At 40.7% G+C, this 101,050-nt stretch overlaps 7 protein-coding genes across 10 annotated transcripts; 3 read left to right on the top strand and 4 right to left on the bottom strand.

Annotated features, from left to right (window-relative positions):
* Positions 1-7,151: 7,151 nt before the first annotated feature.
* Positions 7,152-19,000, bottom strand: csnk2a2b (casein kinase 2, alpha prime polypeptide b). Its single transcript, XM_088298616.1, has 12 exons — positions 18,055-19,000; positions 17,064-17,175; positions 15,818-15,919; positions 14,312-14,362; positions 14,180-14,239; positions 14,010-14,093; positions 11,850-11,960; positions 11,156-11,257; positions 10,983-11,083; positions 9,995-10,143; positions 9,721-9,801; positions 7,152-7,734 (listed from the first exon to the last, which is right to left on the bottom strand). Exons 1-11 carry the CDS (start codon positions 18,156-18,158, stop codon positions 9,728-9,730), a joined length of 1,050 nt encoding a protein of 349 aa, XP_088154742.1. The 5' UTR covers positions 18,159-19,000; the 3' UTR covers positions 7,152-7,734; positions 9,721-9,727.
* A 4,119-nt stretch (positions 19,001-23,119) lies between these two features.
* Positions 23,120-28,644, bottom strand: znf319b (zinc finger protein 319b). Of its 2 annotated transcripts, none has more exons than XM_088299672.1 (3): positions 28,324-28,644; positions 27,227-27,356; positions 23,120-27,138 (listed from the first exon to the last, which is right to left on the bottom strand). In XM_088299672.1, exons 2-3 carry the CDS (start codon positions 27,229-27,231, stop codon positions 25,266-25,268), a joined length of 1,878 nt encoding a protein of 625 aa, XP_088155798.1. In that variant the 5' UTR covers positions 27,232-27,356; positions 28,324-28,644; the 3' UTR covers positions 23,120-25,265. The 2 variants fall into 2 exon arrangements, with proteins under 2 accessions (XP_088155798.1, XP_088155799.1); XM_088299673.1 differs by having other exon boundaries at positions 27,258-27,356.
* A 1,976-nt stretch (positions 28,645-30,620) lies between these two features.
* Positions 30,621-34,816, top strand: usb1 (U6 snRNA biogenesis 1). Its single transcript, XM_088298805.1, has 7 exons — positions 30,621-30,943; positions 31,146-31,285; positions 32,457-32,640; positions 33,503-33,556; positions 33,685-33,790; positions 33,876-33,956; positions 34,050-34,816. Exons 1-7 carry the CDS (start codon positions 30,765-30,767, stop codon positions 34,155-34,157), a joined length of 852 nt encoding a protein of 283 aa, XP_088154931.1. The 5' UTR covers positions 30,621-30,764; the 3' UTR covers positions 34,158-34,816.
* A 510-nt stretch (positions 34,817-35,326) lies between these two features.
* bbs2 (Bardet-Biedl syndrome 2) lies at positions 35,327-45,773 on the top strand. Its single transcript, XM_088299492.1, has 18 exons — positions 35,327-35,476; positions 35,983-36,116; positions 36,416-36,643; positions 37,100-37,225; positions 37,425-37,487; positions 37,641-37,718; positions 38,554-38,658; positions 38,868-38,954; positions 39,053-39,188; positions 39,315-39,454; positions 41,439-41,559; positions 41,654-41,825; positions 42,838-42,967; positions 43,052-43,171; positions 43,619-43,756; positions 43,938-44,050; positions 44,742-44,890; positions 45,390-45,773. Exons 2-18 carry the CDS (start codon positions 36,000-36,002, stop codon positions 45,494-45,496), a joined length of 2,130 nt encoding a protein of 709 aa, XP_088155618.1. The 5' UTR covers positions 35,327-35,476; positions 35,983-35,999; the 3' UTR covers positions 45,497-45,773.
* A 4,280-nt stretch (positions 45,774-50,053) lies between these two features.
* Positions 50,054-56,495, top strand: b3gnt9 (UDP-GlcNAc:betaGal beta-1,3-N-acetylglucosaminyltransferase 9). Of its 2 annotated transcripts, XM_088298555.1 has the most exons (8): positions 50,054-50,451; positions 50,824-50,890; positions 52,129-52,405; positions 52,497-52,616; positions 53,049-53,378; positions 54,302-54,528; positions 54,631-54,886; positions 54,948-56,495. In XM_088298555.1, the coding sequence occupies exons 3-8, from the start codon at positions 52,307-52,309 to the stop codon at positions 55,290-55,292; spliced, it is 1,377 nt and encodes a 458-aa protein (XP_088154681.1). In that variant the 5' UTR covers positions 50,054-50,451; positions 50,824-50,890; positions 52,129-52,306; the 3' UTR covers positions 55,293-56,495. The 2 variants fall into 2 exon arrangements, with proteins under 2 accessions (XP_088154681.1, XP_088154682.1); XM_088298556.1 differs by lacking the exon at positions 50,824-50,890.
* A 3,447-nt stretch (positions 56,496-59,942) lies between these two features.
* Positions 59,943-71,417, bottom strand: phaf1 (phagosome assembly factor 1). 2 transcript variants are annotated; one of them, XM_088298557.1, is made up of 16 exons: positions 70,463-71,417; positions 70,079-70,161; positions 68,762-68,845; positions 68,451-68,494; positions 67,284-67,363; positions 67,074-67,168; positions 65,631-65,728; positions 65,425-65,537; positions 65,055-65,188; positions 64,853-64,936; positions 64,363-64,445; positions 64,194-64,237; positions 64,057-64,106; positions 63,657-63,715; positions 63,452-63,524; positions 59,943-60,530 (listed from the first exon to the last, which is right to left on the bottom strand). In XM_088298557.1, the coding sequence occupies exons 1-16, from the start codon at positions 70,524-70,526 to the stop codon at positions 60,432-60,434; spliced, it is 1,287 nt and encodes a 428-aa protein (XP_088154683.1). In that variant the 5' UTR covers positions 70,527-71,417; the 3' UTR covers positions 59,943-60,431. The 2 variants fall into 2 exon arrangements, with proteins under 2 accessions (XP_088154683.1, XP_088154684.1); XM_088298558.1 differs by having other exon boundaries at positions 65,631-65,695.
* Positions 71,418-73,214: 1,797 nt separating this feature from the next.
* Positions 73,215-100,734, bottom strand: cbfb (core-binding factor subunit beta). The gene is made up of 7 exons (XM_088299546.1): positions 100,283-100,734; positions 99,744-99,830; positions 95,737-95,853; positions 79,456-79,572; positions 79,205-79,300; positions 78,051-78,116; positions 73,215-74,568 (listed from the first exon to the last, which is right to left on the bottom strand). The coding sequence occupies exons 1-6, from the start codon at positions 100,358-100,360 to the stop codon at positions 78,087-78,089; spliced, it is 525 nt and encodes a 174-aa protein (XP_088155672.1). The 5' UTR covers positions 100,361-100,734; the 3' UTR covers positions 73,215-74,568; positions 78,051-78,086.
* Positions 100,735-101,050: the final 316 nt, after the last annotated feature.

Raw genomic sequence — 101,050 nt, 5'->3', positions numbered from 1 at the left:
CTTCCAAGGTCGCTCCGGAAGCGGCGTGGATAGGAGTGGCTCCTTTTGTTGAGTTCTTCTCATTTCGTAGCACACTTGACATGATGCCACGAGCTTGCATATTTCTGATGAAAGTCCGGGCCACCACACGGATGAACCCGCTCTCTGTCTACATTTGATGAGGCCTTGATGTCCCTCATGAACTTTCTGAAGTACTTCCCCTCTCATTGATCGTGGCACAACAATCCTACATCCTCTCAGAATTAGGCCATCATGCACTGACAGTTCTGATTTAACTTGAACATATGCTCTAGCAACTACTGGCACTTTACTGATGTGCTCAGGCCATCCTCTCTCTATTAGTCCTGCAACACATTGAAGTTCGGGGTCAGCGGCTGTCGCTACCCTAATTTCCTCCAACTTGCCTGTAGATGCCGGGATCCCTTCCACCACACTAGTCACATAACAGGCCATATCGCTATGCGTTTCGTTTACAGTGTTTGCGTTAGGTAGCGGGCTGCGTGACAGCGCGTCCGCAACAATCAGGGTTTTCCCAGGAGCATATTCTGCGATAGGGTTGAATCTCATTAGTCTCATGAGAAGACGCTGGCAACGCAAGGGTACATTGTCCAAACTTCGATTGTTGATGAGAGGTACAAGTGGTTTGTGATCAGTTACCAACTTGAACTGTTCCAGTCCGTTAAGGTATCTGTCGAACTTCTCGCACGCCCAGACACCAGCCAATGCTTCCTTTTCTATCTGTGCGTAGCGAGATTCTGCATCGCTTAGCCTTCGGGAGCAATAAGCTACAGGTTTCCAGTGATCTCCATGGAGTTGCAGTAACACACCACCCAGTCCATAACTGCTCGCATCAGCCGACACAGCAGTTGGCATCCCCACATTGTAGTAGGCAAGCACCGGTGCAGTTGTTAGCAATTCCTTAATGTTCTCAAAAGCTGCTTGTTGAGCGTGACTCCAAGTCCAGACGGCATCATTCCTCAGGAGCTCATGCATTGGCTGACCCACCGTTGAGAGGTTTGGAATATACCTTCCTAGGTAATTGACCATTCCCAATATCCTCTTCAGCTCTTTCAAATCACCTGGTGGCGACAACTGCCGTATAGCTTCCACCTTCTCTGGGTCTGGCCGGATGCCAGACCTGTCGATGAGGTGTCCAAGGAATCGCAGCTGGTTCTGTTTAATTGAACACTTATCTTTGTTGAGCTTCAGGCCAGCAGTCTGGATGCGTTGCATCACCTTCTCCAAGTTGTCGTCGTGCTCCTTCTCAGTAGCCCCGTACACCAGGATGTCATCCATGAAGACCTCAACCCCTTCAAGGCCCTGTAGAGTCTCCATCATCTTCCTCTGGAAGATCTCTGGTGCACTTGTAATTCCAAACGGGAGTCGTTTAAAGTTGAAGCGGCCAAAGGGAGTGATGAATGTAGTGAGCCTACAGCAGTCTGGATGGAGAGGTATCTGGAAGAACCCGCTGGCTGCATCCAAGGAAGAAAAGACTGTAGCTCCGCTTAGTTTCGCTATGATGTCATCAGCTGTGGGCAAAATGTACCGTTCTCGTTTAACAGCCTCATTCAGCCTTTTGAGGTCGACACAGATGCGGGCTTTTCCTGTGCTTTTCTTCATGACTGGCACCATGGGTGCACACCAGTCAGTGGGCTGTGTAACCCTCTCTATTATGCCATTTTGTTCCATCCTCTGTAACTCTTCTTTCACCTTTTGCAGCATGGGCAGAGGAACACGTCGCGCTGTGTGTACGGCATATGGTTGAGCATTGTCTTTTAATTGTATTCGCACCGGTTCAGTCTTTAAAGTCCCATGTTCACCGTATGCTTGTATGTGACCTCTGTTGGTCACCAACTCATCTATTCGCCTCACCAGGTTCATTTTCACAGACATTGGCCGGCTGAGGAGGTTATTCACCGTGCGACCACGAATAACATAAACTGCGAGAGGGTAGGTTTTGCCTTTATAGGTAACTGTGCTTTGGATCAGACCTAAGCACTGCAATTCACCACCTGGACTATCAAGTGGAATGTCAGCAGGCTGCAGTTGTGTTTTGGGGGTGAGCGAGCGGTAGGTCTGTTCGCAGATGACGTTCACGTCTGCCCCTGTGTCAATTTTAAATTCTGCTGGGGTAGAGCCCAGCAACAACTTCACGGCCCATTGCTGTGAAGTCCCATTTGCTTTTCTCACTGACCCAAGGAAATACGGTTGCTGTTGCTCCGGTTGCTCTGTGACTTCACTCACCGCCGCTTTTTTATTCCTACACACTCTGCTCCAATGTCCCACTTTGTTGCACGAGTTACACGTGGATTTCTTAGCAGGACATATTTCATCCTTATTATGCTTGGCTTTCCCACATTTTCCACATTGTCCATAACAGCTCTCCCTCTGCTTGAAGCGTTGCTTGGTGCACCTTTTAAACTTGTTGGTCACTTCATGTATCATCCCAGCTGCTTCTCCTTGCATGCTAATTTGGGACGTTACCTCCTCACACTGCCTGACCGTCTCAATCGTCCGCGCCAGTGTTAGGTCGTTCATCAGCTGCAGTTTACGTGAAACCTCCTTGTCCAATATTCCCACGACAATCCTGTCGCGAATGTTCTCCTCTCGGGTCGCGCCGAAGTCACAAAGTTCCGAGAGCTCGTACAACGCACGAATGAAAGTCTCCGCCTTCTCGCCCGGCCGTTGTGCGCGCTGGTGGAAGCATGCGCGTTCATGTATCACATTCCGTCGTGGCACGAAATAGTCATCGAACTTGCAGAGTACTCGGTCAAAGTCATTTCTGTGTCCATCTTCGTCGAATGTAAACGACTTGTAGATGTTCTCGGACTCGCTACCCATGGCGTATATCAGGCTGCTCACCTGCACCGCGCCCTCTTCTCTGTCGAGTTTCGTGGCGGTCCTAAATCTCACAAATCGCTGCTTCCAGTCCGGCCACTCTCCTGGCTTATCAAAGGGGAAACCCGTCGGGGGATTAAACTTGGCCATTGTTTCGAGTTTACTTCTGACACCATGTAAATGATGGCAACGAGGCTCTTGTCTAGTAACACGTTTTTAATGGCGATACCACTGCAACAACTGCCCGCACTTGCATGAACAATCTCGCGAGACCCCCTGCGAGACAACTGTGACACTCAGTTACCGTAAAGGTGCAACACCGTCGCAAATACAAAATTAGTACCATTACAAGACAGTTTGTTTTTTTCGTATTTTTAACCAGATATTGTGTTGAGGGCTGTGACTTTGGCGACTGGTTGCCACTCGATCACATGGCACAATTAGACAAACAGTCATTCACACACACACCGATATCTCCCATGCATCTAGTGTGCATATTAATGAAATGTGAGCACAAGCCACTCCTCTGAGAAAATTCATGCAGGCAAACTCAACACAGAAGGGCGCCGAGTGTATTTAGTCGGGGCTGTTTCGGGAGCATCAAAGTTCCAACTAGAGGGGAATAAAAAAAGTTCCAGCGAAGAGGCCGAGTCCATAGCCGAGTGTGGCCGCATTGGAACGCATAATTTCAGCTGTTACGGTTCAGATTTAACGCTGTGATGTAGGTCGTGATCTGTAAAGAAGCAGTCGCCCAGTTTCACCTATGTACCTCTGCTCACTTCCACATTTCTTCATTGTCATATAAATCAGCCTCAGAGAGGTTAATGTTTTTTACCTGTTGGTCATTGGTAGGGATGTCCACATGAATTTTGGTGCCAATTGATCACCGTTTTGGACGTTCTAAGCAATGAAAGTACAATGATCTCCAATGGAGAGTTTGTCATCGGTCCTTTCAATGACTTCCAACGAGACACGAGAGAGCGAAGAGGGGGGCGTGGCCATATTCTTCATTAAAATAGGCGTTTTCAAGTCGTTTCTTATTTCCAAATTTGTCCAAAATGAAAATATAAAAAAGAAAATAATAACTACTAATTTCATTTTCCTGATCAAAAAAATATATAAACGGAGCCTCTGCGTGAAAAATAGGCCATCTTGGATCTTGTCCTCCTTTAATATTGAACCATGAACTCATGCACTAAGTCACCTTTTCAGCACGTTGACGTTAAAAAAACGTTCACATTATGTATTTTATATTGTTTATATAGAAAACCTATTCATGTTTGGTTAAGTTTAGAAAGACTATTTTAAAAAATACCAACAGCAGGCCATTTATGTTCAATGAAATGCAGATTGAGGTGTGTGATATGTCTGCAGATGCCACAATGATGTGATTGACTGATAAATAAACAAATGGTAGACTAATGTGCAATCGAATGAACTCCGATTGGCCCTTTGGAATTAAACTTTTAGTGCCGTAGAGCGGGCTTCTTTGTCAACTTTTAAAACGGCAAAGTGACTGACAGAAAGTTCTACAAGTGGCAGAATACTATGAAACTATTAAGATTTTTAAGAGACAATAATTACAGCCACAGAGTTGCACAGAATTGCCTGTGGGTTGGTCAACTCTTGCCAATAATGTCATGTGATTGACAGAGAAATCAACAAATTCAGATTTTTCTTTTCCATTACTAATTTTCTTTTCCAATTTTGATAGGAACAAGAGAAAGTAGACCCCTGGGCTCAAGCCCAGGTCAGCCTGTTGGCAAAGGCAGACTTGCCCACACATGCATGTTCCTTAAAAATGGGGCAACATCTAAAAAGGGGAAACTATATTTTTTGGAAGCATCATTGTAACGTCAACAAAAAATCTAAATGTGCTTTTTAAACTTTTTGTTTTGTTTATGTGAACTCCAATGCTTTACTGTACCATTGAAATAATGTGTGTTTTGTATGATTCCAGCAAAAGAAAAACATGGAAAATTCCCCTAAAAGGGAAAAGGATCGCAAGAGCCAAAACGACGAAATACTGTGGAAACAACAGCTCACCTGTACCTTAGACAACGAAAAAAGACAACCCTCTGTGTGTGTGTACGCATGTGTGTTGGGTGTACATTTGGGAGTCAAACTTGCTTTTGAATGTTTCATGGCAAGAAGCACCAAAAGTAAAACCGTGTGGTTGCGCACTCGATGACGTGTGCCCTCCTTGTGACGTATATGGGTGAGCGTTGTTGAACGTGAGCAAGCAGTCACGTTGTAGAAAAGGAAGCTTCAAGTGAAGTTGATACTTTGGGCTCACATTCACTGATGGCAGACACAACTAATGATTGATGACCCGTACGAAACAAACTTGTTTAACCACACAAGTAAGTATGGCACACTGTGTAAGAATATGTCACACTGGTAATTAATGATCAACGGGAAATAACTGTGAACATAAGCTGGTGGACGTGATGGCCGTTCGAAAAACTTCATATATTATCCCGAAATTCCCGATGGCCACCTCGCCCCAGCTCCTCATAGTTTCACCTCAACACAAGGTCTACACTAATAAAGTATCTGATTCGCTTCTCTTCACGAGGGTCGCGACTGTGCTGGAGCCTGTCACAGCTACCGTCGGGCAGAAAGCAGGGTACACCCGGAACTATAGTTGTCAGCCAATCAAAGGGCACACAAAGACAAACAACCATCCATGCTCACAATCATATCTTGGGACAATTTTGAGTGTTGTCGGGAGCGGTGAAAATGTATGGAGGACTGAAAGTGTCAAAATTAAATAAATAAATACACCATGAAAAGTTTAATTAAAATTGTCAATTATTACATTCATTCATTAGATATGGAATTAAATCAGATGAATAAATAAATGCAACATTAAATAATTTAATAAAAGCACCATTTATACATATGTATATATAAATATATATGAATTAAATTACCAATAATGATATGTATTTCTGTATTTTATTCATTATTTCTGTATTTAATTATTTCATGGTCCCACGTTGCAGTGTTTCATGAATTCATTTCATCGGACAAACACAAACATCAAAGTTTGGTGAATTTGTTTATTTATGAATTAATGAAACTGTAAATTAATGACAATTTAATTAAACATTTCATGGTGCATTTATTTATTTCATTCTGGCCCTTTCAGTCCTCCATAGAAATGATCATGACAGCTTAAGCATTTTTTTTTTTTAAAGAGTGTCAATAAAAGGGCCAGTACGCGCAGCAGCCTTACAGGATTTAATTCTGCGCTGAGTGCAAATATTTGAATTCAAAGCGTACAGTACTGGACCCTGTAAGAGACGATTGTGGGGACGGATGAAAACACACTTCCACCCTGCTTAGCCTGTCCTTCTTAAAAACATTTTTTTTTTCATTCTCATCCTTTATCCTCAAAACAGGCATCTGTCAGTAACGTCCCTGGGACGGAACGCCCATCTCTGCTTACTCCCATCACGAATCACCCACAGCTTTACCATTTAAATGTCATATTAGCAATGTCAACTGCTAAATTTTTTCACCAGTGTTCTGAAATTCCCTCAGACCCGTCAAGACATTCTTCCAATGCCCAGTGCATTGGTGGCTACCAAATCTACTTTCTCACCATCCATATATCTCTGCGGCATGAGGCACAAGCAGTTAGTAAGACTCCCTCACATTTCTCGTGCTTTAGGATTTGAAGGGTACTCCAGCATTTCAAAACCCGAGAAATAAATAAATGTAAACATCATATTGACTTTGTTTTATGTTCCTATAATTTTTTCAACACAGTAGTAATCCAAGTAATCTACAAGTAACAAAACAAATTAAAGTTAAATTATTCTAATATCTGCGTATCTCTTCAGCATGCTTGATAGGTTAATGGAAGACTCTAAATTGTCCCCAAGTGTGATTGTGAGCGCAGATAGTGTCTGCCATCCTGGTGTTACATCTTTCAATGGCTCCGGAACAGTGAAGGTTTTATTTTCAAAAATTAATCAAGGGCCACTCCGAGTGTGGGTGAGGGCCACATGTGGCTCACCAGTTGTCCATCACCTCAAATGTTAATCCCCATCGTTACCTACCAGAACTACAAATCGCCCCTTACAATATCATCTAGGTATTTGTAAAAACATTGTTTACAGCTGAGAACAGAACACATGATAAAGCGGTTGATGCAGGTCTGTTACATTCCTGTCGCCACAGTTGACTTAGTGTAGAGTCTTTCTTCTAGGTCATTCCAGACTCCCGTGTAATTGCTTTTACATTTCACACCAGTTAGGTTTCTTTTCAAGACAAGACCACAAGAAATTACTACACAGGCAAAGTTCATCTAAATAAAAATCATTTATTTTTCATTAATATTATTATCATTCTAGCTAGAGAGTCCACCATGCCACTTTCAGAACTGGAGTAGTGCTAAGACATTTGTCTGTCAGGGTAAGAGATGGCAAGGAGGGCGGACAGACAGATGGGTGCATGGATGAACGGGTTTTGGGGGTGGTGGTGGGGGTGGTGGTTGATTTGTACAGGGTCACACTCCTGTCCATCTTCCATGCTGATGCAAACAAAGAGGCGGGACGATATAAAGGATGGATGACGGCATGGAGAAGGAATCGGTCTTTAAAAGTAGTTTGTCCTTGTACATGAGACTGACGTGGGAGGGGTCAGGGAGTGAGCAGCTTCAAGCTCATTGGTCAGGCTGCTGGACAGGACACCAGAACAGGCCAATCACAGACTGATACAGAGGAGGAGGGTGTATGTATACCTGCTTGCATGTGTGTATGTGTGCGTGTCTGTGAGTGTGTAACTGGTCAGAGTTACTTTGATCCAATGTCACTGTACACTTGTCAGAGTTACTGTCACAACCGCAGACAAAGTTGAGGTAACAAACATCCTTCTTTTTACTTTCTGCAGAGAAAGAGGTGAGAAAACACACAAGGGAAGGAAAGTAGGGTGGGAATATTAGAGAACAATTCAATCATGATTTGCAGAGGTTCCATGGACCCTTGAGCTTTTGTGTGACAGAAGTGACTGTGAACTCACATTATATGAAATATGAATGAAGGTTAATGTTAACTGCAGCAACGCTACTTTTTACCTGCAAATACTCACTTAGAGCATTACTCGATATCACATTACATCAAGTGAAACCTCAATTTCATAAACCCAGAAACGGATTCTGGATTTAAAGGACAGAAAATCTTGTGAGACGAGCCCAAAACAACCCTTTGTACAGTTGCTGACCGAGTCTGTTAGTTCCGGAATTGGTTGCAATTGGCCGCAGCGTCTGTAGAGGGCGCTGTGGAGCAATCAACAGGCAGAGACTAGTACCACATTTCCAGATGCTGCTGCTGTGGCATGGATTGATACATGAATGGACTAACAATGCTGCTTACATGCCGTAATGTGAAGCGCAGCCACTGGCGACCATTTTACGTTGCCACTCGCACTCATTGATTTCCATGCTGCGTTTGCGCATTATTTTCACTCTCGACGGCAAAAATGACACACTGTGTGGCCTTCAATTGTACGTATGGGAGAAGCTATACATTCCATTTCATCTGTAAGAATGTAATTATAAATGTTCTTTTATAAGGAGATCGGTCTGAATCACGTTGTCAGAACCATCAACAATGAAATGGAACCAAAGCCCTTTGGGACAAAATTTGCTGCTCTCATCATGTAGTGTGAGTCAATGTCGTTTTCGTCAACGATTAAAATATTTCGTTAATGCCCCTTTTTTTTCATGACAATAAGACGATGACAAGCTAAACGTGGCTCTTGGATGACGAAAACTGTCGTTCAAAAATTGCGATGGTGGTGCAACCTGTCCTCATCTAGGCACGTCCACCGCAGGGACAACATGCAGGGGGGCGCATGCGCCGCAGACACACCGTCGCGACAAAACACGAACACGTCTGCGGTCATTCGTCACACACATTGACACGCTTTTGTTTGATGGACCATGGCGACAGTGACACTCGGTAGGCTACTTGGTTCTGGTAGCAAGCTGTTACAAGAAAAGAAGACATGTTTGATAGTTTATACTTATGCTACTGTATTCGAACAAGTCTGTCGTTAACATGTTTTTAATTTGTTTATTTATGTTGCTTTAGGTGAAATAATGCCAAATAAAATGTTTTGGTGCTTGGCTTATTTTGGAGCAATGAGCATTGATTCCACTTTTATCTGTTTGTAATGAATAATCCTAAGTAGTCGATGAGAAAATCTTTGCTATTAGGTGGAAACCTTATATTCCTATTTTTAATTCAAACGTACTAAAACCTCTTTGAGTTTTCGCCGAATGAATTTACGAAAACTAGACTAAAACTTTTTTTGTGTTTCCGTCGACTAAAACTAGACCAAAACCTTTTTGAGTTTTTGTCGACTAAAACTAAAAGTCACAAATAGGAATGACTAAATGCGACAAAAACTAATAAGCATTTTCGTCCAAATGACTAAGACTAAATCTAAAATGCTTGCCAAAAACAACACTGGTGTGAGTACACGTCTCTTGAATATGCCAATTGTGGTACAAAATACAATCACTTCTTTCCTGTAATGGTGGTAGAAAAAAATAGTGCGCTAACAACATTGATCAAGAGCCAGCAGCTGCATGCCAGGGATGTCCTGTAAATAGTGCGCGTCGCTGAAGAAATTAGTGCTGACGTTGCAAATACAACTGTTTTATAACGACTGGATATCATTTAAAATTTTACACAAGTACAAAATGCACTGAAAGCTTTTTTTGGTGTGTGATAGGAATTACATGACCCACTTGCTCTTCTTACTGTTGATATTATCTTTCCAGATATTTATTTTTCAAGTGTGTATTCATTTTCAAGAAGTTTCTAATGGCACCGTCCCAGATTTTATTCTAGACTGGATACATACCTGTGTTTCATCGCGTCGTGGTATTGCCACTGGAAACCATGTTGTCTGCGTTTGACAGAGACTGTTCCTTTACAACCGGGTCTGTTGTAAAGTACAGACAGCAGTTAGTCTTAAATGCATCCTGGAGCTCCACAATGACAATTGATTGAGTCAAAATAATAAAGCAGCACAAGCTCAAATAAAACAGGGGATCTTCCTGATGTCAGTGGAGGTCACTGCTCCAAAATTCACGCTCTATTCTGATCAAATCAAATCTTGAATGTGTGTTACTAACAGAAGTAGGGATGCTCCATGGCCTCTGTGGCTGTCAGTCTCTGTTGGTGGTCGTAACGAAGCAGCTTGTCCAGGAGGTCCAAAGCCTCGGGACTCACTAGGTGCTGGTTCTCGGTCTGCACAAACTGCTCCCAGCGCTTCCTGCTCTGTCTGAGATCATACGCAGCAAGAAAATAATTAGTGGAGCATTGTCATTATGGTACTAGTGCCATAAAATTCACAAAACTCTCTTGTATCAGATTTGATGCCTGAAACACTTAAGCATTAGTTATGCACTTATGCAAGCGGTCTCCCAGGCTGGAAATAGAAAGCTAAATTGACCATTTTTTTAATCTCCAATCTTTAGTTATAAAAACATCTACAATTGAAGATTATGACCTTGAAAAAAAGTCTACACACCCCTGTTCACCCGCCAGTGTGCCCAATAACATTTACAATTGAAAAAAATTGTTTCTAGATGGAAAGTAAAATCACTTAATAAAGGTCTGATTATTTAAGAACATAAGTTTACAGATCTGCCACATCGAATATGATGGCACTGCTGACGAATCACAAAATCGGACCAACCTGCTCAAGATGGTGTCTGTGTATACAAGTCAATGCATCTTATACCTGCTGTGCAGATGGTGTGTGCCGATTTTCAGGAACAAAAACCACATCAACGAGGTAAACTACATGGTTTAATTGGCTATTATTTTGCAACTATATATTTTCCACAGCTCAGTGAAAAATGTTCTTTTGTCGTTCAGGTTCATACATGACTGCATGCGCCAGTACATGCGATAAAATGATGACGGCACACAAGAGCAAGATTTACTGCAGATGGATCATTTCATTTCGTTTGTCTTCTCATTTCAAAAATACATCTTGATTTGAAAATTCAACACTCTTTTAAGGGTGTTGGACGGCTTAGGCTTGCACTAAAAATGTTCCTGTCCTAAACTAATTTCACTACAAACCAACTTGAGTGAGAACTCAGACTGACTTACTGTCCAAGCAGATCTTTGAAGCGTGGATCTAGTTCAATGTGGTATTTACGTAAATAGCCAAACAGCTCATCTGTGCCCAGAACCTTGGCAATTCGCACAAGCTGCAAAACAGAACAGTGTTGAAAATGAAGCAAATTATTGACATGTCTGAAATGCCATGGTGAGAGAGCTACCTGGTCGTAGTTGTCCTGCCCGTGGAAGAAGGGCTCTTTCTGGAAGATCATACTGGCAAGCATACAGCCCAAGCTCCACATGTCTAGACTGTAATCATACATCTGAAAGGCAACATCACCAAACAACACTGTTGATAATGAAAATGGACAGGAAAGTTATCCACATGTAGAGTTGAGTCCTCATTTAATAATGAATAAAAAAAAAACGAAAATTTTTGTGTTGCGGACAATTTTAAAAAAATTATAAAGTGGAGGTTTTGTTGCGGGGTGCAAAAATTGACTCCATGAGCTTCCATAGTGAACCAATTTTCAAAAGCCATTTCACTCCTATTGTCTGTGTATGTGTGAACTTGTGAGTGCTGACTCCCACAGCAGCAAACAATTTGTGAGACAGCAGAGAGGAGCGACATGTGCGCATATCATGAAGACGTATGTCAACAAATGACCATTTATCAAGTCCCAAAAAAAACTATCATGTACACTTTTTTGCAACAAATACTAAGAAGATTATGAAGTAATTATCGTGCCAGCCCAACAGTCTAATTAATTTCACAAGTTAATGCTAATACACTCACAACACTATCCTCATAAGTAAAAACATAAATAAAAAGTTTTTTTTTTTTTATGCGTTTCTATGTTGCAAGTATCTCTCAGGACGTCACTGCTAGGACATGATGTGTGACGTGTGCCTTACTTGGTAATCCACCAGGAGCTCCGGGCCTTTGAAGTATCGGGAAGCCACTCTGACATTGTACTCCTGGGAAGGGTGGTAGAACTCGGCCAATCCCCAGTCTATTAGGCGTAGCTATGGAAACGAACCATTCCTTATCATCATGCATTCTCAGAAAAACTGAAGAAAAACTGAATAATATGTAAAGTACAGTCTATAGTGGTCAATTAGCTATAATACTGCTGGACTGCAACCAAGTCATATAAACCATCCATCCATTATCTGTTCCGCTTCTCCTCACAGGGGTCGTGGGGAGTCAAATAATAGAAGTAATCATTTATTTTGTGGAATTTATGTTGGCCTTCCTACATGGAGTTTGCATGTTCTCCCCGTGCCTGGGTGGATTTTTTCCCGGTTCTCTGGGTTCCTCCTACATTCCGAAAACATGCATGGTAAGTTGATGAGACACTCTAAATTGGCCCGAGGTGCGATTATGAGCGTGAGTGTTTTTTTGTCTTTGTGTGCCGTGCGATTGGCTGGCAACCAGTCCAAGGTGTAATGCCGGAAGATAACTGGGATAGGCTCCAGCACGCTTGCAACCCTCGCAAGGAGAAGCGGCTCAGATAATGAACGGATGGATGGATGGAATTAATGTTGCTTTGGTGCCACTGAGGTCATAAATCAACAGTTTGTTGCCCCCTGCTGGACACGTTGCAAAGTGTACCATATGAAGACCAAAATGCTTATTCATACAGTGTGAGGAACACAAATGAAATAATTTTTAAATTCTCATTCCTATAAATGCTTGACAAACATATTAGGCGTATTAATTATAACCCTGCTCTACATAATGATAATGACAGCAGGAACTTTGTGTAAGGCATCAGTTACAACAAAACTGTGTTACACATTAAATAAATCCTCCTTTGGATATACCTATAACACACGGAGGGAAGTTTGGGCATAGTTTCAAGAATAACCATACATATACTGAAATCATACAGCTGACTTGATTTAGGCTATCTCTGTCAGATCACATTTATTGCAAAAAAAATCCACCATGCACTTAATGCCAGGTGAATTGTGTAGTAGTAGTCACAAACTGAGAGTGGTGGAACCAAAATTACATCTGCAGTTATTTTAAGGCTCGTCCTCCCACACTATTCACATGCACTGTACTAGAGGAACTCAAATCCCCTACAAGAGAGAATATTCTCCAAAGTGAGTCTAAAAGGATTAGGACCGACTGCGACAAAAACGGCAACAAAATGGTGGTGGTACAAAAAAGGCTTTGAATATGGGATCGCCTTGATATGTAAAACAAAAGTCTCATAATTGAACAAATTGCTTGACCAGCGATCAGCTCAAAGGGAAGGAAAAAATTGGAATTGCACTGTTCGCAATTCACACCACATAGCAGGAAAAAAATGTGTTGCATATGGCAAATTAAAAAACAAACAAACAAATAGAATTGCAGTGACAGTAACAAGGTCAACGTTTGTGCATTTGAGGCAGCTTTCAATATCAACCTAATTTACCTATATCGGACCAATACAAGGGAGGCTTTTTTTTTTAACCCAATATCAGTCCCATAGTTATCATGCATCCTTAAGTATGATGACAGGGTAGTTGTTCATGCCTACAACAACAACACAACAAGAATGAACAGCAAGATACTTGCATAGCAGTAGGGGAAAGCTGTCATGACCTTTGGAATGTCACCAAAACCTTCAGCTTGACTGGATGGTCACAGGGGGGTAAAAAGTGGCTATGCTCATAAACAGATTTTTGGTGTAAAGTCTCTCATACACTTGACATCCACCGGCCTGCATAAGCCACTTTGACAATCATGTTAAACATGACAGACAGCCAGATGGACCAGTAGGACGATTTCATTGGGCATGATAAAAGACTCCATTGTAAATTCCATTGGCTCCCCGAGAAGACTATACAAGTTCTGTGAGAAGTACTCCTATTTTAGTACCGTTAAAAGCATCCTGTGAGAGGGCTTCCAATAGTGTGCTACTGTGCAATTTTTCCCCGGCCAAGGCGGCGGGTAAAATGTCCCGGGGCTTCGTGATGACCGCAGAGAACAAATAGGCACCCCAAGTTGGTCAAAGCAGCGTTGAAATGTGCTCCAACAAGGAGGGAATGTGTGTGTATAATTACTAGAACACTGCCTACCTTTCTCAACTGGTGGTCGATCATCACATTATGGGGCTTGACGTCACGGTGCATGATTCCCATGCTGTGACAGTAGTCAAGGGCCTGGCCATAGAACATTAAGAAACATATTGATGTTGAAAGGGAAATAATGGATATACTAAAGGTCATCAAAAAAAATAAATCCTCACCTTCAGTAGTTCATACATATAAAAACGGATATCATAGTCAGTCAACTTCTGGTACAACTCCTGCGGGGGGGAGAAACATTTGTCATTTGAAAGCAGTACAATATTGGGCAAGAGACAAACAATCATTTTTACCTTGAAGTCTGTGTTGTTGATGCATTCAAAGACAAGTGCTGGAGTTCTGGACTGTGATGACATGAGAAGTATTAAAGAGATCACAATTTAACTCTACACTACCAAACAGAAAGTGACGAGAAAACTGGTGAATGAAAGACACCAATGGATGTTTGTCCATCATCAACCCACACTTTGATCAGCATTTGTTTCCGTTTGGCGTTAAAGGGATTTGATCATTAAATTGAGCTACATTTATGTACAACACAAAACTAATTATATTGTAGACCGATTACCTCATGAAGCTATCTAGTGTTGTAAATGTTGCCCCAATAACAATGTTACAAAACAGACCCACTAACTGATATTTAAGTGTCACAGTGGAACCCTGTGTCCAATATTGGGTCACAAATAAACATTACGCAAAAGGCGTTCAAGATGAATTTGTCACACATTTGTTCATTATACACCATCTAACCATTTTCTTTATACAACTGAAGCAAGTGAAATACTTGGACCCTCAACATTTTCACACGGTCATAGGGGTCTAACAATATCGTTACAACTGTGGTGGTAGATTGCAGTTGTCTTGTACAATGCAATATAGCTTTTTGTGAGATGTGTCTTTTCTTTTTTTTTTTTTTTTTACTGTATGTTTTAATGTCATGTAATTAAATCAGTTAACCAAATTGGATAACCTTGCAGGGTCGAAAAGTTTCATATACCATGCCGCATCACATATAATACCAGATTTCAATGTTATACCAACTCAAATGCCATCAAGAGGGACAAATAAGCAACCCAACCAGCAGTACAGGAATGATTTATACTGTATAGCAAAGTTGGAAGCGAAAATGCAGTTTTATCAAAACAAGACTTTTAATATTTTGTCATTGAAAGTAATGTGGAGGCTTGGTGGTTCAAAATCACTAATCCACACGGTTCTACTCCATATTTACACTATGGATATCATTATATGTGATACAGAGTAGCACAACTTAAAATGCTTTTGATTTTCTCCAAAATTTGACAGTGCACCTTGTAATACAGTATATTATCTTTTCAGTTTTTCTTCGTTCATTCAAATTTCTTCCAATTACATTCTCATCCGTATCTCATCGCTATCTTATTTTTCTTATACCGAAAATGGGACTATTTCCTGCTAAGAAGCCTAATTCGAGCAATTTCTGGTGGCGCATGTCCAATGTTACAATGTGTAACAAGATCATTGTGGTCTGTGGTAGAGAGAAGTAAACAAAGTTATAATCCTTCCTATTTACTTAACGTTCATCTTTAAAGACGTTTTCATCATACCAAAACCAGAACTACTTCCCAATTCTGTATCAAGAATCATGGGAAATGTCTTACGAGCCTAATGCTGTAGTCCCTGGTTAGATGCAACCGAGCTTTTCTGGTAGCATATTTCCAATGCTATATTGTGTGTGTGTGGCCAACTTCCTGTTTGTTGATATTCTACATAATACAGTATGTGTAACGGTCCATTGTTATTTTCATCAGATAACTTACCACGGGGTCTTTGACTGTGTCCACCAGACGGATGATGTTGGTCCCACCTCTCAGGTTCTCCAGGATCTTGATCTCTCGCTTGATCTTCTTTTTCTTAACTGGCTGAGATGTGACATGAGATGGGGGGGGGAAAGAAATCACATCATCCCACATGTCACTTTTGACTCCTGATGCTGAAGCTGCTGATTCAGCTCGTCTGCCTCTGGTCTGCATGCTTCAGCATCATGCTGTCAGTCACTGGGAAAAACTCTTGCAGCAACAATGCACTTTACGTTTAGGTTGTCTACGAGGTTTATATATTTTTTTTTTATGTCTCCCGTACGTCATAGTGCATCCCCGCTGATGTGCATTGCTGGCCCTTAACGTGGCCTTGCAGAGGTAGTTTAATAAAAGGTCATAAATGTTGCCAATTTGTCGCTAGTTTTATGGCCTTTTCCAACCAATCATTGTCACGCTGTTTTCCAGATGACAAGGAGTCTGGTGGAAGGCAATTGCAGAGACAAAAACAACCCAAGGATGTGCTTCCAATTATTTTGCAGAGGATGCTTTCCTCACTTGTACAACTAGACATGAGAAGACAGTATGAGGGGGTGTGGCGATGCGCTTCAACAACAGATATTTTAACCGGCTGAGACAATAGACATCTTATTTTGTCTTATTAAATTGCTGAACATTTAAAAGAATCTTTATTCGACATGTTTGGACAAAAGGGATATTTTTCCAAGAGGAAAGACGATCAAAACATTTATATGGAAGTTGATACAAGTTATTGCTTGGGGGGAGGAGCAAAACCGTTTAAAAGCAAATTTGGTATCACGAGAAATAGAGCAAAATCCCAGAATGGGAAAAAAAATAAAGCAAAATTAGTTTTGAATACTGTGTCAATTGCTTTTCCCATAAGATGAAAGCGCAATTCAAATTGGAAAACTAATTTTAATGAGAAAAAACCCTTGCCCACAAACCTTCGGCGTACAAACCGCATGTCATGCAATCCCATTGGACCACAGTTCAGTGACTATCAAAGTATTCATTCTGCATGCATGTTTTGCTTTGGCTTTAATTATTTCAAAAGGGCACACCTTAGAAAGCTGTTTAAAACAAGAAATAGAATAATATACACATTTCTCTTTAAGTAAGTAGACACACTGACCCACTACTTTTTGCCTAGCTTCATCATGTGCGCCATTATCAAAGTTAAGGCAGATGGGAGGGGGTTATTTTTTTCTTTAGGCTCAAACCTGCTTACCTTGAGAATCTTGACCACCACCTTTTCATTGTTGGTGATGTTTATGGCCTCAAACACTTCACTATACTTCCCTCTGCCCAGTTTACGAACCAGCTGGTAGTCCTCTTGGTTGCTATAGGGACAGACAGAGAATCTGTGCAGTGTGTGTATTTAAGGTAGAGTGAAAAAATATCTTCAGAGCCGTAGTGAAAGTACAACAACCATACTTTTTCTATACTGCTTGTCGTCATTAGGGTCACAGGTGAGCTAAAGCCTATTTTAGCTGACTTTTTAAGTATGATTTTTTGCGTTTATTTTAGTCATTGCAATTAGGCAGAGGGAAATTTAACTCACACCGTAATTCATACTTTGTCTTGCATACATACAGACAGGCATGCAAGGAGAGCTTCAGCGTGAAAGAGGCTCATAAACTCCAAGACAAGAGATGGTGGGCACGATGACTTGCTACAGAGAACCTCCACAGAGAGACAGACTAACATCTCTCCAACAACTGGTTGCCATATTTTCATTATTGTCCACAGGAGGACTCTAACATGTGAGCTTCCAGCGACAAAGCCCAAATACAGAAGGCTACTCCAGCTTTGGGCGAGAAGCAGCTATACACCCTGGATTGGTCGCCAGTAATAACAAATCAACAATCCGTGCTCATATTTACTTCTATGGACAATGTAGACTATTGGCTTATGATAAGATCAGGTATTTAGCAGAGATTCAAACCAAAAGCTATGAGACAGAAGAGCAAACGCAAATGTTGCTCTGCTCTATGGTGATTTTGAAAAATGTACTGAGCAGTTTCAAAGCATAAACCTGGCTCAGTGGCAAGGAGGGTGGCAAGAGACAGTACTATCTTCGTGCCATCACACCCTCGCAGCGAGGAGTGTAAAAATAGACACTCATCAACACTTTCCCTACCAAGCAACCATTATCTGCAGTGTTCAGGCATCACATGCGTGCTATTAAAGCCAACCACAGTAAGAAGAAATGTCCTCACTTCCAGTTGGGAACATGGGCCTCGTAGTCCCAGTAATCCCGGCTCTTCAATGTGTTGACATCGACGTACACACGGGACTTGCTACCGGCCACCGGACCCGGCATGGCGAGACCCGTGGCTCGGAAGCGGTGGGTGGTCACGGGACTATGGAGAAGCTGGAGGGGGTTCCGGTTGTAGACCAAGAAGAGGGTTGATGCTCTTGCGTGGGTGCGAGGTGGATGAACAGGCCAGTTAGCTTCCTTCCGCACCAAATGAAGTTACAAGGGGAGTGGGAGCGGGCCGAGAGGAGCTCAAATGCCCGCCGTGTAGTTCTCCTTCACCGGATTGTCAGAGGCAACGGTCCGGATGTGGTTGAGAATTGGAGTTGAAGTTCCGGAAAGGAGCGAGGAGGCATCGGGGTGATGAGGTAGAAAAGAAAGCGGCTCCAAAAGTGGCCACGGAGGAATGGTGTCAGTAATTTCAACACCGCTCGGTTAAAAGTGAGGGGCGACTCTTGAGCCACGGGCCCTGCATGTAAAACGTTAGGGGGTAAAGCGATACGTTTCCTGTGCCAAATGGAGTGCAGTGAACCCTGCGTGGTCCACTCTTCGCTATCAATCAAATGTTGATATTGGCGATGTTGATTGGTAGTAGTGGGGTCGAGCTCCGGGAGAGGGGGGGTGGAGTATCGGAGATCGATGTTGTTAGCTAACGTTAGCTAGCGATGCTACTTGAGCGCGGAGATGTCGCACAGACGAGGAACACTCGCCGCCGTGCACCACCTGCAGCGGATCTCGCGTCATTAGCGACCGGCTGCGCGGGGAATGGGCGCCTCGAGAGACCCCCAGGACGAGACGGCGGTCGAGGAACTGTGGGTGTCTTCGGCGGCCACAGTCCTCCCCGGTCGACAGCACAGGAAAGGGGAGCGGATCGAGAGTGAAGAGATGCGAGAGACACCCGGAAGTGAAATCGCAGGTTGTGGGGGTGACGACGAGGTACACAATCACCGGCCGAGCTGCTGTGACACAGCGACCCCTTGTGACGAGGAGCGCAAATCTCCTTATTGACAACTCGGACTGCAAGACAGTGCTGTGCTACCCTGATTTACGAGTTAATTCGTCCTGTGATTGAGATCGACCATATTAATTTACTCCTATATAAAATCCATTGGGCCGTTCCAGTCTCCAAAAGCACCACATTTTTGTAATGCGATTTATTGGGTGAAAACATAAAAGTATATAAGAGCGTAACATTTCAGCATGATCAAAAAGATCTTCTCAAGATGATCTCCAAATGATAAAACTTGTATAATTGGCCTGTGACAAATACTTTTTAAAAGATGCACTGACCAAAGTCTCATCAAAGGTGTGATGGTCGTGCGCTGTCGCAATTTTAGTTGTTACCTTTTTTTGTAGAATCAGAGTTTCAAACGTCCATAACTATCTTAAGCTTTGTCGTAGTTTCCAAACACTGGAAACATACACATAATAAGCTCCTGGTCATTTGTCTTGCACTTGCTGATCAGTTCCTGATGATATGAATCAGGTGAAAGCGGCCCTCCAGGACCGGTGTATATATGTATGTATACGTTATTAAAAAAAGTGACCGGACGAAAGTTGTAAAATGTCGTCGGTATTTAAAACTTCTTTTCCATGCCTGGCGCTGATTTGTATGCCAGCGTTGATTACACAGTCTTCATTTATTTTTATTTTTTTTGTAGGATAATTCAGTTGAACAAATGCAACCTTTAAAAAATAAAATAAATAATTTAAAGTAAGATAAATGAAGATAAATGCTCCGATAAATGAAGCAGAAACTGAAATTAAACCAAATAAATTATTTGCTGTTGTGGGGTTAAAATGTACATACACACAGGAATTCTTCTTTTAGGCTCCCTATCACAGTAGCCTGAAGGGAAGAACTGTGCTTCAAAAGATGTGCTTCCTTATTAAGCGTGGGGCCTCAGTGGGTAGTGATGAGCGACGCAGCGGCTAAATAAGTCACGTGACTTTTCTCTTAAGCCGTACGCGGACCGATCTGAGGCTTCACTTTTAACACTGATAAAGATTACCTCACCATTACCAGGCTTTAAAACAGGATGTTTTCAGCAGGGGCGTGTAGAGGGTGGGCTCAAGGGAGGGGATGCATGCTTAAACGGACTGTTGACTGACCTTGACATTGGCACTTAAATAATATGTTTGCATGTAGAAATGACATCAGTACTAAAATTCAACGCCGAAAAGACTGTCGTGATTTAAGGTCATTTTTGTGATGAGATTTAAAACAAACTGTTATTTTTTTCCGTCTCAACTGTCTACGTCACAGCAGGGAGGCAAGAGTAATATTGCTTGCTTTGTCAGCTCTGTTGTCTAACACGGCGACCGATGGTCACCAAACTCAAATACACATTACTGATCTTGTCCGCTTCAATCTGTGAAAGTATATTTATGAATTACATCACGTCCACCACTCACAGCCGCAACGCTGATTTGTGCGCCTGCGGCTTGATCAAATACACTAAAATCGCGTTCGACCGCCAATGCCTCATATTAGACCTGCTTTTTGCAAGTCTAAAATTGAGTCTACTTTTTGTGTGTAAATTTGCAGATACACGATGGGGCGAGGCAGAAATGCCCAGTGATGTGTAGCACATTCAGCAAATTCACAAACAATTTTACGACAAGAGCTGACTACTTTGTCATCAAATTATCAGGTGTATGGGGCGAGGCTGCTTCGTACGCCGGCACGCCCATAGTGGACCCACAGTGTCATCATCAGGTTGCAATTGAGATGCTGACAAATTGGAAGGGTCAAAGACAGACATATACAAGGTCATCCTTGAAAATGTATTGATTGATTAATGAATCAAACACCTGTTGCAAATTTTGCTTTGAGTATCTTGTGACAGAACAGGAAGCTGTGTAAAACATGTTGAAAAATTGAACAGTTGGACATGTGTACTCAAAAATGTAGAGATCAAGTTAAGTTTACCAATAAAAGTTATAGTATCTAACTACTGTACACTACTTGGGTATAATGTCTGGCATGGTAAGTATGAAGAGTGACTTAACCACCATATTTGATGCATTTCCATGTTTATTGTTATTTCCACCTTCTAAATTAATACCCTTCTGTGTTCAATTTTATCATTTAAGCAAAACAAATAGGGATGGATGACAAACTCCAAACATATTTTAGTAATACAGCCACTTCAGTCAACACCATCTCTCTTTCCTAAGATATACATCTAAATTGAATTATTAATCAAATAAACCATCAAATCTGCACTTCTCACACATATTATTATTGTATGATGCCAATGTTGTATGATGCAAAAGTCAGACAAATACATTGTGCAGAGGATGGGCAATTAAAGAGGCAGAAGAACCCACTTAAAAGATGAACAGAAAACAAGTCAAAAATAAAAATACATTTTAATACGACACTCACTGCAAATAATGGGAAATTCAGGAAAGACAAGAAGAGTGAGAATTTGCCAGATTAGTAGAAACAGAACTAGATCGTTATAAACCAAGCAAACCTGCACTTTGGGCATTACTCCACCTTGACAGCTAGCACCAGTCTCAACAGAATTTGTAGCACAAAAATATGAGGGAATCTTAAAGGGGAAGTCAACCCTATTTTTTTTTTACATGAATATACATTTATGCAGGCCAACTTGTCAAAACATGGCATTTGGAATAATATTGCATTTGCGGAACATGAGTTAAGCCTCCAAATCCACCCGTTTTGAGCCATCTGAGGGTGTGGCCATTTTGTCACTTCTGTTGACTGGAAATGTTGCTCAGGTACTAATCATGGCTCAGCTTCAGAAAACAGGTGACCTGTGATTGGTCGTTACCTTAGCAACTATGATGTAATCTTTAGTCATCAGAAGTGACAAAATGGCTGACCCCCTCAGGTGGCTCAAAACAGGTAGATTTTGCTTCTGAACTCTTAAAACACATATTCCGCAAATGCAATATTTATTAGAATGCCATGTGGAGACAAGTGAAGGTGCATAAAACATTTGATTACAGACAATTTTCGGGGGTTGACTTTCCCTTTAAGCCTGTATCCCACTCAGTGGCGGAGGTTTGCAAGTATTTGCAAAGGTTGATGTTTCGTCAGCGTTCGTTAACGGTCACCCTTTGTGACCTTGAACGAACCCTACATTGAACAAACCCTGACAAAAAATCAACATTCAGGCTGTGCGCAAACATTTTCCCAGTCTTTTAGGACAATAGCTGTGTTTTATTCCAAGTTTACCCTCTAGGCTCTGAATTCGTAAACAGCACAGGTGAACTCAAGTGTAAAAACTGGCACATCTTGATTTTCTTTCCGGAGTAAGCCTTGCTTATCATGTTTGGGAAATTGACTGCTCTGCGACATGTTGTTCCATTCAGGCATACAGAGGGCATGACCGTTGACTCGCTCCCAAAGCCCATGACAGTTAGGTCGCTCAACGAAGACAAAATGTATGCATACAGTAACCAAGTATTGACGCTTGGAATATCGCAATTTTGGGGAACATGATATGATCGAGGAAGATGCAGACGAAGTCTGCGGACATGTGGATGAGATGGTATTTCATTAATAAATGTGACAACAGAGCACATCAAACTCTCCGAATCATTGTCATCAAGGATTGTGCGCCTCTCACGCATGGGTATTAAAGGGAATGAGAGGAACTTTTTCGATTGGCTGTGTAAACCGCCTGTTTTAAAGTGCGCCAAGTGAAGGCCACCCTTTTACACAGAGAGACCGTGCTACGCGCCACACTTGCACTGGGCACTCAATGACAGATCACGACAACATTTTTGAGAGCATGTCTGTTGATACATTGTTAATGACATTTTCTGTCATGATGTATTTCCTCTTCAAACCAAATACAGTCTACATTCACACAGTAGACAGTTATCATAAGATAACCTCCAACATACTTATACAATCACTACATGCTGGGGTGCTGTAAGAGGGTGTGGGGTTTAAATTGATTATTCTCAAGGCCAAGGATTAGGGGTTAGGGTGACAGAGGTTGGGCCCACCACAATACCCCCCCCCCCCACTGACTCAATAGGGCCCCAAATCGCTGGTGGAACCCCTGGCTAATTGGACTACACAGACAGCAAAAAAAAAAATAATTGCTAAAACATTTAACTTGTTTAAAAAGTAGCAATAATACAAAAAAACTTTTTTAAATACATTTTCTTGAAGGACACATTTTGACAGGTTCACACGTCACATAAATCCATTATGTACAGTACTGACCTCTGAAGGAAGCTTTAATAGACTGACTATTGGTACTTATTATTGAATGTCAATATTATCATTTTCAATTCATGGGAACTGCGTTACACATGTATTTAGGAAAGAAACTACACATATAGAACTATTTCCCGAAAGGAGAAACAACCTCAACCACTAAAATCTTGACACTAGTCCATTTACAGGAGCTGTAAGAAAGCAATGTGTTTCAGCAGTCCTTGGAATTTCATTTGTGAGGAACATAAAACTACTTAAAACCAGAATTATGCAAAATTGGGGAGTGGAACTATCAAACTTAACATTTTATGTTGGCCACGAAGAGCAGAAGAATCATTCGATGTCTGTAACCAGTTAAGGAAAATGGCTGCCAGTGCATATTTGTAAATACTCAACAATTAAAAAAAAAAAAACGGAAAACGGGCATTAGGGTAGAGAGAACACGTTTGATTGATTGTATTATTTGTGAAAAGGCTAATTCTGTCCTTTTTTTTAACCCAAAAGTCCTTTTTATAACACTTTGTGGTTGCCCAACTTGCAATGGAGCAAGCTGCTAAGATGTGGATAAACCTACAGTTAGATCTAGAAGTATTTGGACAATGAAAGTTTTTCATGCTTTTACCTTAACACAGAAGAAGCACAACATTTTGACCACTCACACAATTCATGTATTGCATTATTCTTAATGATTTTTAAATAACTGTGGTAACCCAACTATTAGAAATGTGTCATTACACAAATTGTTAAATCATTACCTTGATACAACTCCGTATCTGGTATCATAATAAAGGATTGTGAAAGTGGCGTGGTCATATTGTCGTGGCTCTCCAGACAATATACCAATATGGACAATCAAGAGGTAATTTCAGTAAAGACTTTCAGATTTAAGAAGTTTGACAAAAACATGGCATTTACCTTTTAAAAATTACATCCTTTTTATGCAGAGTATATTCATTCTTTCTGTACTTCCCATGAGAACATGCTTTTTCTTAATGAAGACAAAACTGAAGGTCAATACAACAATAATCAAGCAGAATGTGAAGTAGGCTGAACTGGGAGTTAGCAAATCATGTCCAAGGACTACATTCAGATTTGGTTAACATTTATGGGCTCCAAACTTCAGGCAGTCTTTGCTGATATTACAATCGATGGTTGTTATTATATTTGCTTCAATAATTATTTACACCAATTATTTCAATACTTTTGAGCGACTGTAAATTGAGGTAATCGTCAAATTACGTCTGTAAATCCTGATGGGCAAATGCCTTATTTTTGTGAAACACTTGGTAGTAACGTGGATGGAGTGTCTTCTTTGTTGCACTCCATTGACAAGTGGTCCTATAGAGGTATACATAAGGCTGGCAGGGTATTATGGAATGCAAGCTTACGAATGCAAAATTTGAGATTTAAGCAAGTTTTGTCAAAAACCCTTTGTGATGCCGGTTGCAGTGGTACACTTATGAAAGGTGGTGGTAGACACTGCTGTCTGTTGATTTGTCAAAAGCAGATTGTGTGTGTTATAATTTAATGAACTAGACTGGAAGAACATCAATGTAAAAGTTACATTTTAGAAAATAGTCTGAAATAGGACATAAGGGGATTCAAAGATATGGTTACTTCAATTGTTTTCGTATTTGGTGAATTGCACTGACAGCTACAATATTTATGTAGGCTACGTATGTACGTAAGCTATAATCACCTTGCTGTGGAAACGCCAAAACAAACAAGGCTCATCTGCTCACAACACGCATTGGAACAATCTGAGTTTGTAAACGTGCCGAGCTCCACTTTTTTGGTAACATACCACTGAACTTGGTATCCCATCAACGAGTGCCAAAAAGTGGATCATAGACCACAATTCATGGTAAAACTCCGGAAAAAGTAGTACCTTACTAAAACCGAACTGTACTGCTTGGTAGAAACATGCTTGGAGGGGAAATGTTCACAGATTCCATTCAAGGAGTCAGTTACATGCACTGGGACACAGGGTAGTCCCCTCCATCAGCTGTGTGCTGCACTGTGTGATCCTGCAAAGAGCCCAAGTCACTAAAACGCTCACCACACCAAACACACTTAAATTGTCCTTCTCTTGAGTGTGCACTCTGGTGTTTGGTCATGTGTTCGCGTTGCTTAAAGAACTTGTTGCAATGCTCACACTTGTACGGCTTCTCCCCCGTGTGCACTCGTAGATGTCTGTTGAGGTCTGAGGAGTATTTGAAGCGCTTCTCACAGTCAGGACACTTCAGTGGCTTTTCTCGTGAGGGGTCGCAGCGATGCTGCACAAATTCAGAAGAAGAGAGGAAGCGGCGGTCACAGAGGGAGCACTTCAGGGGCTTTTCTTGGCAGTGAGAGTTTTGATGGCGCTGCAACGTGGAACTCTTCTTGTAGCCCTTGCCACAGACGTCACACTTGTACGGCTTGTCAGGCACTGTGTTGGGCGACTCACCGCACTTGTGCCGAAGCAGCTCTCCCGATTGGCTGAACTCCTTCTGACATGAGGTGCACTTGAACAGATTGTCCATGCCGTGCACGTGCTGGTGGTAGAGGAGGTGCGAGGGCTGCATGAATCCCATGTCGCACAGATTGCATTTGAATGGCCGGTCGCTTGGGTCTTTGTGTGTGCGGCGGTGGCGCACCAGGGCATACTGCTGCTTGAAGCTCATCTGACACTCATCGCAGTGGAACGGACGCTCCTCAGAGTGCGTACGCTCGTGTTGGCGGAGGTCTGACGGTCGCTTAAAACCTTTTCCGCAAGTTGCGCAGCGAAAGGGGCGAGAGCCTTGCGGGTGGCAGGGATGGTGAAGGAGCTCTGAGGACTCTTTGAAGTGCAACTCACATAAGTTGCATTTGAATAAGTGCTCACCAGAATGCATGTACATATGGCGCACCAGGTGCGAACGGTGCTTGAAGCTTTTCTCACAAACGGCACACTTGAAAGGACGTTCATTGCTGTGTGTCCGCTGGTGGTGCTGAAGGTGTGATGACTGACTGAAAGCCTTGTCACATGTGTCACATTTAAAGGGCTTCTCCCCCGTATGCACTCTATCGTGACGGGTGAGTTCTGACAAGTGTTTGAAACCCTTCTGGCAAACAGAACATTTGTATGGTCGGTCACGGGCTGAAGGGAAGGGTAGAATGGATGAGCTACTGCTGGCTGATGCCCTAAGACTACTAGGTTGCTGGACATTGTTTGGAGAGGAGTTGGAGGTCATGCTGCCAGAAGAACCAGGCCGGTACGTCTTCTCACATATTGAACACTTCATCGGATTGCTGCTGTTGTGTGATGAGTGGTGATGGGCCAGAGATGTCAGCAATGAGAAGCCCATCTTGCACAGGCCACATACAAAGGGCTTCTGTTCCACTTGAACACACTGGTGCTCTAGTAAGTCAGTGGCCTGGTGAAAAATCTTCATGCACTGGGTACACTGGAAGGACCTGTCTTGACTTACCATGCACTGGTGTTCGTGGGGGTTGGCGAGGTGGGAGATATCATGTCCACAGGCCCCACACTTGTGTGCTCCCTCAGTTTCTACCTGCAAGGTGGTCTGCTGAGTCTGGGTAGAGTGCTGCCCATTTGCATGCTGCTGATTCCCATTGTGTTGCTGATTGTGCTGGCTGTGTTGTCCATGCTGTGTCTGCTGCTGCTGTTGTTGTTGTTGTTGTTGAAGAGATGTGGACTCTTGCTGCAGCACAATTCCATACACAGCACAGCCCAGAGAACTTTCAGCTCCGGGAGGAATGGTGTGCACCACCTGAGGTTGAGAAACACCATGCTGCTGCCAGGCCTCTGTCATTCGGGCTCGAGTGTATGGGTTCAGTTTGACAGCAGGAGCGGCCCAGCTACAGTGAGTAAAAGAAACTGTTAGCTGTTAGCTAGTAGTAATTAGAAAATCGTTTAGAGTATTATGACAGAGAAAAACAAACTCACTCCATGACTGCCAAAGACACTGAAGAACTACCTCAAGGTGATTGCTGAAGGAACGACGTTGTAATGGGGAGGACAGGGATCTTTGTGGACAACAGGAAGAAAGTCCAGCAGTTTCACGCGCGTGTGGTATCTGTGTGGACAAAATGAAATTGAAATAGTCATACAGTAGTCTGAATCAAACAAAAACACAAATTGGGGAGGACTAGGAATGTAACAATATCCCGTCATCACAATATGATATTAATATGACATTAAAGGCACAATGCAATAATTATCACAATATTGTGCGGAGGTTGGTAATATAAAAAGCTCACACTACTGTATAAACTCACAGCATTGTTAAAAGAAAAAACATGATATTGAACAACACCCACAATATGTGTTGTGACCATAATAACAGCTGTGACAAAGGAATAGATTCAGCCATTTTAAGTCATTTGTTCCAATTGTTCAGTCACAAATTATTGTGGTCTATATCATACACAATGCTGTTTGGCTGAAGTGGGAAAAAAGTCACGTTTTTTTTATGGAGATGTGCGGCTTTCAATGTGGTAACATGACGACGACGATATTGTGGCCATTTTAATAGCGTGATGTCACGATATCGGCGTTGTCGTTACATCCCCAAGGCGAACTAATGTTCACCTTTATAAAAGTCACTTTAGTAATTGTAAAAAAATAGACAAGCAAAAAAACTTTTCAGCTTCCTTATCGTATTGGTTTCTGAGATCTCTTAATTAACGGCAACTTCACTTTAGAACCAATCACGTTGGCATTACGACGTAAAGACAGTATAACCGTTATACTATAACGTGTATACAAAGTGATGGGTAGACGAAAACTGCGTTAGCACAAATGAGCGTAAATTGAATAACTTAGTCGTGGAGCCCTGCACTTTTAATTGTTGACTCACAAATAACAGCGTAATGTGAAAAATAAAAGGCAGCACGCGGGCGTCTTAGCATTAAACGTCTCTCCAAAACGGCAGCGTAAACATGCTTAGCAACATTAGCATTAGCGACATAGTAGTACAAGTAGCTAAACGCCAAATCAGACAGTTAGACTTAAAGCCGCAAAGAACTTCTATGTTTACCCACCCGAGGCATAGAAATGGCTACTTTGGGTTGCATTAGTAACTGAAAATAGCAGAAGACTCCATATTCTCATCTGCAAACGGCGCTCGGATGCTCTTGTCGAAACGCTGTAACTCCGGGGGCCGACGCAGTTGAATAAAAAGGGTTTGGCTCACTAACGGTGTGAAAATCCAGCTCCGTTTTTCCAAAATGCTCATAAATGTCGCCGTTTCACGTCTGAGTTTATTTAGCTAAGAGAGCGTGTAGTCGCTAAGGGAAAATGCGTGCATTCTGTTCTTAGTCGCTAGTTAGCTTCTTTCTGCACTCCTGTGTTTGCTAGCTTCAGCTTCTGTCTGCTTTCCGTACACGGGAACATGTATAAAGTAATAACGGCTCAGCAGCGGTTCCCTACCTTTTTTCAATGATGGACCAATGTGAAATATTTGTTCAGCTAAGTACACCCTAATCAGTGCAAAACATATTTGAGGTGGAAGAAAACGCAACAAAAATCATGAAAAAAGAAAGTAAGTTAAAGAAAAAAAAATCAATTATAAATAAAGATTTTAGCATGTAAAAATTATAATTATCAAGATAAAGGGTCCGCCTTCTGATAATAGTACTGACCTGTTGTCTAAAAAAAATCATGATCCGTCCATCCAGTAGTCTAAAAGCAGAAACTGCAAAAAAATCTATGCTTAATAATGAAAAAAAAAAGACTAACAACATTACCAACTGTCAACATTCAATATTGCATTGTTGCACCGGTTTTGCATTTAGTGAGAGAGACACTTTAGTGAGACAGTGGTGCTTGTGCCTCACTGAGGAGACCCCAAAGCTCATGTTTGGTTACTGTTTGTCGATTGTAGCCCAGCGTTTAATACGATGCAACCACATTTACAGAATGAGCAACTGAAAAATATGCAGTTTAATCGCTTTATTCTGAAATGGTTTATGTCCTTTCTAACTAACCATCAGGCTCAGCAGCACTGGCGCCCCCCAGGGATGTGCTTGGATAAAAGTGCAGCCTAATAGTTACATCATCAAATTCTCAGATGACACTGCCATCCTGGGGTTGCTGCACAAAGATGACAGTTCAGCAACGGACTATTCTGAGATCTGTAATTTTGTTCAGTGGTGTGACTCTAATTATCTGATGCTAACTGTAAATAAAACTGAAGAAATGGTGTTGAATTTTAAAGTTGTGGATGACTTGAGGTTGGTGGTCATTCACAATGAACCCATCATGCAGGTCTGTTCTTATAAATACTTGGGAGTCCGTCCATATTGAGACACTCAGCTAGAGGGCCCATGTGGAGTGTCTGCTGTGCTCCAGGCTGCAACAGAGAGTCGACTTTCTGCGCAGACTGAGCGTTTTTGGTGTTGGGTGTTTTTTTTTTTTGTTTTCCATGCCATACTGTGGAGAGTTCAATAAGGTACGGAATTACAGCCTGGCTGGTACATTGTGTCTCTCCATCTGAAGACATGGATTAATCGTCTGGCACAACATGCCATGAAAATTGTGATTTGTTTTTATTTTTTATGAACAATCCATAATGAGCACAGTTCGAAAAATACTGTCTGATCAAACTCACATGCTTTACCCAGAGTATCAGCTTTTCCTGCTGGCGGTGCAGGCTGAACCATTACGAACATTATTTTATTCCTACATCTATTAAGATCACGAATGCAAATATAGGTTAGTTTGTACTGTACTGAACAGTCATGACTAAGTTCCCGTTGTGGACAATAACATACATGAAATTAAATGAAAAACGAAACGGATTATTAATTGTCACTTTTGGTGGCAAGGAGACAACTGGTGTGATTAAGCTCTTTTTTGCAAATGTATTTTAAAATTTCACGTACTCCCTGAAGTGCCTTCTCGTACCCCCACCGGTGCGTAACCTAATTTGAAAACCACTGCTCGAGAGCACACATAAAAACGGGACGTTGTACGAGCGTGTGCACGCGTGTGTAAGTGTGCGTGTCCTCGCACACTTCACGAAGTCAACATATATCATTTGTTAAACATAATCATTATTCTTTTAGCACATATAAATTACATTATTGCATACAACTCAAAGGCACAGCCCGCAGTGTTTCATTAAATCCCCCATGCTTATCTGTTTATAATGTGCGTGTGTTTGCGTATGTATTTGGAGGGATTTTCAAGTAATGTCGAAACATGTTGTGAACATATTTGGAAACACTAAAAATGCACGCGCTGCTAAAAAAAAGCGAGGACGCATTGTCTGCATTGGCATGGGAACTGTTTCGGCCGAGTTATTGTTTCAAGGGTACGCAAATGATGAGAACTCAGAACGACTTGTTTACACCGGAAGTGGACCTAAAAAAGAATCGTTGGATTCACACCGGTTCAACCAGACTGAATATGATGTCAATTTCCTGATTCACTGGAGCGTCGTTGCCTTATTTTACACACGGATCGACAGAGCAGTCGTTGAATGATGTTAGTCGGCTACAGTAGCAGCTCGGATGAGGAAAGTGATGCTGTTGATGTGGAGGCAGGGATAGCTCCTGCCCAAAACAAAACGTTTTCTCGAAAATGTCTGCGGGACGGTGATGGCAATGATTGCCCGATAAAGAAGAAGCCCAAAATAGAGAAATCCTCTTCAGCGGCAAGGTGCGTATTGTGCAAATACCCAAGTCACCATGGGGCAAACAATGAATGAAACATCTTAACAATTCAAGTAAATTATTTTAAGCCTTTTCTGAGTCATTTATATTCATTCAGCCTCGGGCGAGTCTGTACATGTGCCTTCTGCTTTGTTGGAGACGCAGATCTCGTCATGCTGTTTAATAACTAGCTTGTGTCTTTTCTGCAGGCTGCCGCTCCCTGGCTGTTTGCTGTCCATGTTTCCAGAAGATGAGGAGCCACAGACTGAGGATAGTTCTTTGCATGATGGTCGTATCCGCTCATTCAAACACGAAAGAGGAAACTGGGCAACTTATGTTTATTTTCCATGTAAGTATCGCGCATAGTTTCACTAGAATGGATATTCTCCAGGCAATACACTTTCCTGACGCATTCTGAAAGCATGTTACGTTAATTGAACACTTGAAAGGCGGATGTGAATGTTTTTCTTTTCTTTCTTTCTTGACCCTCATGAGGAGAAGCGGCTCAAATAATGGATGGATGAAGGTGGTGAAATCAAACCCATTTGGCCCTATATGAAAAAAGTCGCTGCCTGTTCAACTTAATATCTGGTTTTGCCACCCTTGGCGGCAATAACTGCAATCCAGCATTTGCCATAAGTAGTGACAAGTCTTTCACATTCTTGTGGAGGAATTTGTGCCAACTCATCTTATCATAATTGTTTTAACTATTGGAAGATTTTTGAGCATGAACTGCCAGCCCAAGGTCATATCACAGCATCTCAGTTTGATTTAAGTCGTGACTTTTACTTGGCCACTCCAAATCCGTGATTTTGTTCTTTTAAGCCATTCAGAGGATGATTTGCTGTTATGTTTTTGGGTCGTTGTCCTGTTGCATAACCCGAGGACATTTGATTTTAATGGCACACACTGGTTGCCTGCAGGATTTATTGCTAGTCAGCAGAAATAATTGTTACTTTAACCATGGAAAGTTGTATTGGTCCTGGAATAGCAAAGCAGCCCCAGCTGTCTTTTCTTCTGAGATCAGTGAAGTCATCAATGTTTGGATGTGCTCATGGGTTATTATGTGACTTCTCGCATGAGTTTTTATTGATGTCTTGTCGTTATGTTTTTGTTCGACCACTCCTGGGTAGGTCCAGCACTATTTCCAGTTTTCTCCTTTTGACAAGTATGAAAGCCCCGGGAAAAATGTTGCAGTCATGCATTCTCTATAAAGACAGATAACTAACTTGAGTAGTTTATTTTTTTTCTTAATTTGTTCTTCAATTTCTTTGGGTGGGGCTATGTTGAGTTTTGTTTTGAGATCTTGTGGCCTACCTCACTTCGTCTGAGAGGTACTATTTTAGTTATTTCTTGAGTCAACAAATATGAGGTAATCACGCCTGGATGTGGCCAGTGAAACTGAACTCAGCTTTCCCAAAACTGTGGCAAATCACAGGTTACTCGTGATCTTAAGGTGGGATTTATTTTTCGCATAGGCCAATTACAATTTTTAAATGTCTGCCATCTTGTCACGTCAGACCAACCTGAAGAGGAGTTCGGGGAGTTAATGGAGGTGCTTCTGTCAACTGCAGCTGCTTTTGGAGTGGTTTTGACCCTACAGGAGGAATTTCATCTCAGCCTGTCCCAGACGGTGGTGCTGAGACACCATTGGATCCAGCCCTTCATACAGGGCCTAAAGGCAGGCCTAACCCCCTGCAAAAGGTTTGCTTTGTTTCTTCTGTACATATAGGCTCAAAAGATTTGACTATATGGCCAAATAAACAACAGTATAATAAACGGGCTCCACATTAGTAAATGAGGTATTATCTATAATATAAATACCAAGAGATGCTTTTTACCACCCCAAAAATGGCAAACATAGCTGTTATTGCACAGCATACCTGAACCTTTCTCAGGCATGTGTTGTCATACAAGGCAAATTCACAGATGAGCTCAGACAGGGGTCGCACTTTAGAGATGGCTGTATTAATTGCACTCGATCCCTTTGCTCAAATTAAATGCAACTTAAGATGCTTATTTTGGTTCTCAATTGCTTCTTCAGTCATCTACATGTAACACTTCCATGTTTTCGCATTCTCCCTCTCTCTCTCTCTCTCTCTCTCTCTCTCTCTCGCTCTCTCTCAGTTGAACTCACATTTAAAGGGCCAGTACTTCACCCGTTTATGGGCAATCAAAGGGACAGATGAATATCAATTTCCGCCCTTTGTTAATCCGTCCTTGGTTAAAAAGTTCTCATCCTCCACCTTCCATCCCCAAAGTGGGCGTCCATCCAAAAAAGCAATTTGTTGTTCGTGATAAATTAAAAATACAGTTTATCCGAATAAACGTATATATTGCATAGATGTTTCAGTGCGATACTCGACATCTGAAATGTATTATAACTGAAGTCCTCCATTCAACCTCCCCATTGTTTGTCATAATTTTTATTGTTTAATAAAACCCTTGTCCCTGGGATTAAACTGCAATAATATGATCTTCAAATTGACTAAATTGCTCCTCAAATGAAATCGTTGATTAGCAAAATGCCTACAAAGTTACTCCAAATAATGTGTTCTGTTTGCAGGTTTGTGTCGTCTGCATCAAAACTGAAGGTCTATTGTAATGCTGAGAAGACAAGGTACTGTCATTGTGTTTGTGCAATCGACCACGTATAAATTCCTTCTAGTCTGTCTATAAAATATTAGTCGTATTAGAAGATCTGCCTGCCTCTGTAAGTATCTGATCGCCCTGCATTTCCTTCGGCAGAACCTTCTTAGGGATGGAAGTTGGAAGTGGCCATGCTCAGTTTTTGAATGTGGTCCGAGTGGTGGACAGAACATTGACAGACTTTCACCTGGACACATTTTATCAGGTTAGTGAGGAGCACAGTTTAATGCACACATATTTGTATGCGCTAAAATATCGCAGAACACATTCATGCTTCCTGTATCTTGTAGGATCCGTCATTCCATGTGAGTCTGGCTTGGTGTGTTGGGGACTGCACTGTGCAATTGAGACAATGCCTTCATGAGCTTCAGGTGTGTTAAGACGCAATGTAACAGAATTTTAACCAACAAAGTGTTTTTTTTTTTTCATTTGTATTTTGTATGTTTTTTTTTCCACTTTCCCAGAATTTGGTCGATAACCATGAAGAGGAATCGTACCAACTGTGGTTAGACTGTGCAGAGTTGCGCTGCCGCACAGGAAACAAGACCTTCCGGTTCCCTCTGGATGCTTAAAACTGGATGGACCGAATGGTGCAGCGTATCCTGGCACATGGAGTTTCATGAGTATGCAGGGAGTGCTCAGTTTATGCTTCCGACATAACTTTTGAGGTTATGAATGACATGCAGTTCATTTGCTCAGCAGCATATGAATGCTTCGTCATGCAGCTCAAAAGGGCTCACTCATTTACTATTCTAATTACTTTTTTTCCTTTTGATATTTTTATATTTTTGGCTTTGGCATATTTTTCATGCATGTTTACTGTTTCAGGGTGACTTCAGTACTGTCTAAAGAGGCACAAATGGAATCGCCAAACTTACAAAAAAAGCACAATGAATTCAAATGTTCCATTTTTGTCAGATCACTTCAATGAGTCACCGCACACTCACACAGGACAATTCAGTCTTACTTCTTTGCTGCCAAAATACTCATATATGGCAGGGAAGTCTCCTCACCTTTTTCCAAATTTGGGATACTTGCATAATTTTAGCAAGCAGGTACCTAACAAACCTTTAACCGTCATGGATGTTACTTTTTTTTAGACAAATGTTTTCAAAAGATATATTTTTGTATGAAGCTTGTCTCAAATTCAGTTCTATGGTGATGTCATGTCTGTTATAATGTGTTGCACACATAAGCAAAGAAATATTTTTTGAATAAAGTTGCAAATGAGTGTGGTGTTATTATGCTTGCATGGGACAAGTACTGTTCCCAAATTAAAAAAGGGTTTGATTAATAAAGGCAGTATGTTGATGTTAGACCGGCCCACGAATCGGCCCCGTGCATGTGATGAACCAACTCGCAAAATGGGCAAACGACAAAAAATGCCTCCGAACAAGAACACCCAATTTTTATTAATAAGGGCGGAACGGTAACAAGATCGCGGCTGGAGAGCGGGGGACTGACCGGCAAAAAAAGGGTCAAGTGCCCACCTCTGATTATTACCATTTAGAATCAGGAACCAAATTAAAAGTACTCCATGCTGGCAGTACTGTAGACAATACTCAGGAGAGGATGTCCTCTTATATTTTTCATTGGTCACCAGATGGCAGCGCTGCATCTGAGTAATTCAAGAAAACGTCATGTCATGTTCAGCTGCTGCTGCACTGTTGCTTTTCAGAACTTTGTTGCGGTTATTTCAAATAATACTGTATTTACTATTTAGGAATCACTTACACCACAACTACCGTTTGATTTTGTCTTGAGAAAATTACATTTTATTTTGAAAACCTTAGATAGGAAGTGGTTGCGGATAATTAATCTTCTTGCCCTGTTTTTGTGCGGAATACGTTTGATACAAATCAGCATTTTATTTTACCGAGTTTCGTGCCAGGTACGTTTCTTTCTTTCTTTCTCGCCTTGTTTCTTTTGTTTTTAATCTATGTCGTACTATTTCGTGGTTTCCAGTAACCAAGTAACACTTTAACATCGTTCTTATTCCTCCCTTTTGCTAGCCTCTTTAACCAGCTAAGGTAAACAGTGATGTTGCTTTCCTGAAATATTTATTGTAGCACTTGATATTGATTTCCCTGCTGTGACATAACAAAACGCTCTGCAAGGGTTCTGCTAAGTATATACAAATATCATTGTTGTTGCCCAAACGACGGGGGATTATCGCCAGTCGAGCGAGCTTGAGCGTGACACTTTTTGTTGCTAGGCAACAGAACTCTGGTGGCTTGGGCAAAGCTCGTAATTACATTAGTGTCGCAAAATCACGCATTGTCACTTGTTAACATGTATGGCTATGAGTTTCGATTTCATTGTGGTTTTAATTCTTACGAATCCTTCCCAGATTTACCCTCAATGTATGTCTGGTTGTTTTTCTTTGCTCTTGCTTAGGAGGGAACATATGCATCATGTTGGTACCCATATTCACTCTCAAGCTGAGCCACAAGATAAACCCTCGCATGGTGACTGTAGGAACATTTGATGGCGTCCACCCGTGCCTCACTGCAGCTACACAAGCCGGAAAGGTGAAAATGATGATTTAAAAGCTCATGTGATAGATTTTGGATTGCACATTTATGTAATGGTTAGTGTGTCTGTCTCACAGTCAAGATGTCCTCTGTTTAAATCTCGGTGTGGAGTTTGTATTGTATGTTGTCCTAGGTACTGTTTCCTTCCTCAACTAAAAAACATGCATTTTCGGTTAATTTAAGACTCGAAGTTGTCCATTATCTCAGATGATACAGTTTTTGAAACTCAGATTTGGATAATTTCACTAATTAATACTTCTTGATTCTTGTCCTGAATGTTTTGTTCTCTCTACAAGGTTTTTATTCACAATCCTCACACTCGTGCTCCAAAACCCTCATCTCACCGACTGAGCCAAAGTACTCAAGATTCAGACGTCTCTCTACTCAACATCAACCAGGCAGTCACGTGTCTGACCGCGGGTACTCTGGGCACAAATACTGCCGGTGACACACTGTTGGTGGGATCTCAGACCAACCTGCTGGCTTATGATGTCCATGACAATACCGACATATTCTACAAAGAGGTTTGTAAAACAAACTTGGAGATAGATTCACAACAGTAGTGGCCAAATAATTTGCACACTCACTAAATATTTCATATGGTGCAGTCTACTGAGATGTTGAAACACTATCACAATTATTGCCAAGAATTAAAAACTCTTTCCCAGTTTCAATGGAGATTGAGCATTCTTATCATGATTTAGGTACACACTTGTATTAGATTCTGCTTTTGGATGCAGTTTTTTCATTCATAACATAAAAACGTGTGTCCAAACGTTCTCCCGATAAAATGTACCTTTTGTTTATTGTTTACATTCCAACTCAGTAGTTTCCACTGGTGAATAATTTCTCCTGATTTTGCTGTTTAAAAGTTGTTCATATATTTATTACCTCTGCAACCCAACAAGCAGGTTATTTAATCTTGTCTTCGGTTTTATGTATGTTCTGTTTTGTCTATTTGTGCTCGTGTGTGTGTTTAGGTGTCTGATGGGGCCAATGCAATCGTCCTGGGGAAACTTGGGGACATCCCAAATCCTCTTGCCATCATCGGAGGAAACTGTGCCTTACAAGGCTTTGATTCTCTGGGCAATGACCTCTTCTGGACTGTAAGAACCACAAATAATAATAATAATAAATAATCGACTTACTATATCCAGTACTATGTGTTTCAATTAATGCAGCGTGAAAATAAATGAACCTTTTATACATTCCTATATATGCACATTGTGCTTTTAGATTTTCAAGTGATTATTTAGTTTATCGTGGAATGCACCGTATGCTACCGTATGTTTTTTTTTTCTCAAGGTAACAGGAGATAATGTGAGATCACTTGTGCTCTGTGACTTCACCGGGGATGGCAAAAATGAGGTAAGCCCTCTCCAAGGTGAGACGCCTCCATTGCTTTTGTGTTCGATTGCATTTATTATTAAAAACAAGCTTTCACTGCTATTCATGATTGTTGGATTATTAATTAACCTCAGTGAGGAAATGTTGTTGTGTTTATTGTGCAACTTGTTGCAGCTCCTGGTTGGATCTGAAGATTTTGACATCAGGGTTTTCAAAGAGGATGAGCTTGTGTCTGAGATGACTGAAAATGAGGTAACTGACTCACATAACATGGTGTGCATTAGAGGCAATCAAGACAATTCCTTTTTTTTTAACAATGGTTGCTTTAGAGCTGCAATGTTTAACAACTAATTGGTTATTAAATGAATTGATAATAACTTTTGTAATGTTTCTGAGACCTGGTTTAATTTAAAATTGTACAAATCCTCTGAATTCCAGTCTCTCAACAGAAAATATCTGATTTATGTAGTATTCCATGTAAGAAGACTTATTATCTTTGTGTTGAATCAAAATACAAAACATTTGCATTTACTTTGGGGAAAAAAAATCAAACCAGTAACTGAATATTAATGCATTTATTTCTGCATTCTCAATTTGAAATAATGTCCTATTTTCTGATTAAAGGGGTAGAAATTAAAACTTGTTTTTTTAAAATCCAATTATACTATAAAATAATCAATACATTAATCGATTATTACAATATTTTTTTGTTTGCATCCTTACATTGATTGGTTTTATGCTAGTAGCTAATATACTGCCAAGCCACAACTTTATGACTGCCTTCATAATCTGATGATAAAATATGTTTAAAAAATGATTATACTCAATGCTGATTGTCACTGGCAAAGTATTAATGAAACAATATGTTTAGAATCAAGCAGTATGTTGTAGTGCACTTTTTCAAAATGAGTTTTGGGTCTAGTACTTGATTTACGGAGCAAAATAAACTAACCACGTTATTAGAATCAGGATATCAAACTTTGCACGTGTTTGTGGTGTATTTTCTTCCACAGTATCAACATTTGTAAGTGTCAGTGAGGAAAATAATAATATACATTATTTCACATTGCTCTTCTTTTGCATGTAGACAGTAACAGCCCTGTGTCACATGCACAGTAGCCGGTTTGGTTACGCCCTGGCAAATGGCACTGTGGGAGTCTATGATCGCAATTCTCGGTACTGGAGGATCAAGGTAATTGACTAAAACTATTTGTGACTAAACAATGAAAATTCGTATACCTTATACCCTCAGCTTCTTCTTTTGCGTCATCTCCTTAGTTCCCCTTAATACCTTCTGAATCCCCCTTTACCATTCACAATCAGTGGCCCTTTTATTATCACAAACATTTTTTATATGGCAATCTGTTGATTTTTTTGTCTTTGTTGATTTCCTCAATGTAGTCTAAAAATCATGCAATGAGCATCCACGCCTTTGACTTGAACGCTGATGGAGTTGTGGAGTTGATCACTGGCTGGTCCAATGGAAAGGTCAGCATCTTAGCATTAGGTGTCCTCGCACTGTTAAATCAGTGTTACTGGACACATTCATCACCACCCTCTTTGCTCACATTCCTCTGTTGTTCCAGATTGATGCTCGAAGCGACCGCACAGGCGAAGTCATTTTCAGAGACAACTTTTCTTCCTCTGTGGCCGGAGTGGTGGAGGGAGACTACAGGTTGGATGGGCACAAACAACTTATCTGCGCCTCTGTCGAGGGAGAAGGTGTGTTCTCTGTCAAAATCTTTTTCACAAATGACTTTTAGCTTGAAAATATTTGCAGCGAACAGCCTCTTTAAGCTTGACGTGTCATAGTGATTTGTTTTCGGCATCTCCACTAATTGTATGTAGTTCGCGGCTACCTGCCTGCTGGAAAAGAGCTGAAAGGAAATCTCATGGATTCAAATGCTGAACAGGACCTCATAAGAGAGCTCAGCCATCGCAGACAGAATCTACTGCTGGAGCTCCGCAACTATGAAGAGAATACAAAGGTATACATTTGTTTGCAATTTTGTAGATAATATACCGCTATACCTTGACTTATGAGTGGTATTATTTATAAGTCTTTTCAGATACAAGCCATCGCTTGGTATTTTTCACTTTATTTTTTTGCTAACATATAATGCCGAGCACCATAGATGGACTAACACAACTAACATTGATTTTGTGATCATTATAACCCATTAAGCTATGGATGTCTGAACACAAATGGTGCATCAGTACATGTAGACAGACAAAAGAACAATACTTACAGCCATATATTGTTCATCCTCTGTAAAAAATTATATTAATACCCAATTGATTAAATTGTCCGATTATGGGCCTCCATACATGGGCCCAAATAATTGGCCAAATGGCAGATGTTTGTTTACCTTTGTGGAATCTAATCAGTTCCAGCAGGTGTACACAATTAACACTGGATTCATTAATTACTACACATAAATCCATAAAATAACGTATTATCCTAAAAAATAAATATAATGAAATTTGTTGATAAGGTCATTCTATGGGCCTGTCATTCAACACAAAAAGTAATTTATTTTTTACAAACAATGTCAGGTTGTGCCAGAAATTGACATTGGATGTCATCATTTTACACACAACCTACAGTTACAGAGTATGTTAAAAATAAATAGAATAAAACAATGCAATATAAATCAAACATACATGTGTTAAATATGGCACATATTCAAGTTACGGTAACACAAACACACATGTGACAAGGGTTAATGTCTAATCTCGTCACACACTGAGATCAATGACAATAAAGGACATTCTGATTCAGATTTTTATAATGTCATTAATTAAATGCAATGCGCCACGCAACGCATTTTGGGAACCAAAAATCTACTTTTTTCCAACAATATATTTACAGTTGACCCCCTCTATTTGCATGAAATATGGACCTAGCTGGCCTACAAAAAGCGAGGGGGCAATTATTTTATGCATTATAGATTTTTTTTAAAAATTAATTATCTTATTAATCGGTAATCTGTGTTTTTTTTCCTCGGGCCAAAAAACAATCCATATCGCTCGGGCCTTATTAATTATGGAATGATCATTACCGTAACTGATTTAGTCACTCAGTTGTGAAACGTTTGTGTAGGATGCTTGTCTATATTACACCACACAGGGTAAACAGAGCTCAGAATGCACAAACCATTGAATTGATTCCATCCTATTTGTTCATAATCCGACTAAGTACAATACTGAAGAGTGCTAGTTTTCTTATTATATTATTTATTATTATTTTCCTTGGGCTTTTTTTTGGCAAATTCCTTTCAATGGGGAAAGTTGAGATTCAAGTGATTTGGGTCATGAGCATGGTCGCATGGTCACGGAACGAATCAAACTTCGAGTCAAGGCACCACTGTTTTGTAAAATATCTTACTGAGAGATAAATGGTTCTAAATTAAATGCAGAATAAATTACCATACTCTCAATTATGACTGAACAAGGTCAAATTGCAGTTTTATGCAAAACAGGCTGAGTCCGTTTTTTGGTCTTCAATAGTCGTGATTCCCATCTAGAGTGCCGTGGGTGCTCGCAAGGTGTGCCAAGTATCAAATTGATTGGTCAGAAAATTATTTTCTAACTAATAATGTATTTGTTCATCTATCTATGCCAGCAACTTCTAGAGTGACAGACCGAACAAATAAATAACCTTCCGTTAGATGGCAGAACGTCTATCATTGACATATGTATCTACTTTTTGTGACAATGTTATTTGCTGTTGCTTTGTGTCCCGTGAGATTTTTCAAACTCAAAATATGTTAGCAGTCTCTGTTCGATAGAGTCCAGCACTTATAAACATCTGTCTGCTGTTCAGCTGCGTATTTTTTACCAGTTATTGCTTCGAACCAAAAAGTACTCACTTCCATACTAATTTGGAACACAGTTTAGATTCTTGAAGACAAACATATGCCTGTTAATGATCCCATGTTATGATTGACAACAGCTGTCCTGTTGTTTCAGGGAGTGTCAGACAGCACAGGTGGGATTCCAGCCAACACTCAGCTCCAAACAGCTCTCACAGTCCGAGCTGCAACGGAGGTCCAAAAAGCCCACGTGGAGCTCAGCATCGCAACACCAAATGGTATCATCACAGAACGTGCATGTATGTGTTGTCTGACATCTGCTGGACTAAACATTCTTTTTCTTTCTTTGGATTCTTCATTTACCTGCCCCAGAAACCATAATCCGTGCAGTGCTCATCTTTGCGGAAGGCATTTTCGAGGGTGAGAGCCATGTTGTTCACCCCAGTGTCCAGAACCTGTCGGGTTGTGTTCGAGTGCCCATTGTGCCCCCCAAAGACATACCGGTAGATCTGCACATCAAAGCCTTTGTCGGTGGCAAAAGCAGGTAGGCTTTGCTTGCAAGGGCACGCACTCTCATCAGCTGTTAGACCTTTGGGGGGGTCATCTTGTTCTACTGGAACTGTAAACGAGGAAATGATGCTTGTGAAGGTAGTGAATGTTGGATTTGTCAACTTCTCTCACGAATGTTGATGAAATTCAGGGGTGCACAAACCATCCCTGGCATTCACTTCAATTCTGCTGTCCACCTTCCAAGATGGATATGTGGAAGTCATAAAATTGAACACGAAAAGCTTAATTAAATCCAGCGTAATGCAGGTTGGCTCTTGCCTTCAAATTTCTCTTTCACCAACTGCTTCACCACTCTTTTTTGCTGCTTGTGTCCTTAATCTCATCCAAACAAATGTTCTAAAAATAAGTCACTCCTCATTGCTTTCCTGTTTTGTGCCGTATTTTCCTTGGCATGATGATCAATGTGGAGAATGGGTGCTGATATCTCTATCAAATGCTCGTGAATGCGACGCACGAATGGGTCGACATATATTAGAGTTATGGTAGCCATGGTCACATGGTCCCTTGCATTGACAAATCCCCCCAAAAAATTAGGCAACACGTCTTTCGACCGTTTACATACGCTTACGACTGTTTTGCAAACTCTTGCCACTGTTAGCGAAATAACGGATCAGCAAGGACATTTCCAACGTGGTCATAATGGACAAGACAAATGTAAAACGTTTGCAACCTATTACGAACCATGACGAAATCCACATTTTGCTGCGTCCGCAAGCATCCGCCATTGAGTGAGATATATGCTTTACTCGGGAAAAAAAAAATAGGCATTGCCAGAGGTTTGTGCTTGCTGAATTTTCTTGGTTTCAAACCACTGCAGTAAATCTGTATGATTAATCATAAATTGGAAAAGTGGTATCGGAAATGGATGTAATAATTGTAGTATTCTTTTTTTATATATATAATTACTATATTCATCTTACGTTGAGTGAAAGTAACATCACAGTTGTCTCTCACCAGGTAACTTGCTCTTGTTTTGTCCTCCCCAGCACCCAATTTCACGTGTTTGAAATCACTCGCCAGCTGCCGCGTTTTTCCATGTATGACATTGCTTTCGACCCTTCAACTCCGGCTCCCACCGGAAGAGTCACTTTCACCATCAATGACCGGCCACAGCGGGTATGTCAACAGTGTCTTCTTGAGAGTGTCCACGACTCCGTTTTTTTCTTTTAAACTAATTTTTGGGTATGTGCGTTTATATAGGTCGCAATGTGGCTGAACCAGAACTTCTTGCTGCCTGACGGCGTAGACAATCCAGATGTTACTTTTAGTTCACTACGGGGAGGGGGACTTCTTTCCATCACTATGGCCTCTAATGGACAGGTAAAGACAAACACACACACACGTAAAAATGCAAATACACATTTATTTAAGCAATTACAAAAGCAAAACAATGTTTGACCGCCAACAAAATAGAACCATGTGATGTTTCCTGTTAAATGAACCGCAAGAATTCTTCAATTACACTGGTCAACAATTTTTTTTAAGTCAGTAAACCTTTTGAGATTCAGTTTTTTGTGCTGATTCTGAATCTGCTCTCTTTTTTTTCCATCAAATCAGGTTTTCGTAATAATAAGAATTCCAACATTAAGTAATAAGTCTGTATTGCGCATTCTTTCACAGATTAAACTTAAAAACTGAAAAAAATGAAAATATCTAAAAGCAACCTGATCGACCAGAAAAAAAAACATTTTTGAAATCAGCATAAAAATACATTTAGGGACACATAAAGCTATCTCTGCTTTTGACCAGTGCTATTTATCCAATCAGATCACTCTGCAAACAGATGACATTGACTTGGCGGGAGATCTGGTCCAATCACTGGCCTCCTTCTTGGCAATAGAGGAACTATCAGTAGAGGCAGACTTCCCAACTTATTTTGAGAATCTTCAGACCACACTCACAGAGGTTTGGATTTATTGTATTCATTAAAAAAAAAGAAACTACAAATAGAGTGTACTGTATTTCTATTCACTATCTCCCAAAGATTACTGGAATGTGTCTGGCAAATTAATCCAGTCTACATGTCCTAAAGTGCTGTCTCGTTGATGTCATGTAATTAAAAGAGATTCGGAAATGTGTCCTCTAGGTGGATGAGTTCCATGCTGTGCATCAGAAATTAACAGCCGAAATGGCTGACCACTCCAACTTTATCAAGAGCATGCTGGTACAAGCAGAGGATGCTCGCTTGATGGGTGACATGTGAGTTTCCAACATGCTTCAAGTAACCATTTATATAATATAATATAATCATTGAAAAATTGTGGGGTTTTTTTTCTCTCTGTTTAAGAACATACCAAATGCAATTTAAATGTGAAATAGTTCTCATTCAAAATTAATAATTTAATACTAAAGCTACAATATGCAGTCATTTTAATTTACTTCAAAATCCTTCTTTTTTTTCTTTACTCCACCCTCAGACTTACATTGACCTTTTAATATTACAGTATTATTATCATCAATAACTACAGTGCTGACAGTTGACATTCCTTTCATAGGCAACACAGCAATTCTCCTATAATTCAACTGAGCAGCCTGCCATCACATATTTAACGTCCCAGCTTGCAACATAATAAAGCACCCCTGTTAATAAACTCTGTCACTATAGCAGGCAGTGTTTCCTTTCACCTTATAGCGAGTGAAAAGTTGATAATGTCAGTGCACGCTCCTTTAACTACAATATATTACTGCATCAATTGATGTGGCTATAAACTGGTAGTTGTGACATTCTATTTTTGATTCATCTCTGAGGTACCGCAAACACAATCTTGAAAGTCTGGTTGTATGCTTAGAGAGTCACCGCATACTGTTAAGCATTGTGAAATCCGATTATCATTTTCAACATGCTCTTGCGTACCTCCACTCTGACTTTCAGCCTCTTTGTCTTCTGCAGGACTTCTATGAAAAAGCGTTACAGAGAGCTGTATGATCTGAACAGAGACCTTGTCAGCGAGTACAAAATTCGCTCTAATAATCACAATGCTCTGCTGGTCTGCCTCAAGTCTGTCAACCAGGCAATTCAGCGAGCTGGGCGACTCCGAGGTACACTGTTTTAGGTTTGAGTGTCTATCTTTGTGTACTGTACAATTATTAAAGTATTAAAGGTTTGTACATATTCCAAGAAATGGGAGGGGATAGGCGATCTTCAAAAGTGCTCTTGTAGTCAGCCCCCGATTAATTGCTTTCATGCTCTGGTAGAAAATGGTAAAATAGGATTACAATATTCTAGAGGGAAAGGAACCTAGTCGGTCCATAAATAACGAGAATCTGCGTATAATTGATGGCTATTGAAATGCGATGGGATTGGGATGGGGGCGGGGGGGGTCCTGGAAAAAAAATATACGTTTAAAAATGTTTTTAAAAAATTGGATACTCTAAATTGGCCATAGGTGTAAATGCGAGTGTGACTACTTATTTGTCTACATGTGCCCTGCGATTGACTGGTGACCAGTTCAAGTGCCGAATTGTGAGTATTCTGCGGTTGACTGTATTCCAAATATTCTCATTTCAATTTTTTTCCATCTGTGCTTCTCCTCTTCAGTGGGTAAACCCAAGAATCAAGTCATCTCAGCATGTCGGGACGCCATCAAGAGCAATAACGTCAGCGCACTCTTCAGGGTCATGAGAGCTGGTGTGGCTGCCTCTTGAAAGTCTTACAAGAGGCAAAGAGACCATCGCCTTCCGGAAAGCATCTTTTTCATTCTTCACCAGCACAGTGATGAGAAGACTAAGAATTGTGGGGTTGCCTGGCAGGCCACTTAAGCACAATCAAACAAACAATCCTGAAACTTGAATATGTGCCAGATTTGATTGGAGAGAGCCATCCGTGTCAGTCAAGTGCTGTGCGTAGCTAGTGTAGCTGCTTTTTAAACCAAGAAGACAGTGCGGTTGTTCGTAGGAGGAGAATAGAATACTGTGTAAACGGTTCAGTCAGCTAACACCGTTTTAAAGGAATGACATTTAACATATCAAGGTCATGCTGAGAATCAAGCATCACATTATTGATTTGGTAAGTGCTAAATATTTTAAAGATGCGGTGTAGCATTACCACCTATCATTGGATACAAGCACAATTAAAGAACAAAATCTTTGAAGGGAAATCTATTCATTCAAAATATTGTTTGCTACAGAAAGTAATCAGAAGATTGAACTTGCAGTCAGCCTACAGCGGGTTTATGTGCACTGTAATTGGGGATTGCCATGATAAACTGTGATGCATTGACCAGCATGATCATCTCCAATTCCTATCTTTTTTGTTTTTGTTATTCCATTTATGACAACAACATGTGTCAGTTCACTTGCAACCTCGAGGGGCTTTCTGGTTGAAATGAGCATTTCAAATGGCTTTTCAACGTCATTGGTGAGTTAAGCTGAAGGCCCGAGGTGTGTGCCAGGTCGAATTGCACATTTCTAAAAGGAATGCCTAATCGCGACTCAATGTTATGCATGTGTTACCACTAAACACCCACAAACGGAAAAAGTCAGCTTGTGCTGTTTTGCTGACTCTGTAAGATTTTAAGACGAGGGGGGAGACCCATTGGGAGCAATGTTGTCGTTGTGTATTTTAGCACCATGTTTGTAGCCAAAGAAAATATAACTGACTTCAGTGTCACAGATGAGCAATGATGTGTTTACTTTTTCTAAATTCTAAGTTCGTCATTGTCCTTTTGTGGAGATTAAATTTACCAATGTTTTACCAAAGTTTTGTATAACTGTTCCTAGACTTTAGCGGGGCATAGAAAGGGAAAGATTTGTCTTTCCGAGGATCTGGCTCACGCAGCGGTTTCTTCCACTGCTGGCAGGGTTTGGACGAAGGGATTAGTGTGCATGAGCAAAGCAATGTGTCCTCCAGAAAAGACAGCAAAATCTTCAGCATTCTCCACCCTCGCTGGCTTTCCTCTTTTGTTTAATCAACATCTGGGACTCACATGTGGCATGGCACAGCTGCACTGGAACAGCCAGACATCCTGGTGTCTACGTTTTGTCCACCGGCAGACTTTATGTATCATGAACAAAGAAGATAAACAACCATTTATGGTCCAGTTGAGAGCAATTTCACCGTTGATGTTACGTTCACATAGGACTACAGTGAGGAGAAAAAGTTTACACACCCTTGTTCAAATGGCATTTTTTGTGATGACAATTGTAAAACTTCTTTTTACCTTTAATGTGACTTGGAACTTGCGCAACAAAAGTTGGAAAACTAACTTAAGTCTGTTAAAGGGGCGAGGGTTAGATAACCTGGTTGCACGAATATGCACACGCTTAACCTAACTTTTATTACAGCTTAATCAAATTAACATTTTTTGCAAAAGCCTGAAGATTTTGCGGAGACTAAAACTGACTGTTAGTAATTTCTCCCCCTTGACTAAGGCACCAGTTCCATCTGAGGGATAACAGACCCAAAGTATGATACTGAAAAAAAGGGGAAATGAGCCTCTTGGCAGCTGCTTTGACCAGTTTTCGTCTCTCCTTTTCATTCATTTTGGAGGAACATCAGGGTCTTAATTTCACAATTGAGGCATTGTTTCACCAATCAGTGATGCCTATTTATTGTGTGTCCCAAAGATCACTCTGATAAAGTCAAAGCTTTCTGCAGAACAGAACTTGTACTTTAAGATGTGATTGCAAACAATTCAGGAAAATCCTACTAAAATAACTCAACTTTGTCTGGGCTTAATCAGAACCACTGGAAAAGGATGGCAGGACAGAGCTGGGATCTTTTCCTTGTGGGAGTGGTGGAGGGGCGCTTCAAGGATACCCCAGGAAACAAAACAAAACATGAGGGAACATATAATGCTTAAAATTCATTATATGAAATGAGGGGAAACAATTCCAGGGGAAAAAAATTGCAAAACACCCAAAAGTCAATTATCTGGTCTGGCAGAATATTTCATGGTGGCCAGTGCCCCTACGGCCCCTCTCTTGCTCCGCCAGTGGCCGACTCCCATTCAACATGATTTTGAATATGATTGGTTAATTCTGAACAGAGCTAAGTCCCAGTACAAGAAGGTATATCAGTTATTTTCACTTTATTTTTTTTTCCCCCCCAATTGAGTTGAACGGGGCGGCACAGTGGACAACTGGTTAGCACGATGGCCTCACTGTGCAGAGGTTGTGAGTTCGATTCCGGCTACGGCCTTCCTGTGTGGAATTTGCATGTTCTCCCCGTACCTGCGTGGGTTTTCTCTGGGTACTCGGGTTTCCTCCGACATTCCAAAATCATACATAGCAGGTTCATTGTACTCTCTAAATTGTCCCTAGGTATGAGTGTGAGCGTGAATGGTTGTTTGTCTTTGTGTGCCCTGCGATTGGCTGGCAACCAGTTCAGGGTGTCCCCCGCCTACTGCCCGAATACAGCTGGGATATGCTCCAGCGTATATAGATGTTCCAACAAAAGGTGAAATCACAAGGAAAGTCTAATGTATTAGCAGGCCATCCATTAGGCAAATGTCACAGAGTAAAATCTGGATTCTGCCCTGATCATTTAAATCTGGACAAGATGTGCACAGTTAATTTTGCAAAGAAAACAGAACACTTACTGAAGGCGGAGACAACGTGCTAACTTCAACTCTGTCTACATTATTTTTTAATGTATTTAGAAAAGTAGATTGTCTTGTTTCAATAAAATTCCGCATGTGTAGGTATGGTAAGTAATCCAAAATGTAAACAAAATTGTAAGCAGACAATTACATCTTAAATAAATTATATGTATTTTGCGCACCAACCAGCAACTCATATTAGTCACTCTCAAATATATAAATATGTCCAAAGTAGAATATTATGGACAGTGAAGTGTAATGATACAGTGGTTATAATACTCCCAAAATCTACAGTGGAGAAAAATGTAGATTTGCTCACAGTATTATCAGGCCAAATCTTGGCCTTTGTCCCGCCACCGTGCAGGAAATAAGAATGTTGCTTACATTATGACCACTGTGGTAGTTTTTACTTGTCTCTTTTTTGGGAGAAATAGTTGCTTGAGAGGGCAGAAATGTGGCTAAATATAGCTAAAACATAGCTACCAAACACAATTCATAGCTCTTGCTTGCAACCTGTTGACAGTTGTTCCCATGAAATAAAAGCATAACTTTCGAAGTAAAAGTAGCATTTGAGGTTTGACTTTAACTTCATCGTCACTTTGAAGGCCGCTCAGAGACTGTGGGTGAAATATAGACTTGGATACACGGAGGACACTGGTTGGATATCGGACCATACTCTTTTGTGCTGTTTCTAAAACTTGTGCAATGTGCATACACATCAAGCGACAATCTGTGTGCCACACTTGGTTTAGTCTCAGAATCCTAACTCAATAATGTGCACTCAGTAGTAAAGGATTGTATACATTTGACTATAAAGGATTTTATATGATTGACTACAAATTACATGTATTCAGTTTAATGCAATAAAAATATTTGCTGATTGTGCTTTGATTTGATGTACAGTGGAAGGTCAGGGCAGGCTGTGTGAAATGCGTAGGTGGCAGATATTTTTTGTACAGGACGAGCCGCACTTCTGATAACGGGGGTACTGACGCAGGGCCTTCCCGACATCAAGGCGCTGCTGTGTGAGATTGGACGAGCCAACACGTCATCCTGCGGGCAGAAGACGTCCACTAAGAGAAAGGTAAAGTTAACTGCAGATGACACATAGCCAATAGTAGAATAGTCGGATATCTTTGCTTTGTTTGCTGGAATGTATAAATGATCCTGGGCAACTCGGGGGGGGGCGTCGTCCTCTGTTGGGTACAGGGACGCGCAGAGCTGTAATGGTAGGAACCGAGCCCCAGGCTTTGTATTAGATCTCCTGTTAGGAATAAATCCACTCCCGTGTGAAGTTGCCGGCTTCCTGGTCATTTCTCAATCAAAACGAGCGCGCACAATTGTTGGATGAATGTAGTTCGTGTTTGGTTAATTTAATTGGAGTCAGAAAACTAATTCGAACACTTAGGTAAACCTCTGGTACATTTAAAGTTAATAAATTCCAACAGTAGTCTACTGAGAAGATCAAAGAATGCAGTCATAAATTACCATCACTGCTGCTCATTTGTAACTAGCTTCTCATCTTAATTTGCCTAATACCAAAGTGGTTTGATAATTCTTTCCGTCTGTTAGGAATAATTCTATTGAGCGTCCAGAACAAACCCAATGACATTACGGAGACGGATGTGTCATTTAGCTCGACAGTCTACTCACTGTTTTGTTCCTTTGACCAACCCAACCCCCATTCTGATATGTGCGCTTCAGTCAGGGCTGTTCCTTCAAATTTCAGCCACGTGGTTAGGTTATAGATGGTGCTGCCTTCAAGTCCTCCCCTTTAGATTCCTCTCCTGACCACCATATCCCAACACGAAATATTAACTGGTAGAAAGCAAATGCATCTGCTATCACTTTCCATTTGTATAACTTCACAAGGTTTATATTTTGTATTTTACAATACCAAATTACATGTTAACTAAAGAAATGCAGCGCTGGATCTGTATGAGTAATTCTACTAGCAAAACGCATATTTCCCGTAGCACTTAAATGCAACACGAGAGCCAGAGTTGGGACACAGTACGTTTACAGATGTTTCCAGTTTGTCCGACCTCCTCCTCCTCTTTGGTAAGTTTGAATGAACTTGTTTTATACGCTACAAATGCATGTAATTTACAATGACTTTTCAAATAAAAGGTTGTTGGCCTTGCAAAACTGCAAAACTGCTGGAATATTTAAATGCGTGTTCGCAGTCACGTTGACATATACTCCGTGACAATTAAAAGTCACATATTATATCAGGGGCGGCTGGTTCGCCAGTCCGCCTCACAGTTCAGGGGTGCAGGGTTCGATTCCGGCGCCGTGTGGAGTTTGCGTTTTCTCCCACATTCCAAACACATGCATGGTAGTTTAATTGAACACTCTAAATTGTCCCAAAGTGTTGTTGTGATTGTGAATTGTTGTTTGTCTTTGTGTGCCCTGCGACTGGCTGGCAACCAGTCTAGGGTGTACCCCACCTACTAGCCGAAGATAGCTGGGAAAGGCTCCAAGCAGCCCCGCGACACTGGTAAGCATAAGTGGCTTGGATAATGGATGTATATTACATTAGATACTTAGTCGGTATCATTTAGGAACGTTCTTACCACATAATGAATGTTTTTTTCTGACACATTGTTTCTTTAATTAGACGATGCTGATACAAACGCTGTATTCACTTATATAACAACAGACACGCCCCCTCATTTGTACACGCCGTGAGGTTGTTGTTAACCGTTGTTTAGGAGATTGAAGAAGGGAAATGATGGTAAAAAAATAATCTCTTTTACTTGTGTTTTACTCGGAGTTTATAATGAAAATGATCCAATGTATCCAAAATTGTGATACTATAAACCAGGGCTCACCAACTGTGGTCTTCTACGTCCCCTATCCTGCTTTTTTAGATTTTTCCCTCCTCCCACACACCTGATTCAAATGATCAGCCCTTCTGCAGAAGCCTGATTATGATCCTCATTATTTGACTCAGGTGTGTTGGAGGAGGGAGACATCTTAAATATCCATTATCATATCCCAGCTGTCTTCGGGCAGTAGGTGGGGTACAACCTGGACTGGTTACCAGCCAATGCCAGAGCACACATAGACGAACAACGATCCACGCCCGCACTCACACCTAGGGGCAATTTAGAGCGTCCAATCAACTTATATCATGGTTGTGTTGGGTATGTAGGAATTAAATGGAGTACCTAGAAAAAAAAAAACACGTAGGCACGGGGAGAACATGCAACCTCCACACAGAAATGCCGGAGCCCGGAATCAAACCTTGCACCTTTGTACAATAAGGCAGACGTGGTAACTTGCCAACAACTGTGCTGCCCCAGCTAAAACACAACACAAAATTCTATATAATTTTCTAATAATGTCTGCAGCGATAGACAAATGCTTAAATTCACAATCATTTATTCCACTCAGACAGTGTCAAAAATAGCGCATTGTTGTCTGTGAAAATGCACAAATACGTGGGTCAGAATTATTTTACTTGTTTTATTAAATAGCAGAACTTCCCGCAAAAATACACCTCTCCCCAAAAAAAGAAAAAGAAAAAAGGTTCTTCGTGACGGCATGGCGCGTACCACCATAGTAGAATTTATATTCACTTTTCACAAGCGTCTACTTCCATTGGGACCAAATGGAGCGGAAGCAAAATCAGTCAAATTGTTTATTTGAGAGTCTGACCAAAATCTGGTATTTTTGTTCTTCATGTCTTATTGTCATGATCAATTTCTTCTGACTTTACTCTGTTTGTGTCAGGATGCCTGTGCTGGTTTTGGAGAAGAGTGCAATGGAGATAAATGGTTGCCTTTCAGACTCTCACCGAACACAGAAAACATGCATTTTGCTGGACAAATGGCAAAGTCCTCCAAGCAGAGATGCTTAAGAGATCTCTTTCGACTTCACCCCTTGTTCAACACGCTACTGGAGCCAGAAAATGATGATGCTGAGGAGGAGGGGCTGCTACATAAAAGGAGATGTGATGTGCACGATGCTGCTACTGCTGCTCTTCTCGCTGTTGCTCTATCTGCGACAGGTAGATGCAAATGGGATCAAATACCACAAAGAAACTTACAGACACAAAGATGCCATTCTCTTTAGTCCTAACCGTAGCTTTGATGTTCCAGGTCCTTCTGTACTCTGGGTGGGACAAGCCAGCATGGAGGCTAGAAATCCTTCGTCCAACCAGCTCCAGTCGGACCCTGCTGGGAACCAACGGAGCCGGAGTGGCTAAGGAGCCCCAGCCGGTGAGATTCAAGGGTTCAAGAAGAGTCAAATTACAGTTTTGTGTTGGACCATCCGAACTTTTCACAAACAATCTACACTAAACAGTAGGAGTCATCAATCGTGTTCTTGGATATTTTCCATCTCCCTGCTGCAACACACCTTATTCAAATTTTCAAATAATAGGCAAGGTCTGCAGAATAATGATCCTGATCATTTCAATCAGGTGTAATCCAACAGAGAGAGATGGAAAATATCCAGGAAACCTACACTCAAGGAACAGGATCGAAGACCTCTGATCTACCGTTTGTTCCGGGAGGCTGTTTGTGCTTTGATTTGTGTTTAATACAATTTGAATGTTGAAAATAATAGAATGTTAAATAATAAAAGTACAATCAGTATATGTGTTTATGTCACATCAAATTTCCTTTGTCATTATCTGTCCAAATGAGCAGCATGGCGTCAGCTCATCTGAACCTCAGCTACCTCTCTGTGAACACAAGTCAAAACGCCCTCAGCCCAAGTCCAAAGCTCAGACCAAATCCAAAGGAAAGTCTCGACAGAAGAGCGTCACACCGACCAAGGCGACTGTTGCGCCACTGCCGACATTGCCGCTGTTTGATTTTGTGGGCTACCTGCGAGACAAGGACAACCGCAACTTCCGGCTGCTAATCGATCAACCACAGAAATGTCAGCCTGGAGGGTCTGAACAAGCTGGAGTAAGCAGCGAGCTGTACATGCTCATTGCCGTGAAATCTATAGCTGCAGATTTTGATAAGCGCCAGGTAAACCATATCATGATTATCACTTTGTGTTTGACCTCTAGTAAAAACTCATCGTTCTCTCTCAATTTGACCTCTCCCGTGTCCTCTCCTTGTAATCCTGTCTTCTCTCTTCAGTTCCTTTACCAATCCAACCACTTTTCAGGTACGCTATCCCAGATGATATACCGAGTTCTGACAGTTCAATACAACACAGAGATTTTCTCAACCCTTCACCCCATTTGTTTTTTCTTCACCACCATTTGATCCGATACAAAACCTTTGCCTTCTTTTTTTCCTCACCTCCATCATCATCTTACACGTTACCATCCAATTTCGTCTGGCTAGGCTGCCTCCAATCACCACCTGACAGTCGCCAATCTCTCTCAGGTTGCATCGTATGTTTCTTTTCATCCCATTTCTGCTCATCTGAGCAACCCTGTATTCCTGTCTTTTTTGGAAATCAGACTTCACCAGTCTTTTTTCTTCATCTTTGCCAACCCACCACCAAGTATCTCTTCAAATTCACTTTCTTCACACCAAGCGCTCCCACCACCTCCTCATTACTGCTGTTCCCTTCACCGACCTCGCCATTAGGTCTCCTCCAATCCCTCCTACTCTCTCTAACAACTTCACCTTCTTCTCCAACTCATATCCTCCTGACAAACATAATCACACCTTTAATTACTAGCGACACAATCATTACCCGGTCTGACACTAACATTCAAACTTTTAGTCCAAAAATCTTGACCTTCTTCTTTTCTGCCTGTCTCCAAACCAACCTAGCCCCTCTTCTTCATGTTTGACCAATTGGAGCCCATGGATGTTGGATGCTCTTTCAGATGCCACGCTCATGTCACTAGTTTCCACCCTGAAAAGCATATGTGGTAGGAAATAGATGGATATAGTGTTATCGTTTTTGTCCTCTCCACTTTCAATTACCTCAGGTGGTACGTAGGACCTGGGGTAAAGAAGGCAAGTCTATCCGCACCGTCTTCCTGTTGGGGGTCCCCAAGAATCGCACTGCCTTGCCTCTGTGGGATCAGCTGCTGACCTACGAGAGTCAAACCTTTGAGGACATTCTGTTGTGGGACTTTGAAGACACCTTCTTCAACTTGACCTTAAAGGAAACACACTTTCTAGAATGGGTCAACCACACCTGTCCTCACGTCAAGTCAGTGTTCGATCCACCCACCCGAAGCAACGCACGGCTCACTTCATTTGTCGTCTACATTTTGTCAACATTCTTTTTTTTTCTCTTGTGATTGTCATCTAGGTTCATCTTCAAGGGGGATGCGGATGTTTATGTAAATGTAGAGAACATTCTAGAGATGCTTCAAGGTGAAAAGTCAGATCAGGATCTTTTCATTGGTGATATAATCATCAACGCCAGACCGATTCGACGCCGCACTTCCAAGTACTATGTGCCAGAGTTTGTGTACGGTAGTGCTTTGTACCCATCTTATGCTGGAGGAGGGGGTTTCGTCATGTCGGGGTATACAGCACGGAGACTCAGCGCCTCCTGTCAACAGGTATTTGACACCAACTACAAAGTGAAACCATCGTTTTCACATTCATATTTTCAAACTCCAGGTGGAGCTGTTCCCCATCGATGACGTGTTTCTGGGAATGTGCCTCCAGCTGATCGGACTCAAGCCATCGCGCCATCAAGGTTTTCGGACCTTTGGCATTCCCCGTCCGTCCGCAGCACCTCACCTCCAGACGTTTGACCCGTGTTTTTACCGGGAGCTCATGGTGGTTCACAGCCTCACTGTGCCCCAGATATGGCTCATGTGGAAGTTGTTGCATGACCCCGAACTGAACTGTCACAACAGGTCTAGACCAACATCCGGACCCTTCAGGTGGAGGACAGGAGAGTCAAGAACGGAGGCGGAGACTGATTATGAGGAGAAGGGAGTGTTTGTTACACGTGATTAACATCCTTTAGGGATGATGTAGAATACAATACGACAGGTTTCGTGGCCATCTTGAAAGGCCCGAGATGCAAAGCACATAAAAGTCATGTGACACCTCATCCAATATGCCCATCCGTTCCCATGCCCACTCAAATAAGGAATGGGCATGGGAACGGATTCATTTTTTGTTGAGAATTTTATCTGTTGTGAGGATCTGATTGTTGATTAATTGCATATTAAATTGATCCCAACAAAATGGGAGTTTGATACTTCGGGGCAAACAACAGTTGATTAAATTGTATCTAGTTTGTGGTCTGAAAGAGAACAACATGATGCTCGCTAAAGCGAGGTACACGCATTGATTTTTAATATCAACCCCCCCCTGCCCCCTAAAAAAAAAAAAGCGTGGGTGCATTATGCCGCCGTGGGAGAGATGCGAACGGCGGCGGTTTATTTAAACATCACTCGCAGTCTAATTTACTATTCAAATCCACCTACCTTATTATGGTCTTATTCATCTTCTTCTTTCTTCTTCTCCATTGACGTGCCCATTGCAAGTAAGTATGCACAATTGGTGTTAAAGGGATTGTGGTATTGCCTCCCCGCTTGTAATGGTATGCCCCAGTAGAAGGTGGGAGGTGAGGGTTACGTGATGTCAGAAAAAGGAAATGCCGGCACGCTTGAACGTACACTGCCGTCTCACGTCTCTTCATACACAAACAGTTGGGTAGATGCGCTTTTGACATGTTCAGAGGCAATTTTTGTCATTTTCCCATTTCGTGAGACGGTTCAACACATGCATGAGGGCCAATTCGGGGGCCAGATGAAACTCAACCTTTGTTAACTGAACCCTTTTTTAAAAAAATTGCCACATCCCACACTCCAAAAATTGGCGTCCGGCCGGGCTGCAGGGCTGGACCGTTCCGCCCCCGGGACAGACTGCCCAGCTCCGCCACAATGCTTTCTAACTATGTTACATTACATTTACTTCAACTTCAGCACACAAAAATGTCCACAATGGCACCTGCTTCCGTAATTCAGCTCGGCCAAATCCACTCTCCAATCCAATTTACTGGGTCAAAATAACTAACCCAACTGTGAGGAAAAAGTAACCCAATCTGCACACAATTACCCAGAATGTGGGTTAAGAAAGCTGCATTTTTTTTTTGTGTGTAAACGTTTATATATTCAAGCCAACTGAAATAAAATTACTTTTTTAAATTGATCTGCACCAGTAGAAGAGTTACATTTTATTATGTGGATGAAGAATTTGGTTTATGTGATCCAGATGTTTTTGAGAAGAACTCTAATTCTGTATGTTCGAGTGGTTTGTCATGTTTTATTCATTCATTTGAATTACTGCTGTGTGATCCCATCCTTGCCAGGATAATTGTGAATTTGTCATATGCAAAGAAATAACCTTCCAAAAGTTTTGTCACATCCAGATTGTTTATTTTTTGTTTTATGGTCAATATCCTGATTTCACACTGAAAATTAATCTTGAATGTTAACGAACTGATTATTTGCACTCATCAATGTACAAAAGGTGTTCTCGTTGGGTTCACAAGCATGGTTGCAGTTACAAGCACAAATGTTGCAATGCAAAGCGTTCAGTCACCATCTCTCTAAGCACGGCATGATATAATTATTGCGTTTTTCAGTCAACATGCTGAGTGAGCCACTCATTTCTTCTTACACAATCAAAGGAATAGCATTCAAAATATAGATCATCACATTTGAATAATTTTAACACATTTCAATGAAGTACAACCACCCATTTTAAGGAATAAATGCTAGCACAGTCCAAAATGTATGGATAACAATAATCATGAGTGGAAAATGGGAACAGAACAGACAATACAAAGCGTTAACATGAAAGTATTATGATCAAAACAAGGCTGTGCATTATAAATTCAAACTTTACAATACTCACTGACCTGCCCATGAAATAAAACAAAAATTGCACAAATGGATAGCTTGCCTCGCAAGCCATTTCTGGTTCTGATATGTCCACCTGAGTTGATGCGCTCATTCACCACGCCAACGGGTGACCACAGCATGAAGCTGGCCTGAGCTCACCAAGACTATTTACAACATCATTTCTCCATTGGAACACCTTTTTGTTGAATCTATACACTGTATAAATCGTAAGACAACTTTTTAATGAGTGGTTGGATGTTGGTGTACCACTCAAAGGAGGTAAAAAGAAAAAGTACAAAACATCAAGGTATCGTACAAAAAAAAAAATGCAGTAAATCTAAACTGGCAAAATTTTAAATTGACAGAACACATCAGCAGCAGCATGTAAGATGCTGTTATGATGGGCAATAAAAACACCCACTCACTTCATTCTCCATTAATAGTCTTTGTACAAGGAGGTTTTTCTTATTTTACACAGGATATAACGACTGGTCAAAAACAGGCTCAGTGGGAGATGAGGCACAATGTTCTGCAGTTTGCCGCCAATAAGCGTTCAAATACAACTCTTCTTGGACAATTACAACACAAAAAGTGGAAATATCAGAACAGGAAAGGAAAGAAGATCACAAAGCAAAGATTCTTCTGCATTATGTGTCGCTATCAGACTAAATGTCTGCACTTCAGCTCTCCTTTGCAGTCCAAATTAGTTTCCTTGACAAAAAAAATAAATAAATGATCGACCATTTCTGATTATATAGTTAAAAAAAAACAAACAGCAACCAATCTACACAGAAAGAATGCAGCAGTTTCTATGGTTACCCCTGCAAATAATAATACATGCTTAGATGCTGTTATTGAGAAATGAAGTGATGAAAACGAAAGTGGCATTTTAAAAAAGCTACACTTGGCAACATTATTTCCTGTTGGCCATTACAAAAGAAAACAGGCTCAAGACAACTGCATTGGGTCCTATTCAACATGGGCAAGCTGGATCAACCACCCTGTTCAATACAATACATGGTTATTTGTATAGCGCATAACACACAAAAACTGTTTGGGATTCTACGGTAATTAAAAATGTACTTTTTAAAATATTGGTCTTACGAAATGACAAAAAGGTGAATGAAGGACACGCGAGAAAGAGAAAAGTGATAATGCTACTACTTGTAGAATCATGTGATAGAACCACATAAATTTGAACCATACTTAGAGCAATAGGAATAGGAAAGGGGAATTTTAACAAAATAAAGTCCTGGAAAAGTAAGATTTCACACAAATTTTGTCAAAAGTATTATTTAATTAAAATACAGTCAAAATATTAAAGGACAAATGCCCATAACGCAGAGAGAAAAAAAAAAATCACATTTACCAAAAAGTGTATTTTTGAAAGATAAAGGCCAAATCTTACACTATTCTGATTAAAACAGAGGTGGACAAGTCTTTTCCTTCCGTCATTATTTCTAATCTAGTCCATTGGTGAAAGCCAATCGGCATCGAGAATGTACTTACGTCACACGCGGGCGCAACACAAGCAAACTTGAGTTAAAGACAAACAAAAACAAAAAGTGTTTATATACCTTGTCCCATAGTTTTTATTTCACCAATCACCACGCTGCGCGTGCGTGTCATTAATTTTTTTTTTTTTGCACGTGCGTGATGTGACATAGTAAGTACGTCATCAATGCCAATTTGCTGTCGCCGCCGCTAACGGACTGGACCTGAAATAATGACAGACGGATGACTGAAGGACTGAAAGTGGCCCAAAGTAGTGGACAAAACATTAGTAGTTAGCTGCTGTGCTGAATTGTAGTCAGGACAAAAAGCGTACATGGATGGACCTTAGGATCCATATCACAAAATGTTCAAACAGCTTGCCATAGGAATGAAATTAACGCAACATAACAATCAACCTCTTGCCTGACGCGACATAGGATAAAAGGTTACAGTGATGTCAGCAAGACAGAACAAAATGACCCTGAAATGTCTTTGGCGTTTGCATTTGGCAGCGAAACCAACAAGAGGATGCAGACGTTGCTGAGGGATGAAAAGTCATGCCTCTCTGGCTTGTAGAGTAACACAAACATACATACATACACTGCAAAAAGAGGGCAGGATGATGTTACGCAAGGTGTGTTGACGCAACACATCGTTGGGCAATCTAATTCCTAAGCTTGGTCATTTAATAAGAAAGAAAAAAAAACATTCCTTAGTCAACTTGTTTGCTCCTAACGTAATCAAGTACAGAGGTGCATTTGCGTGCAAAGTGGGACAATAAAAAGAACAACATGGAAAGAGTGACCGCATGACGAGTGAGGCAGGGCACAGAGAGGTGGGGGGAAAAAAAAGTATTGCTAAATGCTTCTAACATGCAGGACTATAAAAAAAAAAGACCCGAGGTTGCCAATTTGTGCTTCTACTCTTTTCAAAGTTGAGTTCATGCAGTGTTTGTGTGCATGTCGACTCCAGTTGAACGCTGACCTCTCTTGTGAACAAACCAGGAATGTAAACTGACCTTTTGTGTGGCTACCTCATGCAGGTTTATGGGTGGAAGGATTCTCGGGGGGCGACAAGGGAAACCACCTTTGAACACTTCTGTTTTAAAAAGTGTCATGTATGCTGTGCCACAGAATGCTTGGTTCCTTTATGATTCAATAACATCTGGACCGGCCAGCTTTGCTGCCTTTTACATGTATCAGTCCTCTGCAGCATCAGTTGGATCTTCCTGGATCAGATGCCGTTTTCTGTTTTTTTTTGTATTTTTTTTTTTGCGGGGGGGTGTTCGGGACAGGCGATAGCGGCTGGCTGGCAGTGTGGTTGATGATGATGATGATTCCGACGATCAAGCCAATGTTTCTTTTGTGTTTGACTACAACCAGAGCATATATTTTTTTCGTGGTGACTTTCACAAGTCCAATGTGGCAGGACAGCTTCACACCAGCTGTCAGCTGCATGTCACTTTCTGGACTTCCTTTCTACCGGTTCCATCCGATTGCAGATTTATCACCACATCTCTACGTGATGCTCTCTAGGGCAAAAGCTCCTCCAAGTCTCAAATCTCCAACATAGACCATGTCACCAAGTCTCGAGTGCAATTCTTGCAAGCCAGCAGGAATACAAATGCAATTGTTGCTATTTCTGAATTGAATGCAAGAATGGCTGTGTTGTGTTTGTGGCTTGCTTAATTTCAACTCGGAACGCGTTGAGAACAAGCCAGAATGAGATGCAGGGTCTGGTTACTTGTTCAGTGGGAGCTGCTGCTACCGGCCTCGGGTTGAGCTGGACTGGTGGTCCGGGGAGCACCATAGAGAGTCACTGATGCAATGTGGTTATTCTGCATCACCTTGAGAAGAAAACAAAAAATGACAATGAGATGAAAACAAAGGGGGAAACACATTCTGTCCACTTGTATCCGTCATCTCGTTCTTTCAGTCACAACCCCCAACTTGTGCCCATCTGTGCGGGTAGTACGTACATTGACCAGTAAATCGAGAACTTTGCCTTTTGGGTCAGCTAATTCTCTAAAAGAAAATGACGGTTTCATGAACCACTAAAAGCAAAAATGTGAAACTGAGGTCACCAAACTGGACCCCGTCAACGCCTTGGCTGCGCCCAGATATTCTGTCCATAAAGGTTGTGAACAGAAAATCCCCTACCGAGGCAGTTGGCGGTTTTCAGTTTTCGGCATTGGCATTTCATTCGAATTTCATTGTTGTTTTTATCACACGGTTCCCTCCAAATGTATTTGAACAGCATGATTAATTCCTTTGTTTTTGTACTAAAGACATTTGGGTGTCAGATCAAACAATGAATAGGATACCAAAGTTCAGAATTCCCGATATTTTTTGATGGCATTCACATGCAGATGTATTCAACAATTTAGGACAGAACACCTTTTGCTTGAAGTCACCCATTTTTCAACTGAGCAAAAGTATTGGAACAGACATCATTCAATTAATTCATTGAATAACATTTAATATTTGGTGCCAGAACCCTTCCTTGCTTCAAGCCTGAGACTTATTAAATGTAACAAATTGTTATATTCTTCATTCTTATTTGGCTCTGGGGGTTTCTTCCTTCAGTCTCCTCTTCATGAGGTGATACGCAGGGTTTATTGGGGCAAAGTGCGCCGATTCTATTCTTTTCTATCTACCCCTCATGGAGTCCTTTGGCTTGGCAGTGAGTTTCTACTGATTAGTTTGACTGTGTTTTTTCAGTAAATTGTCAGACAAAATAGTTTTGTAGACTTCTTTCTGTTGCTACCATATATGTCACATTATCAATAACGACTGGTGGGCCTATTCCAGAAGCAACCATGCAAGCCTATGCCACCTACCTCCACCACGCGTCACAGATGAGCTTGAGTATTTTGGATCATTAGCAGTTCATTTCTTTCTCCATATGTTGGTCTTTCCATTACTTGGTAGACTTTCATCAGTTCATAAAAATTAGTTCCAAAACTTTAGTGGCACATCTCGGTACTATTGTGATGAAGTGACAGAGACCAAAAAGGTGTTGCTGCCTTATTTAGTCAAAAACTCAATCATCAATTTTATCTTGTTCAAATAATTAATTACTATTGCGGAGCAGTGAGCACACAGATAAACGTCTTGCTGCCAGACAACATGCACTGTTGACCCGCTGATATTTTCCAAAAAGAACATTCAAGCCTTTAGCAACATTTTTAATTGTTGTTGTTTAAATAGAACTAGCATATTCATTTAAAGGGATCGTCCAGCCAGGATGGTCCATTTTTCAATAGCAAGCTCAATTTATATATATGTTTTAATCAGGAAACTAATAATATCGACATTTTCTATTTTATGAGATCTGAGCTGGGCACTTGAACCTTTTTTGCCGGTCAGTGCGGTGTCCTCTGGCCGCTACCTCGGTATCCATCCGGCCTCGACCCTATAGGCCTTATTCATTTAAAATTGTCAGCCTCTGACCCTATTCCGGTCATCCACCCCAAACATGGGCGTCTGGACGGGCCAGCTGTTCAGACCGTTCCACCCCCAGGACGGACTGACCAGTTATGGGAGAAATCAATGAAATTTAAAAACCGCTCCCTAAGATTATGGCTATGGCCACGCCCCCTTCTCTCCCCTCCAAGTTTTGAGAGGAGGCACGTCTGGGACGATCACAAATTGTCCATCAAAATCATTGTAAATGCGTTGGTAATGTCAAAATAACCGGACCATCCGGCCCCAAAATGTATGAACATCCCAACTTAAGCCCTCTGAAAACATCCCAAAACCATTCGCCTTCCCATGGCAGACTTAAAAGAGAATGAGGAAATGAGCAGCTTACATGTAGCTTTTGTCACGTCTTGTTTGTTTTCTTTAAGAGGTGGCAAAGATGCGCTGACAGAATGCGTTCCGAGAGGCTTTTTGTAAGGTTAATTGTTTGTAGATCGTAATATTTCCTAATTTTATACCATAAGCATACTAAACATCAATGCCTGGCTGCAAACTGCCCCCGACACTAAACAAGAATAGTTTTGATTTTGTGGAGGTGATCATATGAGCTCACGTTTGATGTCAATGACTCAAAAATATTACGCAGAACGCTTTTATAATTCCACAGGTTGAAGTAGATAAGAGTTGAAATGTGCAATTGAATTATGGTGAAGATTGGTTGCAACAAAAATGACAAAACAAGCAGTATCACAAAGCTTGCTTCCCTGCCATGACAGCAGAGATGGAAAAAATAACAAGACGAGCTCCAAAAGGGCGTGTGACAATTTGTCGTAAATTTTATCACTTAAGAAAAACTTAAATCAGTACAGTCTTTTAGGAGGGTGAATTTTAGTACTTATGTCATTTTTACATCCATACCTATTATATAAGTAGCAATGTTGAGCCAGCTCAAGAGTCCCTTTAATGTGAGAAAAAAATGTTTTTAACCCTACGTTTGTAAGTTTTGTGTCTATTTTTGTCACAAATATAGAATGTTGAATATTGATCAAATCGCCTTTATCAGATTGAATTGTATTTTGCCCAAAAAAACAATCGCTTCGTCAGGAATCGTAAGGCCTTATTTTGATACGCATCGCATCGGTCAAAATACATATTGTTACTCACCTGGTAAATCACATTAGATAAAAGCAGGAATTCTGAACATTTGCAACTTATTCATTTTATAATCTGAAACCCAAATGTCTGCAGTATAAAACAAAAAACATGAATTTCCCTTGCCATTCCAATCCTTTTGGAGGGCACCTTACATTCCCTCATTCTCAAAGTACAGCCAAAGCATTCTGACCTCAAAGATCATCCTCTGCAGTCCAAAGCAAAATGTAGAGCCAAAGGGGTTGGTATTGTTGGCAGATGACGACCTGTGAACCAGATTTTGCTTGTTATGGTGATACTACAATAACGATGCACTTGTAGTAAATATTTACATTAAATATTGTAAAGGGATGCCACTTTTTGATGTGGTGGCGTAATCCATAAAAGCATATATTTACCTATGAAGCACAACAGGTTTTTCCATTGGGTGGCCCAGCAGCTCCTGAATCTGATCCCACTGGCAATAAAACAAAGTGATGAAAAACACAACACTATCTTACCATGTGTTAAGTTTGCAAGCCCGAATGCAAGTAGAAAAAGGAAATAACAAAGTGATGATGTCACGGAAAACCACTAAAAACCAGCAAAGGACTTTTGGGGAACCTTTTGGATTTTATACTAATCGCTAAACTTGACAAAAAAACATAACACATAAAACCTATTTTTCTGTACTGATATAGGATGGATGCTCATGATTACGTGATTTCTGATACTGCTGCTATAACTGGTTGGAAGGTTGAGCCTGACATACAGAATCTCCTTTCAAAAAGATCCCAGAGGAAAAAAAAAACGTCTAACCTTGCTGTAAGTGGTCAGAACGCAGTCATCTGTCTTAGAGTCGGCTACTCCTAAGAAAGAAAAGAAATAAACAAAGTCAACTAGGGTAATAATTCAAATATTTATCGATGGTGATGTTAGAGCACCTAGTGACTAACCTTTTTTTATGACGAGTGATATTTTAAAGTCACACCGATGGTATCTGGAGTGCAAAAGGAGAGAAGAGAGTGAAAGAGATTATATACCAAAATGTACTTTTCCACCTAATCCTAATAATCTTAACAAATTCCAAAGCTCAAACATAAAGCTAAACATAAATATATTTACATATTGAAGTTATAATGTCCTGGGTAGTTGGTATGTAGGACAAACTTCTTAACAAGATGAGTCGTTGAATCAAAGAGGATATCCTGCACAAAAAAAGGAAACACATCTCAATCCAAATTGAGGATGCACATCATTTGGGCACAAACAAGACTTTATTCTTTCAAAGCGACTTATAATGCAGGCTGTTCTTTCCCCAAAAGTTGTTAACTTGCATTGTCCTTTCCACAATATAATCTCATTGTAGGTGTTGAACTGATTTATTAGCATGAATAAATTTGAAGCTAGTACATTTACCAGCCATGCGCAACCAAGAGAGGCAATCTCTTCCCTTAATGGACAATTCAAAACAATCATCACAAACACAGCAGCAAGCTAAGTTTTACTTAACTAAAAAAATTGGATAGCAAAAAAACCTTCATCATTCAATTTTATAAAGTATGGAGACAAAAGAAATGCAAACTTCTCAAAACACTTGCACAAGCTTACATACCACTCCAAGGGTGAAGTAGTTAAAGAAGTAGTCGTTGCATTTGGAAGGAACTTGTTTGTGAGGTGAGGGAGAGTGGATCTTCATCTGAAATAAACCAAAAAACATGTAGTGAAGATTGACTCAGTGCAATTAGAACTGCGTTCTTTGAACATGAAGCAACACAAATGCATTTAGGAGGTCAGAAGAAGAAGACTTTCGACACCTTGTCTTCAGACTTGTAGAATACTTTATGTGGTGATCCGAGAGCGCCCAGAACCTCCTGGCAGGAGTTTCCAAAGTAGATGTTTCTTTCAAAGGACCTCACTTTAGCATCACCCATCACGCCGGGTCCACAACCTGCACACTCATTGCAAACAAAATTACAAGTGAATAAAAAAAATATAAAACACTTCCAGTTGCTGTGTGCACATCTGTCTGTGATAAAATTAAATAGAGTGTAATTTGCTATTTAAGATTTTTTTTTCATATGGCGACTAATAATATTATTCAATTAACATGTGGCAGGCTGAAAAACGACAGACTGATTGAATAAATGATTTAAGTCTTTAAAAACAGGCACAGAAACACGTTACCCGCAGTAAGTAGGCGGAACTTCAGCCCCACTGGTCCTGGACCCTCTCTCAGGACATCCACACACTCTGCATAGATGTTACCAAGGAAACAGGCCAATGGCATTGCTGGAGCTCTGAGTACAAGACAAAAGTACATATCCAATAGGAATGTTGGAACACATTAAAATCAAGTTTCCGAATAACTTAATTGGATGCATGAGAAGTACTTTGTTTCTTGCAGATTGTTGCCGGTGTAGATGTGCATCCTCTTGACCATGGCCCCATGTGGAATCTGCAGGGAGGCCAAACCCATGGCAAAGTTAGGCTGCCAAAGCAAAACAACTGGGAGTAACGGTGTGTATGGAAACGCACATAATACGGTACCAACCAACTCAAGCCTATGACAAAAATAAAGCAGCCACTCCAGGAAGATACATTTGCTAGAATGATTAGACTTTACTACTAATTGACCTACACAACTATTTTTAATGCTTTTAATCGACTTAGACAACTACATACCTTTGAGGGGAAAACTCATTCATGCTTTCGCTAACTGTGCATTAGTTCTCCAATAAGTAGGAATGTTTATTCTGGAAAGAGCGAAGCAACTTTCACTCAGAGTGAGAAGTGGTTACGAGGAGCTGATCTGATGCTAAATTGGCGCTGGTGTTCTAAATTTTTAAAATTGAATAACAAACATACGCACAGGGTGGAGCACAATGATGAGGAAAACAAAGCAATTTTACTTCCATTTCAAAAAATTGCTTGTAACTGTAATTTTGAAAAAGATTTTATATTTGCAATTAATTTAGGAACAATTGCCATCTTTCATAAAATCGGACTAGAAAAGGTGGGAGGGCAACTCGAGTAAGAGACACTTTAGAATGGGCACTATAAAAAAAAAATAACACTGCTGTGTGCAATATTTATTATATTCTAAAATGTTGTGAGAATTGGTTCATTTATTAATGTATAAATAATTCAATTGTGCTGACTGTATGTTCAAAGTAGTCATACTGATCTCTAACCATCGTGGACATTACAACACATAGTACAAGATAAGATAAGATGTCCTTTATTAGTCCCACAATGGGGAAATTTGAGGTGTTACTGCAGCAAAGATATAGATCACACAGAGTCGGCGGCGTAATGTAGCCGTTAATGTATAACATTAGCAGCAGACATTCATAAAAAGCATGCAAATATACACAGTATAAACATATCTAAGCGTATATATGCATATATTATCACCGCATGATAATGTATTAGTTTAATATAGTGCTTCTTTATAACTGTCCCAGGGAAAAAGAAGACATTTTACACCCCTGAAATCTCTGCCGCAACTATAAATATTATAATTTCTCTATAAAATTGTTATAATTACCCCTCTGCCTTATTAAGAGAACAAAAAAAGAAACATAGACCAACTTATTACAAAGAATAACCTCATTAACATGTTTTTTATCCAGTCACAAAAAAGTTTTAAGGTGCTTTACGCGCAGGCTTGTCACATCACAGACACATTCTGTTGACATGAGTAGTCGCATTATTTTTTGCCATATGAATGGGTACATAAAAAATAAATGAATAAAAATCTTATTTAACAAAAAAAATCGCATTTGGGAATTGTCAAGGTGCCGCCACACTCACACCAATTGTAAAATTCTCACCTCGTATTTTGGAGCCTCATTCCAAGAGTCAAGTTGGAAGGAGAATGACAGTCCTCGAAAGTTGAGATGGAACAACTGCTCAGCTGCATTGTAAACTGTAAACAATTGGCAAAGTTAAACGAACAAAGAACAAAAAGCGCCTTCCTAGATTTTTGTATCCTTCATTTTTCCATTGCGTCGAAATGAGAACTATTCGGAAACAAAGTGTACCTCCAGGGTGGGTCGCGCCAAACGACTGGTCTATTTGTTCTATAGTTGGGGCAATGGCTTGAGAATTGAAATGGACTCCACTTGGAAAACAAATACAGTGTAGAGACATAAAGACATGTTAGCAACATCTGCTATACAACATTACTTGGGAAGATAATGCAACATATTTATTTGGCTGCATGTACGTATACAAAGTGCTTTAAGAACACATTAAAAGATGAGCTGACTCCATTACGGGTTGTTTAATTGTGGCTGTTTTATGGCTATGAGTTGAACGTCGTCTCCACTGCAACATAAGAGGAACAATGAATATTAAATAGTGTTGATACAGTTGTTGCGGCAGCAATAGTAAGCCTTTGAGTGGCTGTCTTCAAATCTGCTATGGAACAAACACTGCCAAACAAAAATATAGGAGAGATGCAATTTTACTTAGCAAGCACTGTCGTGGTGTTCTTTGTTATGGGCCTCTCAATTTCAAGACACAAATTAATTAAAAAGGCACCACACTTTATTTTTGTACATCTAAATCTTTTTTGTGATGATCAAAAATACGAAGGTATTGGAAACATCATCTGAAAAGAAAATGAAGTTCTCCAATGAAGATTGCAACGCTCCTTCATTACAGCAGCGCTACGTAACTGCTATGCCTACCTGATAATTTTCCAATAAAAATCAAATCACATTTTGTCACTCTATCGGACAAAAGTTCAAAAAGAATGTGTCATCTTCTTCAACAACGCTCATCCTGTACAAGTATTAAGTAAAATATAAAGCATGTAGGCACACACAGGAAATAGAGCCCCGGCTTCCACTCATACTAAAATAATAAACAGTTGAGGAAAAACACTTGAGGAAGAACTGCTTAAAAGGAGGGGAAAAAGAGAAGGAAACAAAAACTGTATTCTAGATGACCCACAGCTGTTGCCTGTTTGTCAGTGAGCATCTCACTTTCTCACTTCTGTCATCATCCTGACTGCCTTTCCTTCATGTGCACTCATATTCTATGCAGCCCTCATACTCTGAAATCCCAACCATTAGTTGTTGAGAAGATCCATCTTGTGTTTACTCCAAGTATTTTAGTGGATGATGCTATAATCGATTGTAAAATTAAATTACATCCACAGGGACACTGTTTCAATCAAGGGTATCATTTTTATTTCTACTCACCAGTATTTCAATTTCACTTTGCTGAGGTCATACACTTCAATCACCTGTCAACAAACAGACCAATCAATCGTTGGCATGTAACAAAATACAATGCTTCCTTGAGCTGAATGTGATACCGTTTGTAACTGATAAAAAATAAATACATAAACATAACAGTATCATGTAGCTGGTTTAGGAGACCTGAGTTGCAAAAAACATGCCACAGTTCTCTTATCTATCAATATTATCCTAGGGTATTTCTGTGAGATCATTTCTTTAGAAACAATTTTGTAGCGGTGGCAGTACAAAAATACTGTCCGTAAAGATTTCACCTTGAGTCTCTGATTTGTGGCATCAAACAGCAGTTTAATACCATCCTGAGTCAAGTTCAGTATGAGGTCATGGCTGAGTGGTGTCTGTAGAGGAGAAAAACAAGCTCATTAATTTACATTAAGATGGGCGGACTGTGGATATGTCCTCATGCACATGACCAAGAAGGCCATTGCTGGAATCTGGCATTTAACAAGTACCACAAATCATTTTTTTCAACAGAGAGACAATGATAACTCTAAAATATGTAAATATATATATTTTTCCTTCAATCCCAGAATGTTTCTGTAGTCTTGATCAACTCAAACACATTACACAAATGTATTACTACACTGAAACAACTTAAGAGAAAATGTTCCTTGTTGTACAATTCAAACAAAATTTAGGGGGGGACAAATCACTAATTTGGGACCGCCGCATACCTTGCAAGATTTCATTCTCAATGGTGAGTAGCTTCTTTGGCTTTTTAAAGTTTTTGTGGTGGAGAACTACGATGATTATGATGGTCACGCAACAGTTGAAGTGATTAACTCCTCTGTCGAACTGCTTAGTAAAACAATGTTCAGTTTACAATAATACTGCAGCGGTGCCTTGAGATACGAGTGCCTTGAGAAGTGAAGTGTTTTGAGATGCGAGCCATTACTTGGCCAGTTTTTTTTTGTCTTGAGAAACAAGCAAAAACGTGAGGTACAAGGGTGCTTCAGACGCCCACCGTGAGATTTCAGAAGCAAAAGTTTCAATTCACATTACTGACGAGCTTTACTCATTTGACAGATCTGCAAGTAGTAAGTCTCGTGAAAATGAGTGACAAAAGAACATGGGAGGGAAACAACAACAATCAAAACAAAGTTTGGATTTGAATAATAATGAATATTTTATTTGTATTGAGTTAAAAATAAAAACTACATTTTCAACATTTTTTTAACACTTGAAAAAAATATTTTTAATAATATGAAACTAATAATTTCACATTATCCAGTTCTGTACCGTTTGTTGTTTCTCATCAGCAAGCATTGGACGAGCCTGATAACAATCCTGATCATTTGGATCAGGTGTGTTGTAACTGTGTAACAGATCTAGCAGGAAAGATAAGTGCTCACGAGGACCAGACTTGGACACCATTTCTCAAATTGTATGGAAAACACTTTTGGCTTATGACTATCAAACAATCAAATGGAAATGGGAACCATTACGCATGGTGGTAACTGAGCACGCTTTAAAATGTCATGATGGTGCGGTCATAAACAGACGATTCCATAATTATATTTTGCAAACATTTTTACAGTAAATGAATGAAAAAGAAATTGTGGCCATCTCACCTGCTCACTGTAAAGCACCTGGACATTTTTGATGATGCGGCACTGTTTCTGGAGAATAGCGATGGCCTGGGCCAATGGCATGCCTGGACAAAACAACAAAGAATGTCATAATTCGAATTGTGCAAGTTTGAGTAGAACTTCCTGTATAACAATACGAACACATCCTTCACAAAAGCTGCAATTCCCATCCATGTCAAAAGCTATTAATTTGTTACCTTTTGTGGTAACATTATTGTGGTTGGTTATTGTAAACATTTTAAGCACTGTGCCCTAAATGTCAAAATTACATTACAATTCAAAACTATGAACAGCATTTCTCAGGATTAAAGCCAAACATTTTTTTATTTTCACTCAAACATGCAGATAAAGCATATCAATACATACCTAAGGCAAATTCCCATTGCTCATTTCCAAGTGATCGCTCAGGCACCACTTCCAGATCCAGCATTGGCAAGTAGTAGGGGGTGGCTCACCTTAGGACACAATGGGACCCTCCGAGGGAGCCTCACTCTCACTTTGCCAGTCTCGACCCTCAGCACGACTTTAATTCATGACTCGCAAAATAAACAAGTTGTCATGCACTAATGGACATCAGGGTGAAAACTTTCCTCAAAAAGTGAACAAGTAACATTAAAAGGGTGCGAAAAATCTCAATTAAATACATAAAATAAGGATCACAAGGTTAAAAAAGGAGCCTTGCAAGTTACAATTTTAATAACAGGCTACCAAGTTAGCTTCTCGAGACTTTTGCAAACAAATTACGCAATCTGACGTCAAACATGACACGAGCAAGGTCGGCTGTCAGTGGAAATATTGCTTGAATGTGTCTATTATGACCAGAAGGGAAGGTTATCGCTCACTATCAGCCAGTTACGAAAGCACCGAGCAGGACAACGATACTGTTGCGCTCTTCGCTAACATTAGCCGACGCAGCTAGCTGCGCTTATTGCGGTGGGAATTAAGTTCAATTAGGAAAAAAATAACAAAAATACAAAAATGAAGGAAATGCCCTGGAAGCAGTTCACAGGAGATAAACAATGCAGGTCACGCTGCCATGGCATCAATAGACAAAGCAGTGTAAGTGGCTGTCCGTCTTTCTTTCTCTCTTCCACCACCGCCGAGGTGGTCCAGTTTGGGAGCTAGCTCTTGTGCCGCGAGGATGCCAATTCAAATTCCTCACGTCCCCCGTCAGTCATGTGTTTGTAAGCCTTTAACCGTCCTCCGTATTCCTTCCTCGGGCTTAACGTGTCGTAGGCAAGGTGTCCGAAGAAGCGCAACTTCGGGAATCAACATGAACAAGCAGGATCAGCTGATTGTTCAACTTCCTGTGTTTGGCGCATGTTCTGGGTGGGACGTAATGACGTCACAACTAACTGAGCAGCAAGGAATATTATCCGCGAGAAAATAGAAGTACAATACAAAGGAAAACAAGGGAAAACACTGCTTTCATCACAAAATAATATATTTAGTTAGAAATTGCTTACATCCATATTATTTTAAGTCATGTCAGCACGAAATCACGACTGTGGGAAAAGTACTTTCGTTGTACTCAGGCGGACTCCAGGCAGCCTACAGGTATTAAAAAAAAGTTATTCCACAAACTGTTTCAACTCCAGAATTTACAAGAGTCCTCCGGCTGGGATAGCATTTTTTTTTACTCAAAAATTCTATTAAAATTGTATTATTGCATTTTCAATCTCATCAATTTACTTTGGAGAAATCAGCAAATAACTATACACACAACCCCCCCTTTTATTTCAACAAGCAGTCTGCAGATTATTATAAAGTATCCAAGTGAGTCTTTCCTTTCATTTTTTTTCAAATTGTAGATTCAGAAAACCAACGATGCAGTTTGTTGCGATTTTCTTGCCAAAATATAAAATTTGACTCTTTAAGAAAGAAAAAAAAAACTTCTTGGATTATCCTTTTTATCCTAATAGTTCAGTTTAAAAGTGTGTGGGTTTGTTCCTACTGAGGGCTTATGACCATCCGTGAGGGTAGTTTGACTCAGCTCTCTCTTCACCACAAGACTCATACAGAGCCTGAATCACTGCAGATGCAGTACCAATCTGTTTGTCCATTTTTCTCTCACTCCTGATAGAGACCCCAAGATACCTGACCTCCTCCGCTTGGGACAGGATGTCATCGCTGAAGTTGCAGTCTACCCTCTTCCGACTGAGGACCATGCTCGGAGCTACTGATTCTCATCCCTACTACTTCAATCTAAGAAGCGTGGCTTGATATAGCCAACATAACCGCATCATCTGCAAAAAACAGAGATGCAATATTGTGGCCATACACAATGCAACTGCTGCACTAACGAATTGTGTCTATAAATGACAAAGGGCATCTTCTGTGGAGTCCAACTTTCACCGGACACAAATCCAACCTACTTTATTCTTTAATGCAGACCAAACTCTGACACTCTATATCAGGGAGGTCCAGTACAGTACGCTATACTCCCAGAATTCCTTCAGGTCTCCCACAGGGATATGATTGAAGGCTTTCTCCACATCCATAGATCACATGTAGATTGGTTGGCGAACTCTTTTACAGCCTCCAGGACCTGTTGAGGGTGAAGCACTGCTTGACTGTTTCACTGGCCAGACAAAAACCACACTGCTCCTCCTTAATCTAATGTCTGACCTCTCAATGGAACCTCTTCTGAAGAACCCCACAAATAGACCTGACCGGTGAGGCTCAACAGTGTGATCCCCCTGGAGTTGGAAAACGCCTTCTCGTCCCACCTCTTAAAAAATGTCAGAGGCACTGTTGCTCATGTCGACTGGATTTGCAGAGGAATGTCAACCAAGACAGCGCCAAAACATCTCCAACCTTCAGGACATTTAGGAGGATCAATCTCAGTACAAAGTACAGATCCTGCTGATGAAAATGCTCAAAGGTTTGTATTATTTTACAGGATTAGCAGTGGACACAGAGCTACATGAGCATTGGTCAGTATGCCGAGCTCTATGCCGGTCAGCTTTTCAGTTAATTGGAATTTCTTTGCAATCAAAACATGTGCAAACATATTTGTGAATTAAATCCATGGGTTGCTCTCATTAAAGGAGGATCACTGGAAAAAACAAATCGATTTTGGTTCAATAGAAATACACGCACACAAAAAAACCCCACGTTTGATATTTTAAAAACATTTATGTGACCTAATACCAGAACTTTGGTTCCACATTCAAAGCACAGAATAAAACGCATGAAACAAAGAAATGCAGAGGATAATCTAAGGAAAAAAAACCTTTTTGGTATTTTGCAAATTGCAAATTCCAACCTGTTAAACACAAAACACTACTGTTGCAGTAACTAAAATAAGATAAAAGATTAAAAAAAAGAATATATATGAAAAGGAGCAAGATTATAAAAAGTAAACATCATGACTTTCACGCACACGCACTAAAAAACAAACAAACATGATAATTAAACACATGCAAATTGTTTTCTTTGACCGCATTCACACGTTTACAATCCTTAATGAGGACTAACTGGGTGACTGACCAATGAATATATTTTATTAAGTATAAACATAAGGATGTTGAATTGAAACTGTCAATCAATGCGTGTCTTGATTTGGTGTTGATTACCCTTGTGATGAGAGTTGGACTCACCCAATTATTCCTCATGCGAACCCAGTAAAGCGAGTACCCATATGACAGCCAACAAAGTAGGTAGCTCTGAGTTTAGTTCCATGCAAACAAAATCCATGTGAACTTTACTGATTGTATCACATAGTGCAAAACACAACTGGACGACATGTTAGGAATACCCCAAATTATTTTCCCAAATTGGACGTTGCTACATTACCCCTGACTTAATAAACACAATAAGGTTGTCATCTCGCCAATTGGGCCATTTTAGAAACATTTAAAACTACCAATAAGAAAAGAATATGAATCTTTCGGCATCACTCCCTCGCATCAACCTCCCTATCATTCCAGCAAGGCGAACTTTGGTCTCAGAAAACAGCAGGTTTTTACTTGTGGTTGACTTACTAAGTGAAGGGATCATCACTGCTGATTCATTTTCTATTTGATGATCCTTCTGTTTGCCTCTGTCATCTTCTCTCACATTTATTCTGGATCAAAAACATGTGTAATAAGATATTAAAACCAGAGGCAAGATTTTGCATGACTTGATCTTCAACTCTTGTTTACTCAGACGTTTGTCACATTTAAATGTGATCAAACACAGAAGGTCTTTTTATTTTTCCTTTTATCTGCATGGTTCACTTTCAATTCATTGAATTTCCTACATTCAAATGCCTAAATTAAATAACTGTTTCATTAAAAAAATACTGGAATATAATCGAAAAAATTCAACTTATCATTTTATCTTATTGTTTTGAAAGTGAAAGAATATCAGCCTGAGTCTTCCGCTCTTCGTTTTTCCTCTACTTGACGTCTTCCTCAGCACATCTTGTGTTCCGCATCAGCACTGGCCATGTTTAAGCCAGGACTGGGATCCTGCTGTCGTCTGAACTGGGAAGAGAAATAGAAGGACAGGTAGGAGAGGAAATATTAAACAAAGAAGGTGAGTGTGATGGATGGATGATGATTTGACAGATTAGGACACAAAAGAGGATATGAAATACAGTAAGAAAGGAGATAGAGAGAGGCAATGTATTAAATACAAGATTTCAAATATCAAAACTCCAACTTTCTTTCTACATGGAGCTACGGTATATTTTATTTACACATTATATTTTATTTGTTGTAATCAACTTTTAAATTAGTGCTCATAACAAGTTTCTACCAATGTATTTAGAAGAGACACTAAATCAAAATATTGATTAGCGCGACTCATGCTTGAAACTTAAAACCTAATCTAATGATAGAAACAAGTTTTAGTCATTATGGGAAATGTTACGCCGGTCATGAAACATGAAGCCAGTTTGTGTAGTAATTAATTGCACATGATTGAACGTTTTGAAAACCCATAACGTAAACTGTCATTATAATATTCATACATGACAATGCAGAGATACTTCATGGCTGCACAACTGGTAAAAAAAAAACAAACAAAAAAAAAACAGTTCCCAATAGAACCGCTAGAGGATAGAAGAGAGCTTTTAAAGGCACTTTTGGGCCGTTGACAAGTTTGTGTCTCAGACAGACTTAACAGGATTTCTGACACTGATAAACACACACAGACAAACACCCCCCCCACGCACACGCACACGCACACGCACACGCAGACGCTGTCGTTAGGTCATCAGAAGTGATTGGCATAACTTTCAAAGTATTTGATGACAAGGAGCGTGGGGCACGGCCTGCTCTTGCTGTAAAAATACTTGTGGTTATGTGTTTACACGTGTGATAGCTGAGAGAATTGGAGAGGGGGGGGGGGTGACGAGAAGGTGAGAAAGTGGGCAGAAGGGGAGAAGCAGGTAGCCGAGCAAAATCCAGACAGAGATTGTAAATGGGGTCAATGACAAGTTCAACTGGAATGCCATTTGTGACTTGCCATAATAGCAAAATATCACACAGTCACACGCTCAAGCTTGTACAGTATTTCATGACACAATTTTACCCCTTACCAGCCTCGACTATGAGTCGCTTGCTACAGGAAAAAGACTTGTGACAAATAGAGGCATGGTGGAGTCAATTTCATTCTGTCTGTCTTATCTTGAACCAACCACTTGGGTGATTTAAAAAAAATGCAATACAGGCTTTTTTTAAATTGCCTGAATCAGAATCATGCCCCTCTGCACTCACTATGCGTGCATGGGGCATTTTTAAGACCCTTCTGACCATATCATCCTTATTGGGTCCAAAAAATGTTTGAGTGTTTGTAAATACTTAATTGTTTTTGCTGTTTCATTGTGTGGCGTTTCTCTTTGCAGGAGAGAGCACTCTAATCATAAGGGGCAGGAGAGCTTTTTTTATTGATCCACACACAAATTGAAGCCTGCTAGTCCAGTGTTGGCCGCTTAACCACAATTCAATACTAGAGCAGTGAGTGTGTGTGTGTGTGCGTGCGTGTGCGTGTGTGTAGTTGTGCAGCAGTTTTGCTGTATCTGCAAGTTTGTCCACTTGAACAATACAGTATGAATGTGAGACGAAGTAGAGGGGCTGATGTCGATCAATACTAATGATATATTAATGCTTTCTGGCCCAGATTATCATTTACCACCAAATTTTCTTTCTGCTATGTGTGTGTGTGTGCGTGTGTGCGCGTGTGCACGCGCACATGCATTTACCAACCCAATACATTCATCCATCATTTTTACAGATACCTTTTGACCTTGAATAAGTGGCTTTCGGATGAATGAATTAAATTGTGTTTTAGTGAATTGTTGCCTTAAGCCTCCAGTTAGAAAGATAATAATTCAAGAATAATAAAAAAAAATAAATCCAGCAACTGAATATTTAGTGCATTAACTGTGTGCATTGCAATGTAGAAGTTCAGCAACTGAACTTAACTATAAACCGGTGAGATTCTTCCAAAATTAATATACCATCGTATAACATCTAATATTCCTTTTCTATAGAGAACTGGTGGCTCTCAGGATACAACACTGATTTATTTATTGATCTATTTAAACTTGAATAAGTAAAGCAACTTTTAAATGCGTCTAATTTCGCATTGAATGGATGTGGAAATTCAAAAACTGTAAATTGCTGCTCCCAGGAAATTGGTTCTGGTTTTCAATCAAACACACATAGACAAACAAAAATGTTACAGGCATCAGGTAAATAAAAGAAATAAAACTCCCATTTATCTGGGGCCAAAAATAGAACCAGTTACTTGGAGCGTTTTGCAAATGATGGGAACGTAATAGAGCTTAACACAGGACACACCCACTAATTTCAGAGTATAATGCGCATCAAAACAATTTCTCTGCCAGATAGAACGCCTGTCTATGTGTTATTCAGGGGTAAGAAATGGCAATTCTATTGATTCAGCGGAAGATCAGTCGGCCTTTTCTTCTTCTCTGTGCCTCAGGGAAGAAATCTGAGATCAGTTAGATGAAAAGTGACCTTCAAAAAATATCTGACTTGCTCTCTTTGTACTTTACTCATCTGATCTAAGTCCGCTGAGTGCCTTCCTTTCTGTCCTTTCATGAGCAACATGAGCAGCCACATTGCTTGGGTCGAAATGAGTTCTAGTACACATTTGAAGCTATGATATCTCTTTTAGGGGAAGCAAGTGATAGCTGGTTTGAACGTTGGCTCAGGCACTCCCAGTGTGGAGATTCCATGTTCTTCCTGTGCTTGAGTGGGGGTTCGCTCGGAATTCCCACAGTCCAAAAACACGTTAGGCTAATTGATTACCTTTCATAATCCATACTGCGAATGTACGTGACTGATTGATTGTATAGCTGTACCCCGTGATTGACTGGTGACTTGTACTTTGCCTTGCTTAAAGTCATCTGGGGAAGGCACCAGGTCTAATGTGGACCTAATCAGGATGAGCGCTACAGAAAATGGATGGATGGATGCAGGCATGTGCACAGTTACTCGTGGTGCTCCTCAACCAAGGCTCCAGAACAAAAGAACCCTTTCCCTGAGCCTATTTTGTCTTCATTCATCACTATATGAAAACTAAAAAAAATGATCATCAGTTTCCCTCAAAAGTGTTTTGATAATACGCAGATATTCATTTGAGTTGTGCCCAAGCCTTCAGTACGCATTCTTTGCAAAAAAAGAAATGGAAAAAACTAGTTGGTCATCATCGAAATACCTAAAATGGCTAGATAGTGTGCCATGTGTAGCAGATACTGCAGCTCTTGATTGCAATATGCCACTAAACAAATATTGTACAATCAAATCCAGCATTGTGTTATCCTCAAAAGGTAGTATAGTCTTTAGCCCTGATATATGACATTATTTTAAATGCATACACATCAACAGTCACACATCCTGTCAGGCACACAAAGAGCCATTCCACAAAAACAATCATAAAATGGGACGTTTAGTGCATGACTGTGAGATAAATGAGGGAAATGAAGGAAACATACCCTGTTGTTTTCTACTGGCTGTCTGTCTGTCTGTCATCAGTCCCAGATTTTAGAAACCACAGGGTCCTAAAAAAAACAATTCAGGGTTCATTTGTAGGACGTCAACTGTCGTAATGGTAAAGTGAGTTTACATCAAGTAAATACGTGCGTTTGTGATGGTTAAAACTGCAGGATGGAAGACTATTTTTGTGACACAAACCCAAAATACTTTCCAACTTCAAAAAGGCACAAAGAAAATTCTCTCTGCTCAACAGTCTGTAAACTCTACTTGTCATTTTTATTTTGTAACACCCTTTGAGACAAAAAAAAGTCAGACGCAATGACTATCAAGCAGCAATGTATTTAGTCATTTGGTGGCCCAAAGAAAATCCAGTCATAGGCCCCTCCACATTTGTGTATTGTGCTGACAGCAATTTTATTTTCATCTCAACACAAGATGTTCAGTATTGAAGAAGTAGGTCAGAATCATCACAGTGCATTTATTGTAATTGATAGGAACGTTCATTATCATTCAACATAGTTGATGATTGTGGCAGCTTTCATACTCGCTGTTCCTGAACATGAAAAGTTTAATTCATGAAACCTTCCACTTCATCATGACTACATCCTCCTCGGCGTCTGGCTCTTACTGTTGTCGTTCACACACCTTCAGTGTGACAGTTAATAAGGTTGAAACGTTTGGGAGTACTGATGAAAAATGTTGAAATTCTGTCCATAAAAGTTATGAACAAAATTAGTGACAAAAAAGGGTGGCCTTGGCAGAGTCCAACTCTCACTGGAAACAAATATCGACTTACTGCCGGCAATGCGGACCAAACTCTGACATCGGTGATACAGGGACCGAACAGCCCGTATTAGGGGGCATAGTACCACGTAGCCCGAAGCTCACCCGACAGAACTCCCAGAGGGACACAGTCAAACCAAGTCCACAAAACACATGCACCCTCGAGGACTCTGCCGAGAGTGCAGAGCTGGTTCACTGAAAACAACAGCTCCCCTTGAATCTGAAACTTATTAATACTATTGCTATATTTATTTGATTCCTAGATTTAACAACACATTGATTTAACGTACCATTAATTTTGCCATCCTTTTTTCCCCTGAATTTGCACAAAAATTCGGTTAATTCTGAATTTCATATTGCTCACTCTCACCTCAAGGTCCTCTCTGTGTGATCGCTCTCGCTCTTCAAAGTCTCTGGTTCTGCGTCGAGCCTCCTCAAATGCTGCCTGAGCCAAAGCGTCCTCATGCTACACACACGCAAACACACAAGCAGCATGACCAGGGACGGGACAAGTTACAAACGTCAATTTTATTGAAGTTACATACAGTAGTAAGGTGTATTGTGTTGCATGTGCGTTTAGTTTGTATACTATTTGAGTATCTACAGAATGTGCTACGGTACCTGTGCCCTTTCATCATCATATTCCAGGAATCCCATCCCATCCAGCCTCTGTAGGTCAATCCAGCCTCTCCAAATCACACACACTCCATTCAAGATCATTGGAGCCTTCAAATGGACCTGATGAAAAAAGGAAGCAAAACATCTTATACATCTTTCACGATAATATGAATACAACAACAATATACAGGTCATATGGAACATGATATGTGTTATATATCATTGCTTGAAGCTGACTCCTCAGAAAGACCAAAAAAATAATAATAATGTCAACATTTTCCTAGTGCAAAAGGCCGACTGAATGAGGCAGTCATGTATTAGTGCAACACATGGCGCTGTATTTATTTTTCTAGACAGTGCATATGTGCTGGGCGCAAAAACTGGGCATCTCATTTCCGTGCCCTTGCAAGCCTCGTTTAGCATGTTTGGGAATTTAACAGACCACGCTGCGCCATGCTGGGCTTTCCGGCGAACCGAGGACGTATTTTCACCCACTGCTGGCCCACCCGAAAATTTGGTGGCATAAAGTAGACTAAACTTTATACTTGTTGAAAGCAGGTCGAAGTTGTGGCGCAGGTTGTGTGATTTCGATGAATTTGATCGAGGTGCAGACTCTGCGCTTTGGGTAAATGTGCGATGGATGTAGTACTTTAATCAGAGATATGACAGAGTGCATCTAACTTTGTGAATAACTGTAGAAATCAATTGAATGAATGCATTATTATTCTGATTACATTTTTAAAATCCCCACCCTGTTAGCGACTCAGCGATTAGATGAGGGTGCGGGTGTCGCACATGGACACAAACGATTGGAGTGGATGGCGATTTCCAAATGCCAACTTGACAGTGGTGATCTGTGATCACTCTGGCCAACTTGACATCATCCACCCATAGATGTCTGCTTGCAGTTCGTTAGAAGCTGACTTTGCACACGTCAATATCCTGCATGGATTCGAGCGGGTCACTTCCACCATGCAGGCCGTGCACCTCTCCTGTGCTGATTTTAAAGGCAATGTTGCGCAAATGCCCATTTCGATATGTGCATGTCAAAGAAAATACCAAACGAAAGGAAACTCCACCCATAAGCACACTTTGACCGCACTTTGCGCTAGACTTGCCCTGGGCACAAAAATAGGGCGCTAAATGTTTGCACTGTACTCTATGTCGACTGTTTGGTAGGAAAAGAATACTGAACACATTATTTTCAATATCACTAAGTTTTCTATATGGATATTATTATGATGAACCTTTTACATATATTGGTTTCTCTAACTTTGTGGTGTTTTTCAAAGGAATACTGTGAATACTGATTTATACTTCATATCATTTGAAGCTTTATTGTACATTTAGGGCACAGTCGTTGTGAAAATCATCTCCCTCCACTTTTTTTTCCACGGTACCTTTTCATTCAAGTTGGAGCTAAAGAGTAATTTTTATATCTATTTTGGTTCCTGGATGTCTGAATGCCTGAATGTCCAAATATTTAGGGTGAGTAACTACAGCACAAATTCACAATTTGACAGATTTTGAAAACATAGTTACCAGAGGAATGAATGGAAAGGATATAATATGGAACATTGACTTTTTAATTGCGCGGATAAGATTTGCCACTTTCAAGTGGTGGCCAGAGTCCCCACACTTTTTGATAAAAACTTGTCAAAGCCGAAATGCAAACAGAACAACACTGAGTTGTTGAAAATATAGATTAGCATTAATTCCTGAAAAGCGAGGTTGTAGCAATCGAGGGTGTTTGCGCATTGGTGTTTGGCATTTTTGTCAAAAGTGCAAATAGATGTACGATCATGTGCAATTTGAAGTGGAGCATATAAAGCATTTTTTTTTAATTATCAATTGAAACAAGAATTTAGTAGTTAATAAAAAAAAATCTAAACATTTCTTCCATAACATGCTGGACTTTTTAAAGACCTCGGGCAAAACCAAGCTCCAGTATTTTACTCAAGGTATTTTTAGAGGAGCTCATACAGGGCCTTCTTTTACCGCAGCTGCTCACATTGGACAGAGGATGTAGGGGGACCGCACCCCGAGCTGCTGTGGGTTTTTATGTTTATTCCAGTTAGATGTGGGTGTTTGTGCATAAGACACGGTGAGAGAAGAAACATTAGTAGCAGAAAGTGAAAATGAATTCCACATCATTGGAGAGAAACGGTACTTTAAAAAGAAAACTTCATTTTGGTAGACAAAAAAAAATATGTGTGTGCGTGCATGTGTGTGTGCTGTGTGTCTGTGAGAGGAAAATATGCAGAAACGGTCGAACCACAGACTTCCTCTGAGAACCATGTCAACCCCCACATCCATTTGCAAACACACACACACTCCTGCGTGCACACACACCCCCCCACACCCACACACATACACTACTCACACGCACACAGAAAAAGGAAAGGGAATACAGCAAAATGTAGCGTAACATTTAGCCAGCTCCTGAAAAAATAGAAGAGCTAGGTTGTTTGGTTAGTCATGAAAGCATTGGTTTGATTGGATGAAGGTTTGTGTACTGGACAGGAAGTGTGCCTGGTCTTTAATTTACAATTTAATTTAATTCCCCCTGATGTATTAGGACATTTGGGTTTGTTGCGACCAGGTATGCACATTACTTTAACCAAGATGAATTGAAATTTAGGTCAAAAGTTTGTTTTTTTTCATGTCATGAACACTTTTTCAAGCAATTGAGAAAAAAACTGCCACAGATGGATATAAAGATTTGAAGTTTCGGAGCAAAATTCAGTTTTTTTTTATTATGTCCAGCAGAGGTGGCAAATGATGGTCCAGAAAGTTTGGTAAAAACTTTGCCACAGTTTGGTGTTAGTTGCAGGTGCTTCATCTCAGGGAGCTAGTTTACCTGCTGGTTAAGTAAAAGCACCTGGAGCTAAAGCCAAACCATGGTAGGGATTTTACCGTATTTCCTGGTCCTGGATTTGCCACCTTTGTATTTATATACCAATCAAGTCTAGACGCGTGTTTCCAATCCCTGTATGCTTTCATCCATTTTCTATATGACGTGTCACATATACAGGAGTCCATTCCAAATGACTTTGGGTGAGTCAATTGCAGGGCAAATACAGAAGACAATTATTTAATCTACACATTCACACCAACTAGTTATTTAGAGTTGTCTTCATTTAACCTAAGAAGATTGTTGTTGGAAAACCAAGGATGTTTTGACCCGAGCCACAGTATCGGTATTGAGACGGATACAGCCCAAAATGACTGGATGGTTATCGGATTGTTTTCATTCGAACCACAATTTTACTTTGTGTGATATTTTCGTCATACCAGAAGTGCTACTATACTTCCTGCTTCCATGTGCAATATTTATGGATAATGTAGTCCCACGAGCCTACTGCTGCTGCTGAGTTTGCAATGGGGAGTAAGCGCAAGGTAAATGACACAGCCAGCTTTCAATCGAAGTGTGTCTGTGTGTGTGTCAGAGCCATCTCCACGTGTGGGCCATAAAAGGCCAAGCCCACCCACCAAGATGCTTGTGTCAACCCCACTCGAGGCACAAATCTCTAAAAATACATTTTCTAATGTATTTAATTTTTGTTTTGACTATTTTTACTGGTTTTGTATTGGGAAATTTTGATGTTGAGTTGTTTATGTTGTGAAAAATGATGTATACCAGAGGTCTTATTCGGGTATTTAAAAACCCAAATAAGAGCATGTTTGGGGTTTTTGCAGGCGTTTACATGGCCTACAAAAACCTAAACACTGTCAATATTCTGGTGTTAAAAGGGTAAACATAATTAATTAACATAATTAATTGAGACCATAAAAATATAAAGATGGTGTAATTTTGTTGTAAGTTTGTTTGGTTGATGGCCAGTATTATCTAAGACAGCCTATCACCTAACACAAGATAATGTTAAGCACGCAGTAGGGCTGCGGCTCTCAAATATGTTGGAAGTCGAATATTCAATTGAAAATTCATTTGAATAATGAATATATTGGTGTTGACATGTAAAGAGCTCAATAAATGAAATCCCAGCAACCACAAACCTGTCAGACATGATTTTCTTTTGCTTTTTGTTAGAGCATACCCCATATTGGATGTGACCATAGTATTAGCCATACAATCAGCATATAATGTGCATAAAATTAAGTTACAACGACATTGGGCAATCAGAAACAATGATTCTGTATTAATCCAGTAAATATTTGTTGGCTTGATGATTCATCTCCAAAAAGCGAGTGAACAAGGCATTTTCACAAATGGCTTCACTTTGCCAAATCCAACATGGCTGCAACGTCGATACAACCAAGATGGCGTCTATCTATATGTAGTGTAAATGTTGTCTTTAGCCAAACTTGAAAGGGATAGGGCGTACGGTAGCATCAAATGTCTGGAGGAAAATCATTTCTATCTGTAGGGTATTTATAATAAATAGGCCCCCTCATGCATTTCCTATGCCCCCCTTAAGTCTGGGGACGAGTCTGGTGTGTGTTTTCTTGTGCATGTGAGAGAGTGAGTGTTGCTGGATGGCATGTGACACAGATGTAGAGTGAAGAGCTGGCACGGCATCTCTCATTCAGGCTCATGCCAACCATCCAGTCAGCATCTAACAACTGCTCATAAGACACAAAATAACGCCTACGAGCCGTGATAACACAACAGGCATCTTTGTTTTCTAATTCTTCTGGAGTGACAGAATGTGCCCACAACACTTGTACACACAATCTTGGAGATGTGCTTTGTGTCTATGCTATCATGTGTCCTTGACTTACAGTTGAATGTTCCATCAATGTAAATCGATGTCTTGTGTTAATTGATCAACATAAGTCACGCACCCCAGGACGTTCAAGAAAATGACACACATGTTGGTCTCATTACTCATCTCTGATTCACACACAAACTGCGACCCTTTCAGTCAGCCCCATGAACATGACACCAATACTGCGCTGATGTCACGTCACTTCTGATGTTTGGGGGAATCATTACAGGAACTGAGGCTGGGGATGTTCTCTGTTTTGTATAAACTATAGTTAATTGTATTTAATTTTTTTTTTTTGTGAAAAGTAAAGTTAAACTTGTTGCTTAAATATTATGGATTGTGCTAGTTGAACAAAAGTTTGATGTATGATCAGCACCACTTGCATTTTTTTTCCTCATCTGAAATGGCACAATCAATTTCTCCGGGATTAGTGTTTGGTTAAGTTTTGCTTTGTGTGTGTTCATGAGTGTTTGTGTTTGAGCCAGGGATGACAGCAACAGGTGGAGAAAAACATGTTAGCGGCAAACCTCGTTCCAAACCACAGTGCAAGCATTACAGGTCTTTTGTATGCCACATGCACACACACAGACACAGTGAGGGATGAAATCGAAGACACATATTGTAGATACATAGACTAATACACACACGCATGCTCACAGGCGCACAATGTTCCACATTCTCTTGGTTTTCTGAATGTCAATAAAGAAGAATTGGCCAGGACAAAAGAGGCTCCCACTCAGGATGAAAATTTGTGTTTGAGAGCAATAATCAATACTGATGAATGATGCGTTGCTATTAATGTATGAATGTAAGATGGAGCCTACACCACCTTTTATTATCTTTTGTGTTCAGCCCCAGAACACATACAACTTAAATCCCAACATGTTACTTGCTTACATTAATATCATTTCCTACATGATTACGTTTGCGTAATAACGAGTAGAAAGGTTCACCGGCAGTTCTTTTTCGTTTGTGAGCCTGAATACATTTGGGTTCCTCTTTGTGCGAACCAACAGTTGCTTGTTTCTATGGCTTCCACAGACATGGAAATGTCATGCAAATGCACAGAGACTGTACATTGAGTCCGAAATCATCACACACTGAAGTTTGGACTGTGAGGTGAAATGACTAAGATGGGTCATTCATTCAAATTCATATCAATTCCTGTACCAACAGTTTTTTTTTACATGACGTAAAAAAAGTTTGCTAAAAATCTGGATTCAAACTAAAGTTGCATTACCTGTTTGGTTTCTATCCATATACAGTTCTTAGAATGTAACTGTTAACATTTCATTTAGATCAGTAGTTCTCAGCCTTTGTTCATTGCTGAACCCATTGTGAAATATCTTTCCAGCCGAGCACCCCTTAACCAGTGCAAAGCATTTTGGGATGAAAAAAATTAAAAGGATCTGATTTATTAAACTTTGGAACTCCATTTGTAATCATATATCCACAACTATTTGGAAATAAAAAGATAACTACAAAAAAAAAGAACTAAGAAACAATGAACTGAAAAGATTCATGCACATAAAAATGATTATCAACACAGGAGGACCTTTGGGATCATAGTAAGGATCTGTTCTAAGAAAGTAAGCATTCAATTGATTTGAAATCAAACCAGATCTGCTAAAGTACAATTTAATAATTAAAAAGAAGACTGACAGCATTAGCAGCTGTCATCACCGAATATCGCATTGTTGCATTGAACGGAGTCTTTTTGCATTCACTGAGACATTTTAGTGAGACTCTTGTGCTTGCGCTTCATAGAGGATCTTCGTCATGTAAATTATGTTTTTTTTTCTTGGAATGATATCGAAGTGAGTGATTGAAAAAGAAAAAAAGGCCCATATTTATAGTGCATTCATTTCTTTACATAAAGGAATATGCAGTAATTAGTAAGTGTGTATCAAACTCGCTCTTTGCACGATATGAGTACAGTGGGAAGTAGCTCTCAGATTCAAAAAGGTGGGTGAATCTTGATTTACATTCTTCAATAAATCTGACACATGTTTTGGCATTGTAGGGGAAGGCAGATGATAGAGAACCCACACAAGCATCAGGAGAAAGTACAGGCAACAATATTGCAGTTGTCACAAGTGACTTTAAGGTCATGAAACAACATTTGTGCTGTGAAACCTACTTAGGTGATCTATCTTAATTGACTTCCTTGTTCATTCTGTGTATCTCCAATGTCTAATCCTAAATCAGTGCTTCTCAAATAGAGAGGTGGGCCGCCCTGCGATCCTGAGGGGGGCGCGTGTGACCTTGGGGAACAAACTTTTTTTCTGCCGTATTAAAATCAAGTGTAATTACACATCCACTCCAGTAGTTGGCAGTGTTTCTCTCATAGACCAATTTCCACAGCGAGTATTAACTCTATGGTTAACTCTGATCTTGTACGATTGGGCAATTAAATGAATAAATACAATTAATTGAAATTTAATCGTGACATCAATTTTGGTTTCTGACGATCATAAAAACTTTGTCACCGAACATTAACATGCCAAATAGCATGCTGTGTGTATGCAAGCTCCTACATTTGCAATAAAGATGTCGTGTGTGAGAAATGTATCCGGTTCACATCGGAGTTCATTCACAATTGAACAAACAGAGAGCATGACCAGCAGCCACACAAACCAAACCTGACAAGTGGAAACTTCAAAATATGCCTATGTTGTCATCATCATATCTTATCGCTCCATACTGATAGCCATTGACGAGCGGTGTTATTTGCTAGCTTAAGGTCATTGTCTGTGCACGGGCTGCTCAGGCGACAATCCTGGAGAATGTGGGCCATCGTTTGGTTGGGGTTTCCGCACGGGCAGTCAGCGCTGTTCTTGAGGCCCCACTTGACTAGGTTATCCCCAGTCTTGCCAACCTTGGCTCGTGCGCGGTTGAGCGTGGCCCAGTGACGTCTTGGGAGGTCTTTTCCCGCAGACAGGCTCTCGCAGATATCGGGTAGAGCCTCGTTTGGGTTGTCGCTATCGGTACGTCTCCAGGTTCTGAGTCGGAAGCTTGGGGCTGTCGTCGCGCCGAGTCCGTCGATAGTGACGAAGCTCTTCCTAGACACGAGGCGCCTCTGCTCCTCCTGGTGTCCATGTAGTGGATGGCGTGGATCTTTTTGCTGCCTATCCCTCTCTGCCTTTGAGATTGCAAGGCGGCGGATGTTGGGCGGTGCGATGCCAGTCAATCTATAGAGTGCTGGTAAGGGCGTGGCTCTCAGGCTGCCCGTGACGACTCGGCAGGCCTTGTTGAGCTCTACGTCGACCTTTGCGGCATGCACAGAGCGGGCCCATACTGCTGCGCAGTACTCTGCAGTCGAGTAGCATAGTGCCATCGCTGTCGAGCGGAGAGTGTCCGGGTCAGTACCCCAGGTCGAATTGGCCAGTGTCCCGAGCAGGTTGTTTCGCGACGAAACCTTCTTGCGAAGCTTCGCCACGTGCTCTTTGAACGAGAGGGTACGGTCGAGCGTAACGCCAAGATACACCGGGTTAGGGAGCAAGTAGCAAACCTTCTCGTGGTGCTCCCTGTTAAGCTTAGGCGACCAATTGCTACACAACGCCCACACAACGGCACCCCAGAGGCGGTAAAAGGATAAACCCTCGACCTCTGGAAAATGACAAAGCTTAAGGTTTTAACCTTCAATACAGAAGGTCTGTCACCTGCCAAAGCACAAATACTTGGAGAATGCCAGGCAGACGTCATATGCCTCCAGGAAACGCACCAAACATCTGTGCCCTATCGTATTCCCGGAATGCACCTTGTCATCCACCATCCCAGCAGAGTACACGGAAGTGCAGTCTATGTGCGTGATCCCTCGCTCGTAGAAAACTTCTTCGATTTCACTGCGGATGGAGTTGAAGTACTAGAAGTACAACTGAAGATCATGACCATCACTTCCGTGTACAAGCCACCCCCTACCCCCTTTAAATGGCCGCCGAGCTGTGCCATATCCGACAAAGTCCACCTAGTCGTCGGAGACTTTAACAGTCATAATACTGTTTGGGGGTACGAGGCTAATGACCCCGACGGAGAAGCAGTGGAGGAGTGGGCTTTGGCCAATCATCTCTCCATCATATACAGTGCAAAGGATCCACCCTCCTTCCGCAGCGCGCGCTGGAGAAAGGGATACAACCCGGATCTTGTGCTTGTCCCCACTCGCTACCGTCAAAACTTCACCAAACTTGTATCTGAACCTATACCTCGGTCACAACACCGACCTATCATTGTATCGGTTGTACCGACAGTTCGACCAGTTGAAACCAAGCCAATGGTACGGTTCAACTACCGTCGAGCTGATTGGGACAGTTTCCAAACCGACCTTGAGCCCCTTATAGGTGGAATAGAACCGATTCCAGAATGCTATGAAGAGTTTCAATCTCTTGTCTGGAAGACGGGACTAAAGAACATCCCCAGAGGTTGTCGGAAGAACTATATTCCTGGACTTGATGACCAAAGCAAGACTCTGTATGAACGCTATATTGATGCATACAGTGCAGATCCGTTTGCTGCCGACACTGTAGACCTGAGCGACCAGCTGCTCGCCTCGCTTAGCGAGGCAAGAAAGTCACGGTGGCGGGAAACTGTGTCATCAATAGATATGACCCACAACAGTAAGGAGGCTTGGAAGCTCATCCGAAAGCTGAACTCTGAAAAACAGCCCCAACAGAGCCCCCCTGCTGTTACACCAAACCAAGTAGCAGCACAGCTTGTCATGAATGGCAAGCCTTTGACCAGAGAAAGAGGGTTCGTCAAGAAGATGAGGGAAGAAATTAACCGTATAAATAACATCTCAGACGAAATACTACTTCCCTTCACTCCAGTCGAACTCTCTGAAGCCCTTCTCACCGCTAAACCAGGTAAAGCTTCAGGCCTAGATGGAATCTCTCCGGAAATGATAAGGCACTTCGGAGTTAAAGCAAGAAGCTGGCTCCTGTCGCTGTTCAACTGCTGTGTCGCCAATTACCAACTACCCAAAATATGGAGGAAAGCCAAAGTTGTCGCATTGCTGAAGCCTGAAAAGGACCCAAAGCTTCCGACAAGCTATAGACCCATTTCCCTCCTTTGCGTTCTATATAAAGTGTATGAGCGCCTTCTCCTTGGCCGTATCAGCCCCACGGTAGAAGAACGTCTCACCGCGGACCAGAGTGGCTTCCGCGCTGGCCGCTCATGTTGTGGACAGGTGCTCAACCTGACACAATATGTCGAAGACGGCTTCGAGCGTGGCAACATAACAGGGGCAGTGCTTGTCGACCTCACTGCAGCGTACGACACAGTAAACCATAGGGCCTTACTTTACAAGCTGACCCAAATGGTTAAAAATACATGTGTCGTCAACATCATCCGCTCCCTGCTTTCAAACCGTCGCTTTTTCGTCGAAATGGACGGGAAACGTAGTCGTTGGAGAGACCAAAAGAACGGTCTCCCCCAGGGTTCTGTCCTTGCTCCGTTACTCTTCAACGTCTACACCAATGACCAACCGACGTTCCACAACATCCGCCGTTTCATCTATGCCGATGATCTTTGCTTGGCTACGCAGGCAAACGACTTCGCCACCATAGAGAAACGACTGTCGGATGCCCTCAAATCACTAACAGCCTACTACAGGGCTTGGTTCTTAAACCCAAACCCAGGCAAGACCCAAACCTGTTTTTTCCACCTCAGGAACAAAGATGCCAAGAGGGAGATGTACATCCAATGGGAGGGCGTTACGCCTATGTTGTAATTTGCAACAATCTATAATGTGAATTACAAAGTGGTCAAAGTCTCTTGTCTTCATTTCTGATGAACTTAAAAGTCTTTCCTTGGCTAATGTTTTACCACTCCACAATGTTTTGTTAAATTCAGTTAAGTGAAAATCTGTTAATAAGAATATATTTGCATCCGTATTATTTTATTGCGCTCAAACAGACATGCCAATGATAAAAATGACTGACCGCCAGGTAACGTGTCTCGCATATTTCACTCCTCCCACAGTTACTGGAAGAGAAGGACACACAACAGAGGAATGCAGCTGACACACACATGCTGGATGTCACACCAGACTGGCCTCTCACTGCATTGAACCTCGTATCACTGCCAGTTGTTTGTGAATCTCTCTGACAACACATCATTTCTCTCCCTCTACGCGTCGAGCGATACGCTCCAACGCAGGCACACCGGGAGGATGTTAACAGAGGATGTGGGCTGAGTGTGGTGCAGTGCATTGTGGGATTGGGTGTGGTCATTGCTCTGAAGCCTAAGGCAGGAAATATGAAACCTGGATGGCATGTGAGCATGTGCATGTGTTTTGTGGCACACTTGGCTTTGCTAACAGGGAGACCCTGAGAGCAGCAGCAACAGACTGAAGCAATTAGTGGGGGAGACTTTGATGATGTCACTGACTGATGAAGAACTCTTGGCGCAGCTTCTGTTCAAAACACTTCTTATCTGAAACCATGACCTTTGATTCATTTTCATTTCATTCAGCAACAACTTCTCTCACATGTCAATGTTTGTACGTGATTGTGTCAGAGAGATTAATAGCATGGGGGAAAAAAAAAACACTTGTCCGAGATAGAAATTCACAAGAAGAAAACTACCGTAGATTAATAATCTGAACTGAGCCTTATTTCAGAAAAATACAATTAAACTAAAAAAAAAAAATCATACCTTTAATGGGAAGTGTTATTTATCAATAAGGGCAGAATACCTTTCCTTTTCTTAACGTGTTCAGAGATAACAGCAATGCAGTTTAATTTGAAGGCCTCTTTAATTTTACATGTGTGTCTTGACTGGTAGTAATTAATTAGTTTATCTTTGAAAATCGCAAAAGCGCTATAAAAAAAAAAAATTCACCTCTATATCGATATAGTTCCCGTTTATGGCAACATTTCGAACAAACAGGTATGTCCAAGACGGGTCCAACGAGATGTAACCAGTGTCATTTACGACACACATCGGACAACGAGGAGGACACAAAGAGAAACAATGCCATAATGCAGAGCAAACATGTGAAAGGGGTCGACCAGATATAGCCAAAAAGGTGCACACTGGCATGTTATTCCACAACTTACACAAGTTTTGTCGAGCCTCCGTGTGCATAACTGCACAAGAACAGGCAGGAACGCACGTGTATGCAGTGAACTTTCAGAGAAGAGCAATCGTTTATAAATCGAGAAGGGTGCAGCCACGCAGGTGACATTAAAAACCAATGTCGTGCAGAGCATTTTCAACATTGATGGGAGATGAGTTTAATTGCCAAGAATGAGGGAGAATTTGCTTACTCCTCGCCATCCCCGGCACAGGTGGTGGCGTGATGTCCATAATGTGAGCGGAGTCCGCACTCAGAAAAATATTCAAATGTTCATTGTAAGGTAAGGAGGACAAACTGAATTAATTCCAGCGTTGTTCATGCTTGCGTAGCTTGCAAATGAGCACCATGTCTGATGTACTTCCTGGTATACACTTCCTCCTCGTTCTTCAAAGTGTCTTTTGTGCTATCAAAATATCACAGCGTCTTTCACATCAAAAGAGGAATCTCAGTAGACTTATTTTGCAGTATTGGCTGGAAATGACATGGCTTCATGAATGCTAATCGAAGAGATGCATTGTATTTGGGAAAGCTGTGCAGTCCAGTCAAATGTTTACACACGTGACAGTTATCTATTGACGTGTTTAATGAACATGGCGGCCAGCTATATTATTTTCAAAATAATTTTTAAAGTTATGACGTGTACATGGAAAAATAATGAAGTTTTCAAATTAAGATAAAATATTGACTTATAACTACTGCAAATGGCATACATATGTGAAGTATGCTTTTATATATTTAAAAAAAAAAATGTATATATAATGTCAAAATTTCACAGTTATTCCGTGGTATCTAAGAGTAAACTATAATAGCATGGGCGAGAGGGCCTTCTGAAAAGGATGATCAAAAACAAGATTACTTCCTGCTGGCTTATTTCCTCCACCCATAACTGAACTTTGTTCAAATATGCCTATTGTGCCGGTCAAACCAATCGCAAAAAACAATCTTGTTTCAGAAACATAACTGACTTTCACTAACATACTGAAAGCAAGGTCAGAAGAATTTTATAAAAATGTTGTATGGTCGTAGAAGGAATGCGCTATATAAATAAAGTTGTATTGTATACATCCCTCCAGGGCTCCTCCAATTGTTTTACTTAATTGTCCTAGACATTAATAAGTTAATTATTAACTGAACTTGACATGACATGGACAAATGGATGAAGTTAACTGTTATGACTTCATTTGGAGAAACTGAAGACTATTGTAGAGGACTTCAAAGAAGAAGCAGGGGAGCTCCGCCCTGAACTTGTTGTCAGTCACATAGACAAACAAACAGTCAAACACACATTCACATCTCTGGCCAATTCAGAGTCTTTGATCGACATCACATGCATGCGTTTGGAATGTGGGATGTGGGACGAGAACTTGCAAACTTTTCACGCAGCTATTCCGATGGACATTTGAAATGGGATCTTCTGACTGTGAGATGGACCTGCCAACCGCGTTTCAATCGTGTTGTCATGACAAACTCGGGATATTAAGCAATGTCATGAATTCAATCATTATTGTTATTTCTATGAGTAATTATTGTGTTGTAATTCATTTCTACAGAGAGGCCAATGCTTGCTAGCTTGTTAGTTGCCTACACTAAAATTAACTTGGTCCCCAGCTGGCTTCCATTAGGGCTTAAAAGACGCCATGATTCTGCGTCTCTGACACGCACACACACTTCCACACATGCACAGGCACACACACTAGTCAAGTAACCGGGATGTTCTACTGCTGCTTTGGTTTGGCATTGTCAGTGTTTGGAAATTAAGGCGGGGGAGCGGGTGGAGAGGGTGTGGATCTGCAGAGGCTGACAAGTACTGTGGATTTTCATATAAGCCTTCATGACTACCACATTCAAGAATAACATGGCAATAAATAAATAAATACATTCACAGTTCAGGGGTGCAGGGCTCGATTCTGCCTCCGGCCTTCCTGTGTGGAGTTTGCATGTTTTCGCTGGAGTTTGTGCATGACATTGGCATGTAACTATATCTCTCCATTCGGATGAGGCAGTCGACCGTAGATGCGACATGGGAAATTGGAGACCGAGACCACCTTCCACCTCAAGATCGAGTGATTGTGTGTGAAATGAAAACCAGTCTACCAAAACTGCGCACGATATTTGAAAATGGTTGCTTCTGCCCAAACTGAGAACAACTCCTTGATTCCTTGGCCTGTAGCTCAAAAACAAATTGCCACAAAGTAACAGTTTAAATCTAACCTATATCTCCAATCTCGCTGTACACTGAGGACAATGACAATAAAGGCCATTCAGATTCTGATTGTCTGATACAATCTAAAAATTGAGAAAGGTTTTTGAAAGCTCTCGGTTGTGTGTTGTATGTGATTTGAATAAATGCAAGTTAATATCTGAGATAATGACCTAAAAAGTAGACTATTTAGGCTGAGATGAATGACTGTCTTTAAAATAATATATATATATATATATATATTTTTAAACAGAGCATTGCTTTTAGAAAAACACTTGTCTCCATCCATCATACATGAGTCTTACTCTTAAAAACTCCAATAAAATATCTGAACTGCATATCATGTTTATTTCGATGGTCAAATAATGTGAACGTGTACTTGACTTTGCTTTTGCAAAACAACTGTGCAATTGCAACTGCTTTATGGTGACGTTCCTGGCCTCATTAAAACTTCATAGATCTGTGAGCACAGTTGAGGTAACAAAGAAGGCGCTATCAACTTCCTAACACACAAAAACACACACAGCCCCAAAAATACACTGCATGTAGTAACCTTGCCTCTCTTATTCTCTCTCACACACCCAATTACACACTGCAACAGTCATCAACACAACGCTCAGTTGCAAACCATCAGTGCACGAGTGTTAAATAATTGAGATTAGTCCGTCAGCTCCGGGGCAAGGAGGTCCATCGATTCTACAGACTGCATTTTTAATGAGCTGCCAGCCAGCATGCATTTCAGATAGCCAGTGTCCATGGAGGGGCCTTCTGACACACACACACACACACACACACACAAGGTGCCAAGGGAGACAATTAACAATCACAGCAGTAGTGTTGCATTGCTCTTTGCACTAATGCTGTCTGGTCTCTCTAGGTTATTTAACTTTGACTCTCATTTCAATTGAACTCAATCACCCTCATGAATGGGAGATCATCAGTGATTCCAACTCTGTGACTTCTAATAAATTATCGACAACACAATCGGAGGTAATGGTGGAGCTGAGTCAAACAAGATTACATTTTACTCAGTGTTGTCCAGATTTGATCCTGACTCATTAACTTATTTGGAAACAGTGATGGGCTAACTTGAATGAGGGACATATTTGGTAAACTTGCCTTCAACATATGCATCGCCTTTGGATGCTGTGCATGAGAAGGCAAAAATGTCTACCACCAATGGGTCACAGGTTCAATTTCCTGTGAAAGTTGCTGAGGTGACTTTCAATGTGACACCATACTCAAGTTGCACCCTGGCACTGGAAAGATCTTCACTACCCCAGTTTGTCACCAGTACCGTGTTAACTACTGGGTAATTGCTTAAATGCACGTAAAGTGGTCACTTTTCTGCCAGTTATTGGATGCCAGAATAGTAGAACACACTCGCACAGAAGGTGCTGTCAGCCACATCTCACACCCAGACTCACACAGAGATTCAATGACATCACATGTCACCCCCGCCCGATATACAGTATTTTCTCAATGTATGCTTTAAAAAAAAAAAAAAAAAATGTTTTCGCTTTTTTTAAAATACCTTTTTAAATGTCCTGAAAAAGTTTTGGCCCTCATCTTGAATTATTATTTGATTTTGCTGTTTGCTCATTTTAAGATTTTCAAACAAATGTAAATATCAGACAAAGATAACCCAAGTAAACATTTAAATGACAATTTTATGTTTTAAAAAAAACAACATTCAAAGCTACCTGGTCCTGTGTCGGGAAAGTACTTAGTTGCTCCGAAACCTAAAAAGTGGTTGGGACAACCTCAGCAGTAATAACTGATATCGAGCCTTGTCTATAACTTCACATATTGGTGGAGAAGTTTTGGTCTAATCTTGCTTGCAGAATTACCTGAATTCAGCAACATTGGAGGCTTTTCAAGGATCAATCGCCTTTTTATGGTCATGGCGCAGCATTTCATTTGGATTCGAATAGGCCTCTCTGAAAATGTCTTTTTTTTTTTAAGCCATCAGTTGACTTGCTGGCATGAAAATCCATCCAAAGACGCCATTTATTTGATGATTTTCAACGTTAAATTGGGGAAATATGCAAAATAAAAAAAAGACAAAGAAATTCGAGAAGAGGCAAAAAACTTTTTCCTGGCACTGAAATGAAAAATGAAAAAAAAAAAAAGCATTTTTGCACCGAATAATCATTTTTGGGGTTGAATTTTTCTCACATTTCCTCTTCCATTTTGGAATTGAGCTCGCACCAGTACTTCCATGTATGTGATAAACAAATGAGAGAGTGTGCTAATGTTTGTTTGTCTATAAGCCCTACCTTTCCTGTCTCTCTCTCAAAGTCAACATACTCCCTCGTAGGAACCTGCCTCTGATCTCCATGCAGGTTGGCTGGAAAGAACTGGAGGGAGAGGTTGGTGCCTGTTGCTACAAAGGCCTGTGGAGAGGGAGAAAGAAAGAACATTATGACAGTCCAAAGAGTATTATAAGGTCTGAAAAGAAAAATACAATTTATTACTTGGGGCAGTATTGAAGCATGATTAAATGGATGGATTGAAAGACAGAGTTCAGGACATGCCTTCCAAAATGTTATCAAACCTCTCACCTTAAATAGCATCATTGTGGGTGCACTATTTTTTTCTGTAAGTAAAACGGTACATGCCTGATTATTGAGTTCTGACTGTTAGACTCCTTCAGGCAAATTGTCCAAGCTTTTAAGGTGGAGTTCACTAAAGTGATTATTTTCCCTTTTCTGGTATTAAAATTAATTTTCCAAGTATTGAACCTCTGAAAAATGGCTTCAGGCTCTGGATGGAGAACACACTTACACATGTTTTCTTACTCACGCGCTGAAAAAAAAAAACAAATGAGTTGAAAAATTGAGTGAATGCACTTCTCTGTCAGAGCGCAACAATTTGTACAGGCAGAACATTAAGTAATAAATTTCCATTTTTATGCATCTGTGTGTGTGTGTGTGTGTGTGTCTGTTGCCTGTATGTGTGTCTGAGACAGATCAATGCTAAGGACATTTAGGCTGGATGCGTATGAATTATGTACTGTGTCGTATTTGTGAGGAGGGGGAGCGAACATCTGAATGCAAGAGTAGAGGCATAGGGTGAATATGGAATGAAAACATAAAAAAAAAAATAATAATAAAAGGATGCCATGATTCTGTATTTGTGTATCTCCAACACCAGTACATAAACACACACACATACACACACGCACACACACATTTAGAGAAGCTAAGAACACCCCAGTCCTAATTTCGGCCCTTATTTGACGTATTGGATTACAACCATCTGACAGTAATTTGCTGCCTACTGCTCGAGAGAAAAGGAGGGAAGGAGAGGCTGTGTGAGAGGAAAGAGAGTGAGGGGAAGACAGACAAAGAAGGAGGGGGTGGACGGAGGAACAGAGAAAGATGAGAAAGAAAAATGGAGGGAACATGGGCAACGGCAGGAAGGAGGACAAAGGAGAAGTTTGACGAAAAGGGGAAGGGAAATGGAATTGAGATGACAAGACCAGAGCCCAGTGCAGCATGAAAAACAATAGTTGTTTAAACTTACTTCCATTCATCGTCTCATCTATCACAGCGACTATGAACATTTTAAGATTTTTCATAAACTGAGATTCAAGCTGCCTTCATTTCAAGAGAAAAATAGATTTTTTTTGTCATTATTATGAATTCTACATTAAAAGTAAAACAGATTAGTGTTAATTTGTAGCGATGGGACGCGGCACAAAATACTGAAAATTTGGCTTTTTGGCGCAGTTATAAAAAATGTAACTTTCTTTGCGTGCTGCAGCGCGGCAGCCAATCAGCTCCGGGACATGCTACGTCACGCTTAACGTCATATACACTTGGCGGCATGTTTGAAAAGAGAAGATGAATGGAGGAGAACATTATCATTGTCGTCTGTGCACATCAAGAGCTTTTACAAACACGGCCAGTTACCACTAGAGGGACAAAGAAAAAAAAAGAAAAAAAGAAAAAAAAAACACAACCAGGCTGGGTGACCTTTTTTCTGTTTTTGCTTCCGAAAACTCTGTCGTCGTCAAAAGCAAAGTCCCTCCCCGTGAGCACGAATGAGCGGCTCCGTTATAAGCACCTCCGCGTTGAAACGCTAGCGAATTAAGCAAAGCGGATTTGGTGTGAACATAGCATAAGTCAAACCAGCCCAAAAATGCAGAATGAGGTACAAAAAGAACCTACATTAGTCGCATTGGAGTAAAAGTCATCTTCATAGCTGAATAGAAAGGACATTTATTCGCTACAAGAAAAATAAACATGAGCAGAAAAGTTATCCAGTGTTCATGTTAATGTTTTTGGGACACTACCGTCCGTTCTCTGATAGAAAGTGCAAGAAGCGGAAGCACCAACAAGGTACTCCCGTGAAGTCCTTTAAATTAATCGCCTTGACAAATAAACCCTATGTACTATACAGGGAAACTCAACCAACTTGTCGTTAGAAAGAGTGTGCTCATTTCAATTGATCATTACACCGGTGATGCGTTTCCTGTCTGCTCGCCTTGTCTATAAAAAGAAGCTTTGGAGTCTGAGGTGGCGTTGTGTCTGCTAGTTGTTCGCACTGACCGTGAAAATAGCAGGCAGTCTTTAGATATAGATACAGTAAATCAGCGACATGATGTCACGGCTGCCATGGACCGATTACAACTGCAGCCGTCAATTCTCACAGCGATGAAGGGGAGCTTATAAATACAGTGACGACAGACAGACAGACGCATCCACGGACCAGGAAAGATGGTAAAACTAGACGGGCTCCCTCACTCCCTGCTAAGATGGCGACATGTAAAAATACAGAAGGCTTGACTTACTGTCTTTTTAACAAACTTCACAATAGTTTTGAAAATATAATTGGACCTGAACAAAATGACGATACAATATGATATAAAGCACGAAACATTTAATGGCCCCTTTTTATGTTTTAAGAGGAAGTGTTGTTTTCTTAGCAGACACAGAACTAAAATCCGTCAGCCCATTTTCTTTTTGTGGAATCCACCACATGATTACACTTACATATGAAAAGTTTTATGATTTACTGATTAACACTTTAAAACTGTAAGAGTTAGCATTTAAAATTGTAATTATCCTCACGTCTTTATTGAGAGCCTCAGGGAGTAGTCGATGTTTTTTGGTCTTCTTCCAGCAAACAAGCCAAGAAAGAAGAAGATGTCACTCGTAGAAGAAGACGACATACATGTGTTTTGATGTCGCTAAAACTGGTTGAAGGAAGAGGGTGTGATATTTTTTTTCACCTATAAAGAGAACTACGGCAGAAGTGGCTGTATTCCATTTGGAAAGATCGACTTTTTTCACAGCTTTTTAGTGGGCAGTGCCTTTGTCTCCCAAACTTGTGTTAGACATTTTACACATGAGTGTAAATACACCTTTGTATTTTCATTTTATTTTGTGTGGTCTCGTATGTATGAAAATTCATTTTGGTTGGTGTTGTATACAATTTTGAATGTGCAAAAAGGGCACAGGATTGCTGATTTTGTTGTTGTTATATTCAAAATAAAAGTACAGTATTCATCACACCGTGATGATACTGATAACTGTGATCATCTTGGTCACTCTCAATGTTCCATGTTGACTGTGTTTGCATACACACGCACCAAAAATCATCCTCAACATGGTGCTTTTGAACAGCGCGTGCTCACATACTTTAAAACACCAAACACTAAACAGCTGATTTCAGTCAGCTCTTCAACGATGACATTTTCTATCGTAGGTTTGTTGTGAGGTGTTTTTGCCATGAAGAGATTAGTGCACAATGCATTTGTAGATGGTTCACTTTACAAAACAAAAACTTAAGGATCATATCATCTTCTACTCAATTGTTACAAAATGAATTACATTTCCAAAGGGAGAAACACAATTAATTCCAGATCAGGAAAATCCATTTGGAGTTCTATAAAAATATTTTTTCATTTTTGCAAATCAAACCACAGCTTCTTTTCCCTTTTGTATGCACGTGCATGTTTATTGAGACATGGCAGAATACTTAGAATGAACATTATTACAATCACAATTGTAGCCCAGACAGTGTGATGCAACCGTCTGTCGGGGTGATAATGTGTTTACGTCTGCCCGTGCTTTGCACAAAGGTAACGCAGTCATGATTTCTGGGTTAAATACGAGCAGGCAGTATCTGTCAAGCCTGATGACATGATGAACAACTTTGCTTCCTGGTGCAACTTTCTGCATTTATTTTACATAATACATACATTCTTAATTTACCAATGCAATCTAAAAATTATTAAAAAAAACAGAGAATATGTGTTTAGTTTTGTGCTACTTACTACTTCTGACCGTCCATCTCTGCAGGCGTTCTGGAAGCGGGCTTGTCTCTCCTCGTGGGGTCTGTCCCTGAAGCCAGTATATTTAATCTGAAAAGAAACGTGGAAATCTTTAGAAACCTGGCGACGACGTACACATCAAGTACGCAGGAAGACGCTTTTAGATAGGCAAAGTCAACACTAACCTGCTTTTTCAAGATAAGACACAGGAATTTTGATTTAAAACTGCCGTGCTTTGCTTCCAAAAGAACAAGACAGAAAAAAGATCCTACTGCCAAAAATGGGGCAAATAATCTGTTTGAAGCAGCTTTCATAAATGTTCAATTATTGTTAAAATAAATACAATTTTACTAATTGGTTATTAAAAGGTGTATGTAGACACTTTTTTGAAGAGGGTGAAATCCCACAAATGGTAATGATATTTTTTTCAATTTCAATCCGTAATTAATTGTATTTGTAGAGCATCCGACAGTACAAATGAATATAATATCAGCCAGGCAGCCACTTGCGTGTATGTATTTATTTCCGCCGTGCACGCTCACCTCACACTCTCTGCTCAACTTGCGGAAAAACTCCTCATTCTCAAACTTGCTCCTCTGGTCCGGAACTACCCGAGGCATCTTTCCCACTGTGGATTCCTCACTTTATTCCCCGCTTTTCCCCCCTCACCATCCACTAAAAACGAGCCCGAGCAGGCAAACTTTTTGGGGGGTTTTGTTTCTTCGAGTCTGTCAACTCACTTCCCTTCCGTGTGTGAGTCGGCTTGCGTCTTCCTCGTGTGGAGAAATGTGCAATGCTGCTTTCCAAGCGCGTGACTAATGATTTTTGCTGCCCCTCTTGCGTCCTTCTCTTTGCCTCCTACAGCGCCTTATTAAGTGACCCAAGAAGACAGGGAAAAAAAGCTCAAGATCAATTTGACCGCGTCTCTCTCTCTCTCTCGCTCTCTCTCTCTCTCTCACTCTCTCTCTCTCTCTCTCTCTCTGTGTCTGTGTGTGTCTCTCGCTCGCTCTCTCGCGGCCAATGTCTCTTTTCCAATCTCTCAAACACGAGCGTCTTCTTTCGCTACCTGCAACTTTCAAATGCTCCTCCCTCCGCATATCCGAGGGCCTGGCCCCACTAAAAACTTGAAAGTCACCATTTCTTCCATTATCGATAGTTGAAGCCACCTTTTAAATAATGAATGTGCCACAAATCGCGTGACGTCGGGCGTATTGTATGTTCGTATGTTTGTGTTTATTATTATGGTAGCCCGCACTGTTTGGTTATGTTCGTCAAGACGAGTAAAAATACAAACATGCCCACACAGAAGG

This window comes from Idiotropiscis lumnitzeri, chromosome 6 (assembly GCF_059441095.1).
Source record: "Idiotropiscis lumnitzeri isolate Australia: NSW breed Sydney's pygmy pipehorse chromosome 6, RoL_Ilum_1.0, whole genome shotgun sequence".
NCBI classification, from domain to species: domain Eukaryota; kingdom Metazoa; phylum Chordata; class Actinopteri; order Syngnathiformes; family Syngnathidae; genus Idiotropiscis; species Idiotropiscis lumnitzeri.
The sequence above is the reverse complement of the archived record's forward strand: the minus strand, read 5'-3'. Positions and strand labels throughout refer to the sequence as shown.

Coding starts and splice junctions, on each gene's coding strand:
- csnk2a2b (XM_088298616.1), bottom strand. CDS start 18,158: ATGCCGGGTCCGGTGGCCGGTAGCAAGTCCCGTGTGTACGTCGATGTC. Junction 17,176..18,054: donor GCCCATGTTCCCAACTGGAA/GTGAGGACATTT, acceptor CTGTCCCTATAG/CAACCAAGAGGACTACCAGC. Junction 10,144..10,982: donor TTCAAAGATCTGCTTGGACA/GTAAGTCAGTCT, acceptor GTATGATCTCAG/ACAGAGCAGGAAGCGCTGGG.
- phaf1 (XM_088298557.1), bottom strand. CDS start 70,526: ATGCTGGATCTGGAAGTGGTGCCTGAGCGATCACTTGGAAATGAGCAA. Junction 68,495..68,761: donor CCACAAATCAGAGACTCAAG/GTGAAATCTTTA, acceptor GTTTGTTGACAG/GTGATTGAAGTGTATGACCT. Junction 64,937..65,054: donor TCTACAAGTCTGAAGACAAG/GTGTCGAAAGTC, acceptor GGTTTATTTCAG/ATGAAGATCCACTCTCCCTC.
- usb1 (XM_088298805.1), top strand. CDS start 30,765: ATGATGTTAGTCGGCTACAGTAGCAGCTCGGATGAGGAAAGTGATGCT. Junction 31,286..32,456: donor AACTTATGTTTATTTTCCAT/GTAAGTATCGCG, acceptor TTGTCACGTCAG/ACCAACCTGAAGAGGAGTTC. Junction 33,791..33,875: donor ACCTGGACACATTTTATCAG/GTTAGTGAGGAG, acceptor TGTATCTTGTAG/GATCCGTCATTCCATGTGAG.
- bbs2 (XM_088299492.1), top strand. CDS start 36,000: ATGTTGGTACCCATATTCACTCTCAAGCTGAGCCACAAGATAAACCCT. Junction 37,226..37,424: donor GCAATGACCTCTTCTGGACT/GTAAGAACCACA, acceptor TTTTTTCTCAAG/GTAACAGGAGATAATGTGAG. Junction 43,172..43,618: donor CTATGGCCTCTAATGGACAG/GTAAAGACAAAC, acceptor TTATCCAATCAG/ATCACTCTGCAAACAGATGA.
- cbfb (XM_088299546.1), bottom strand. CDS start 100,360: ATGCCTCGGGTAGTTCCGGACCAGAGGAGCAAGTTTGAGAATGAGGAG. Junction 95,854..99,743: donor GAGATGGACGGTCAGAAGTA/GTAAGTAGCACA, acceptor CCCTCTCCACAG/GCCTTTGTAGCAACAGGCAC. Junction 79,573..95,736: donor TTGAGAGAGAGACAGGAAAG/GTAGGGCTTATA, acceptor TTTTTTCATCAG/GTCCATTTGAAGGCTCCAAT.
- b3gnt9 (XM_088298556.1), top strand. CDS start 52,307: ATGATGATGCTGAGGAGGAGGGGCTGCTACATAAAAGGAGATGTGATG. Junction 54,529..54,630: donor CACACCTGTCCTCACGTCAA/GTCAGTGTTCGA, acceptor ATTGTCATCTAG/GTTCATCTTCAAGGGGGATG. Junction 54,887..54,947: donor TCAGCGCCTCCTGTCAACAG/GTATTTGACACC, acceptor TTCAAACTCCAG/GTGGAGCTGTTCCCCATCGA.